At 45.8% G+C, this 122,410-nt stretch overlaps 3 protein-coding genes and 1 non-coding gene across 7 annotated transcripts; 2 read left to right on the top strand and 2 right to left on the bottom strand.

Annotated features, from left to right (window-relative positions):
* Nucleotides 1–47,212: 47,212 nt before the first annotated feature.
* GPRC5B (G protein-coupled receptor class C group 5 member B) lies at nucleotides 47,213–76,283 on the top strand. Its single transcript, XM_053366136.1, has 5 exons — nucleotides 47,213–47,387; nucleotides 57,823–58,840; nucleotides 66,828–66,940; nucleotides 69,237–71,380; nucleotides 72,257–76,283. Exons 2-4 carry the CDS (start codon nucleotides 57,832–57,834, stop codon nucleotides 69,279–69,281), a joined length of 1,167 nt encoding a protein of 388 aa, XP_053222111.1. The 5' UTR covers nucleotides 47,213–47,387; nucleotides 57,823–57,831; the 3' UTR covers nucleotides 69,282–71,380; nucleotides 72,257–76,283.
* On the bottom strand, nucleotides 50,705–50,778 carry TRNAI-GAU (transfer RNA isoleucine (anticodon GAU)). Its single transcript has one exon. It is a non-coding gene; the product is annotated as a tRNA-Ile (tRNA).
* On the bottom strand, nucleotides 76,190–109,220 carry IQCK (IQ motif containing K). Of its 3 annotated transcripts, none has more exons than XM_053366146.1 (9): nucleotides 109,112–109,220; nucleotides 108,278–108,372; nucleotides 106,277–106,418; nucleotides 105,466–105,563; nucleotides 98,533–98,585; nucleotides 98,198–98,275; nucleotides 89,075–89,159; nucleotides 85,656–85,775; nucleotides 76,190–77,431 (listed from the first exon to the last, which is right to left on the bottom strand). In XM_053366146.1, exons 1-9 carry the CDS (start codon nucleotides 109,155–109,157, stop codon nucleotides 77,297–77,299), a joined length of 852 nt encoding a protein of 283 aa, XP_053222121.1. In that variant the 5' UTR covers nucleotides 109,158–109,220; the 3' UTR covers nucleotides 76,190–77,296. The 3 variants fall into 3 exon arrangements, with proteins under 3 accessions (XP_053222121.1, XP_053222119.1, XP_053222120.1); XM_053366144.1 differs by having other exon boundaries at nucleotides 76,190–77,438; nucleotides 85,664–85,775; XM_053366145.1 differs by lacking the exon at nucleotides 109,112–109,220 and adding an exon at nucleotides 108,958–109,088 and having other exon boundaries at nucleotides 76,190–77,438; nucleotides 85,664–85,775.
* A 3-nt stretch (nucleotides 109,221–109,223) lies between these two features.
* On the top strand, nucleotides 109,224–120,285 carry KNOP1 (lysine rich nucleolar protein 1). Of its 2 annotated transcripts, none has more exons than XM_053366131.1 (5): nucleotides 109,224–109,321; nucleotides 111,613–112,879; nucleotides 114,499–114,567; nucleotides 116,036–116,113; nucleotides 119,946–120,285. In XM_053366131.1, the coding sequence occupies exons 2-5, from the start codon at nucleotides 111,680–111,682 to the stop codon at nucleotides 120,255–120,257; spliced, it is 1,659 nt and encodes a 552-aa protein (XP_053222106.1). In that variant the 5' UTR covers nucleotides 109,224–109,321; nucleotides 111,613–111,679; the 3' UTR covers nucleotides 120,258–120,285. The 2 variants fall into 2 exon arrangements, with proteins under 2 accessions (XP_053222106.1, XP_053222105.1); XM_053366130.1 differs by having other exon boundaries at nucleotides 109,287–109,397.
* The last annotated feature ends 2,125 nt before the right edge of the window (nucleotides 120,286–122,410 follow it).

Raw genomic sequence — 122,410 nt, 5'->3', positions numbered from 1 at the left:
TAAGGACAAACAACCCTAAGAAGGGAGAGCAGGAGGGGCCTTTAAAAAGGAAGTTAATGGCAGGTTTAACAAAGATGGCAGGAGAGAGAGAGAAAAGAAAATTAATGGCAAGTTTAACAAAATGGCGGAAGGGGGGGGGGAGAAAACCAGGAATAAAGGGAGGGAGGAGAACACACCAAAAAGCCACTGTCGCATAATAGATGGTGGGTGTTTATCCTTCCAGGCACAATGTATAAATCTCTTAAAAAACAGAAGGATAGCAAGAGGGGCTTTGAGTCGCCCATCATCAACAGTCAGCACCTGGACCACAGACTGGGCAAGAGCACAGATCACCTGGTCACAGTCTTCCCCACTATAGTGATGTGCATTTCAGTTTCAAATTTAGCCATAGTTTCTCAATTTGCATACAAATTAGAACATGAACACTTTGTGCAAATCTGCCTCCTTTTTCTCTGCTTTTGAAGAGGAGTTTTATCAGGCCAGGAAGCTGGCGATGAGGAAAGTTCTCCCCGAGACCATCAAGAGCCACTGGCAGTCAGAGGAAATCCATACTGGGCTCGATGGACAGCAGCGGATGACAGGGTTCTCACTCGACCTCTGACTAGCCGCACTGCTGCTGCGTGCCAGAACAGAGAGTGAGAGGGGAAAGGTGGCAGCAAGGTCAGTGCAGGGCACATGCACCAGCAGAGGTGCTGAATTGGCTGCACAGATGCATTCGCACTGCGCCACCTCACCCCCTCACAGCAGGGATGCAGGGGACCAGAAGTCAAGTGAGTGCCATCACCCCAATCCACCATCCGCTATCGTTCCTCGATAAATAGTCTGAGCCTGACTTAAGGCAACTTCTTATGTTCCTTCTCACAATCTTCTAGCACAGATGTGAGGAATTTCCAGCCCTCCAGATGTTGCTGAACTACAACTCCCATCACCCCTGACCATTGGCCATGTTTGCTGACGCTAACAGGAGTTGTAGTTCAGCAACAGCCAGAAGGTCAATGGTTCCCCACACCTGTCATAACAAGAGCTACTGAGGACCGAATCTTGCATCTTCAGTTTGCAAGAGGGACCCTCTGCCACTGGACTATGCCTGGGTGAAGAAGCAGCTCTGTCTCATTACTTCTGGTGGTGTTTTTATTGAAGGACACATTGGCACAAGTGGTAGGCTCACTGCTTACTTGTGTATGGGAGAAGGTTCATATTTTGCATCCTGGTCCAACCAAGCTACGCACAAAATCTTTTTGGGAAGGACCAGAGAGCACCTCCAGCCTCCTCAAGCAATTGCTTCAGCCTCTGTTCGGATGACACTTTGGCTCACCTTTGAGGACCTTATTCTATTTCCTTGGTTTATTCATACGGAATGCAATGACTGTTGATAACTCAGAAGTGTCTTGCTGGATTATTTGTAGCCTCCAACATCCACACAGTGAGTATTTAACCAAGGCCAAAAGAAAATATAATCGAGACCCTGTGGAAGACAAAGAGAGGGAAGCTTCCTGTATTTTTAATTGATTTTGGCGCCTCCAGTTGTAACAGGAAGGGAAAAGAAAGACTGCTGGTTATATCAGGCCAGGCAAGAAGTTACCTGTCTATGTGCTTAATTTTTAAAAATAAAAAAGCCAAAACGTTATGAACAAAGTTTTTATTTAAAAAGGAAAAAACCACACAGAAATAATAGGTGCAAACTGTTCTTCTAAGGTGACTTACTACTACTGCCTATTTCAACTGTAATTGTTGATATTTTCATAAGTAGAGGTTATATTGTGTTTGGCAATACCTGTTTGTATTCTAATAAAATCCTCAGCTCCAGGGGGCTGGCTGCCTATTGTGTGCTGTTTATTTATTTCCTTTGAGTGGTGTGTCAGTGTTTACATCCCAGAAAATATCCAGAGCAGATGCAGTGGTGGCTGGTGCCCATTGGAACTGATAGGCCAGAAGGCAAGGAGGCCAACACTAGGTGGCGCCAGAGCCAATGACAGGCAGTGCCAATTAATTCTGCTTTTGTTCCATCCTCCTCCCTGCCGAATTCTACAAGGGTGGCACTGGGAGTGTGGAGGAGTAGGAAGCTGTCACAAGCAGAGCCAACCCCTGGACTGGATGTAAGTAAGGAGGCAGGCGGGGAGACAGCTGAGAGCTGACTAAGATTGGTGGGGCAGTGCCCCATTTGCAACACTCCGCTGGGCAGATATATGCCCTTCGAGTGTCCTGATTTCCCCAGGACATCCCATAATTACAGAAGCCATCCTGACTTCTGACATGATCCTGAAATGTCCCGTTTTCCTCCTCCAGAGCTGCCGTCGCAGTGGTGCTGAGTTCTCACGCGAGTCAGCTGGATCCTATTTGAGCATGGCACAAAACGACATGCATCCTGAATGCCTTCTGCCTTTCCCATTGGCCAAGCTGATGGGAGTGTTGCTCCACCCACTTTTGTATCTGGCCCCGCCCATCACTGGTATACAGCCCTCAGAATACTGACCATTCCCCTCCCCTAAGCAAGGCTGCTCCCCTAGGAGAATGAAAGCATTTTAGAAATGGTTGTATGGGGAAGAAGCGGTTCTGGGTGACACTAGCAGGGAAAAGAAGCTAAGTTTCTGTTTTGTATATAGTTCGGCAGAGCACACTGCTAAGTAAAGTTTTTTCCTTCCAATCCATTCTCTGTGGCTCATTTGTCATCTTGCAAATGACAAATAACTACTGGCCCTATCCTATCACTAATGTTGAAACAATGTGCAACTGCCTATGGATTCTGCTTGCGGCACTGCAACATATTTGCCTCAGGCAGCAAAACATTTTGGACTGGGTGGGCAGAAATTAAGCTCGATCTTCAGATCAATAAATATTTCATGATGGCACTGCAAGAAAATTGGCTTCCGGGTGTCAAAAATATCCAGGCAAAGGCTGTGGCCCACTGATATGATAAAACTTTGTATCAAATGTCTCCTGCCTATCTTGAGGTCCTGTGTGGCTATGAGAACTTTATGGCCTCATGAACTTTCTGGCCTCAGAATGAATGAAAAATAGCAATTCCTGGAGGGGCGGGATCTCTAACAGAGCATTTCTGCCAATGCTGAACTACAAATCCCATGGTGCCTTTGTTTATTTGTAGTTAATCATGTATGCCCACCCAAGGCAGCTTTCATACAATATAAAAATGCAAAACAAATTCAAAACAGCAAGATGCATTAGAAAAGCCATCTGTGACAGACAGACCCCAGGTCAGCCTCCTGGTGACCCAACAACCAATCACAGCTGGGTAGAATTTTAGCCAATCATCATTGCCCCACCACCAATCTTCCCTTGGGGGCTTCCCAGCTGGTTCCTCCCACCATTCCTCTGCGTCCAACCAGACCGTGACAACTACTATGTCATTTTAACAGTCATAGCTCCCCCCCAAAGAATCCTGGGAGTTGTAGTTTGTTCGGGGTGCTAAGAATTGTTAGGAGGCCTCTACAGTCATACCTCAGGTTGAAGTAGCTTCAGGTTAAGCATTTTCGGGTTGCGCTCTGCAGCGACCCAGAAGTAATGGAGCGTGTTACTTGCAGGTTTCGCCATTCGCGTATGTGCAGACGCTCAAAATGATGTCACGCGCATGTGCGGAAGCGGCGAATTGTGACCCGCGCACACGCAGACGCACAGACGCAGGCTGCGTTCTCTTCAGGATGTGAACGGGGCTCCGGAACAGATCCCGTTTGCATCCATAGGGACCACTGTATTCCCTCACAGAGCCACAAGTCTAAGAGTGGTTTAACAAAGCTTTCCTCTCTCCAGGGGATGCTGTGGATCTTAGTGCGCCAGGAGAATAGCACCTCTCGGTGCTCTCTTTGAGGGAAGAATACTGCTTTCAATGCCTGCTGTAGATCATGTAAGAGTTTGCGAATCCTCTGGCTGTTCCCTCATCAAAGCATTTAACGTCCTTCACAGCTACGGTGCATTCGGAAGCAGCTTTTTAGTATGGCGAAGATGAAGAGGTAGCCAGGCCCAAAGCATTTATTGGTGAACTCCTGCTGACTTTTCTCTTTAGCTTCTCCCTCCTCCCCTTTTCTTTTTAAAAACACTCCAAAGCACAGCAAGCGCAGCAAATAAGAGGTGGCTTGGCAGGCCTAGATTGTTAAATAATAATCAAGCTATTACTTCTCCCAGGCTGGATTTGATGGCTCAGCCTCGGCAGCAGCCTGCAATTAATCTGAGCGTATGCAAGGCTCTCCAGACACAACAAAGAACCTGAGAGTTTTCAGCCGCTGCTTCCCCCCACCCACCCTGACCCGCATGCAATGCAAAGACAGTGGATGTGAATTTACAATGAGATCAGCCGAGTCGATCAAGGAGGGAAGTACATATTTATGACCTTAAAATGCTTTGAAAGTACATTTGGGAAGGTGGTACGTTCTGGTTGCCTTTGTTCTGTATGCGGGTGACACTGTGTTGCAGTGTAATGCCTTTTGGACCTCTTGACTTCCTGTAGTTTGCATACTGCAGAGCTCTGGTGGATGTGTCCAGTTTCATTTTTCTGTTCTCATAAAGGACAATTGTGCTTGAGAGGCCTGCTTCCCTCCGGATTGCTTTTCCCTCTATCCCAGCACAACAGTCTTTTTTTAGGGGTGGGAGAGAAATTCAATCCAGTTTTCATCAAAGGTCATCTTGTCAAACCCCTTGGGCAATGCAGGAACCACAGATGAACAATCCCTGACAGGCGGCCGTCCAACCTGTCAGGAGTGAGCCAGCAGTAAATCACACCGTGCAAGTTGGAGTTAACTCTTTATTAGGTCCATGGATCAGTTGCCAAGACTGAAAGCCCCCACCTTCCCACAGCAATTGGAGACTGTGTACACATGAAGCCAACCTATCCTCCGCCCTTTTCTTGCCACTTCTGGTTCTGGGAGACAAGGGGGAGGGGAGCTGGTCACAACAGGACGAGGAGACACCCAGGACTATTCACCAGCCGGACTCATCTCTGCCTCTTGGCGTCCTCCTCCCACCCTCTTGCTTCAGCTTCTGCCTCCAAATCTGGGCTTCTGTCTGCCACCAACTCTCCAAGCTCACTAAGCTTCCTTCAGCATCCAACACTTCCTCTTCCCAGTCTTCTCCCTCTGACCACTCATCATTGTCCCACCACCGTCCCTGCGCTCGGAGCCTTCTTCTTCCCTTGGGGGTTCCCCAGCTGGTTCTTCCCACCATTACTCTGCATCAGACCAGTCTATGGCACAATCTGTGTTTCTAAACCAATGAAAGAAAGTTCACCAACTTGCCAGGTAGCCTGTTCCACGGTCCAACAGCCTCAGCGCCTAGGGCTTGCCGATCGAAAGGTCGGCAGTTCGAATCCCCGCGGCGGGGTGCGCTCCCGTTGCTCGGTCCCAGCGCCTGCCAACCTAGCAGTTTGAAAGCACCCCCAGGTGCAAGTAGATAAATAGGGACCGCTTACTGGCGGGAAGGTAAACGGCGTTTCCGTGTGCTGCGCTGGCTCGCCAGATGCAGCTTTGTCACGCTGGCCATGTGACCCGGAAGTGTCTCCGGACAGCGCTGGCCCCCGGCCTCTTAAGTGAGATGGGCGCACAACCCCAGAGTCTGTCAAGACTGGCCCGTACGGGCAGGGATACCTTTACCTTTACCTATCTTAGCACCTCTCAGTCTAAACATACCCAACTCCCTCAACTGTTTGTCATAAGGCTTGAGTTTATGTATGATATAAGGTGTTAGGAATATCTACAACACGTCTAAAATAAGCTATACAACATGATAGCTTAAAATATAGAAGATTTTTTTTTATTAAAAAAAATAACATAAAGAACGTAACCAAATTAAAAATTGTAACAGCAACTGGTCATGATTTGTGCAGCCAGGAGGAAAAATCTAGCCAGTCCCTGTTAATAATCTGCGGAAATTTAGGCCAGATAGCATTCAGAAGTTTTACCTCGAATTTTTGGGAGGAAAATCTGATTTGGCCATCTTTACAGAAATTACAGGCAAGAAGCACATGAACCAAATATTATCTAACCCCCAGCTGATGCACATAAATACCTACCTACCTCTCTTGTGGCATTTTTGCATTGTTGTATACTGGGCACACAACCTTTTAAAATGTACGGTATATTAAAATGTGAAATAAAATAGATGGAAGAAATGGACGATCTTTCTGTGATCTGCTTCCCCGCCGTAAGCCAGCCTGACTCCACATGCAGTTTCCCCATTACCTTTAAAGGCTCAATAGATGGGGAACAAGAATCGCCATGGTTCCACAAGGGAAATCAATGCGGCTCCTGGGCCTGTATGGCTTGAAATCTCTGCACATGGCTCAATCTGGCTTGTCGCTGCAGGGAATCAACACTCGCCCCCAACGCCCCTCAGCAGGTCCCCCTCTCCCAGGAAGAAAATAAAATAAAAAGGCAACAGGCTTTGTGAAGCAATCACCTAAGCTACCTCCATGCGGTAGCTATAGCAATGAAGGGCTGAATCAAATAATCAATCAGCACAATTGTAATGAATATAGAAGCACTGGAGTTTAACCAGGCAGGCCTGAGATTAAGTTTGTCATTTGCTCCGGCGGGTCTTTTGGCTGCCTGGTGTGCAGTCGCGCAAACAAAGCACATACACAGCGTGTTGCATTATACTCTGGATTTAAATGGGGAAAGGAACGGTGGGGGGGGCGCTCAGAGGCCACCCAAAGGAAGCAAGAGGGAAATTCCATTTTTTTAAAAAAGGTCAGATCTCCGGAAACAGGAAGGTACCTTTGATCAAATATGGTTCTGTCTTTCTGCCACACCTTTCTGTCTGTCTGTCTGTCTCTCTGTCTATCTCTGCGCTTCTTGGTAGGGCTGAGGGAGAAATTTGATTCTGTTCACATTTATAAGCAAACCTACCAAATGTTCGCTTTTATTTATGAAATATACTCAGAGTCGAGAGTGGATTTCATGCTCTTTATTCAGCTCATAGCGGTGAGGAGGAATGGAAGTTCCCCCACAGTATCTGCTTTATATACATTATTTACAGAATGGCCTGCACGTGATTGGCTAATTCTGGAATTCTCCTGTAGGCCAATCAGGCTGTGGATTCACTTCCATCTGGAGCTGGATTGGGTGGCTCCTGCAGACCAATCATACTGCTGCATTGTTCTAGGACCAATCAGACTGCTGCATTCTGAATCCTATTGTTCTAGGACCAATCAGACTGCTGCATTCTGAATCCTATTGTTCTAGGACCAATCAGACTGCTGCATTCTGAATCCTATTGTTCTTGGACCAATCAGACTGCTGCATTTTGGATCCTATTGTTCTAGGACCAATCAGACTGCTGCATTTTGGATCCTCTTGTTCTAGGACCAATCAGACTGCTGCATTTTGGATCCTATTCAACTCAGTACATAACAATTTACTGTAGATTTGTTGTAAACTGCCCAAGACCTACAGGTATAGGAAAGTATACAAATCTGTCTCTCTGTCTGTCCGTCTGTCTAATTTAATTTAATTTGTATCCTGCCTTTCCTCCCAGGTAGCGAACAATGAGCAATAAGACAACAAAGTCATCTTTAAAAACTTTCTGAAACAATCTGCAAACACAGCTTTCCTTTCCTTTGATGGCATTCCCTGACCAAGCAAATATGAAAGTCTCCTTATCGCCTCACTCACTTGCCAGAGCAAGGAGAGTCCCATCTGTTATCCTGGAGCTCGTGCACATGATGTTTTCACTCCGATCCTGAATGAAACCCTAGAGCTGCTCTCCCCTGCATGCCACCTTCCGCTGCACCAATGAATATCACAATAAAATACAAAAGATCTGAGAATTAAAAACCGTTGGCAACTGTCTGTTGGCAAGAATGGGCAGCAGTAGATCACACCAAGTAAGTTGCAGTTAACTCTTCATCAGCAAAACACAGGAGTGTCAAGCATAGTGAACACAGCAATTCATCTCTGACAGGTCTTGGCCCATGAAGCAGTGGCCAAGACTAAAGGTCCCCACCTCCCCACAGTCATCTATATCTCCACCTCTTCAGTGGAGCTCTTTCAAAGCAATTTGAGACTGTGCCTGCATGTCTGCCATTGTTCCTCCTGCTTCATGCCTCTCCTGGTTCTGGGAGACGGAGGGGGGGAGCTTGTTGCAGAAGGAGGTGGAGACACCCGTTCCTCTTCACAAGCCTGACTCTTCTCTGCCTCTTGGCCTCCCTCCTTTTCTGCATCTGGGCTTCTCTCTAGCACAGGCTCTCCCCGCTCACTAAACCCTGTTATCTCTTCAGCTTCCAATATCTCCTTCCAGCTCCGTCCCTCTTCTCCCTCTGACCGCTCATTGTCATCCCACCCCAAATCCCTTGCCTCTGAACTTTTGGGGGTTCCCTAGCCGGTTATTCCCACCATTCTTGTGTGCCCAACCAGTCCCTGGTATCCACTTACTTAAGTCTGCATTTTTCTATTTGTTGCAGGGGCGATTTCATTTTTTTTTAACAGGGTGCATGAATTAAATTGCTTCCCAAAAAGTTAATGATGACCGATCAGATCACATTGATTTGTCCTTAGCAAGCCGGTAATCAAGGAAGGCAATGAAGTTAAGCCCTAGTTTAAAAAAGGAGGAGGATGGCATTTCCTCGAGGAGAGACCCAGCACAGAGTCCCCTTCCCGCTTCACGACCTACGTGACTCTGACTGCATGGCTCTCGCTGTGGCAGTGTCTGTTGTGCATTCGTCTCAGGCATTAAAACCCCATAAATCTCTCCTAAATGTGCTGTCACTGATTAGGAATTTAATTACTGCTATACACAGGAGCCCTTTTAATTTCTTCCTCCCTTGAAACAAATCAAACAGGGGCTGCACAGTTTATCTTCCCGCACGCCACCGTGATAAAGGGCAGAGCAGATTCAGGAGTGCCAAATTAGCTGCTAACTGGAAAACCCGCTGGGGGAGGGGGGGAGGAACTTTCAACTGCGGCGCAGAAAGATGAGGTGACCAGAGACTCCCTTCTGTTCAGGCTGAAGTCAGCCCCAGCTTTGCCTTACCGGGGTGTGTGACCTGGCACACATAAATAGGGATGGTGAATAAATTCAGCGATAGAGCATGTGCTTTGCATGCATCTGTCGTGGATACTTTAGTTGATATTCCTGCATTGCAGCAGGGGGCTGGACTAGATGACCCTAGGGGTCCCTTCCAATGGTACAATTTTATAATTCTATTACTATGGGCAACAAAGGTGCCATCTAGGGGAAGGTGTCATCTATACGTAGTGGGGAATTTTTTTGCTGTGTTGTCATCCCCATCTTCTTATTCAATGGGTTCGGGAAAGAAAAAAATTCCACACATTAGCTACTGCTCCTGTCCTGGCTGAGAATAATTAGTGTCATTAATGCTGTAATCATGTCTCCAAACCAAACGCTTTACAAAAGATGGGACTGGAGCTCCTAAATAAATAAGTAAGACGTAACTGAGTCATTCATTTGGTTGTAATTAAAGACCACGTGTGTTTTCCCTTTGGTACTTGTTTACAATGGGCGGGTGGAGAGAGGCAGAGAGTGAGAAAGAGAGATCAAATGGTGTTCAGAGACTTTAATCTTCCAGGTTTCCCCCTGGAAAAGTGGAGAAGAAAGAGATGGACAGAACAGTGACGTTGTGTCTGTGTTTAAGAAACAACGTGACATTTTAAGCCACATTAAGGGCTGAGCCTCACTTTGTTTTTTGAACTTGTAGATGAGCATTAGTGTATAAACGTGAGTATGGATACCTGAGTACCAAATATTTCCATATATTTATGGATACCCGAGTACAAAGTACTCCCATGGGTCTGCACATACCTGAGTATGTGTACACATACCCAAGCACCCAAGTAAAAAAAAAACCTTTCATGTGAATAAGATCTTAGGACTGTAGGAAGCTGTTTTCTACTGAGCCAAGCCACAGGTCCACCTAGCAAGTCTAGCAGTATCCTGAGTCCAGTGAAGATGTCATGGAGGGAATGGTGAGAACCCAAGAGGGAATGGGAGATGCTCAGGGAGCTGGACAACCCTAGTGATGGACCTAGCAGGATGGGGAAGGTGAGATTGGGCCTCCAAGAAGGGTCTCTAGCCAGGGACGGAGTCAGTAGTCTAGGGTGTGGAGAGCTGGCTCCAGGGGACAAACCAAGCAGGTTGACGAAGGAGTGTTCTGCCCCATGATATCGTCATTCAAAATAGCACTTGGCATCCAAACATCACTGAAGAACCCCAACCCCATTTTGGGAACCCTCATGCTGAGTTTGGCAACCCTATCTAGAGCGGCGGTCAAGCCTATGACAAAAAAACAGACAAAGTTATGCCATTTGTCACTTTTCAGTCCACCATCTTGATTCAAAATGGTGCCTGGTGTCCAAACAGCGATGAAGACTGCCACCATTTTGAGAAACCTGGAGCTGAGTTTGGTGATGATATCTCAATAAACAGCTGAACCTATAGAGAACAAACAGACGGACAGGCAGACAGACAGACAGACAGACAAACAAGCAAACTGCTTTCCAAAATCTATAGTTGATAGGGTGCTAGATAGACCAGCTGTCCGACTCATTAGAAGAACTAATCTTCCTATCTTCCTCTATTCCTGTCTTCATACCCCCTTGGTTCAACAAGAGGTTGCCTTCAAACAGAGAACTGCTCTCTGTGAAGCAGGATATGTGACCATCCTTTATGGAGCTTGGAGCACCTTCCCCTTATTCATTCATGAGGAGCCCTCACCAGCGGTTTTTAGGAGACAAATAATGATGGTTTTATTCTCACTAGTATTTAATGTGATTCAGTGTGAAACGATGTTACTGACAGGACATTTGATCACTTTTGTTTTATTTGTCTGAATTTTGACCACAGTGATTTTTTAATACATATATATAATGTTACACTATATGTGGGGAGAGAGAGAATCTTTGATTGAGAGGTGGCATATAAATGTTTTAATAACTGAAGAAACATACCCATAAAACATGCGGGCTCTCTGTCAGCTGGGAAGGGTATGTGTGGATAGAATGAGTCATGTATTTATTACACCATCTCCAAGCTCCTTTAAAGAAAAAAAAGCAATCATAAAGATAAACCCAAAAGAAATCAACAGAACTCCTCACCATTTGGAGCAGTAGGCAGCACAGTAACAGCAGCTTGTCTCATATGCCACTGTGGCATATGAAATAAGCTTCTTTTCTACAGTGCCCACTCTGCCCCCCCCCCCAGCGAGGAATTTTGACGATTTTGCCGCTCTGTGTTTCAGAGCAGGCAGCCGGAGGGAGAGAAATGTGAGGCAGAAGCAGCTGGAGTTAAAAAACAGTTTGTTAAATCAAAGCAGGCCAAATGATATAAGATCAATAGTATAGATCTCCCTGCACACACAAAAAGGCCTCCACATATCCCTGCTTGCAGGTCCCACTTGCCTGGACAAACACTGAATGATTCCTCAGACATGGCGACCAAAGAAAGAGAGCACTCTCCTTTGGTGGAAATTGAAATCAAATTTGGCTGTGCCACCCCGAGATTATTGCTATTAAATATCTAATGAAGACCCCAGCTCTGTCTTTGCCTCTCTCGCTCTTCTTTTAATCCCTGACCTTTCGCTATTGACCCTGCAACACTGATTAGAGATGTTTTCCCTCCTCCCGTCACAAAAATAGCCATCGCAGCCACCGCTGCCGTGACTAATTTAAGGCATACTGTCTAATGCCCTTAAACAAATAAGGGTGCACTCTCCACCTCCATCACCCGCCACCTGGCTGGTGTCAAGAGAAGCTTGCAAGGCACACCAATGCACACACACACCAGGACGACGTGATCTATTTGCACGAGCCTTTCGTCTCCCATCTAAAGTCATCGATTTATTGTGAGCTGTTATACCCCCAGCATCTCACCGTCTTGAAACCAGGCCATTTCTCTTTGACAGGTTAGCTTTTAGTCACAGATCTGTTGGCAGAAAAAACGTGCACCACGCTGTCATTTCTGCTGGCTTCCCAATTGATTGTTGCCTGTCACCTGTGCCCAGAAAGCCACACATTAGCCTGAAAAGAAGTCTTCATTCTCTGCGTGCAGACGTGACCACTCACCTAGAGACGTGTGTCTCCCTTCAATTCTTAACCCGTGGAACCCCAAGGAGGTGCTCTACCTGGAGCTGGCTTCAGGCACCAGGCCTCTTGGCAGACCAACTCTTGTATTACAAAGATAGTTAACATGAAGGCTGGCAACATTAACCCTGCTGTGTGGGAATCCCTTGCAGATGACCTTAGTGCCAAGAGACAGACAGTCAGCTTGTGCATCCGTTGCAGTGACCAGAGGAGGAATGACTACTGGGAGAATAGAAGAAGAAGAGTTTGGATTTGATATCCCGCTTTATCACTACCCGAAGGAGTCTCAAAGTGGCTAAGATTCTCCTTTCCCTTCTTCCCCCACAACAAACACTCTGTGAGGTGAGTGGGGCTGAGAGACTTCAGAGAAGTGTGACTAGCCCAAGGTAACCCAGCAGCTGCATATGAAGGAGCGGAGACATGAACCCAGTTCACCAGATTATGAGTCGACTGCTCTTAACCACTACACCACTGAAGGAATGCCATTGTGCATCAATTGTGACCTTCTCCCCTATGGGTGGTGCTGAGGGCCCTTTGCTTCTGAGCCCTTTGCTCTACTACTTTCAAGGCTCGCCCGGTTCTGGTAGAGGTGGGTCTGGAATGCTTTCTAAAGACACTATGTGCATCAGCTGTTGCCGTCCTGGTGCTTCCCTTTCCTCCTCCTCCTCCTCTCCCATTATTTCCCAGCTTTCCCCCTCATCTGCCTCTGAGCTGTGACCTCCCTCAAACCCCTGTTGTAATTCTGAACAGTCTTCTTCTTCTCTGGAAGGCTCAGGCTGGGGAGGCGCTCTCCACCATTCCTCCTCTGCACTGTCCCTGACACTATGGAGGTGAGGTGTGCAATTAAAATTCAAAAGGACACCATAGAAATTCAGCACATTGACAGGCCCACTCCTGTAGTGCTCTTCTTGACAGGAGTGGGTACTTATGAAATCTAATTCTCTATCCCCAGTGAAATGTCGTTTTCTTCTTTTTCTTTAGTCAACTCATCCACTGAGGCCCTGTGAGTGCCTGTGCATCGATTGTTCAGCACAGATTATTCTAAAGCACACACCGTACTCCTTTAACAGCCTGCCGTGTCACAATATTTACCTCCCACGTTTTCCTAGTCTCAAATCAGCTTTGCCTTTTTGCTCCTCACCTTTCAGACTGTCTCGGTCTACGTTAGTCAGCACAGTCTGGCAACGCTCGGTGCTTGTGAGAGCTGTGCTTCCAGGCGGCTGCTGGATTTTGTACAGGTATTTGTACTGTGCTGCCTGGGTTCTATACCATCTCTTGCCAATTGCTGAAGCGGATGTAGGTTGAGGTTCATACATAGGGATGGGGGAGGAATTCAATTTAGTTAACGCTGACAGACCACCCCAGGGGCACAGCAAAGTCTGCCTGTTGCCTCCCAAACAATGCCTGCAAGGAGGTTAAGTGGCACAATCCTTTTCTTGCCCCGGGCACTGGCAATGCTTGCTATGCCACTGGGGAAAATGGGGAGGGCAGTGTGGGAACTTGGGAGAGCATGAACTCTGCAGATATGTAGCTGAATTCAACAGCAGGTGCCATTCTGCAAGTAGGCCATGCTGGAGGACTCTGGGGGCTTCAAACGGCTCATAGACTGCCAACATGTGAGCTGTAAGGATTAAGGGATGGGGAAGATCTCTGCCAGAGATTCTGAAGAGCTACTGATGGTTTGCACAATGCATGTCCCATGTAGTTTGGCCTGAAGATAAAGGCATGACCAGTGTCAAGTGCTTCTGAATCAGCACTGGAGTCAGCATGGAGCTATTGCTGAGGAGGGTAAAGGATTTGTGCACTAGGCAGTGCATTATCGGCAAAAAAGCGCAAGGCACATTTTCAACAAAAGGCCTGCCTTTTAATATAGGAGCATTTGTTATTGCTTTCATATACAGAGCCAAGTGAAGAAATTTATCGAGGGCTTTTGAAAGCCAAGAAGTCGCTCCATTCATTGCTCTTTGTGTTGGTAGCAAGAGGCATGATTAAAACTTCCTCTCCAACGAGATCGAGCCACACGAGGAAAGCAAGACGCAAGATGTTCTCCTTAGGAGAGGTGGGAGGGGTTCTTCTTAGTGTGAGGGTTCTTCTGTCAGGAAAGCTTACAACCTTTGGGGCCTTTAGGGAAAAGGAAAATAAGGAAAATGGTTGTTGTTGTTGTTGTTTAGTCATCTCAGTTGTGTTCCACTCTCCATGACCCCATGAACCACAGCATGGTTTGCCAGTTCCTTCTCCAGATGGATCACATTTAGTCTAAACTCTTGACTGTGACCTGTCTGTCTTGGGTGGCCCTGCACGACATAGCTCAAAGCTTCCTGGAGTTATTCAAGTCCCTTCTCCATGACAAGGCAGTGATCCATGAATGGGAGGTGGCATGGTAGAGGAGAATAAAATGGTACATGGTGTGAATGGTATTTTCCCTCCCTCATAACACTCAACCATAGGGCCTTCCGATGAAGCTGAATGATGAAAGATTTCTCCATTCTGGGCATTGTTAAACTTTGGAATTCACTCCCCTGAGAAACAGTGATGGCCAGTGGTGGAGTTTCATGTTCTGGCACTGGGGGGCGGAGAGCAGGAGGGGGCAGGGCTGGTGCACATCTTGTGGGCGTCTGGGGGCGTGGAGCCCAGCGCAGGTGGGGGGCAGCCACGATGGCACCCCACCAGGATCGCGCTGCTGGGGGCAGTGCGCTCCCCCCCCCACTCCTCTTCCTCTGCCAGTGGTGATGACCACCAACTTGGATAATGATGGTGATATATTGTACCCTGCCCCCATCTGACTGGGTTTCCCCAGCTACTCTGGGCAGTTTTCAACAAATATAAAAGCATAATAAAACATCAAACATTAAAAACTTCTCAATACAGATCTATGTCTTCAGATCTCTTCAGGAAGTTGTGTAGCTATTTATCTCCTTGACATCTGATGGGAGGGCATTCCACAGGGAGGGTGCCACTGCTGAGAAGACCCTCTGCCCCTTTCCCCCTGTAACTTCACTTCTCGCAGTGAGGGAACTGCCAGAAGGCCCTCAAAGCTGAACCTCAGTATCTGGGCTGAATGACGGGGTGAAGATGCTCCTTCAGGTATACTGAGCCAGTGCCATTTAGGGCTTTAAAGGTCAGCACCAACCCAAAGTGGATGGCCGTAAAAGAGGATTAGACCAATTTGGGGGTAAGGTTGCCAGTGGCTACTGGTTATGATAGTTATGTTCTACCTCCACAATTGGAGGCAATAATGCTCCTGAATACCAGCTGTGGGGAATCTCAAATGGGGAGAGTGCTGTTGTACTCAGGTAAGTACCTAGCTTCCCATTGTAACATCTGTTTGGCCACTGTTTAAACTGGATGCTGGGTGAGATGGGCCCATGGCCTTGTTAGCTGAAACCTCCACAAATAGCATTCAATTTCCCAAATGTCTGATGACCCTAAGTTCTTAGATAACACCTTGAGTCCATCAATCCAATGTGCATTTTTATTGACTGAAATTTTACTTACTTAATTGCCACTTTTCAGCCCAAAGCAGTGAACACAGCAAAACATACAAGTCAGCCACAGTAAACTGCATCACGCCTAACAATATATGACAGCAAGATCGCAACAAAAGAAGACATGGAGAAAACCTTCCCAAGCTAGACATCTTTAGAGAGGGTTTCTTGTCCCCGTGACATGGCAGCCATTCATATTACTTGCCTTGACCTGGCAAATCTGATCATCCACCACTGGAGAGAACCAATTAGACCTGCCGGCTGATCTGCCATAATTTAATCAAAGCATCCCTCAAAGAAGACCTGTTAGCATTTCAAAAGGATCAGGGGGTTGAATAATTTATTGTAGTCCCCTATTAAGCTCTTCTTAATCATTACCATTATCAAGGAGGCAGGTGCCTTACATAAGACGCCCTTCTGTTTGGGTGCTGAGTCATTATCTGCAAGGTACCATTTCTGAAAGACATCTTGGAGCAGGGGTGGGAAGCTTCAGACCTGGAGGGGGGGTAGCAAATGCTTCTCTGTGTGGCCCTCAAGGCTCTCTCCAGATCACAGCCCTCTCTGCAGCCATAAATCCTCTCCCCACAATACACGCCTCACCAGCACTACCTTGCACCCTTTTTGAGTGTTTTTGCTTGATTTGAAGCTCAGTTGGTAGAGGATGAGACTTTGAAATCAAGCCCTACGTTGGGCAAAAGATTCCTGCATTTCAGGGGGCTGGACTAGATTAGCCTCATTGTCCTTTCCAACTCTATAATTATAAGATTATTAGTATGTCCTTGGACCAGTAGCAGTGCAGGGCTTACTTGACCTCCCATTCAAAGCATCCATCAGGGAACTGGAAGTGAGCCAATCCAATACAGTCATACCTCATGTTACGCTTGCTTCATGTTATGCTCTTTCGGGTTACATCCCGTGGCAACCCAGAAGTACCGGAAAGGGTTACTTCCGGGTTTCACCACTCACACATGCGCAGAAGTGCTAAATCATGCTTCACGCATGCGCAGAAGCACCAAATCGCACCGCGCACCTGCGCAGATACAGCGCTTCAGTGCTCTTTTCATGTTGCGAACAGGCCTCCGGAACGGATCCCGTTCGCAACCAGAAGTACCACTGTATACACATTTTTTGCAAAGCAATTTCAGCTGATGTAATGTGGTTGTGTACATTATTTTCACTAATACATGCATTTATAGGCACACCATATAGGCATTTTCTACACATCACTTAGTTGGAGAAAATGGAGAAACGCAGATTTCAAAGGATGCTGTGTTTTGGTTCACATGTTGCTTCAGAAAGTGTGGCTGGGTAATTTCACCTTTCAAATGTGAACTGAGCTGAATTTCTACCCTATCCCCAGTCAGGGGTTGCCAAGGCAGTGCCCGCAGGCATCACGGTGCCAGAAGACACTACAGTACCATCAAGTACCTCTTATGGCGCCCAAGAAAGATATCAGTAAATATCTCCATTTTGTGTTATGCCGCAAGTCACATGGTGGCCATTTTGTGACTGGCGCCCACCACATGTTCCCAAAATTGTGCGAACTGGCCTGAAAAGTTTGCTGATCCCTGAGCTAGATTATCTTCCCCTTCATTTGTGATCTACCGGCAACTGAAGTATTTTCTCTTTAGGCAAGCTTTTGATACTGTTGCTGCCTAATTTAATTTCTAAACCATTCTGTAGTCTTAGTGCTTTTTGTCTTGTAAATGTGGCTTTAATGATAGCGTATTGCTATTTTTTTTAAAAAAATATGTTAGCAAGGTGCTTTGAGCAACTTCTCTCCTGGAGGGGAAAAGCAGGGCGTACATCGGATATGTAGATGTAAGTCACAAATCAATGAGCCTTTCTAGGCCCTGAAAATCTTGTAGATTACTGCCTCAGGAAGAAGAAGACGCTAGCACATGTGGTTAACGATCAGAACAGATGAGGAAGAGAGGGGAAATGTAGAGGAAAGTCTATCACCCTACAGGGGACTCCTTTTCTTAAAAGCAGCTTCCAAGTCGAGCTGTTCATAATCTGGAAAATTGGCTGAATGGTGTTAAAAGAGAGAGTCTCATGGCCCTCCAGGCTCATCTCATTACACTCAAAGTCAAGGAGAAGAAAGAAATTATATATTAGATCAATGGGCAGTAGCTTGAGGGAAGGTGCATTGATCGGATTTGTCTAGGTTAGGCAATGAGGTAGAACTGAGGGGAGGGCAAGGCTTGTAAAATGGTAGAAGGCAAGGATAATCACAGAACTGAAGACTTGGAAGGGACCACAAGGATCATCTAGTTCAACCCTGGGCAATGCAGGGATCTTTTGCCCAACCTGGGGCCTGTCCAATATTAATTAGTTGTCACTCCCTGTTAACTGCAGCTCCTCAGCACACCCTGCCCCACTTATCTTAACAACAAAGTAAAAAAAGTTATATAATATAGGGTGGCATCCAAGTAACATTTACCCAGAGTAGGCCCATTTAAATGAATAGACTTGAATCACACCGAATCCAATAACCAACAATGTACAATGCATCCTTCCTCCCTTCCCCAACTCGTTCAAAAAGTTTAGCTTATTTAGGTCATTATTTGTATGCTTTTATGTTGATACACTCCAAGCAATGTTCATCTATCTCTAATGTGAACACAACAAATGCATTCAACACAAGAAAAATAGCAGCAATTAAAACTTGCAAAAGTCAGCAGCAGCAAATTATACATTCCACTAGACAAGGGTTGCCATATTTCAAAAAGTAAAAACCAGGACACCCCAAAAATTGTTGGGTTTTCTTTAGGAAGACCCCCCAAAAAAAATTGTTCAGTGTTTTTTTTTAAGGAAACCTCAAAGTTTTGGGTCATTTTTTTAAAAAGTGATTTATCAATTGACTCGCCTAAGATCCAGGACAAAGCGCTGCCTCCCCCCCTCCGCCCCGATGTCAATTATGCCTTTGAAATCCTGATAATGTATGGCAGCCCTAAAGTAGAGAGCTGATCATATATTGAGGAAGGACTGTGGCTGAGCGGTCAAGCATCTGCTTTGCATGCAGAAGGTCTCAAGTTCAATCCCCATCTCCAGGTAGGGAGAGCTGCTGCCAGTCAGTGTAGATGGTCCTGAACTACATGGGCTAGTGGTCTGATTCAACATCCTGTATTCCTATTAAAAGGGCAACTTCCTACATTCCTATTAAAAGTTGGCTTGAATTTATATAAATGGTCCTTTGTTGTTGTTTAGTCGTTTAGTCATGTCCGACTCTTCGTGACCCCATGGACCAGAGCATGCCAGGCTTCCACTGCCTCCCAGAGTTTCGTCAAATTCATGTTGGTCGCTTCTATAACACTGTCCAACCATCTCATCCTCTGTCGTCCCCTTCTCCTTGTGCCCTCAATCTTACCCAACATCAGAGGTTTTTCCAGGGAGCCTTCTCTTCTCATGAAGCCAAAGTATTGGAGCCTCAGCTTCAGGATCTGTCCTTCCAGTGAGCACTCAGAGTTGATTTCCTTCAGAATGGAAACGTTTGATCTTTTTGCAGTCCATGGGACTCTCAAGTGTCTCCTCCAGCACCATAATTCAAAAGCATCAATTCTCCGGTGATCAGCCTTCTTCGTGGTCCAGCTCTCACTTCCATACATCACTACTGGGAAAACCATAGCTTTAACTATATGGATCTTTGTCGACAAGGTGATGTCTCTGCTTTTTGAGATGCTGTCTAGGTTTATCATTGCTTTTCTCTCAAAAAGCAGGTGTCTTTTAATTTCATGACTGCTGTCACCATCTGCCATGATCATGGAACCCAAGAAGGTAAAATCTGTCACTGCCTCCATTTGTTCTTCTGTTTGCCAAGAGGTGATGGGACCAGTGGCCATGATTTTAGGTTTTTTTATGTTGAGCTTCAGACCATATTTTGTGCTCTTCTCTTTCACCCTCATTAAGAGGTTCTTCAATTCCTCTTCACTTTCTGCCATCAAAGTTGTGTCATCTGCATATCTGAGGTGGTCGGTATTTCTTCCAGTAATCTTTTACTGGCTTGGGATTCATCCAGTCCAGCCTTTCGCACAATGTAGTCTGCATATAAGTTGAATAAGCAGGGAGACAATATAGAGCCTTGTTGTACTCCTTTCCCAATTTTGATTTTTTTTTAATAGATATTTATTAAGATTTTTAAAGTGTTACAAAATGAAAAAAGAAAAATACAAAATAAAAATAATTAAAAACAATTCCATCTTTCCTTTGCTTATCTTTCATTTGCTTGTTTCCCGGACCTCCTCACCCCTCCCTTTTTTGTGTTCCAATTCAATTTGTTAATTCAGCAAATCCTTTCCCTCTTTATTTATCCTAATCTTTCATTGCATTACCTTAATCTATTTTCATCTTATCTTATAAAAAAACCTTAAAACTCAAAACTTAAATCTTATTTTTACTAACTTCTCATAACCATTATATTCTTACCTAATCCTTTAAACATTTTTACTAGAGCCAAGCAATTTCATTTCAACATCTTTCTAACATTCATCAATTTTATAAAACAATCCTAGTAACAAAAAAAAAGAGATAAAACAATCCAATCTTCATCCAGCGTCCCTTCCTCCTGGTCCCGGGTTTTGTCAGTCCTTTTTATCCCATTGATATGGCGCATTAACCTGGTAACCTTATATCCGAGGCCCTTAAGTCTCTTCCATGTCCCTTCCGCGGTTCTTCTTCATATTCTCCTTTCACTCGTGGGAACTCCAGCTTAGTAATGTTTTTGTCCCTTTTCAACAAATCAGCCCCTTTTCCATAGTCCAGACTAAACTCTGTGTGGTATTTAAAAGCATGTTTCAAAATCCCTCCAAAATTGAGAGCCCCCGCAGCTCCAAACCTCTCACGGCCCATTGCCAGACTTGAAAAGTCCAAACATCCCTGCACAGGAGGGTCAATCCAACCCCCTATTTCCAAACCAGTCCAAACTTTGTCTTTCCAAGTCTGGTTTTTTCGAAGTTCATTTGTCAAATCCAAAAGCTCATGTTCCTGCAGGGCCGCAGCTTCCTCCATCTGTTCTGTCAGGGCACACTCCTGATTTAATTCCTGGGTGGACTCCATACCTTTTTCCACTGCCTGTTCAAAATTTCCCACTGCCTGTTTAAGATTTCTGATCAGGTCAGTCGTCAAATTTGTCCTCTCATGTAACTGTTCCAGTAGGGCATTTGTTTTATAAAAAGCACACAGCAGAGCTTCTGAATACATTGTCCTTCAAGGTCACAAGTCAATTCCCACGATTGTAATCTGTAACAGCTGTAAGCTCCCTGGAATTAGTTACAGTTTCTCAGTCTCCCTCTAGGGGGAAAACTTCTATTACATATCCAACAACAAAGTTTCTTTTTTTGAGATATTTTGTCAATATTTGTTCCTTTAAAATGCGAAAGGAAACAGTGGAATCACTATGTTTCTCTTCTTTTAGCTATCTGTCAAAAGACTTCTGTCTCTGGTCAATGAGCTTTAAACGTCAGTCCTGACACCCTGCTCCAGGGTCAGGACGGTGGAAAGTTACTTTACTTTAAACTCACTTCTGCAGGTTTAAACAGTCCAAAAAAGAGATCCCCCTTCTCCTCCTGCTACCGAAGTCTCTCCTTTCCCAATTTTGAACCAAACAGTTGTTTCATACTAGTTCTAACTGTTGCTTAGCAATGGTCCTTAGCAATCAATTATAGCAGGTGTGAGGAATCTGTGGCACTCTCAGTGCTGTCCCAAAGAAGATGGCTAAGCTATTAATGTACATGGCCACAGCAGCTAGAATACTATATGCACAGAAATGGAAAGAAAAGCAGGTTCAAAGTGATGGACTACACAGGTTTTGAAAGTAGTGGACTACGCAGAAATGGCAAAGGTGACAGCAAAATTAAGAGATCAAAATGATGAACTTTTCATGGAAGAATGGAGGCCTTTCATGGACCATTTAAAAAAATACTAAAGTCGAATGAAATCGCAGGCAAGATTTGAGATAAAAGCAGCGGAAGAAAAACGCTAAAATAATTGTAGTAGAGAAACTTTTTGTAATGTATTGTAGTGCATTACAAAATTGTAATTGTAATTGTAATGTAATGCAGTAGAAAAGGTTTGAGTAAAAACACTACAGAAATGGGGGTGGGAAGTCAATTTATGAAGCAATGTACCTGTTTGATATGGAAATTATTGTGAACATTTTTGATTTTTTTTTAAATAAAAAAAATACCGTATTTTTTGCTCTATAAGACTCACTTTTTCCCTCTTAAAAAGTAGGGGGAAATGTGTGTGCGTCTTATGGAGTGAATGCAGGCTGCACAGCTATCCCAGAAGCCAGAACAGCAAGAGGGATCGCTGCTTTCACTGCGCAGCGATCCCTCTTGTTGCTCTGGCTTCTGAGATTCAGAATATTTTTTTTCTTGTTTTCCTCCTCCAAAAACTGGTTGCGTCTTATGGTCTGGTGCGGCTTATAGAGCGAAAAATACGGTAAATTACAAAAAAAATGCTATTGGACTACAATTCCCACCATCCCTGGCTGGCTGGCCAATGCTGGTGAGAGCCGGCTTTCAACAACATCTGGAGGGAGATGCTCAAGGAGAAGAGCCCAGCAAGTGGGGATTCCACCATCTTGGCACCAATACCAAAGAAGACCATCATTCCCACACCTGCCCACCTGTTCTCATGTTATGGATAGAACAGAGAACAGGGCATCCGAGGTCAGCTTTGAAGGCCTGGCAGGTTCATATGGGAGAAGCTGGTTTCTAAGGAAACCCAGCACTCAGCTGCTTCAGTCTTTCGAGGTTGAGCCTGGAAATAAATGAGTGGCGGATGTCGATGGAATAGGATTTGCAGGGTAAGGCCTCCGGAACCAAAACTGCTGTTTTCTCATCGCTACAGCTACACCACCCATCACTCAGAGCACAAAACCCAGATCAGACCCAGAGTTGGGAGCAGAATTGAGTGACACTGAGGGGAGAGCTCAGTGGGTACTGAGCACAGCAGAGGTTATATTTTCTGAGAATCCTCCGGAAAAACAATCTCTCAAAGGACCTGTTGATGGCACTTTACCATTGTACTGTGGAGAGTGTATTAACTTATGGTCTGTGTGTGTGGTTTGGGAGCTGCACAGTCAGAGAAAAAACAATGCTGTCCAGGGTTGTAAAGACTGCAGAGAGAATAATTGGGTGCACTCTTCCCACCTTGGATCAAATCTATGCTTCCAGGTGCCATAAGAAAGCTGCAGAGATAGCGCAGGATAGTGCGCACCCCGGAAATGATCTCTTTCAGCTTCTGCCTTCTGGAAGAAGGTACAGGGTTATAAAGACTAGGACTAGCCGCCTGAGAAACAGTTTCTATCCAAATGTGATTTTGATTTTAAATGCAGTGTAAGGAGTCTCTATGGGAGTATATTGTATTTTAAAATGGGGTATCAGAGTTTTTTGGGGGGGTAACCAGGTTGGGATAGCTGGAATAGCAGGCTTGTTGGTTTTTGAATGTCTTATGTAGATTTTTCAATTTCGTTGTTCTGTATGGGACAATGACAATAAAGATTATTGCATTGTATCGTATCATAAAGACTCTTAATCTCAGGATTGTGGGTTCATGTCCCACACTGGGCAAAAGATTCCTGCATTGCAGGGGGTTGGACTAGGTGTGCCTCATGGTCCCTTCCAACACTATGATTCTATGAAACGATGTGTTTTGTGATCTGTCCTGAATCGATTTCAGGGGGCAACCCCTGTGTTCTGCTATTAGGGAAGAAAAATCTCTATTCCTATGATGTGCGTTATTTTATAAAACTTCATCTATATCCCTCCAGCTGGGTTTAGAAAAAAGAAAAAAGAATTGAACCCAAAAGGCCCAGACATGCTAGCCTTTCCTCTCTCTGAATCATCTTCCAAGCCATAAGGATGACAAAGCAACTGGGCGCAGGGTTAATTATCCAGCCTCCTTTTGGCTGCCGCGTTTCTCTGCCTGGCTTCCAAACAGCAGCAGGATAACTTGATCCCTTTCAGAAGATGGGCTCTCGCTGTGCCAACGAGGATCTGCAATTAGCTGCATTTATTGGTTTCATCTGTCTCCAGTGCCCGGGGGAGGGCGAGGGGTGGGGAGCTGGCTGTCAAAACAGCTCCAGCTGTTTTAATAAAGCTTTGACTCCCCGTCTAAAGGTTAGGCCCCTTCGTAACCTGCACTCGGAAGCTTCAGGTGGCTTGGCTTTGAGAGCTCTTGTCGGCGACCTCTTTGCGATGCCATCTCTGTGAAGTTGAATGCGGGAAGGGGGGAGCGAGGCTGTCGGAAGAGCTGACTTCTGTGCGATGAGGGCTTTCTCGCCAATTTGCGCTCAGAATTTCTGCAGCTCACTTGAAAGGCACAAGCTGTTTCCAGAGGTCAGCCAGAATGCCACATAATCACCATTATGCCATTTATCTGCCTGCCTGCCTGCCTGCCTGCCTGCCTGCCTGCCATCTCAGAATACAGTGGTACCTCAGGTTACATACGCTTCAGGTTACAGACTCCGCTAACCCAGAAATCGTGCTTCAGGTTAAGAACTTTGCTTCAGGATGAGAACAGAAATCATGCTCCGGCAGCGCGGCAGCAGCAGGAAGCCCCATTAGCTAAAGTGGTGCTTCAGGCTAAGAACAGTTTCAGGTTAAGAACGGACCTCTGGAACGAATTAAGTACTTAACCTGAGGTACCACTGTACTAGAATCTAGGTCCATTTATTTACTTATTGTGTTTATACTCTTTTTCTCCAAGGAGCTCAAGGTGGCATTCATGGTTCTCCCCCTCCTCATTTAGTCCTCACAACAACCGTGTGAGGTAGGTCAGGCTGAGACGCAGTGGTTGGCCCAGCAAGCTTTGTGCCTGGGTGGGTATTTGAACTCAAGTCTTCTGTTGGAGGATTTGGGGGAAGACAAAAGAAAGTACTTCTACATGCAGTGCATCGTTAAACTTTGGAATTCGCTCCCAGAGGAGGCAGTGATGGCCGCCAACTCTCATGCTCTTAAAAGAGGGTTGGAGAAACCAGTGCTTTTTTTCTTTAAAAAATGTTTAGGGGTACTCTCATTTTGACTCAATAAAATCACCATTTTATAGTTCAAATCAGGAAAAATAAATACAGTGGTACCTCAGGTTACATATGCTTCAGGTTACATATGCTTCAGGTTACATACGCTTCAGGTTACAGACTCTGCTTACCCAGAAATAGTGCTTCAGGTTAAGAACTTTGCTTCAGGATGAGAACAGAAATCGGGCTCCGGCGGCATGGCAGCAGCAGCAGGAGGCCCCATTAGCTAAAGTGGTGCTTCAGGTTAAGAACAGTTTCAGGTTAAGTACGGACCTCCGGAACGAATTAAGTACTTAACCTGAGGTACCACTGTAAAGTAAATGGACAGAAGTACAAAGAACATGCATTACCTCGTATTAAACAGCTGACAGCTCACAGTAACTTCCACATTGGTGTCCGTCGCCAGATGTAATCTTCCTACTCATATTGAAATACTGTCCCTCAATGAGACCAAACTTTCATCAGTAAAACACCACACATCCACATTCCACGCTGCTTCACACATTAAACGCTCGCTTCAGTCTGAGATTCAGGAAACACGGGAAATGAAATGAGGCCGCAATCGGGGTAGGAACGGAACTGAAGATTCACCATGCTAGAGAAGAAACAATTTAAAGTTTCTTCTCCCATTAGATTCACAAAATGTTTAGGGGTATGTGTACTCCTGCATCCCTCAAGGAAAAAAGCATTGGGACAAATTCATGGAAGATCAGGTTATTAGTGGCTATACTCTGCCTTCATTGCCAGAGGGACTATACCAACTTCTGGGCATCACAAGTGGGGAGAGGATTGTTGCATTCAGGTCCTGCTGGTAAGGTTTTCACGTAGGGTTCTCAAATTAGGTTGCTTGAAATTAATTTCGTCCGCTAAGTGTGTACCAAAATCATTAAATTAACATTTATTTTTAAACGCTGAGAAGAAATACGGTTAGTATTTCCCCTGACTTCTCCTACATGTGAAGACAGGCTCCAGCTGATCGAGCGGACGAGACGGATAGTAGGCCCAGCGGACAAGATGGCAGTTTCTTCATGTGCTGCAGAGGGAAGCGAGGAGCAGGTGGGGCTCATCCACCTGGGAAGGTTGCCCATCTAGGAGAAGGAAAACTCTCCACTGCCTTGTGGGATATCTTCAGGAGAAGAAAAGGTCAAGGAGTGAAACCCTACACAAATCTGGAGTCCCTAAGATGGTTTGATGGTGCCTTGTATGACTTGTTCCGCCAACTCCTGTAGCCAAGCTAGTGCCAAATGTATTGCTTTGCTTTACTTTGGACCACATCAGAGAGGTCCAGGACCTCCATGCGCACAGCCCTGGCTTGTGCCCCACAGGGGTCACTTTGGTGCTTCTAACACAGTAGTTTGACTTCACCCCCAGAGGCACACTCCGTTGTCTCTCGAGACAGATGGATACCGACATTATAGTTAGTAACCCATAACACATATTTAAAAGAAAAAAAATTACACATTTTTAAACTATATGAAGAAATATTAGAAATCACATTAGCAAACTAGTCATATTAAAAATATATAATTGTTAAGAGAAGGGTTGGGGAAAATGGTACTGAAATATGAATTTACGATGGGCGTGCAAAGCTCACGTGTTGATTCTTCTGTGGATTCGTGTGGCTAGGTCTGAGCTGGCGATTCAAACTCAGTTCCAATATTTAGAGTTTGTGCCACCTCTTCCTCCTGACGAGCTTCCTCCGTGCCTCCATCTTCATCAGATGATTGTCACAGCTTCCCCTGATCTGACGTTTCTTTCATCCTTGGGCATTGGGGAACAAGAGCTATCCAATAGGGAGCTCCAGCATTGCAGCTCAGAGCTGGAAGAACTGAGGGCTGGTGCTTCATAAAAGATTCGTCAGGCCTGCCAGCGACTTCAAAAAGGTGCCTTTGAACTCTTTCGCTGGCTGCATCAAACACACAGCTTAAGTGACAGATGAATGGATATTTCTGCTCCCCTAGCCTTGAAGGACCATTACCTCTGCCTTCGTATTGCTGGAAATATTGGAGTCTGCTCACTCCAGCGTCCTGATGAGGTTATTCTGCCCTGCAATTAGTGAGTCAGATGCCCTTCTTATAGCCTGATCAATGTGTTGTGCTCTCGGATCCATTCAACGCCAGCCTGTCAGACACTCTTGATATGTTTGCTAACAAAAAGGACATGGCAGTTAATGAAGCTTGTGATGATGCACACAAACAATCTTGCATATGTATTTTTTAACTTGGAGGGCATTTTAACTTGGGAATGTGGACGGGGAACCTGTGGCACTCCAGATGTCGCCGGACTACAACTCCCATCACCTGACACAGTTTCCCCATCCATACCCTAGAAGTTCTTTCCCCTCCTTTCTAGCATTTATTTATTTATTTATTTATTTATTTATTTATTTATTTAATAAGCCTTACACGTGGACAGAGGCAGGCAACATAAATTAAAAGAATGACTCACTTTCCCAGCATAACCATTAATGTTTCCTTAGCTGCGGCGGGTTGGACTTGATGAACCTTTGAGTCCCTTTCAGATCTACAATTCTATGATTTCTTGTCCTGGTCTCCATGAGATTACTCAAGATCTTTCTGACAACGAAAGCTGTTTGACAGTGGACCAGACTCCCTCACTGGAGGTTTTTAAGCAGAGGCTGGAGGGCCATCTCTCATGGATGCTTTAGCTCAGATTCCTGCATCACAGGGGCTTGGACTAGATGACTCTTGGGGTCCCTCTGAACACTACAATTCTTTGATTGTACTCTGGAGGTAATGCAGCGAAGAAGAAGAAGAGGAGGAGGAGGAGGAAGAGGAGGAGGAGTTTGGACTTGATATCCCTCTTTATCACTACCCTAAGGAGTCTCAAAGCAGCTAACATTCTCCTTTCCCTTCCTCCCCCACAACAAACACTCTGTGAGGTGAGTGGGGCTGAGAGACTTCAGAGAAGTGTGACTAGCCCAAGGTCACCCAGCAGCTGCATGTGGAGGAGCAGGGATGCGAACCCGGTTCACCAGATTACAAGTCCACCACTCTTAACCACTACACCACACTGGCTCTCAAAAGGGGGAAAATGCTTGCTGTTGCCTCATCGAATCAGAGAAACACCTGGCTTGGGATGGGCCCTTGAAATGCAACATGGCCTCTTGCTTGCCTGGGTGTGGGAGAGAGAGTAGGCTGTGCATCTGGGTAGGAACCACCCTGCTGTTCAAAAGTCAGATTTGTTGCTCCACCCACTTTTGCCCCAGGCCCCGCCCACTGCAGGTATCTGGGCCCAGAAGGGAAGGCAACCTTTGGACTGAAAAGGTTTCCCCACTCTTGAAAATGGGGTGGCAGAGCCCTTGAATCCACTCTTTTTGCAGGAACACAAATTTCCAGGATGCACTTGACTCCCCCCTCCCCCCACGAAACAGTGGTGGTCATGGAGGGGCCCTTAGCATTGTTGGGGGTTGAGCTAGTCCTGTATACCTGAAGGAGCATCTCCACCCCCATTGTTCAGCCCGGACACTGAGATCCAGCCCTGAGGGCCTTCTGGCGGTTCCCTCATTGTGAGAAGTGAGGTTACAGGGAACCAGGCAGAGGGCCTTCTCTCTGTGGCGCCCGCCCTGTGGAATGCCCTCCCTTCAGATGTGAAGGAAATAAGCAGCTATCTTATCTTTAAAAAGACATCTGAAGGCAGCCCTGTTTAGGGAAGTTTGTAATATTTAACGCTGTATTAGTTTTAACACTCAATTGGGAGCCGCCCAGAGTGGCTGGGGAAACTTAGCCAGATGGGCGGGGTATAAATAATAAATTGTTGTTGTTGTTGTTGTTGTTGTTGTTGTTGTTGACCCTTGGGGTCCCTTCCATCTCTACAATTCTCTGCAGTCACCAGGTGCCCACAAGGCAGAGGATAGGGGTAGCAGTTTTTCAGCATTCAACCTGCGCATTTGCCTCTCTCTGTTTGCAACCAGCTAAGCCACCTCCTTTGAGAGTTCCAATCGTGTCTCTTTTGCCTCCTGGCACAGCCTTTTCTATATTCGCAACCACCTGTAGGAAGGATTCTACAATCGGGAATGAATCAGCCAAGTGCAAAGAGACGCAGGAGCTGAGCACCTGCTGTCATTCATGTCTCCTCCGCCCCTCATTAGCACAACAAACCAGCATGATGATTCCTCCGCAGGTTGCTGTTCAGGACTCTGTCACTCAGCCTGCTTGCCAAATTACCGGCATTGTGAGAAGCAGTGATTTCAAGGCAGCCTACTGTCTATCTAACTTTGTTTATCCTCCTTGTTGTGGAGCTAAACCAGGAGAAGCCACGTGTCATTTCATTATCAACAAGGGCAGAAATTCTCCATTTGTGTGACCCAGCGTTCTTCAACCAGATGTTGCCGGACTACAGCTTACATCATCCCCAGCCTCCTTAGCCCATGGTAATGGGCGATGGGAGTTGTAGTCCAACAACATCAGGAGATCTGATGGTGTTGCAATTGAGGATGATGATCCCAACAATCGGTGCTATTTTCTAGGAAAAAGAGGTACCAGAACTCACCATGAACACCTACTCCCTCGTTCTTCTAGAATGGAAATGTTGTCCACCTGAGAGGTGCCAGAACTGAGTTCCCCCTGAAGAAAAGCCCTGATGACAATTATATTTGATACCTGCTCTTTCCAGAAGATCCTAGGGCAAATTACAGCTACATGAAGGTAAAGGTAAAGGGACCCCGACCATTAGGTCCAGTTGTGGCAGACTCTGGGGCTGCGGTGCTCATCTCGCTTTATTGGCCGAGGGAGCTGGCATACAGCTTCCGGCTCATGTGGCCAGCATGACTAAGCCGCTTCTGGTGAACCAGAGCAGTGCACCTAAACGCCGTTTACCTTCCCGCCGGAGTGGTACCTATTTATCTACTTGCACTTTGACGTGCTTCCGAACGGCTAGGTTGGCAGGAGCAGGGACCGAGCGACGGAAGCTCACCCCGTCACGGGGATTCAAACCGCCGACCTTCTGATCAGCAAGTCCTAGGCTCTGTGGCTTAACCCACAGCGCTACCCGCATCCCCTACAGCAATATGAAACTCAGCATTAAAAACAGTTTGAAACAAATTACAGTCATAGCTAGAGTGGGGTCTAAAAATAAATAACTCAAGTGTAAAAGATGTATCTTCAGCATACAATGAAAACTGTAAAATGAACACACCCTGAACTCCTGAGGGAGATGGAACTACTACTACCACCACTACTACTATTATACCACCCTTTATCTGTGTATCTCAGGGCGGTTCACAACAATAGAATACAAGATAAAAAACCCCCACAAAGTACATAATAAAAGTAAAACCAACCAATAACCCCTTCCCCACCCCCCAAGTTGAATCTTACCTCAATATTCATCTCTCACTGGATCTGAGAGCAACCAGTTACCTTGGGGGGAAGCCATAACCCTGTACTCACTGTCACTGTGTGGCCACCAGGGTGAATTTCAGGTGGTAAGTTCAGCTCTCCACATTTCTACATTGGCAGTTGGGGTTTTTTAAGTCCTCATGAAAATTTGTCAGTGTTTTAGGGTGAGTTGCTCCTAACTGTATGCAATTCTAACTAACAGACACATTTTTTTTACAAAGCAATTTCTCCTAACAGAGTGCTTTTTTGTATGTTTTTCACTACTGTAAGCATGTTTGTTTGTTTATTACAATTATATATCACTTTTATCTTCCAAGGAGCTCAAGGTGGTGTAGATGGTTCTCCTCCTCCTCATTTCACCCTCACAGCAACCCTGTGAGGTTGTGAGGCTAAGAGGTGATGGCAGGCCCAAGGTCATGCCGCTTTGTTGCTGAGTGTGGAATCGAACCCTGCTCTCCTAGTCTGACACTCTAACCATTACGCCACACTTCCCTTTAGGATATGCATTGTTGTACACATCGCTTGGCTGAAGAATTGTGTTGTGAAATTTGGAGAAGCTTGAATGTCGAGGGATGGCTGCGATCCAGTTCGCATATTGCTTCGGAGTGTATGTGCCTTAGGTCCAGTTGTGGCAGACTCTGGGGCTGCGGTGCTCATCTCGTTTTATTGGCCGAGGGAGCTGGCATACAGCTTCCGGCTCATGTGGCCAGCATGACTAAGCCGCTTCTGGTGAACCAGAGCAGTGCACCTAAATGCCGTTTACCTTCCCGCCGGAGTGGTACCTATTTATCTACTTGCACGTTGATATGCTTTCGAACTGCTAGGTTGGCAGGAGCAGGGACCGAGCGACGGGAGCTCACCCCGTCGTGGGGATTCAAACCGCCGACCTTCTGATCAGCAAGTCCTAGGCTCTGTGGTATAACCCACAGCACCACCTGCGTCCCATGCCTTAGGTAGGTTCTCCTTTAAATGTGAGCTGGATCAAACTTCTCCCCCATCGCTTCCCCACAGCCGATAATTGAACAGATGGAAGCTGCCAAACTGGCTTGCCATGCCTACGGATGGCATGGTGGAGAACAGAGGGCACCTGCACAGAACCGACAAAGAGGGTCTCCAACAAGTTTCGCTTCTGAGAAGGATGAGCTAGAACTTCTCTCCAACAGGCAGCCAGCTTCACAGCCCATTTTAGGTCCGTAGTGCCATCTAGTGTCTTCTATCCTCCAGCAAGAACCCAGAAAAAGCCAGCCACACCTTCCAGATGTGGTGCCCACATTGGTCTGCTGCTGCAAAAAGATAGCGAGGAGTCTTGTAGCAGCCTTTAACGGCCAACGTCTTTATAGTGAAATAAGCTTTCATCAGACCCACATGAAGGAGTTCCAAAGAATATGTGCTGCCACACTTACGGTCCACAAACAATAATACAGTGGTACCTTGGGTTAAGTACTTAATTCATTCTGGAGGTCTGATCTTAACCTGAAACTGTTCTTAACCTGAAGAACTTAACTTTAGCTAATGGGGCCTCCTGCTGCCGCGCCGCCGGAGCACAATTTCTGTTCTCATCCTGAAGCAAAATTCTTCACCCAAGTACTATTTCTACGTTAGCAGAGTCTGTAACCTGAAGCGTATGTAACCTGAAACATGTGTAACCCGAGGTACCACTGTACTTTGGAGGTCCTGGGCATCAAGGAGGTTAGACTGGCCTTGACCAGGGTCAGAGCCTTTTCAGTCCTGGCTCCAGTCTGGTGGAACGCTCTGTCGCGAGAGACCAGGGCCCTGTGGGATTTGTACATCTTTCCGCAGGGCCTGCAAGATGGAGCTGTTCAGCCAGGCCTTTGGCTTTGGTCTGGGCACAGCCTGACCCCCTTCTTTCTATGGGACCCTGTATGTAAGAGGCCTCTTTGGCTATTTCTATTGGCCCATATGGGACCAGCACGGGCGGCCGGGCCTGGTGAACTTTTAATTCCTTACCCCTACAGTTATGATTCATGGATTCCCACTTAATTTTATTTTGATTTTAAATGTGATTCGAATTGTACTTTAAACTAATCATTTGATTTTGTGTTTTTAATGTATTATATATTTGGTGTTAGCCACCCTGAGCCCAGTCTCGGTCAAGGAGGGTGGGGTATAAATAAAATCTATTATTATTATTATTATTATTATTATTATTATTATTATTATTAGACCGATTTCTTGCAAGCATGGAACAAACATTTTTTAAATATATATATATTGTTATTATTTTATTAATATAACATGAATAGCACAGCTTTCTTACTAGAATTTTAAACAGATGTTGAGAACAAGGAGATTTCACTGGTGCATTTATATTGTATACAATGTTACATCCAAAATACATTGAAGCAAAAAAAATTGTTCCCAGCATGTTCTTTCTAGCTCTATAGCGCTGAATAAATTTTATCCATTCTGTTACAAATGTATCTTGCCCCTGTTCACTGCTTTTACGCAGTAAAGAAAATGTTAGTTCTGCCACTGTCGCAAATTCAGCCTCTTCTGCAACCTCTCCCATACCCCAAGGGAGGTCTTTGTTATCCTTCCACTGGCAAGCTAACAAGATCTTCCTGTTCAGACAGGCCTTTGGAAATGAAGGCACAGACAATGATGATTGCTGGGCTGCTGTCAGGGCAAACTGCATTTTAATTCATAGACTCATAGAACTGTAGAGTTGGAAGGGATCCCAGGGGTCAACTAGTCCAACCCCCTGCAATGCAGAAAATAATAATAATAATAATAATAATAATAATAATAATAATAATATATTATTTATACCCCACCCATATGGCTGAATTTCCCCAGCCACTCTGGGTGGCTCCCAATTGAGTGTTAAAAACAATACAATCTCAAAGCGTGGTCCCCCATCCATTCTGAAACCATACCAGAAGCTGCTTAGTTTTGCAAATGTGTGCTAGCAGGGTTTTTATTATTATTATTTACTTATTCAATTTGTATACCACTCTATACCCACAGGTACAGGAGGTTCTCAGTTGTTCGTTTTCGATACGTTGCGGTGTGTTTTCATTATGGCTCTCAACTAGTTTGCTTTTAATTGTTCTGTATTTTACCACTGATGTTTTTAAATGTTGTCCTGGGAGGTGTGAGTTTACCTTTCGCAGAGCTACAATTCCCAGCACCCTCTGCAAACGACAGTTCTCAGGATCCTCAAGTGGAAGCCGTGTGCTTTTAATCTTTGGTGTGGATTTGACCTAAAACACATCCTGATGCTTGAGCGTTTCATTGACACCAGATGGCGCTAGGCAAACACAAAACAGAAGGTGAATCCAGTTCGCTGCAAAACAGAGAGAGAGAGAGAGAGAGAGAGAGAGAGAGAGAGAGAGAAAGAGAGAGAGAGAGAGAGCAGCTCTGTTTGGAATCTGGGGCAGGTCAGATCTGAGCAGTGGAGAGAGCGCATTTGCACCTCTGCCGCCATGCCTGAGCACCACACTTTAAGAAGAAGAACGTAGATAAATTAAAATAGGTTCAGAAGAGGGCAGTGAGGACAGTCAGAGGGATGGAAAACAAGTCCTATCATGGGGCAAGGAACCTCTTTCCCTGGGGTGGGGGCTAACGTGGCCCTCCAGTCCTCGCTCTCTGGCCCTCAGGACTCACCCCAGGCAACACCCACCACTCACCTTGTTTTGCACCCTCCTTTGATGTTCTCCCCCTGCCTGGAATATGCCCATCAACTCTATTCATTTATTTATCTCTTGCATTTTTATCCCACCTTTTTCTCCAAAGAGCTCAAGGTGGTTCCCCCTCTCATTTAATTCCCCCCCAACAACCCTGTGAAGTAGATCGGGCTGAGAGGCAGTGACTGGCCCGAGGTCACCCAGTGAGCATCATGGCCAAGTGGGGGGATTTGAACCCTGGTCTCCCAGGTCCGAGTCTAGCCACTACACCACGTTGGCTCTCAACTAACTCTTGACAATGCATCTTGCTGGTCCAGGTGGATGGCAAAGAAGGATGTGTTCATGGTGTGTAGAAACTAGCCTGCCAGACGAAGGTAAGATTTGCATTGTTGCTCTGTACACTTTAACCTCTGGCCCCTCCTAGCTTGGTCATGTGGCCCTCAGAAGGTTGCTTGAAAGAGAATACGGACTTCAGGCTGAGAAAGCCCCATCCACCCCTGTTCTAGGACAAGCGTGAGAAACCAATAGCCTTCCAGATGTTGTTGAACTACAGTGCCCATCATCCCTGACCATTCGTGATGCTATCTGGGGCTGATGGGAGTTGTAGTCCAGCAACATCTGAAGGGCTGCGGATTCCCCATCTCTGCAAGGAATATCTTCCCACCCAGGAGAGCAATGTACAACCAGTATCCAAAACACGACATGTTCAGTAGTGATAAAGGTAAAGGTAGAGGGACCCCTGACCGTTAGGTCCAGTCACGGACGACTCTGGGGTTGCGGCGCTCATCTTGCTTTACTGGTCGAGGGAGCCAGCGTATAGCTTCCGGGTCATGTGGCCAGCATGACTAAGCCGCTTCTGGCGAACCAGAACAGCGCATGGAAACACCGTTTACCTTTCCGCCAGAGCGGTACCTATTTATCTACTTGCACTGGTGTGCTTTCGAACTGCTAGGCTGGCAAGAGCTGGGACCGAGCAACGGGAGCTTACCCATTGCGGGGATTGAAGGTTCAAACCACCAACCTTCTGATCAGCAAGCCCAAGGCTCAGTGGTTTAGACCACAGCGCCACCTGCGTCCCACTCAATAGTGATAGCTGAGTTATTTCTGTAGCACTCTGTTTGTAGAGCTCCCTTCCTTTCCCTTTAAGCTGAACTATACTTTGCTTCCTCCCCGCTCCCAAACTTCTTCGTCTGTATCACATTTAACTTAAGCATTATTATTATTTGATGCAATGGGCCGTGCCAAGGAAGCCCTTACATAACTGCAGTCACCTCGGGCACATGTCTCAGAACACATGGCTGCCTCAGCTCTCTGTCAGTTGCAATATTTCACGCAAGGCTGGTCTCCGTCCCTCTCTAGAAATATTAGAACAAACAAATATGGAGCTCAGATGGGTCACAGAATCACAGAATTGTAGAGTTGGGACTCCCAAAGGTCATCTAGCCCAACCCCCCTTGCGATGCAGGAGTCACAGTGAAAGAAAGAATCACTGGCCATCCAACCTCCGTTTAAAAACCTCTGATGAAAGGGAGCACACCATCTTCCGAGGGAGTCCGTCTCTCTGTCGAACAGCTCTTACTGTCCAAAAGTTCTTCCTAATGTTTAGTCGGAATCGCCTGCCTTGTAATTTTAATCCATTGGTTCGGATTCTGCCCTTTGGAGCAGCAGGGGGGGGGGACGTGCTCCATCTTCCATGGGATAGCCCTTTAGATATTTGAAGGTGGCTATCAGATCTCCTCTCTTCTCTAGTCTGAATATACCGAGCTCCCTCAACCGTTCCTCACAAGGCTTGGTTTCCAGACCCTTGATCCTCCTGGAAACCATCCTCTGCACATGTTCAAATTTGTCAATATCCTTCTTAAACTCTGGTGCCCAGAACTGGACACAGTATTCCAGGTATGGTCTGGCCAAGACAGAATCGAGTGGTACTATTGCTTCCCTCAATTAGGACACTATACAGCCTTGGATCCCGAACGCCTTGTGACTCAAACGTTTTGGCTCCCGAACGCCACAAACCTGGAAGTGAGTTTGCGAACATTCTTTGGAAGCCGAACATCTGGCATGACTTCCACAGCTTCCGATGGAGTGCAGGAAGCTCTCAGGTTACAGACTCCACTAACCCAGAAATAGTACCTTGGGTTAAGAACTTTGCTTCAGGATGAGAACAGAAATCGTGCTCTGGCAGTGCGGCAGCAGCAGGAGGCCCCATTAGTAAAGTGGTGCTTCAGGTTAAGAACAGTTTCAGGTTACGAACGGACCTCCAGAACGAATTAAGTACGTAACCAGAGGTACCACTGTATACCTTTAGTTTAGAAAAGCGGTTGTAATTTGCTTATTACATTATGCCATGCACTTGCAGCTGCTAAAACAAGGTAGCTTCCCAGTGAAAACAGTAGAATGTTAAATAATAAATGATAAAGCATTGAATATTAAAACGAAACATCCATTCAAAGTAATAATATATTATGTATTTTGTGTTTTTATCTTGCATTTTTAGGTTGTGAACAGCACTGAGATCTACGGATGAAAAGAGGTATATAAATTTAATAAATATAACAACGAAGTTTTTATTCACATACTCCTCTGTGTGTTTCATTCAGACAAGGAAGAGGTGTCATCAGAGTTCAAGAATACATTCCCAGCCAGATGTTGTTGTTTAGTCATTTAGTCGTGTCCGACTCTTCGTGACCCCATGGACCAGAGCACGCCAGGCACTCCTGTCTTCCACTGCCTCCCGCAGTTTGGTCAAACTCATGCTGGTAGCTTCGACAACACTGTCCAACCATCTCGTCCTCTGTCGTCCCCTTCTCCTTGTGCCCTCCATCTTTCCCAACATCACGGTCTTCCCAGCCAGATAGAAACATTCAAAGGGGGCATGAAGCAGGGCTGGTGTGGGTCATGGTCTGGGGAGAAGGGCTGTGGGAAGGGAGAAGGGGTGTGGGGAGAGGTCTGAAGGCTGGGAAGATGCCAGGATGTATTTTGATTCCTGGGCCTGCAACTCCCCAACCCTGCTCTACCCAATAAGCTGATGGGAAATAAATCCTTTTTGAGGCTTGCTGACCCAAAATGGGTTAGAGACAGCAAAGCTGGAAGATTAGACAACTGCTGCTTCGCCCCCACTTTGCCCAAGGTCAAATCCTTCCTGCGTTCACTGTTCAGGGGAGGGGGGGGGAAATCCCAGCGACCAAATTGACACCACTCAAAGAAATTAACGACAACTTTTTAAAGGCAGGGGGCTGAAGGAGGATTACTAACCACCCTTATCTGCTTATATCGAAACACACGCCGTTTTTGAAACAATAATTGCCAGTCTTTAAAGCTGAGTGTGTCCCCCATGCCAGCAAACAGTCTAGGTTGCGTTCCTACGTATCGTCGTTATTTAGTCGCTTTACTCGTGGTTAACAAGCAGAATCAAAGAAGCTGCTGGCGGCAAGAAGGATCTCTTTAAAAAAAAACACCTGTCCAAATAAAAAGAACCTCAGGTAGACCCTAGTGCTAAAATGAGGCTTGGCTGGAAGAGGAAGTCCTTATATATACACCTTCCTGCCCAGGAGGAGCCAATGGCCAGGCTAGGAGGGTGGAGCCAGGTTAGATCTAGAAGGTTCTTCTCCCAATGGCCACAGTTACACAGGTCACCATGTGAGACAGTGGCCAGCAGTTTCTAACAGTGGCAGAGCTCACCAGAACACACACACACACCCTGCAAGCCAGCTGCAGGCTAGACATTTCCTTGCTACTGAAGCAATGTTTTAATATTTTTTATTAAGGGTTTTCTTGTTTTACAGAAGTGTAGTGCCTTGTATTTTTTCTTCTTCTTCCATGTAACATTTTTACAAATCCGTTTCATTTGTTGAGGCATTAGGGGGAGAAGAAAAAAGAAAGAAAAAAGAAAGGGGGGGTGGAGAGAGGGAAGATGGATGGGGGTGGGGTCGGGTGGCGGTGTTTCTATTATGTTTAATGTATGTAGAGTTTGGTGTCAGCGTTGCTTGTGTTGTTCACTTGTGTTCCTTTGGTGGTGAGAGAGTTTGGGGTTGGCCTAGGGTGTGATTGTTTGCTTGTGATTGGCTGTGGTGATCTTTGTTTTCGTGTGTGAGTGAGGTGGGTGGGTGTTTTGGATCAGGTTAGCCATATTGATTTGTATGCTGTTGGTGGATTATTGTCATTGTCCTGTTGGGTTGTGTATGTGATAAAGGGGAGCCATACCGGGGTGAAGGCGTCTTCTTCTGTTTGTCCCCGTGTCAGTTTCAGTTTATTAGTTAATTTTTCTAGTAGCAATGTTTGATCCTGGTGGTGTGTGAGTCTGGTGTGTGCCCTGAATTCCTGTTGGAGCTGTCCATGGTCCTGCCGGGAACCAGAATTCTAGCTCTGGCCTCGAGTCTGGCTTTGCCCCTCCTGCTTAGCCTTGGACTGCCGTCTGGTTGCAACCACCCCTGGAAGAGAGCAACAAGATCCATCAAAAGATCCTCAGACACACAAATGCCATCCAGTGCCAAAGCTGGCAAGCCCCTTTCTCATTTTAACAACCAGCCTTTAAAGAGGAAAAAAACCAGGCCAGCATGCCAGCCGTTTTTAATACCTGCACAGACAATTTAAAGTGTCTCCCTGGCTTCGAAAGCCTCTTAAATTTACAAGCAGGCTGTAAAATCCTTCCAGCTGAAAGCATTTGCTCACACCGATGGACGCACAAGCAATAGCTTTATTCCTGCCTCTGCCCTTTCTCCCGGAATGCGTTAGGTTTATGGGTGGCGCCAACAGAGACTTCCAGGGGAAAGGCCCATCAAGACATAAGCGGCGCGTTAAAATCAGGAGGAGACAATGTGGTACCCTCTAGATCAGGGGTCAGCAAACTTTTTCAGCAGGGGGCCGGTCCACTGTCCCTCAGACCTTGTGGAGGGCCAGACAATATTTTTTTGGGGGGGAGAACAAATTCCTATGCCCCACAAATAATCCAAAGATGCATCTTAAATAAAAGCACATATTCTGTTGTTGTTGTTTAGTCATGTCTGACTCTTTGTGACCCCATGGACCAGAGCACACCAGGCACTCCTGTCTTCCACTGCCTCCCGCAGTTTGGTCAAACTCATGCTGGTAGCTTCGAGAACAAAACACCAGGCAGGCCCGACAAATAATCCAAAGATGCATTTTAAATAAAAGCACACATTCTACTCATATAAAAACACCAGGCAGGGCCCACAAATAATCCAAAGATGCGTTTTAAATAAAAGGACACATTCTACTCATGTAAAAACACGGTGGTTCCCAGACCGTCCACAGGCCAGATTTAGAAGGCGATTGGGCTGGATCCGGCCCTCAGGCCTTAGTTTGCCTACCCCTGCTCCAGATCCTCTCCTATCAGGCCCAGCCAGCATGGTGAAAGGTCACAGATGATGGGGATTCTAATCCATCAATAACATGTTGACTACTCCTAAATTAAAGGATGTTAAAGACCCCTTACATCAGATCTGCAGTGTAAACCCAGTAACACCTATATGTAAATGGAGTTTCCTTCTTAGATAGTCGCTGCAGCCAGAATTTTAGAGTCAAAAGACTGGAGTCAAAAAGCAAACTTTCAGCTGTGAAAGAAGAGATTTCGAAAATGGGGAGTGCTCAGCACTTTACAGCAGAATCCCATGCAGAACTGAGCCCCAAGAGGTCGGCTGCAATCCTTTACTGCAGGGATGCAGCCCTGTGACTCTCCTGCTTGTGGGTTTCCTGCAGGCACCTGGTTGGCCACGGTGAGAACAGGATGCTGGACTCGGTGAGCCATTGGGCCTCATCCAGCAGGCTCTTCTTATGTTCTTCAGCAAGAATCCTGGGGCCGGAGGTGACACCCGCTCTCTGTCAACAAACTATGTTTGGGTCAAAGAAAGGAGGAAAGACTTGGGCAAACACAGCAACAGCTGGACTCGCTTTATAATTATAAAAACAAAGGGCAGCAATAGCAAAGAGGTGGAGCAGCAGGGTTAGGCGACCCTACGAGTAGGTAGAGGGTCCTTCGTTGGGCTCTGGGTGATGTTCATCAGTGCTGCCTCCTTTTATTTATTAAAGTCCACACAGCCTTATGATTTCACACCCACCCACCCCACCAAAATCTACAGATCAAATGCACTCTCATCTTAACATCCCCCTCCATCTCATCCCTAAAGACTGTCTGATTCCTGATGCTCCACTTCAATCAGCAGGATCCTTGGACAATGTACTTCTGGCTCTTCATGCCCCTGAGATTCATTTGACCTTCACAAGTATGGCAGGCGGAACTCCCTGCTCATAGACATTTGGCAGGAACCATCCCTCCCTCCCTTCAGACATTTTTTGAAAACTACATTTATTAAACAGGTATTTGGACCATGAAGCTTCTCTTTTTAAGCAAACAGTATTTAATGTTTTATTGATGCTTATAAGGATGTTTAATGGATTTTTTTCCTGACTTTATTCTTACATGTTGTATACCACATTGAAATATATTTTTACTGAAAGCATGAACTATAAATACCCAAATAAAGAAATAAACTGATGTTGCAGAAAATATCAGATTTTTAATTATTATTATTATTGCACCTTGGAACAGCTTTGCAATGGCCATTGGCTTTGAATCCACTCATCCTCGCCCTACATCAGCCAAGGAAAACTCCTTTAGCCTTGTCACTATTCATTCTTCAGAACCATCAAATGCTCCGTTGCTATGGAAACGGGATGCCATGTGGAAGAAGAAAACAAATGTGTCTCTTTCTCTCTCTCTCTCTGCCCAAGGAAGTTTCTCTGAACGCAACTTCAAAACTAGCAGAAGTTAAGAGATTTTATTTTTTGGATGGAGATTTTACAGATGCTTGGATTGCTGCAAATATTGGCAGTGATCTGCCAGGAAATGAGTGAATCAATTGAAATAAAGCTTATCAAGAACCCCCCTTTGTTCTTCCAGGATTCCTGCTCCTTTCCAAAGGGCTTGCACAGGAGAATGTCCCTGGGGACTTCACCTTATGCCTTAGGAACCATTCAGATGTAACGTTCCTGCTCCTTTCCAAAGGCCTTGCACAGGAGAATGTCCCTGGGGACTTCACCTTATGCCTTAGGAACCATTCAGATGTAACGTTCCTGCTCCTTTCCAAAGGCCTTGCACAGGAGAATGTCCCTGGGGACTTCACCTTATGCCTTAGGAACCATTCAGATGTAACGTTCCTGCTCCTTTCCAAAGGCCTTGCACAGGAGAATGTCCCTGGGGACTTCACCTTATGCCTTAGGAACCATTCAGATGTAACGTTTTGAACCTGCAAAGTTGATTTTTGTTAAGGTTCTTTAGGAGGCATGGGGAAGCTCTTTCAGACTGAGGACCACATTCCCTCAAGGACAACAACCTGGAGGGGCATATGCCACTGTGGAGCAGATCTAGAGGCAAAAAGGGGGTGTGGCCAGAGGCAAAAGTAGGAGCAAGAGATGTAAGTCTTACCTTAGTACAGTAGGTTCCATTCCATCCAGGGATGGGGAACAGGTGGTCCTCCAGATGTTGCTGGACTACAACTCCCATATTCTCTGATCACTGGCCATGTGGACTGGGACTGAGAGTCCAGCAACAGCTAGAGGTTAGATACGGTATATGGCATCAAGTGTAGGGCAAGTGTACAGGCCAAATGGGGAGGTCTAATGGGCTTCATACGACCAGCAGACCAGAGGTTCCCCTATATCAGGGTACAGTACTACACCAGGCCATTGGCCACGCTTGCTAAGGCTGATGGGAGCTGTAGTTCAGCAACAGCTGGAGGACCAGAGGGTTTCCATCCCTGAGTGGAATGTAGCCTACATCTGGTGTTTTGCTTGCATAGTTCCATAATAACCTTTCTGCCTCAGCCTTCCTTCTGCAGTTCCTCTCCACCACCTCTCACCAAGAGCTGAAAGCATTTTATCAACTTTGTGATTTCACTGTTTGATGAAGGGCAGGTTATTTTTGAGATCATCCTCTGCAACTTTTTTCCAATGCAGAAAACAATTTGGAGTGGGTCTTTAACTCTTAGATTCATCCAAATAAATTTATGTATGTTCCCCCCCACACACACACCCTCTCTCTCTGTCTTTTTGGGGAAAGACAGCTGAAAAGCTAAATACCTACTTTCCCCATTTCAACCCCCCTCCCCAATGTCACTGCACCACAACTCCCATCACCAACTGATCTTTGGCCATGATGGCTGGGACTGATGAGAGTTGGAGGGCACCAGGTTGCAGAAGGATGTCATACACCTTATATAGCTTAAGAGCATCCTCAGATCTCTCATCAAAGATCCTTTGATACAGGGGTAGCCAATACGGTGTTCTCTCCAGATGTAGCAGAACCACATCTCCCATCAACCCCCGTCAGCAGGGCCAACAGCAAGGGCTGAGAGGAGCTGTAGTACGACAACATATGGAGGTCACCATGTTGCCAAAGAAATTTGGTGGACAATGACCTGGAATAGGGCCTTTGAGGGGAGGTCCATTCTGTTCCTGCCCCGATAGGTCTTAGGCCAGGGATGGGGAACTTTCAAGATGTGGTTTCACTCCAGCTCCCCTCGGCCCCGGCCAATGAGACCAATGGTCAGAGATAATGGTTCACAAAAATATAAGCAAAGTATTCCATCTTTTTTCTAACTCCCAGCAGACACACAGAATGCACTTACATGCCATCAGCTTATGAGGAGAGCTATTTTTAATACAAATGTCTCTCTTACAACAGGAGAGGTCCAAGCTCTTAAGGAAAGCAACAGGCTGCTAATGAATGGAACGCCTTGAGTGAGGCCCAAACCTCTTTCAGGCTACAGTCCGTCTCTCTCGCTTAGGCATTTCAGAGACGAAAGAGGAAGACGCCACTGAAGCCGCACTTACCAAGGTCACATGGTGTGGCGATCACACAGAGTCCCCGGACGTTTCACCGTCTATTGATCCCTGTGCCACCACTTTATTTCTCGCTGTCACCACCCAGGCCCTACCTGGTACAATACTGAGTCCAGTCAGGGTTAAATTGGAACATAAACTTTTGTTTATTTATTGCAGTTTAACAAGTGTGTGGTTTCATAAACGGTATTGGTCAATTACAATCATGGGGTGCCTATCCAGACCTATAACTTCCGCTACCTGCTCTCACTCACTAAACCACCTGATATTTACTTCCTAGCTCCTAACTGTTTCTGATTCAACTTATTTCACTACACTAACTCAACCTCCCCACAGACTCTATCCCAATTCACTCCCACTCCACCCAACTCCCAACAAACTCCTCCCTTCGCCTCTCCCAAAGCTGGTTTTATGGTCCCTCTGACTCCACCCCCCTGGGTTCTGATTGGGTAACCTGTTTAACTATTTCACCTCCAGCACTCTCATATGTTAACGTCACACATGGTAGTAGTAGCTTGCAGCAAGATCTCAACAGAAGCTGCCATCACTGCTTCTCCTCGCTTCTCCAGCAGCAGGGGCAGGCAGGGCGTCCTTGGGGATGCCACCCCACAGGATTCTGCCACCCAAGGATGCTGCCTCAGTCTGCCTCATGGATGGGCCAGCTCTGATTGGATTAGATGCCCTATTTCAAGAGGTAGCCAACATGTCTCCTTCCAGAAGCTGTGGAGGCCAAGTCCCATCAGCCCAGCCAGTGTGGCCAATAGTCAAGGACTTTGGGAGTTTAAGGCCTTCTTGGTAGTTGCATCCGCCCTGTAGAATGCCCTCCCACCAGATGTCAAAGAGAACAACAACCTTGGAGGTTTTTAAACGGAGATTGGATGGCCATCTGTCATGGATGCTTGAGTTGAGATTCCTGCATTGCAGGGGGTTGGACTAGATGACCCTCGGGGTCCCTTCCAACTCTGCAATTCTATATATAACTTTGGTCTTCCTCTAAACTGCAGCCAGCCTGGATTATAATCTCAGCCATTTTTTTTAAAAAAGGCAATGCAGGAAAATCAAAGAGAGAGGAAATTCTGAGCAACTGTAACCTCGTCAATGTCAAGAGCTGCCCCAAAATTCTCTTTTAAAGCCTTTCAGAGAGAGAGAGAGAGAGAGAGAGAGAGAGAGAGAGAGAGAGAGAGAAGAATGCCAGGCATATTTTGAAAGAAATAAGAACTAACGTTCCTCCATGGAGAGAACCCTCTCAAGGGACTAGAGATGGTTACTCTTCAAAGATCTCTGCTTGCAATACAGCAGGAACTTTGAAGGGAATATTTAGTGGTTTTGGGCATCAAATACCCTTGTGCAATGCAGAGTGAAGCAAGGACATTTTTCCTGAAACCATCCTTTGGTGCAGCTATTTCCCCTCCTTTCCTCTGACAGTGTGGAATATCAAGCAGAGGAGTGACAAAAAATCTCTGTTTTCTATAAAAACCTTAAAAAGAAAAATCCATTTTCCAAGATTAAAGTGGGCAGAGGAGACCAAGTTGTCTGGCTGGTAATTCATCCACGCAGCCGTGGAACAGCTCAACGCCCCCAAATTTCAGTAACCTGGAATAGCTTAGGTCACAACCTTGTATTTTCCTTTTAAATTGTTTTCATTGAAGATTTTCTGGGGTTACAAAAGTACATGCAGCGTCTCTGCTTTCAGTTCATAAGAGTCCTTTCTACAGATCAGTTATATTCAATGTGAAGCTGTGGCGATCACACAAGGTCCCCGGACATTTGACGGTCTATGGATCCCCGTGCCACCACTGTGATTGCTTCCCCGCTGCCACCAACCCGTTTCTCTCAGGTACACACGGAGTCCTGACAGTTGTTAACATTAAATCAAATAAGCAAGTTTATTTTATAAGCATTAACAAGGTTATGGTTTCAGATAATTTTTCTTGTCAGTTTCTTAGTTTTTTTACTGACCTATACCTTCCTAATAATTTCTAACTGATTATTCCAGCTGTCTATCTGACACCTCCTAACAGTTTCTCTCACTCTCTCACCTCAAAACTAGACCAACCCACAGACTTATCCTCCCTCTTCCTTCTCCAACTCCCAACTGACTTCCAAACAACTCTAACTCTAACTCCTCCCCTTGGGTTCCCACTGGCCAATCACTTCACACTCATTTAACCCTTTCCTTATGACCCACCTTGGAGGGCAAACGCCACAGAGGTACTCATGTTACAGCCAGTATAAGTTTGGGGAAGAGGAGAGGCGGGGAGGAGGGGGGAGAAGGGGGGATGCTAGACTTTTGTTCTTTTACATAGTTTATGTATGAGGTTTTTGTGCCACTGTCATGAGAGTAGGTTCTATTTCTATTCATTTATATTTTATCATATGTGGTGGTCTTGTATTAAAGTTAAGGCTTACTGGGAAATGATATACAATGAGATGAAAAGGATGTTTAAAATAATGTTTATTTTTTTATTTAAAAAAACCAGAAGCCTTTCTCTTGGGAATTCTAGGAATAGAACTACCTAAATTGTATAGAAATTTATTCATGTATGCGACTACAGCGGCAAGAATGTTACTTGCTCCAAAATGGAAAGAAGAAGTCCCAGCAAAGGAAGAAGGGATAAAAAAAAAACTTGTGGAATATGCAGAAATGGTGGAAGAATAAGAAATCAAGATAGCAAACTTTTTATAAAAGAATGGAAAGGGTTTATTGAATATTTACAGATAAATTGTAAACAGATAAAAACACTGTCAGGGTTATTGCAATAACCTGCAGCTACATAAGAGTATATATATAAGTAAATGAGTAAGTTAAGTTGGATATGCAGAAGATATTAAAAATAAATTTATGGAACCGCAGAAAGGAAGTCAGGTTTTAAAATGTCAAAATGATTGTAAAATCATTTGTAAAAATCCATCCTCCAGGATGTAACCAATTTGAGCTTTGGCGTTGCTACAGTTTCTTCTCTTTTCAACAGTTCTACTTTGGGTTCTGCTGTTTTCAAATAACGTTTTCCTACAGCCTTTGTCTTTAGTAAGGATTTTAAAACATGGTAGCGATTTTCAATGTTTGCTAAGGCAGAATAGTAACAGATCAAGGTTTCCAAATACAACAAACTGGTGTAAAGAACCCAGATTCACATGCTGCAAAGCCATCCCAATGATCATTTGTTTTGCATTTATTGATCACCACCATCATTCTGCTATTTACTAGGCCTGATTACACTGGTTTCTCATTTTCATCTCCATCAAAACCTTTATAATTCTTTATTGATTCATCTGTTTAGTATATAACGACTACAGAGCTACATGTCATGAATTCTCTTTTACCTTTTTTGTTGCTACTCTTCTCATTGCAACAACGGAGTTGAGAGGGACCTCAAAGGCCACCTGTCCTGTAGCTGCTGAAAAATGCTAAGCCCTGTATTGATACAGTTTTGTCCTGTATTCCAGGTCTTCTCTCTCTCTCTCTCTCTCTCTCTCTCTCTCTCTCAAAACTTAGGGATCATCTCCAAATGCATGTGTTTGAAAGGATGCGTGAAAAGTCATGGGTCTGGGTAGGCAAGCGCAGAAAGATTTACAAATTCACGTGTATGTGTGTGCACACGTGCACGTTTGACAAATTCCAGAGGGGCCATCCTGTTAGGCTGCAATAGATTGTAATGGATTGCTCTGTCTGAAGTCACGTCAGATGGGCGGGGGAATGCCCCCCCAACCGCTCCACCCCACCCTGTCCTGTATTTTGCCAGAACGAAGCTGGCAACCGTAGATCCTATGGGGAAAGTCAGTTAAAGAAAAGTCTCATCCCCGTGGGAATCATCCCAATGAGTGGAGAGTTCCCAGTGTAAAAGGGAAAGGCGCATCACATGAAGGGGGGGGGCAGAGGGCTGCAGTTCCTAACTATACTTACCTGGGAGTGAGGCCCATTAAGTCCAACAATAGGCCTTCCTTCGGATGGCACGCGGCTCTGAAGGCGCATCTTTCCGGCGGGAAATACAAACCAGCCAGCCAGCCAAGTCCCCTCCTGCTCCGGAGTGGCCGTTCCATGAATCCGGCGCGGCGCCCGTTTCCTTTCCCACCCGCGCGCGGCTCGGGGGGCGCTGTGGGTCGCGAGAGGCCTCCCAGGAGCCAGGCGAGAGGAGGAGGCGGTGTCGGAGGCGGCGCTTGGCCGGGGCGGGGCAGCTTGGACGGCGCGCCCGGAGGGGCGCAGGCAGCTCAGACGCGGAGCAGGCGGCGAGCGAGGCGCGGTGGCCAGGGCGCACGGTCGGGGCTGCCCAGGGTGTCCTGCGCGCGGCGGCTGCCCAGAGGGCGCCCCCCTGGCGCCTTCGCTGCTCCTCCTCCTCCTCCTCTCTTCCCCATGAGCCGGGCCGGGGGGCTGGCCGTGCATGTTGCTGCAGCTGCTGGGGAGGCGGCGGCGGCGCCGCGGACGGGTCTGCTGAGCGCTCCGCTCCCCGCGCCCCAGCCGCGAATGTGACCCTGCGCTCGGCTTGTGCGCCTCGGCTCCTGCGCCTCGCCATCCGGCTACTCCCAAGGAAGGAAGGAGGCAGCCAGCCGGCCGGCCGGCCAAGGGTGAGAGAGGCACCGCGGTGGGGAGGTGGGTGAACGGGATGACACGGGACCCTGCGTATCGTGAGAAGAGGCGACGTGGTAGAAAACCTGGGGAGGCGGGAGAGAAGGGGGATCTCTCCTCCGGTACACGTGCAGCCGCGCTTTGCAAGTTGCTCTTGAAGCCGGCCCTCGGAGAAAAAGTGCGTGAGGGGGGAAGGAGAAAGGTGGGGCCAGGGCACGGGCAGTTCACACGTTACACCGGGCACAGCTGTCTCTGCACCGCTACTGGCGTGCGCTTGCCCGGCTCCTGGAAGGTGGACGCGGACTGTACACTCCCGCAACCTTCCGCATGAAGGTCCGGTTCCAACGTTTGCGGGCACGGATCTGTGCGCTCGTTGGATGTAACGTGGGAACATCTCTGGAGAATTTAAAAGGTGGCGTACACGTGCGTATGGGGAATGGTGGGTTTTCTTCCCCCCGCCACCTAACTTTTTTTGTCTGTTTGTTTAACTGGATGAAGAAGACTTGCATAACCTGTGTGGAGTTTTGGGGATCATGATTGAAGTGATTTGGCTCCCGTCCCCCATGGTATCGTGTGTAGACCCACAACCGAGACGCTAGAGATACGCGGGGGGGGGAGGGGCGGTGCCATAAAAGACCCGGCGGTCTGCAGGCAATTTATTGGGACTTCAGTTCCAGGTAGTGCAGAGAAACGTAACTTCCAAGTAAACTGCGGGTGGTAGGATTGCAAGCCTTTCTGTTACAGCCTGGTGCAATATGTACGCGCGCGCGCGTGTGTATGTATGTATGTATCTATCTATCTAAAGTCGCACATGCACATCCCAAACCCCTCAAAATATTTGACGAGGTTGTTCTGCGTTACCGCACTGCATTATTTTGGCTAAACAAAACGGGGGAGTAAGTAAGGGGTGATTCTTTGGAGCTGTTGTTTAGGGGAGTTCAGAACTTACCGGAGAGTTGGGACTCGTTCTTGAGGTTATTACTCACAGGGCATAAGAGAGCAATGTATAAATAATTTGCTGGGCTCAAGAGAGAACTTTGGCTAGCTTGTTTGGAAGGGGGAGATTGTGCTCTTGTTTGTTTGTTTGTTATGGGAGCATTGTTAAACCTTACTCCTAAGGGGAGCCAAATGGGGAAAAGAAGTCTTGGGAGAGGAAGAGGGTTGAGTTCAAGGTGCCTAAGAAAGCTACCTTTTACCAGACCATCTAGCACAGTTACTTGCCAGGATTTCAGACATGGGATTTCTCTGTCTCTCTCTCTCTGCAGCTCTATCTGGAGATGCCAGGGATTGAATCCTGGGACTTTCTGCCTGTGAAACAGATGCTGTGCCGCTGAGCTGAACCTTTCCCCAATAAGCTGTGGGTGGAGGGGATGCCTAGCCCAGCCAGAGAGGCAGAAAACTCTCTCTGCAAAATGTGGTGCATTGACCTCCCTTTCCTGGCTGGGGGAAGGAGGGGGAGGAAGCAGCTAGGTTTGTTCTCCGTGCCTCCTTACTTTCTGTTAATGCTTTATTGGAGAGGTGGATAGAGAATATTATTTGCATCCATAAGCAAACCGAGAACTAATCAGGTGCTGCTGCGCTTGGGGCTGGACTTGACGGTAGAGGCCTGATGCCCCACGCTGCAGAACAAGCAGGAAGCAACCCCCCTTCCATGCTTGGTGTGTTTGTTTGTTTGTTTGTTTGTTTGTTTGTTTGTTTGTTTTGGAAGTATTGCATCTTGCCATGGAGAGGGTGAGAAATTTTCTAGAGCCTAAAACTGCCTAACTGCAACACTGGAATTAAAGGTCAAATAGAAAGAGGGAAAGTATCTGTCGGGCTTTTTTGTTCTTCTCTTCTTGAGGCTGGGGTGGGGGTGGAGGAGACCTGGGAGAGGGGGTATGTGTGCCCCCCCCTCCACCAGCACGTGGGTGCCTTTGTGAGATTAGTGGGGCTAAGCTGTGTGTATGTGTTAGCTGGCTTTGAGCCCAGGTCTAAGTTCCTCTAACTACTACGCTGCGCTACCTCTCTTGCTTTGTACTCGCTAGTATACGACATCAGCATAGTCCTATGCTTGCCTGCTCTGTAGTACTCCAAGGAGAGTGAGTTTAGGACTGCAGCCTGTATCTTGCTGCAGAACCGAAGTCATGGGCATGGAGAGGGAGCCAAAATATGGGTTTTGATTGGGCAGATCTTTGAAGAAACCCCAAAGGGTGCTGCTGCATCTTGTCCTGTTCTCACAGTGGCTATCCAGATTTCTGTAGGAAGCCCCCAAGCACAGGAGCTGTGCACAACTCTCCCTGCTTGCAATTCCAAGCAAATAGCTTTCTGAGGCAGACTGTGTTGGCCGGTGGAGGTAGGACATAGAATCAGGGCTGGTAGCCAGGAACTTGCATATGGACTTTCCTTTCTTTCTGTTCCCTTAGACACAAGGAAGAGGTCAAGATGAAAGAGAGTCAATCAACTCCCTCCTACTTCATGCAGTTTTGGGGGGTGCATTAGTGGCTGTTCTTGCTCTTTGCTAGCTGGGAAATAAGAGAACCCCTGGCTGGTGCAGCTGATCTGAATGCAAGCTTAAAAGCAGGCATAGGCAAACTCCGGCCCCCCAGATGTTTGGGACTACAATTCCCATCATCCCTGACCACTGACCCTGTTAGCTAGGGATGATGGGAATTGTAGTCCCAAACATCTGGAGGGCCAGAGTTTGCCTATGCCTGTGAACTGGCAATACTCCCCCCTCTGCTCTGCGTGGACCAGGGTCCTAAACAGAGGTGAGGAACCTCCAGCCCAGAAGCCAGATGTGGCCCTCCAGACCTCTCTACCTGACCCTTGAAGCTCTGCTCAGGCCACATCCCACCCAGGCCATGCTTTCCCTCCCTGGAATGTAGAATCATAGAATTGTAGCCTTGGAAATGACCCCAGGGGTCATCTAGTCCAACCCTCTGCAATGAAGCCTTTGCAGTTTGGTCATGCTTCCTGACTGCTTGGATGGAGGACAGAGGAGGGTGAGTTTGAAATGGGCTGCTGTGCAAAGGTAAATTGTGTTGCTCCCCACCGACTTTAGCCTCTGATCCTGCCCACCACAGATGTGTGGCCTCCATAAGGGAATGCAAAAAAGTTGGGTCTGAAAAAGGTTGCTGAGCCTGGATCTTCAATATTCTCTGACATCCGGGTCTCGAAGAGCATTTGAGATGCACCTTTTGGACTCATTTATATTCCCTGTGCCAATGTGCAAGCTTTATGGTTGTGCAGAACTCTTTCTTTGCCCCAGGAGGATTCCTCATATTCCAAGATAATAGAAATTTCATGCTGAGCTCAAGAACGGGCTTGAAGAGCGAGAGGCCTGGAGAACTGGGGGGGGGGCTGCCTTTGACAAGTCATGCTTGTTAAGTTGTTGCTGCACAGTTATTGACTTGCATTTATAACCCTACCTTCTTCCAAGGAGCACGAGTTGATGTACGTGGTTCCCTTCACCCCCATTTTATCCTCACAACAACCCTGTGAAGTAGGCTAGACTGAGATACAGCAACTGGCTTCAGGGCCAGGTGAGGATTGCATAGAATTGTAGAGGTGGAAGGGACTCATCTAGTCCTGGGTCTCCCAAACTTGGGTCTTCAGCTGTTGTTGGACTACAATTCCCATCATCCCTAGCTTGGTCAGGGATGATAGGAACTGTAGTCCAAAAACAGCTGGAGACCCAGGTTTGGGAAACCCTGATGAAGTCCAACTCCCTGCAATGCAGGAATATGCAGCTGTCCCATACGGGGATCGAACCTGCAACCTTGGCATTATCAGTACCACGCTCTAACCAACTGAGCTATCCAGGCTCTGGAACCCTGGTCTCCCCCTGGTCCTGGACACGCTACACACTCCGGCTCTTGATGCACAGTGTTTATATGCAAAGAACTCGGCAAAGCTCACTTGGTCCACAGCTGCGGCAGATTGACAGCTCTGATCCCTCCCCCCGCCCCCTTAGCCCAGATGGAACTGACATGCTATTGATCTTTGCAGCGGTGGTGGCGGGGCAGGGGGAGTGGGGGCTTAAATGCAAAGCTTCATTATTAGGACCACAGTGCTGCGGCTTCTCTAGAGAGAGATAGAGAATTAGCTCCATAGCAGACGGGCAGTCTGGAGCGGAGACTCTGGGTGGGGGATTAGGCTGGATATAGGGCAGTCAGGGAAGAGGGGGGGAGGGGCAGAGGGCTGCATCCAGCATTAGGGGTGATTGATAGGGGGTTGAATGATGGGGGAGATCTGCTGGGGGTGTCTGCATGCCAGCCGCTGGAGAAAGATGGCAGATGAGACTGAGATGATGGGATAGAGAATTGGAGGGGGGTAGGTGTCACCCAGAGGGGATTAAGAGTGGGGCGGGGTGGAGGGATGTTGATGCAACACACACTGTTTATGTGCTGTGGTGGGGAGAGTGAGATCATTGTTCATTTGCCTATCCCAGTTTCGGCACTGATCTGAGCAGCCACTTACAGAGAAATCTCACACTGCTTACATGCTGTGGGTTGTAGCAGTGGCGTAGCGTGGGGGGCCGGCCGCACCGGGCGCAACATCTGGGGGGGCGCACTCACAGCTCTCTGCCCCTACCTGGCTCACGGGTTAGGGGGCGCAAATTACTTGCCTTGCCCCGGGTGCTGACAACCCACGCTACGCCACTGGGTTGTAGTCAGCCAGCTTCTACTCAGCTGAAATAAATGGGCCCACGTTAGCCACAACCGTTAATTTTGGGCAGAAATTGACTATGACCTCATAGTCCCCTGCCCCAGAATCCCAGGAACTGCAGTTTGCTAAGGGGCCGAGAGTTGTAGCTCTCTGTGAGGGGTGAACTACAGTTCCCAGAATTATTTGGGAGGCATGTGTTTTAAATCTATGTTATGTATGCAGGATTATTGGTGGAGGAGGAGATATCCTTCTGCCAGCCTCTTCTGTCCCTCGGGGCTCTGTTTAGCCTTGGAGGTGTGTGTGTGTGTGAAAGGGGTGCATAGGAGCCCCCAGGGTCCGATGCTAAAGTGAAGGATGGGTCTGGCGTATTCCATTTGCAGAGCTTGCATTGGAGGTGGGAAGTTGGGCTGGAAGAGAGCAGAGCTTTTTGGCAGGCGAGGAACCCTTTGCAGCTGGATCTGTTTATTATTGCTTAGTAAGTGGGTGGCGCTTGCCTCATCTCCACCCTTAAAAAAGAAGCCGTGACTTCTCCGCACAAGCTCTCTTATTTACACTTGTTTATCCGGGGGATAACAGGATTTCCTCTGTGTTGAACTGATGCACTTATTACACTGGCAGTCTTGTCAAGCTGCAGTGAAGGGCCGGACCTATGAAAATCCGGGTGGTGGCGTAAGGTGCCCTTGCCATGCCCATCTGTGTCTGCAGTCATTTATTTTCCTGATGAAGATCGGAGGGATGCTTCTTTTGAAAACAAATAAATAAAATCCACAAAGCAAGGGAAGAAGGATGCAGCTTCAAATACATGCTTACGTTCTTGGGTTAATGGAAGAGATCCAATGCAGAGGTTAAAGGTAAAGGGACCCCTGACCATTAGGTCCAGTCGTGGCCGACTCTGGGGTTGCGGCGCTCATCTCACTTTATTGGCCGAGGGAGCCGGCATACAGCTTCTGGGTCATGTGGCCAGCATGACTAAGCCGCTTTTGGCAAACCAGAGCAGCGCACGGAAACACCGTTTACCTTCCCGCTGGAGTGGTACCTATTTATCTACTTGCACTTTTTTGGCATGCTTTTGAACTGCTAGGTTGGCAGGAGCAGGGACCGAGCAACGAGAGCTCACCCCGTCGCGGGGATTCGAACCGCCGACCTTCTGATCGGCAAGTCCTAGGCTCTGAGGTTTAACCCACAGTGCCACCCGCGTCCCTTAATGCAGAGGTTATCTTGCTACAAAATCTAGTAATCCCTCAGTGATTTTTTTTTGTTAACCATTCTTTATTAAATCTATTTTCTTGCCTGAAGGAAACGGGGGTGGCCAACAGCAAGCAATGAAACATCTTTAAAACAATTCCAAATACAGACACAGACCTTTTAAGGGCCAGGGGTCCACTTTTGAGCCCCAGGCCTGAGGTCTTCCCACTCCTGTTGTAAATGGAGCAAAGCCAGCAATCAGACTGCTAGCACATTTGCAAAGCTAAGCAGACTGGCCCTCATGGCCTCTGACTCAGGAATCCATTCCCTAATATGAGAGGTGTGGGCAAAAGATTGCTTGCTTGGTGGTGATGAGAGCTACATGCTCAGAGGCACTCTCTATCATCTGTGTATTTCCAGAGAGGTGAGCCCTTGCTTTCAAAGCAGGTTTCCACAATGAGATTTGGCTGAAACAAAAGTGTTGCTCTACATCTGTGCTCCTATGCAATGATGGAGATGTTGGCAGGACACTTGACTGTTCATGCAGAAGGTCTCAGTTTCAATCCTCAGCATCTCCAGTTTAAAAAGGACCAGGTAACTGGTGATAGGAAAGACCTGTGCCCAAGACCCTGGAGATTTCATGCTACTGGGCTAGGTGGACCAATAGTCTGACCTGATAGTCTAATCTGATAAAGCAAGGCACTATGACCCAGAGCAGGAATAAGGGAACCCAGTGCCTTCTGGGGGCTGTTGGACTCCCACTTCCAGCATGGCCAGAGGCAGGATGAGTTGCAGTCCAGCAACATCTGGAGGCCTGCAAGTTTCTCCATCCCTCCATGGGGACCAAGCATGGTGTCTTGTTATTGTTGGGAGTCAAGCAACAACCCTTGCAATAAGTTACCTGAACCAGTGGGCTAGGAGGGTGATAAGGCAGAAGGGCAACCTGTTCTTCCTGCTCTCTCTTAGTAACTGCTTGTTGATAAAGTAGATCACGTCCTTTCAGGCTTTGCCTTCCTCCTGCTTCTTCTCCAAGTTCAGCCAGTAGCAGCATGTGCTAGTCTTAAATTCTGGGCTGCCTCTTGGTCATATTGTCAAACTTAGAATGGCTTTGTTCTCCATGCATAATAAACTTTTAAGTTGTATTGGTCCTTCCGACAAGCGGCCTTACCAGACTATTTCTCTCTGCACACCCCTGCAATGTATTTACCAAACTTCCAACAGTTATGAACCACCAATCGGACTGCAGCCCACCTTCCTATCTTTGGTGCTTGCCAGTCTGCTCCTCCCTTTTGGAGGGAGTCCAGGGCAATCGGGGAAGATTGTTAAACTGACAGATAGGCTGCTACCAAAGCTGCAGGGCAGGGGTGGAACTAGATGCAGACTACCCTTGGTCTTTGTTAAGCTCCCCCCCCCCCATTTGCTTTGTAGATCGGATGTGACTTGCTAGCCCTTATGATTTCAGAGATAGATTTGAATATGCAATAGCTGAAAATAAGGAGAAAGCCTGCAGTAGCCTTCAGTGGTTGAGTGACTTACCTATCCTTGGCCACAGTACCATCTATCCAACTAGGATTCAGATCGAGCCCTTCCATCTTCTAAAAATAAATATTTTACTCCACCTCTCCATGTCCCCGAACAGGGTCATAATTCCTCTTAGCAGCCGAAGTGTAGAGCTTTCTCTCTCTTGTGCAGCATTGTGCAGACTAAGAGGAAACCATCGTGGCAGTTCTGCATGCAAAGCACATTGCCATTATTAATTATTGCTCTGCAGCCACGTATCTTCGTCCGCCTGATCGCCGCTCAGCTGTCATTTGTTCCGTTATCAGTCAATGCAGCTTATTCCTTGGATCTGGCAGGGAAAGATTGGGCAGAAATCTGACTCGGCAGCAACTCTGTGGCACGTGGCAGGGTCTGCTTTTGCTTCTGGAGCTGCAGCAGGGAAGAGAAATCTGCTTCAAGTGGCAGAGTTAGGTTTTTGCAGTAGCTCTGCAGAGGTGATTCTAGGTCTTTGAGTCCCTGGGTGGGTAGAATATTGATGGTGCTACGAGGAACTATAGAAAAGAACTGAATTTGCCCCAGTCAGTCTGGAAGATTTGAGCAACCTGATCTGGCACCTGAAACACTTCTGTGTCACCCAGGGCTTGGGAACTTATTTCAGCTGGAGGGCCAACTTAAAACTTTCCAAGGGCCACATTCCATTGGCCCATCTAGTCCAGCATCCTGACTGGGTGCTTAATGCAGTCCTCCATGCCATCATAAAACATCAGACATTAAAAACTTCCTGATACAGGGCTGCTTTCATATGTCTTCTAAAAGTTGTGTCGTTTCTCATCTCCTTGACATCTGATGGGAGGGTGTTACATGGGTGCCGCTACTGCTAAGGCCATGTACTTGGTTCCCTATAACCTCACTTCTTGCAGTGAGGGAACATCCAGAAGGCCCTTGGAGCTGGACCTCAGTGTCTGGGCTGAATGATAGGGGTGGAGATGCTCCTTCAGGTATACTGGGCCGAGGCCATTTAGGGCTTTAAAGATCAGCACCAACACTTTGAATTGTGCTTGGAAATGTACTGAGAACCAATGTAGATCTTTTAGGACCGGTGTTATATGGTCCCGGCGGTCGCTCCCAGTCACCAGTCTAGATGTTGCATTCTGGATTAGTTGTAGTTTCCGAGTCAGCTTCGAAGGTAGCCACATTTGATTGCCTGGCATGGGAAATGGAGAAAAGCAAATGCACAAATCTCTGGCTTCTGCTTGGCTCAGATGTAGCCATTTGCACAAAATCACTTCTGTTACTCTGCCTCCTCCTGCCTTTGGGTGTGCAACCCTCAGAAAGTTGCACACAATAAGATGCAACCCTCAGCTGAAATAGCCTCTGAACCAGCCCAGTCTGGTCTATTTTCATGGGGCAAAGCTGTACAGTGTCTTGGGCAGAGAAGGTGTTTCCTGTCAGCTGTTACTACCCAACCTTTTCAATGGGGGAGGCAGTTTCACCCCAGCTCGCTCTGCCAGTTGTCTCCTTTATGGCTTAAAGGGGATTTTCTACCCTGCCCAGCCCTATCTCAGTGGAAAGAGGAAATGAAATACAACTTGAGGCTGACTCTGAGTGGTTATCCATGCTGTGTGATCTCTCGGGAAACAGACTTGTCCTAGAATAGCTCAATCACATGGGGGGTACATGACATGAATAAAATATCCAGAAAAATGAAGGAGAAACCTCTTGGAAAGAGTGAGCTGCCTTGAAACCCTCGCTCATTACTTGTTTGGGCAACACTGAAGCAAAACAACTAGCGCAGAATAATTGCACACACGGAGCCAAAGGCAGTGGGGGAGGGGGGAATTGCAAGTTCTGATCATCTGACGTTTGCTCTAAAAGGCTGTTTATCACATCTCTTTCAAACATCTTTGCCGATTGGAATTGCTTCTCCGCACGGCTTTCCATGAATCAATGCATTGTTTGATGCGCTGAGTACTGTACAAATTTTCTCCTTTATTTAAAAGTTAAATATACCTGCTTGGGTCATTGGTATGGCTTGCTGGGTACAGCTTAGGCTGAGAACATTAAAGAGAGTGAGGAGAACCCTGCTGGGTCAGACCAAAGGCCTGTCTTGTGGGGGGAGAGACCTTAGGTCCCAGGGACCAAATGCAGCACCTGAAACCCCGCCCCCGGGCCCTTGGGATTTCCCCCCATTTCACACCCCTGACTAGCCTTGCTTCACACCCTCCTTGGGTGTTTTTGCATGGCTGGAATTGAACTCTTATAATGCTCATCTGCTTGCCTGGATGGCGGCTAGAGAGAGAGGTGTGAAGAAATTAGCCAACTGTACAAACTAACATTTACATGCATTACACTGCCCAGTTCTGTCTCTGGCACCACCCATCACTGGCAAGTACCCCATCCACCCAAGATGGTTGCCCAGAAGACAGTGAAGCTCTCTGGCAAAAAATTGTTCCCCATCCCTGGGCTACACCCACACTATACCTTCAAAGCACATTCTTTCCCTCAAAGAATTCTGGGAATTGTAGTTTATCTCAAAAGAGCAGGTGGCCCAGCTGTGTGCCTCGGTCTGGACGCTTTAGTTCTTTTGACCACATATTGGGTGCTCACTTTTCTGAATGCTGCTTGGTTCAATAATAGCTTAGTAGTAGCAGTAACTTTATAACTTATACGGTGCCCATCCAACTGGGTAGCCCCAGCCACTCTGGGCAACTTCCAACATAATATAAACATGGAGCAAAATATCAAAGATTAAAAACCTCCCTATACAGGACTTTCTTCAGACGTCTTCTAAAAGTCAGATAGTTGTTTATTTCCTTGACATCTGACAGGAGGGTGTTCCACAGGACAGCACCAATACTGAGAAGGCCCTCTGCCTGTAACTTTGCTTCTCACCCTGAGGGAACTGCCACAAGGCCCACAGAACAGTTAATAACAACCCATTATTATTATTATACAAATATTAATAACAATACATTATTAGTTAGTTATTGATTATAGTTTCATTTGTGAACTGCTTGCTGCGAAGCCTCTCAAGGCGATTTCAACAGTCAGAAAAATCATTCATAAAACAACTGGATATCTATAAAAAATGGTTTCAAACCCAGTGCCAATACTGTGATCTATACAATAACAAGCAAAGCAGGTCAACGTTCTAGCCTGCTCAGGAATTACCGTGGTACCTCAGGTTAAGTACTTAATTCATTCCGGAGGTCCGTTCTTAACCTGAAAATGTTCTTAACCTGAAGCACCACTTTAGCTAATGGGGCCTCCCACTGCTGCCGCGCCGCCGCCACGCGATTTCTGTTCTCATCCTGAAGCAAAGTTCTTAACCCGAGGTACTATTTCTGGGTTAGCGGAGCCTGTAACCTGAAGCGTATGTAACCTGAAGCGTATGTAACCCGAGGTACCACTGTATTATTTGGTATGAGGGAAGCATTCTATCATGTTAGCCCCACCTGGAAATAGACCATAACGTAACATTCTTCTTTGTATCTGCTCACCTTCTTTGGTTTCAGGCAGGAAAAATGACCCCCTTCCCAACTGTGGCCCTCCTCCTCCTCTTCTTTGTGGTGGGCTATGGATCGTCGGAGAATTCCAGTACCTCCAGAGGGTGCGGCCTGGACCTTTTCCCTCAATATGTCTACCTGTGTGACCTGGATGCCATCTGGGGGATCGTCGTGGAGGCGGTGGCCGGAGCTGGAGTCTTGACGACGCTGCTCCTCATGCTGATCTTGCTGGCAAGGTTGCCCTTCATCAAGGAAAAAGAGAAGAAGAGCCCCTTAGGGGTCCACTTCCTCTTCCTCTTTGGGACCCTGGGCCTCTTCGGGTTGGCCTTCGCCTTCATCATCCAGGAGGATGAGACCATCTGCTCAGTCCGCCGTTTTGCCTGGGGGGTCCTCTTTGCGCTCTGCTTCTCGTGTTTGCTTGTCCAAGCCTGGAGGCTACGGAAACTCGTCCGGCATGGCAAGAGCCCGTCCGGGTGGCAGCTGGCCGGCGTCGCCGTCTGCTTTGCACTGGTCCAAGTCATTATCGCAGCAGAGTGGATGATACTGACAGTCGTGCGGGACGGGAAACAGGCCTGCCGCTACGAGCCGATGGATTTCGCGATGGCTTCCATCTACGTTATGTTTCTGATGGTGCTGGCCCTGGGCTTTTCTTTCTTCACAGTGTGCGGGAAGTTTAAGAAATGGAAGAAGAACGGCGTGTGCCTCATTCTAACCAGCTTTTTCTCAATCCTCCTTTGGGTTGCTTGGCTGACTATGTACCTCTATGGTAATAATGAACTGAGGAGAAGAGACCAATGGAGTGACCCCACTCTGGCAATAGCACTGGTGTCTAGTGGTTGGGTCTTCGTGATCTTCCACGCTATCCCGGAGGTTCACTGCTCCATCCTCCCATCCCAGCAGGAAAACACACCTAATTATTTTGATACTTCGCAACCACGGATGCGGGAGACTGCTTTTGAGGACGACCTGCAGCTTCCGCGGAGCTACATGGAAAACAAAGCCTTTTCAATGGATGAGCATAATGCAGGTAAGATGCTTAAACCACAATGTGTTCTTTGCAGGGCAGGGATGGGTCTCCCGCAGCCTTCGAAATTGTTGTAGGGACTACAGTTCCCATCATCCCTGCCCATCGGCTGTGCTGTCTAGGACTGAGGGAGAGTTGGAGTCCAGCAACATTTGGATGGCTACAGGTTACCCATCCCATATTTAGGGCATTATAATAAAGATGTATTTGGCAGGCGGGAACGCATTCTGTAGAAAGGAAATTGTGGTGGCAAGTTTTGAGGTGGTGAGAGGCCTATTTGACCACATGCTCCAAATGTCTCCATAGTTGCCTTTGGAGGAGATCTAAGGGATGTTGCAGATCCACTAGAACTTACATTTTTGTAGTTAAATGGGCAGTGGGTGCATAATATTTATAGTTCACATGAAACGGCATCTAGTTGGGTGAGACAATTCTGCCGGTTGCCGCTGGTGTGGCTGGTCCTGGTGTGTTAGAATGACAAGCAATGTTGGAAACTCTGATATATAAGCTAGGCGGCAAATGGCTCCGTAAACCAAGGTTGCCGTCGGCAAAATGGATTATCTAGTTGCCATTTGGGGGCAAGGTGGCTCTAAAGTCTTTATTTTTCAAATGATGGACTGACTGTGATTGATTAAACATCTGACTAGTTCAGATGACAACCTTGAGCTAGGTTAAGAACTTTGAGAACTCGGAGAAGAAAAGTCACTTGATCCAGGGACAGCCCACATATATATTGGCCTATTCCGACCTCCTTTTCTTAATGGTGACTGCTCCTGCTCAGGCTGCACAGAAAAAGCAATTTGGTTCCAGAAACTCATTCCGATTGTGCAGATGAAATATAACTGATGGAATTCTACAGGATGGGGTAGGAGTGTGTGAAAACAGTCCAGATCCCAGCTGGTGGAGATGTCAGGTGCCATCCTGGCACCCAGGCACCTTCGCTTTGTCACAAGTGGTTGAAAGCCAGGTGCAAAATGCGCCTGGCGCCTGGCTAATTTCGAACATGGCTTTTGAGGTCAGGTGACCAGAATTGTGCAACATATTCCAAATGCAGTCACATCATAGCATATTTTGTGGGTTTTTATGCTTCCTTATAGTATAACACTTTCCCCCTCCTCAGATTCTGTGATCAAGTTACCGTATACGCTACAGCTAGGATAGCTTGCCTTAGGCTCTGTGCTACTGACTTTTGAGAGGCTAAATGCTTCCGGATGTTGTTTCTGAGCTGTAAGGTGGCAAGAGCAACCAGCTCTGGTGTGGGGTTCAATATTCTAACAAGGTAGGGAAAGAAAAGGAAACATTTGTGATTGGTTAGGAGCACATCCTTGCATTGGAGAAGATCGTGCAGGTCAGGTTGTTACAGAATAAATGGATCCCTGCTGTACATACAGCAGGCAGAGAAGTTTTGAAGGATGTGCATTGTTCAGGCTGTAATAAGAACATCAGCAGGGCCTTGCTGGGTCAGGCCAAGAGTCCAGCATCCTGGGGCCCTTCCAGATGTACCGTTAGCGGCACTATGACTGTTTGGGATCCCCCCCCCCCGCATTACATCAATTTATCACTATTCCGGAATACTGCAGTCATCAACCCAGTTTTTCTTCTATCACAGAAAAATGCAACCTTTGTGAAAGACCTGGAATATGTTCTGCAATATGTCCATTGTGAGGAAGGTGCCTTGTGCCATTTCCCACATTTTGTCCGGCATTTGGGGTGTGCTTTAAGCAGCTTCTGTTTCGTGCCGTTTCTAAGAGGATTGGACCAATTCGTGGAGGATAAGCCTATCAATGGCTACTATGCATGAAGACTATACTCCACGGTTGAAGGCAGTAATGCTATTGAATACCAGTCGCTGTGAACCGCAGGAAGGGCGACTCCTCTCATCCTCGGCTCCTGCTTGCGGGTTTCCCAGACGCATCTGGGCAACAGGGTAACAGGATGCTGGACCAGATGAGTAATTGGCCTGGGCCAGCAGGCCCTTCTTATGTTCTTACATTCCCCCTCGTGCTTTTTTGACAAGGGGTTATCCATAGCTAAGACCCAAACAGTGAACTCAAGAAGTTCCTGCAGCCTAACCTCAGAAATCCTGCAAATGCGCTATCGATACCCTGTTTTGCCCACTTGAAACTCCCAGCATTTGCCGGTTGAATGAACAAGAGAATGGAAGTGACGTGGCTGCAGCCACAAAACGTTTCTCTGTGTTGCAAACTCTTGATAAATAAGGTAGGCGGCAAATGGCTCCATAAACCAAGGTTGCAGTCGCCAAAATGAAATGTCCAGTTGCCATTTCTGAGCAAGACAGCTCTAGAGAGTCTTATTTTTTTCCAAATGATGGACTGACTGCGATTGATTATCAGTTAAACATCTGTCTAGTTCAGATGACACCCTTGAGCTAGGTTAAGAACATGAGGAACTTAAAGAAGAAAAGTTACTTTATCCAGGGAGAGTCCACATGTATATTGGCCTGTTTCTACAGGAAGTGGTATTAGTGTGTGAGGGCAGAGCCAATGACCCCCAGGTATGCACCACCAGATGATGGAGATGCCAGGCACCATCCTGGCACCCGGGCATCTTCACTTGGTCACAAGTGGCCGATAGCCAGGTGCAAAATTTGCCTGGCGCCTGGCTAATTTCAAACACTGTTTCTAATCTGAACACATCCTGTCATTGGTGTGTATAAGGAAAAAAGCACCACCATCCTCCGAAAACCCCCACAGTGGTGTGTATCTGTTGGTGTGGACAACATGCTACAAATTTTCTCCCATAAACATTGGAGTGGCCAGCAGCCATTTTGTTCTAAACAAAGCATCTGCAGGAGCCACCCAGATGATTCTGGGATGTGATTCTTACTTATGAGGAGTACTGTAAGAGACTCCTTCTTTACAGTTGTGCAATGTTGGCAGGCATGTGTCTTAGGGGTAGAAATGTTCTGTACATCTTGTGCAGCCCCCAGCACTCAGTTTGGATGCTGATGTAATAGTCATAAAGCATGGGGCCATTTGCTTGCAGAGCATTGTGCTGTACCACTGAGCTGCGTCTGGCTTCTTGTGTCACCTTTCCGACACTTGGGTTGGGGACGGAGTCTGCAACGGAGCAATCTTTTTGAGAGCTGAGCGCCACTCAGGCCTGCAGCGACCGCCCCAGATTGCCAAGGATGACAGCCATGTAATTCAGCTTAAAGGGACGAGGCTAATCAACCAGGAGCCTGTTCCCGCTGTGAAAAGATTATCCTGTCAGGCGCAGGAGAGAGACACACACGCAGTAATCCAGGCATACCCTCCATCCCATCTGCTCGGACATGAAGGATGTAGTGGTAGCAACAGTTTTGTCCAAACAGAGACAGCTTGGCAGCTTCCTAATGATAATAATAATAATAATAATAATAATAATAATAATAATTTATTTATACCCTGCCCATCTGGCTGGGTTTCCCCAGCCACTTTGGGCGGCTTCCAACAAAGTACAGTGGTACCTCTGGTTACAGACGCTTCAGGTTACTGACTCCGCTAACCCAGAAATAGTACCTCAGATTAAGAACTTTGCTTCAGGATGAGAACAGAAATTGTGCGGCGGCGGCACAGCGGCAGTGGGAGGCCCCATTAGCTAAAGTGGTACCTCAGGTTAAGAACAGTTTCAGGTTAAGAACAGACCTCCAGAACGAATTAAGTTCTTAACCTGAGGTACCACTGTATTAAAATACTGTGGTCTGTTAAACATTAAAAGCTTTCCTAAAGAGGGCTGCCTTCAGATGTCTTCTAAAAATCTGGTAGTTGTTGTTCTCTTTGACATCTGGTGGGAGGGCGTTCCACAGGGCGGGTGCCACTACCGAGAAGGCCCTCTGCCTGGTTCCCTGTAACTTGGAGTTCCTAGGGCATTCTCTCCAATCATCCCTGTTGCTCCAATCATCCCTCCTCTGTGTTGCCCCTGTAGAGTTCTGCAGGGAGGAGGATGGACAAAAGTAGGCTCTAGCCCTGCCTGCCATTGGTTCTGGCTCCCCCTACTGTTGGTCTTCCAACAGTCCACCCCTACCACCCACTTCCGAGCAGTGAGAAATTTCAGGGTTACAGTGCTCATCCTGGGTTTGGTTTCCCTTAGAATTAGGTTACTAGAGCCTTGTTATTTTTGTGATTGTTTTGGTGGTGGTCCCTGTGATGCCTAACCTGTGTTTCTCCCTATGAGAATGGACTTCAGCTCCTCTTAGTCCCACACAGCATGGCCAGTACTTAGGGATGATTGGGGTTGTAGTACAATAACCCCTAGAAAGCCACATCAACTATCTAAAAACAAAGTGTGTCTTTTCTTTTCCTTGAAATGATTGGTGACATAAAAAACAGCCTTATAAGTTGTTTTCAGCTGTGTTTAATGTGTTTTAATGTGGTAACCTATCTTGGGATCCGTCTAGTTCAGTATTGTCTACACGGTCTGTCAGCAGCTCGGTGGTTTGAGGCAAGGGCATTCTTCAGCTGTTTAGTATGCGAGTAACCAGCCACTGCCAATTTAAATCTTTGTTTCCTCAGCACAGCTCTGAATTTGGAGTGCTCCATGTCAAAATGTTTGTAGTGAGATGACAGGCGAGTTTTGAAAGCTTTTGAAGATACTGGCTTGTTGGAGCTGGTTTTTCCACACCCCAGATCCCATGAGAGACTGCTGATTTTGTCACATGGCTGAATTCTGGTTCATTTGGAAGCTGACTTTCATTGGAAGGTGGTTCATTTGGAAGCCTTGGCTTTACTTTTTTTCCATCGTCTTTGAATTCTTACTACGTAGAAACAAATGAGAACTTAGCACTCCTCCTTAACATATTGGATTGTAGAGATATAGCACCTTGGGAAGGGGTGCAGCTCAATGGTAGAACATCTGCATTGTATGCAGAAGGCGCCAGGTGGAGTCTCACCCTGGCAGCTCCACGTAGGGCTCGGAGATGGACCATCAGTGCCGACAATACAGACCTAGGTGGACCAGTGGTCTGACTCAGTATCATGAAGGCCCATAGCTGAGTGGTAGAGCATTTGCTTTGCATTTGGAAGGTCCCAGGTTCAATCCCCGGCTCCTCCAGTTTGAGAAGAACTGTGTCTGAAACCCTGGAGAACCAGTGCTAGTCAGTGATGCTCTGGGATGTGGAACCTCAGGTCCTGGGGTCAGACATGGCCTTCCAGGCCTCTCTATCTGGACATCAGGGACCAGTGTTCAAAATTAGTCAGGCGCCAGGCGCATTTTGCACCTGGCTATCGGCCACTGGCGACCAAGTGAAGTTGCCTGAGTGCCAGGATGAGACCTGGCATCTCCACCATCTGAAGGTGCATGCCTGGGGAATCAATGGAACTGGACTGTTTCCACACACTGATACCACATTCTCTTAATATGATAAAGCTATCTGAACAAACTCCAAAAACAGCAAAAGCAACGTTTCATCAAATATTAAATTGATCTTCCATAAATGACCATGTTACACCTCAGGGAAAGCTTTCCTAGGCAGAAATGTGTTCAGTAGGCACCAGACTATCCATAACAGGTTTAAGAGGGCAGTGAAGGAGGAGAGGTTGTCGCCATGTGCAGAAATGAAATAGGGGGGTGACCAAATAAAAACCAGAAGTTCAGGGTGTCTGTGGTGTCTCAAATAAAAGCAATCCTCTTTATTCAATAGCCAATGGTCCAGCAAGAGAGGATTTATATTTCTAGTGTAAGAGGCTGCTGGGATTTCTTCTGGGGTGTAATTTTTGCCCAGATGCAGAAGAGGTGAACCATGGGCTTGCTGCCCAACACCTTCTGATGTGCCTAGCAGTGAAGTATGCAGTCCTTGGCTGTCCATTATTTTAATGTCTTTTGGCTGTCCAATTAACTTTGTCCTTTGATACAGAAGTAACACAAAATTCTAGCTAATAAGGAACAACTGAAAATTGGTCACACTGCTGGAACCAACCACATTACAGGTCACTACCATCAAGTAGCCAATCAGATTACAAATGGGCACCCACTGGCAGAATTCCATGGAAGATTAATCGCTGTTCACCTGCACTGAACCCATCAGTGGGTAGATTTAAATGTGCACTACCGCTGCCTGGAGTGTCTGTCCTCTGCCCCCTTTGTTGTTTTTGCCTCAGATTAACATGGAAAGGAAAGCCTCTCCCCAACATCTGCCTAAATCTGAATATTTGTGATTCTTTCATGTCAGTCAATATTTTCACCATCTGCATTAAAATTTGCAGATTGCAGCAAGCTTGCTAGATGTTATTTCACAAAGGCGATATAATAATTACGTATATAGAATATATTAGAAGCTTCCCAATGGAATGGGATATGGGAAACCAAATATTGCCTGACCTCCCACCTTTTTTGCTATGAGCAAAATTGAGAGCTCCTCCTTTTCTAAAACATCTGTAATACTATATACATTCATCTAGGCATGACAGCACAGTAGCGTTTCATGCACTTGTGTCAGCAAAGTGGGAAAATATTTGCTCTCTGTTGTCCCAGAAGCAGTGGAGGCTGGTCCATTAGAGGGAATGAAGTTCTGCCCCACCAGCCTCAACCTCTCTCTAGCCATCCTCCAACTGCCTACCTCCTCCGTGTTGCCCTTGTAGAGTTCAGCAGGGAGGAGGATGGACAAAAGTAGGCTCTAGCCCTGTCTGCCATTGGTTCTGGCTCCCCCTACTGTTGGTCTTCCAACAGTCCACCCTACCAGTCCCAATGGGCGCCAGCCATCACTATTAGTCAGAAGACAAGAGTCTATCTAATGGGCTTAAGTAGATTTAGGTGGGTAGATTTCAGTGAAACATTAGGAAGAACTTCTCTTGAGCAGATATTAAAAAATGGTGTAGATTGGGAGAAATGCACAATAAAATGTTAATGAATTTTTATTAGGATTTTTTTCTTTTTTAAAAAAGAAACTGCAAATACTTTCACAATGTTTTGAATTGCTTTGACTCTTTTCTGTAGAGTTTAATTCATCAGCTTTTTATTTCATTGTGGTGTAACTTTATCAGCTTTGTAGCTTTCTGAACTGGTACTTTATAAGAGAGATAAATCGATATGAAAAACCTCATGAAATGAAAAGTAAACAATTGTTTTTGGGGGACGGCTGGACAGCAAGCTGATGTAGAAATGTGAAGAGCTAAATTTAAGATTGGAAAAATGAGAAACTGAGAGAAACTGAAATCACTAGATTTTCCCATCTCTAGTTGCCATCTATGAAGTTTAGGAATAAGGTTTTCCTGTTATTCTTATTACATTATTATTATTATTATTATTATTATTATTATTATACATTTGAAGTGCATTCAGTGCATCTTTAAAGCACACCTTTCCCCAAAGCATCCTGGGAACTGTAGTTTACCCCTCACAGACCCCAAGCAAACTACAGATCCCATGATTCTTTGGGGGACATCTTGTGCTTTATATGTGCTTTGGATGCGCTTCAAATATATGGCATGGATAGGATATGCTCTCTGTTCAATACTCAAAGGTAGTATTATTCCCTTCCTTTCCGAGGTTTAGGATGTGAGTGCAGGTGATCCTTAGGTAATCAAAACAGTAGTAAAGAGGGAAGGTATCAGCAGGTTTCTGGGAGGGAGCAGAGATCCCAAAGGTTTGCAGAGGTGCATAAAATCTTTAGAGTTGGGGAAAATAAGGCAAGAGTGTAGTGGAGCCCAGAAATGGACCAATGAAGACTGGGCATGGTCAGTGATCACAGAACATTGACTGGTTGCTGGAAGGTGACATGTGTGGAAAACCTGGCAAGGATTGAGATAGAATGGAGTTGGCTGGAATCCTCGATGGGGAGCACTTTACGCTGCAACACTAGGTTGCACCTACCATTTGCACCCACAGCGGCCATTAGGATGTCAACCTGCTCGCAGACATCCCAGAGGCATCTGGTGGGCCAGTAAGGGAAGCAGGATACAGTTCCTTTATATAAATATATATTTCCAGAATGCAAACATCTTTCTTTTACCTGTCTTTTCTTTCTCCCCACCCCAAAATATACCACACACAGCTTTGCGGACTGCAGGATTTCGCAACGGCAGCCTGGGTAGCCGTCCCGGCGCCCCCTTTAGAAGCAACGTCTACCAGCCCACTGAGATGGCAGTTGTCCTGAATGGTGGGACTGTAAGTATCAAAATGTGACTCTAGAAGATGCTGCCTTTTAGGGTGAATGCCCAACCTCTGGTTTCAACTCAGAACTTTATTCAATTGGATGCTTACGCATATTTGGGGAGGCAGGATAGACTGGGGACATGAACGGTTCAAATAATAAGTATTGCATGCTGTCCTTCAGAAGATGACTTAAATTCCAAATTTTCCTGACATTGTTGGGCTGTTTAAGCTTTTGCTGCTAAGATTGTTCTTTTCAGGATTGGTCCAAACAATGCCATCCGCCCCCCCCCTTCAATGAGTTATATCTCAATGTCCACCGTTAACAGCAATTCAGGTGTCTGGTTTTTTATTTTTAAAAATTGCAACAGACATCTGGGTTTTGTTTCCTTTTTGAAAAGCCAGCACTTTCCCTACAAAGGCCCTCTTTCGCTGAGGACATTGCCACCTTTCCTTATGATAGTTCCACACACACACACACATACACACGTGCCTGTACTGAGCTCCTGATAGAAACACACTGCTCCAAACAGAAGCCCGCACAAGAGAGTTCGCTTAAACGGGTCTGTGTGGCCTTGGGACGCGAGCTGCTCTCTTAATCCGCAGCCAGGTCACTGCGAGAGTGGCTTACGGAGAGATCTGGAGCCAAACAGCCTCCTTACATCTCATTTGCATTGTGTGTGTTTAAGTGCGCCCAAGAAACTCCATAGGCCGCTTTTCTGTGTGCTCACTCTCTCCGGCTTGCTGGTGAAAGGAAAACGCTCATCCCCCCCACCCACTTTTTTAAAAAATGTCCATGCCTACATACATGCTGCTTAAAAGGCTACTCATGAGCCAGCTTCTGCTCCATGCAAGTTGGGCTGTTTTCTTTTATTATCATTGGGCGTTTTTGCTGATACCATACTGCAGATTTACACACAATCTTTTTTTATTCTTTTTGAAATGCACAAATATTATCATCAGTTTGTAAGGTCTGTTCCCCAGCCTGCTGCCAGCCCTGTTCACTCGGCGAGAGGTGGGGGGGGGGGAGTGGAGAGACACTGTTGGACAGAGCCCTGGGAGCCAGATTGCCCCTGTGAGGATGTAACCAGTTGGAGGGGGAGCTCAAGAGCGGCTCTCTGCAGCTAATACTGCTCTGAGCTAATGCCATTCCGAGCTGCAATAAGCTGCCCTCTCCCTCCCTCCCCAAGCCACAATTTAGTTGATTATACTGGCTGCAACCTGGCTTTTGATCGCTTGGTCTGAAAGAGGCAGTTTGCTTTTGTGGCCTTTCCCTAGGAGTCAACGTTAGATTTAGAAATATCCGCTAAGTGCCATGATTGAGGCTGAGATTTGCACACCACAAGACTAAAATCTAGTGGGGGGTTCAGTTTATTCACTCAATATTCATCACCCACAAGAAATATTTTTTAAAGTTGAATTTCTTCCCCTGCTCGTTTGTAGGTGCCCGTGCTTTGGGCAATGGAAGCTGGTCCAATACAATGAACGGGAGTCAGCCACACTTACCTCACTCAGCTCCCATCTGTCTGCCTTCTTACATACAACCAGTCCAGCTGGTGCCCCTTGCTATCGCCTTCCTCCTCTTGTCTCAGATTTGCCCTTGTAGGAGGATGGGGACCAAGCTAGGACGAGTCTGCTATTAGCTCTAGCGCCACCTACTGTTGGCTTCCTTGCCTTCTGGCCTACCTGTCCCAGTGGGTACAAGCCAATACAAGCTTTGGCCCAGCTCACTGAAGTAGTCAGCTGGAGTCTGGCCTGTACCATTTCCAGGCTGCATGACTGAAAGCTATCATGTCTGAGGGGAAGACTAGTCTAGAACCCTTCTTCTTGGGAGACATCATAATTTGGTGGTCCCGAATTCATTCCCTGAAATATTCTCCAGAAGGGATGGGGGGAAGGGCTGGAGATCCCAGAAGCTAGAGTTTGGTGTTTTTGTCCTTCAGTAGTAGAATGCTGCTTCATAATGTTCATAAAGAAAAGGATGAAGGACCTGGGTATCCAGCCCAGAGGTTGTCCACCTCGCTGACAGCTAGGTCTTCACAGAGCATGTTACAAAAACCCCTCGAGTTGTCTCCAAGTGAGCCCTATTCAGAGCAGGCCAGCTGAAAGTCGCGGACCAGCAGTGCTCATGCCCACTAATTCCAACTCTCGACTACGACTTAACATTGGCTACAGCCCTTAGCATACTGACTGACCATGGTGTTAATTTGGGATGGCTCTGTGTGCTTTTGTGTATATCATGCAGCCTGTCTTAAGTGATTTCTTAATGGTCTAGAATGCTTAGTTATGGCTTTATTATCCTTATTTCCAGATTCCAACTGCTCCACCAAGTTACACTGGAAGACACCTTTGGTGAAAAAGCTTATAGGCTGTAGAGGATGAGAGAGAGAGAGACAGATTTTATTTCCTGGCAGTGTGCGTTGTTTTATTTTTTTCTGAGGGAAGAGTGAATAATCCTAGCACAGGACACCAGCAGTGCGGGAGGAGGGGACCCATCCACGGAGCATGGGAGATCCTAGACTGGATAGCTTGTTGTTGTTTTAAAAATAAAAATAAAAATGTGAGCACCGTTTGAATTGATAAGCTAACCACAAAAGCAAAACCTCTGCAGTGAAATATAAGCTAAAACTAAGTTTAAAAATAGACGTAGGCGCACTCTTCCAAAAATAAAAACGGGAGAAAGGGGACACAGTGTTCAGAAATGGAAGGCAACTCTCTGCTGCAACCAGAACGCAAGGCAAATATGGCCTTTGTCCGGCCATCCAAGTTTTGAGATGAAGAGGATAGAACAAAAAAGTCCTTAATTCAGATTGCCACTGCGCTCAGCCCGGCAGGCTTTCTGACAACCTAACTGGCCATCTTGGAAAGGAGAGAGTGGTCATAGGGTCAAAAAATAAAATTATATCCATCTAGAATAGTGTTTCCTGGCCATCCCAGGCCCTTTTTAGAGGTCATTTCTCACTCCAAAATGAAGGAAAGTACCACTGTGTATATACTGGGTTTCTAAGGCCAGCCGTACAAGGGTGAGGAACCAACTTTGTTATTTTAGAAAGTGCAGGCTGGTCCATGGCGGCTGGCCTGCCACTCTTCCCCCCGGAAGCACCCCAGCAACCTTCCTGCAGAAAGGGGGTGGGGCTGTGTTTGCTCCGCCTCTTTTGCACACGGCCATGTCGAAGGCAGCACTTGCTATTAAATCGTGTTGTGCAGAAGGGGTTGGGAGAGAGAGGGCAGGCCAAGGCTATTGTGGCTCATAAGTGTGTCCAAGAAATGGAACCAGACACACAGGAAATCTAGGAAAGTTGAGGCGCCCCTTGGGCAGGGTTCACTAAAAAACATTGGATTCCCCCATCACTCTCCTCCCAACTCCAGTTTAGCACTGGAGTCTCATTGACTGCAATGGGTTGTTCATTTCCTTGTATGCTTTTTTTTTTTACAGAGGATTTTATTCCTTTGTGTGTTTTCTAATGGGATTATTTTCATGTGGGGGTTGGGAACGAAGTGTGTGGTTGTTTCCCCACCCCGTTTCACCAGAGGGTCCCATGTGCCTGCCTGCCTTTTCACATTTTTATGGTTTTAATGATGTTCGCCAGAGCATCCCTTCATTTGTTTAGCATCGAACGCATATTGGGCATGTGAACAGCCATCACATCCTCCAGTCAAGCCAGCATTGTGCCCTGCTTTCCTGCAGAAAAAAAAGCAATTGAGGTTTGCTTGTGTTTTTTTTTCTAAACACACACACACACACACATTACATGAAGTTGCAAAGTATGCGGAAGGATGGAATTCTTTTGCATCTGTTCTCATTAATATATATCTATTTTCAAATGGTGAATATAAATGATAATGTAACAAAATAAAGACCACATAACAGAGTGGCTTTGCAAGGCTGTATCCTGCAAAGGAAAGAAGACAGGTTTTTTAAATTTTTACTTTGGGAAATGTCCCTGGTTTCTTTACTATAAGCCTGATCTTGTTAATTTCGGCCTAGTTCTCATTGAGGTCACCAACTCGTCGTTTGGGTAGTACCACTTCAGACTTAACAACCGGTTTTTAACAACAGTTTTCTGGCAGAGGGTGGGTGGCCACAAATCAGGGATGTTGGAGGTGTTTGGAATAGATCAGGTGGTTTGGATTCAGTGACATCTGGAGCACTCTTCCAATGCTTGCAAGGAGCTGGAGGCTCATTTGATTGAAAACTCTTCTATGCAATGGACATTCCTTGCCTGCAGAAAGCCAGCAAGTTGGGGAAAACCCTGCCATGCTATGTTTCTATATGCAGGGGTTTCTATTCATTTGTGATTAGGAGAACTCCACCCTAGATCTGGCACTGCTCTTAGATTCTCAGGTGGTGGTGTTAAGCAGAAGTAATTTTCTTCTGCTCTGCCTGGTGTGCCAGCACCACCCGTTCTTGGAAAAGATGGAAGCTGGCCCTGGTTACACCTGTGTTTGGCATAGGTTGATTGAGGTTGAATCCTGACAAGACAGAAGTACTGTTTTTGGGGGACAGGAGGCGGGCAGGTGTGGAGGATTCCCTGGTCCTGAATGGGGTAACTGTGCCCCTGAAGGACCAGGTGCGCAGCCTGGGAGTCATTTTGGACTCACAGCTGTCCATGGAGGCACAGGTCAAATCTGTGTCCAGGGCAGCTGTGTACCAGCTCCATCTGGTACGTAGGCTGAGACCCTATCTGCCTGCGGACTGTCTCGCCAGAGTGGTGCATGCTCTGGTTATCTCCCGCTTGGATTACTGCAATGCGCTCTACGTGGGGCTACCTTTGAAGGTGACTCGGAAACTACAACTAATCCAGAACGCGGCAGCTAGACTGGTGACTGGGGGCGGCCGCCGAGACCATATAACACCGGTCTTGAAAGACCTACATTGGCTCCCAGTACGTTTCCGAGCACAATTCAAAGTGTTGGTGCTGACCTTTAAAGCCCTAAACGGCCTCGGTCCAGTATACCTGAAGGAGCGTCTCCACCCCCATCATTCTGCCCGGACGCTGAGGTCTAGCGCTGAGGGCCTTCTGGCGGTTCCCTCATTGCGAGAAGCAAAGCTACAGGGAACCAGGCAGAGGGCCTTCTCGGTAGTGGCGCCCGCCCTGTGGAATGCCCTTCCAGCAGATGTCAAAGAGATAAACAACTACCTGACATTCAGAAGACATCTTAAGGCAGCCCTGTTCAGGGAAGTTTTTAACGTGTGATATTTTACTGCATTTTTGGTTTTTATGGAAGCCGCCCAGAGTGGCTGGGGAGGCCCAGCCAGATGGGCGGGGTATAAATAATAAATTATTATTATTATTATTATTATTATTATTATTATTATTATTATTATAGCAAGGCTGGAGTACTGTTCCACGCTGTCTGTGGGGCTGTCCTTGGAGAGTGATCAAAAGGTGTCGGTGGTTCAAAACACAGCAGCTGTGGAAGCCAACCTGAGGGGTCATTTTCTTTTGTTCTTGTACCAGCTTGAAGCTTCTGGAGAACCACTGGCAGTGAAAAAAGATAATCCCAGGTTGGATGGGGGAAAGTAGTAAGCATTTTCCTGTGTTAGAATCTGGGCACAATCCATTACATCTAAAGTCCAATTAGGGTGAGGGCAGGGTGGATGACTTCTATAGCTGCAGGTTCCAGATTTTTATGTCCCCACTCCTGTGAGTCAACCCACCTGTCAGTCACCAGACCTCAGATGATTGGCAGGAGGGTTTATCCCACTCATCAAAAAAATTCCATTGACACCACTGCTAAAATGAAGCTTTCCCTCTCCTCCGTTTTAGCAGAAATTTCAATAGAAGCTGCTTGGTACTATTGGAGCAAGGTTCGTTCCCCTCGCCTGTCAGCTCATGGGCTGTGGGAGCGTAGCTTGCTCCACAAAGGGAGCAATCGGGAGCTCATTTCAAGCTCCCGGTTGTTCCTGTGTAGTCATGTAACTCATCAGCTGTCCACCAAGCAGCCATGATTCATGAGGAACAGTCTCGCGGGCAAAATTGGGAACACTGCCATGTCAAATCTGACCTGTGGGCCAGAAGTTCCCAATCTCTGGCTTAGGACCAAGACACCTTAAGGCAAGGGTAGCTAAACATCAGGGATGATGGTATTGTTTTGGTCCAACATCATCCCTAGGGCCCCACGTTCATTACCCCTTTCTTAGGAAGAGAAGGCCCTTAAACCTTACCTGAGCTCATTTGTCCAAGGTTTGGATGATGGGACCAAAGGAAAGGGCCTTCTCTGTGGTAGCACCCAGACGACTGAGTCTTCTTCTCAAGTTTCGCCTCATCCATTCACTCAAGCTCTCCTACTATGAGGTGGAAAGACTTTTTTTTTTTATTTAGGAAAGCATTGGACTTTTATATTTTGATCTCTCTCAGTCTTCCTGCTCTGTTGTTTTGTGGGGAGTGGGAAATTGATGCTGTTCTTGCTCTTGTATTCATGATTTGATTGTATTATTTGAACGCCTCTTTTCTGTATCATCATTGTTGTTTAAGATCATGTCTGCCACCTCGAGCTGCTCCCGTTGGAAGCAAAGGGCGAGGCATAAAGCCCCAAAATAGACACATGAATTAAGATGTTCTACCTGCAGTCTGAAATAGTACCTTCACCTCAATGACAACTAGGCCTTTAATGTCCATGAGTAGCCTCATTGACCCTGGCTGGTCTATTTAGTAGCAAAAGGGGTACAAGATCAGGATTTTTGTGATACACACTTATATATTCTAAAAGAAAGTATACATTGCCATTCTTGCCATGATTATCTTACCAAGTCCTGTCCCCCCATCCCCCGGACTAGGTAATAGCAATAACTTTTTTGTTGTGCACAAACAGTTGCTTTATGTGCTCTCAACAGAAAAGAACCACACACGGTGAATGCATTCAGAAAATGTATAAATATTAGTGTTGCATTTTATTGAGATTTGAACAGGTTGGGTCTCATTTTATCACTATATAAAATCTTAGCTGGTGCTTTCATGTGTGGGTTTTATTTTAAGGGAAATGGGAAAAGTGCAGTTTGAAAAATGGACTTTTCTTAAACTTCTATTATACAAAAACACACACATAAGATGCACATGGCATAAATGGCAAAACAATTTTCTTTTTCCCAGCTGAGTGTTGACATATTTTTGGAAGCGATTGGGTTGGTGGTGTTTCTTTTTTTAATTATATGGGGGTGGGGGGCTGACTTTAAAGAAAAAAATACTTTCAAGGAGTGTAATTTAAGATGTTCAATGTTTGTTTGTTTGTTTTTTAGACAAGAAGGGATTTAGCAATCCTGCTTCCCCTTAAGTCAATGGCAGTTTGGGATCTTAAAGACAGGGCTGGATCCTGCAAACACAGGACTTCCCTTAACCACTCATGTCAACCCGAGCCTTGCTTCATAGTGGTGGGAGGTGTGCAGATTAAACCTTAATAAAATAAAATAAAATAAAATAAAATAAAATAAAATAAATAAAATAAGGGATTGATTCATTTTCCCAGCAAGTTAGTTTTGGAATGAATTTATATTTTTGTCAGTCTGTAACTTGTGATGTCAGATTCTGCCACCCCCCCCAAAAAAAGAAAACCATTTGTTGATTTTTTAAAAAGGGGCACTTTTATGTTAAGTTATATTTTTGTTAATGTAACGAAGTTGTTTATACTTTTGCCTTTTGAGGAAAGTGATTACGAATGTAAAGCATCTGTAACTCCACAACAGTAAGCACAACTACTTGGGGGGTGGGATTTGGTTTCACTGTAACTCACTCTAGGAAGCGTAAAAGCTACTATGTTCTCCATTGTTGCCAGTCAATAATGCCACTCAAATGGGGTGGGAGGAATATATGTGTATATATATTTTAGGATGCAACCCTATGCACACTTTCCTGAGAGTAAACCCCATTGAATACCATGAAACCTAAGTTTGAGTAGCTATGGCAGAATTGTGTTCTATAAGGCACCTTAGACTGTTGTTGACATGCTGGTTTTTGAGATGAGCTGTGTGGCACCCCCATAAGCTGGAAGAAAAGTGCAATCCATTAAGCAACTACACCAGGGCTCACTATCCTTTTTTGGACCAGGGGTGACATTTTGCATTTTGAGAGATTGCGGGGGGTGCCTTTCACAAACGGACTGCCAACGGGGTGTGTGCGACACAACACAACATGGTTGTCGTGGAAGGCATGGCATCACACAGAATTAGAGAGTACAATCAGGGCGAAGCTTTTCCCGTGGCTGTATTTCCATAGGAGAAGAGGCTTGTTCTGTTGAATTTCTTCCTGGAAAACAAGGGAGAAGCAGGGAAAGTGCATTAAAGAGGAGAGGGAAGGAGCAGCTCTTTAGGACCGCAGGGATTCCAATTGCCTGGTGTCCAAGCGGCTCTGACTTCGCCCATTGGCTAAGAACACTGGCAGGTGAGAGGAGCCAGGCTGGCTCATTTCACAGAAATGATTGAGAGCTGGTGAACCTTGCACTGCACTGTGCAAAGGATTGCGTCCTCCAGTTGCAAACAGCCTGCACCTATTTGAAGACTAGCAAAACTGTACCCATTGGCTTCGGTTGAGCAGCTCTGGTGGGTGAATACATAGAATTTGGGGCATGTGCCCCATCCAGAGCCCCATGAAATTTTGGGGTTGAAGCCATTGACTTGGAGTGGCTCTGGTGAGGGCACACGTTAGCCCTGAGCTGTAGATGAATGCTGGCGGCCAACCTGAGTGCACCACCCAGATTAAGGGCTCTTCTGCTATACACCAGCCCTTTTTACACCCCGTGCAAGGAAGATCCAGAGGTTGGGAGGTAGTTTCCACTCCAGCATCTCTTTTCGAGATGGTGGGGAAGGTTTCAAGGGGCACAGATGCCCTTGTCAAAGGATCCCGTGTCTTGCAGGATGCAGTCCTAGATAAACAAGGTGTGTTAAAATTCTAGCTTTAACTGCTAGGCAATGGCATCGTTCTTGGCTTAACTCTGCTTGAGGCTTCTGTTCTAACCAAAGGCAGTACAACTGGAAGCACATGTAGCTTTTATTTAAAAGAGAACAGATTGGACTACTCTTGCCACCTTACCAGATTACACAGCAGGTGCTTTTATTAACTGATGAGAGCCAAGTCTCATTTTTTTTGATAATATATATATTTATTAAATGTATTAATGTGCATTTTTTATAATGTCCCTTTTCCCACTCTGCTGACCGTTGCATACTGTTTAATCTTGTACATCTTTGGAAAGGTTTTCAAGACAATCAAATGTGTACCATAATGACTGTACATAAAAATACGAAATTTAAAACGAAAACAAAACAAATAAAGTTGTAAAGCATGGGCAAAGACATTTTATTTTCAAAATGCTGTTCTTAACAAAACAAAACAAAAATAAAGGCTTTACTATTTACTTACAATGTGGTGGTCATTTTGGTTTTGTCCTTCGAAAACGCGAAGGGTTGACATTTTTGTAACGTTCAAAGAGGCAGCGTCCCGTTCCATTGGCGCAGGTGTTAATGGGGTTCTGGCTAGATCTCTCGAGGGGCTTCCAGTGACTTCTCAGCTGCTCATGCCATTTGGAACAGGGTGGTAGCGCCACAGCAGCAACAGCCAACATGGTGCCTTCTGCATGTTGCGGATTACAACTCCCATCAGTGTGATCAGGGGTGATGGGAGTTGTAGTCCAACACCTGGGACAATGGCAGCCTCTTAATGTGGCAGTTTGGGGAGGGAATGCTTCCTTGGATTGCTTGCATAATTTTATTGATTAGTTGCCCGGATGGGGATTATTCTGACTTGGGGTGGAAAGCCTGTGAGCCCCTCCAGCTGCTGTACTGCAATCCCATCCTTCTGGGCCATCGGCTGCGCTAACTGGGCTATGGTACGTCCAACATCCCCATCCTCTAGTATGGTCTCCTGTCTCCAATCACAAGTGGGGATAGAAGCAACCACTCTGATCTAGCTGGGTTTCTCCCCTTACATAAACACTGATGTGTTTGGATGGCGCATGAGCCACCTCGTGACTGTTTATGCCACTACCTCAATCGGAACATCAGCCAGTGCCTGCATCTCCCTGGTCCACCTGATTTACAGCCTTCATTCAAACCAGAATACTTAGAACGAACCAATCTTCAATCACACTGAAGTTGATGGGACCAAGATCAGGTTAAAGGACTGTGGCATTGAGGTCGGCTGTAAATCAGGCTGTCTTACACAGTGATCTTCTTTGAAAAGTGCCGGAGGGATTTTAGCCCCCAAGCTGACCCCAAACACCATTTGGTTACAGTGGAAAACACTTTGCTGAGCCCTGCTCCCTTAATCAGCAGCTGATGGTGACGATTTGGGGCTTTTAAATTAGTATGAAAAGTAGTATCACTGCAGAGCTAAATCACGCGTGGATGCCCAGCTGATCTGCACCATTTGTGGATTCTCATCTGTTAAGACTGGAAGGGTTTGATTTTCTTCCTCTTTCTCTGTGACCGTGGTGACTTCTGGCTCCGGCAAGATTTCCACCACTGCCTGTTTTGAGCGAACTGGGCTGGGCTGTACTGAGTCTTCCAGCTTGGTTCCCACTACAAGCAAAAGGATTTTTTAAAATGCAGAACTTTGTCTCAAACTCCAGACTGGTTATAATAGATGTGTCGACAGAGTGTCAAGACTAGGGCCCAGCAGATCTTCTGCCTTCAGATTCCCCACAAAAGTTGCTATGTACACATATTTAAAGCACTCAACGTCTGTGGTAGAGCACTGGTAGATCAGTTGAACATCTTGGGTCCCCTAAAAAAAGGTCAACAACTTTGACCTGAACCCCCCAAAAGGGGGTAGATCACTGCCCGTTTTTAACTCTGTGAGTAGATCGTGATGTCTTGGAACTTGGCCACCCCTGCCCTAAAGAATCCCGGGAACTGTAGGTTACCTCTCACATTCTTTACGGAGGAAGGAAATAAACGTCACAGCAACATTTATATTAAGGACTTGTGTGGTCTATTATTTTAGGGGACAAGAGAAGCATCAATAAAAACCATTTCTTGTGCATTGCAACTCTAAACAAAAAAATAAATGTTAATTCATGTGATTCAAGAGCAGTGCACCAGCTGGGCAGCTCCATCAGACAAAAGGGCCACAGTTGGTCTTGCCTGCCAGAGTCAACAATGGTAAATGAACAAAAGCCCTGTATCATAATTGCAAATCAGAAGCCCAGCCTCCTACTCGCATTTGCATGGCCTGGGAGGGTTGCGGTGGAAAAGACTAGAAGCCTAGGCCGAAGAATGGGCTGGTTCATTCAAGCCGATGTGTGAAATACCTCCCTTTTCAAAAATGCCGCCTACTTCGTCCTGTCCCTGGTCTAGCAACCCTGTCTCCCTTCCCACCCAGGCTTTAGCATCTAAACCAGGGATGAACCAGCTTCCACCCAAGGTCCACATTTCCATCAGAGCAACTTTCTGAGGGCCGCATGTCAGCAGTAGGTGAGGCCAGGGGAAAAGTGGGCAGAGCAACGGATGTCTTTCCACACCCACCTGCGGGCCTCTCTGCATCCTCCATCAAGACAAGCGAGGCATTATGGGAGTTCAAGGGCAGGGTCCAGCCAGCCAAAACACTCAAGAGTGCAGAACAGGGCCAGGGAAGGGTGTGGCCTTGGCAGGGAAGTCCTGAGGGCCTGATCCAGAGGCCTGGAGGGCAGTGTTAGAAACTCAGTATAATCTAATCGCCAAATGGCACCTTAAACCTGGGCTATGGTGGCCACAACAGTGTGTCTAGGCACCACCCCCCCGCCCGTGGGCTTTATTATTATTGTTATTATTCATTTCATTTCTATACCAATTTCTATTTTAGAGGAAAAATCTCAAACTGGTTAACAACACATTAAAACATCAAATAAAACAATCCAGAATAAAACAAATCCAAGCTTCAATGAAAAAACTTCAGATCCTTCGCTAAGTGACATTTGCTTTCCCCATATTTATTTACCTACTTAATTTATATAGCTGCCCTATAGCAGAAGAGCTCTAAGACGCCAGGGTGGTGTAGTGGTTAGAGTGTCAAACTAGGACCTGGGAGATCAGGGTTCAAATCCCTACTCAGTCATGAATCTCACTGGGTGACCTTGGACCAGTCGCAGCCTCGTAACCTACCTCACAGTGTCGTCATAGGGGTTAACTGTGGAGTGGGGTGAACCATGCACTCCTTGGAGAAAAAGGTGGGATATAAATGCAATGAATAGGCTCTTCTACTTACCTGCTTGAGGGGCCAGCCAGGTGGAGATGTCAGTCGCGAACCTGGCATCCAGAGATCTCCACATGGTCACAGTTGGGCCCGCGCCAGCAGGACTCCCCGCTACATGTCCACATCTGTAAGTGTGTGTGTACATGTGCAGTGCAACCCTCTAGCAGTATTGAAACATGACCATTTCAAGGAACATCGAGGCTAAAATACAGGCTGTCAACCTCAACATCCCTTTTAAAGCAGGTCATGAATGCAAGTACTGATTGCAATAGTCATGTTTTATATCAGGGGGTCCTCCAGATGCTATTGGACTCCAACTCCCATCAGCCTCAGCCAGGATGGAAAAGGGTAGGATATAAATGCAAGTAATCTATGCAGGTTTGCTCAGAAATTAGTATTAACTGGGGGGATTCCATTCCCCCTTTCTCCATCCCCAGTCTCACAACACCCACCTACTTTGGGGTTTCCCACACACCCACTCAAACTTAGGGGTTCTTTCCCCAATATATTTGTTGTACTTTTGCAAACCTTAGGGTTCCCTGTAGACACCTCCCTCTTGCGCATGGGGTGTTGTTGTTTTGGCTATATAAAAGGAATGGCACTTGCAGCCTGAACGTTGGAAATAGAAGGAACTCCCAGGTCAGTGTACACGATTGCAGCTTGAATCAAAACAATCATGGAAAGACAACAATATCATACGCAAGTCAAGGTTTACTTCAACACTACCTCAACTTTTAGAAAAAGCCAAGGAAGGGGGTAAGGGATGGGAGAACTTATCCAATGCAAACATTTGAAACAAATAGTGAATGGGAATTTGCACAGGCAGCAGTAGAACAACCTTGCAAAGGAACGCAACTTCCTTTTTAGAAAGGCAACTGAGCACAGGGGCTCAGGGTAAAAGAGATATAGAATCCGACAGTCGCTCCAGCTGATTAATGAAATGCCCAAAACAGCATCAGCCTGAAACAGGAGCTGCTGCCTGTCTAGATGGAACAAGAGAGTCTGGTCTGAAAAGTCACCCAGATTCCTTTAGCTATGCAATGCTGCTGCTGGGAAAGTCTCCACAGTCTGCATTGATAATGTTCATTCAGTTCATGTGATATTGGGGAAACTATTGATGCCCCCCACCCCGCCCCAGGATGGGTGAATCTGTCCATTTCTGTTTCTTTCTGTTTCTCATTTTTCCAGCCTTAAATTCAGTTCTCCAGCTTTCCACGTTAGTTTGCTTTTTTTAAGTCCCCATGAAAATTCATCAATGTCTTACTGCATATTTATCCTAACAGATATTCTGACTAAGAAACGTATTTTTTTGCTGTATATCCTCACACACAAAAGTTCAAACAAATGCAAGCATAGGAGCAGGTTTGTCACTGCTCTATGCAGAGAACAAATGAATCCAGAATTCAATCAAATAGATAAGATCCAATAATAAGGAATCTCTTTTTTAAACCATCCCCAGATGAGCAGCTGAAATGAGAACAGGCCCTAAGAGCCCTATGTAATGATAAGGGAGTAACTAAACCTTAATTATAAAGCCAAGATGTTCCCCAAAAGTATTCAGAAATCTCAGAGGCATGTGTCTGTGCACAGGAAGCATCCAATAGCAAGGGAATGACTAGCAATGCTTTCTGGAAACTCATAAATTGACTGGCAATGGTATACCCTTGGCTGACTGAACAATAATCTCTGGAATGAGAACAGGCAGTGTGCAGTGGCTCACTCTAGACATCACGCCAAATCATGGTTAAAGAAGCTTAACTGTGTTTTGGCACAATCAAGAGAACAACATACTTTGGTAAAGCAAACCAAAATCAGAAACCAGTGCTTTGAAGGGTTTCAAGGGTTCGTTCTAACTGCAGTAGGATGCAATGTCTGAACTGATAAACCATTGTTTACAACCTTTGGTAGGCTAGAGTGGGGAGCCTTGGCCAGACAGAAATGAAAACCAGACAACTGGGTCTATACAATTGTTTCCATAATGGTCTGAATGCTCATGATTTGAGTTCTAAAACAGCAGTTAGCACAATGTACAGTCTAGTGCAGAATCTAGGCGAAGTCATGGATGAAAATGGTTGTTACAAGAGGGAGTTGGGGATGCTCATATAGCATCTTAGAATAGGAGTGCTCTTCGGGCAGATTATCAGTGGCTTCATTTAAAACACATGCACACAACCTGACACTTCTAAAATTTCCATCCTATGGAAAGCTGCTCAGCTCCCCCTTTAGCTACTGGTTATAAAGTCTCAGACTGTTAGACATGCAATCCCCATGCAAAAATAGAATTGTGAACACCTTAGAGTACCAGCCTGGTTGATGACTAGAGCAATTACAGAAAAACAACTGCAGCCTGGAGAAAATCAGGAAACTGCCAAATACCAAGTGAGAGTTGATCCAACTATCTCAATATTGTCTACTACACCAACTGGCAGCAGAGTTTTGTGCAGTATTTTCCTCCAGTCCTGCTTGGAGATGCCAGGGATTCAGCCAAGGACCTTCCGCACACAAGGCATGTTCGTTGCAACTTTACAAATGGTTCATTAGACTACAAAACAGTTGGCATCAGTTCAGTCTCGGGGCATGGCCCCCCATAAACCTAGTGCCAGCCCCAATGCCAGCCTTTCCATGACAATTTTTGGTGGGTGGGAGGTTCTAATAGTGTGAGTTGCCCTATCTCCAGCCTCAAACCATGCAAAGCAGAGCATGGATGGGAAGCCTAAGGCCCTCGAAATGCAGCTGTACTCCAACTCTCTCCCATCATCCTCAGCCAGCGTGAGTAATAGTCAGGGTTGTGGTCTGGAGTGCCACAAGATTCCCATCTTTAGCCTACAGACCAGTGTTCATCACCTGAATGAGAATAATGCAACATGCAAAGCGAAGGAATATAGCTCCAGACAGACCTCTGCACTGACTGGTAAATACATCTGCAAACTAGTCAGAAGGAGCCAGTATTGCAGTCACCGAGATCATTAATGCGGCTCCATTAGTGTATACAGCTTTAGCAGGAAGTTTGATCCAGCTGACCCAAAGCATCCCCTTTCATTCTACCCACCATCGTGACTGCTGTTTCCTTTCTGATTTTCCGAAAGCAAAATAATCCTGCAGTGGGTTTGGCATTTCAAAGACTCCCCGGTGGTGGGTGTGGACTACGGCATCAGGATCTGCCTCCCTGGGGTCGCATGACTCCTGCCACCACATTCTCAGCTGTCACTGCCACGATGAAGTGTTCCAACCATCCCTGGCATTTGGAAAGCACTCGATGCAAACGCCGCATGCTCCTCGAACTTGCAGTGCTGTGCTGTGCTGTGCTTTTGTTTGGAAAGCAGTTCAAGATTTCTGTGAAATCCACAAAACGGTGCTTGTATACCTCAAGTATTTATAACCTACCCTTTCTCTGTGTCAGGGGTGAGGAACCTCTGATGTTGCTGGACTCCAGCTCCCATCAGCCCCAGCCAGCATAGCCAGGGATGATGGGAGTTGTAGTGCAATAATATATGGCGGGCCACAGGTAATATAAGCAAACTGTAAAATAAAATCATAAAGCAACAGAGCCCCATATCGGAATAAATAAGAGGTAGCTAAAGTCCAAAGGGACGCGGGTGGCGCTGTGGGTTAAACCACAGAGCCTAGGACTTGCCGATCAGAAGGTCGGCGGTTCAAATCCCCGCAACGGGGTGAGCTCCCGTTGCTCGGTCCCTGCTCCTGCCAACCTAGCAGTTCAAGAGCACGTCAAGTGCAAGTAGATAAATAGGTACCGCTCCGGTGGGAAGGTAAATGGCGTTTCCGTGCGCTGCTCTGGTTTGCCAGAAGCGGCTTAGTCATGCTGGCCACATGACCCGGAAGCTGTACGCCGGCTCCCTCGGCCAGTAAAGTGAGATGAGTGCCGCAACCCCAGAGTCGGTCATGACTGTACCTAATGGTCAGGGGTCCCTTTACTAGCTAAAGTTCAAACGGCAACAGGAGTGCAGATGAAAAAACTAAACCCTTAAAAAATGTCTGGGCAAATAAACAAGGACCTTGCGCTAAAATGATAACAATGCTAGTGCCGGTCATACTAACAGGAGGGCCTGTCAGGAGGAGTCAAGCGTAGATCAGCAGTAAAAACATGGTGTCAGTGAACTCTTTATGCAAAGCAACCAAATCAGTGCAGGCCTAGAAATCCCAGCAACTATTCCCAATAGGTCTTGCTGCAATGAGGCAATTGTGAGGACTGAAGACCCCCCAGCTTCTCACAGCTTCCTAAGTCCCCTCCTCTCCAGGGTTTTTTCCAAGACTGCGTCTGCGCACAAACAATCTCTGATTTGCTCATTTCAATTCTCTGTGTGCTCTAGGAGACAGACAGGAGAGGGAGACTTCCTGGATTCTTCAAAAACCTGTCTCTCTGTCTCCTAGCCCCACTCCCCTCCAGCCACCTCTTCTGCCTCTGAGCTTGGACGGCTCTCTGCCTCAACCTTTTCCTGCTCACCAAACCCCATTGCCTCTTCAGCTTCTGACATCTCCTCTTCCTCCCCCACCTCCTCCAGAGGCTGCTGTTTTCAAAATACCAATGGGGCTTTAATTTTATTAGTGCAACACTGAAAGGAGGAGGAGGTGTAGAAAGGCATCTCCCCATTTCTTTGAGAATCATCTTATTTATTTCATACACACTTTGACCAAATGTATTTGGAATAATAACTGTCATCCTTTGAGATTCTTCTCGCAATCACTTGGCAAGACCGAAGGCTAGAGAATTTGATAGCCCTTCCTCTTTGGGGTTTATCACATGGCAACAAAATTGTTTGTTCAAACATTTTGCCCCAAACAAAGCCACATTTGTATTTTGAAAACAGCAGCCGCTATTCAGAGCCAGGCACAAAGACTTCCACCCCCTTTCCTATAACTTCATATATTAATTCTGAAATTAATCAGTCTGTATGTGTGTTTCTATGTTTATTTTGTATCCTTCCTGAATGCTTGAAATTATCGCTCTAGAACACTAATATCTTGAGGGCTAAAGGTTCCCCTCTCTGAACCTAATAAATTCTGGCCACTAGCCAGCCTTAAACCACGCCTTGGTGTTGGCTAAGCAACTGTTGTTTGTTAGGACAAACAAACCAAAAATCTCACAATCAGATAGAATGCTGAAAGAGGGATTGCTAGTCTTTTTAGGCCTGTGAACACATTTGCAAACCAGAAAAACTGTTGTGGGCACCAAAGGCAAACCAACAAAGCACATGCCAAAAGCTATTCTACCAGCTACAAGAGAATGCTCCTTCCAAGCCCGATGAAAAAATAAGCAATACATGCTATCAATAATAATAATAATATTAACAGCTTTTAAAAGGAATAAGGTTTTTAACCTTCCCCCAAAGAACCAATAACTTCATTGTGGTTTTATTGTTCATTCCTCCCTTGAAAATGAAGAAGGGTGAAGAAGCAAATTGGAGGTGGGGGTGGCAAAGGTCATTTGCCCCCAAGGCATCATCCTCGTCGATCACTATAATAACTTCTGGAAGAACAAAAAAGCCCCAATAGATTGTGAGCCTGAACCGCTGCATTTTGGATAGAGAACCAGTTGTCTTTGCAGCAAAGTGCAAACACAGAGATATCCATTGTATTGGACAGAATGTCATCACAATGTGCCGTGCACACAATGGATGCATAAAGCTTTGGGATGTTTCTCAAAAATAAAAAAGGCAAAATGTCTTCACTGTACAACATGTGTTGGCTTGTTTCTGTTCTGTCCCATCAGTGTTGCACCTTATATTGCATTGCAGAGATCCCTTAAGGGTTCTGCATTTTATTTTTAAATTGGGGGTGGGGGGAGAATCCCAATTTGGTAATTATTCCATACCTTACGTTTTCCAGACCTTTCAAACAAGACCAAAAAACGCAATTTGTTACTTTGGTCCTCCTATAAATGCCACCAATTCAAAAGGCTTACCACTTGTGGGGAGATTCCTCTTGGGAGGGATTTACAATCACAGGTACCAAGATGGCAACAATATACAATGATGTTGTCATAAAAGCAAAAGACATCATGTATGTTAAGAGCACCGAACTGACAAGCACTGCCGAGCGAAATCTTATTTTTAGCACATGCTACATATTATTTAGCACCCTGTCTTGATGGGAGCTATGATGAGCCCAAGTAGAGTCTCCTCCAGGGATGGTGGAGAAAGTCAAGCAAATTTGTGCTTTCGGCCAAGGCCAACCTGATTCGCCTAAGACAGACTTCTATGCATCTCAGGATCCATCTACTAACCAGATCACTCACATCTCTAAATTGTTCAGTAGTTCTGCTTCGAAAACCTTCATGAAGTTTCAACTGAAAATGTGTGGCAATTGATTTACACGAGGACTTCCTTTCCTTTTTTTAAAAAAAAAGGATATTGTTGCTATTATTATTTGGAAAGGTGGAGAGCTGAACTTAAGACTGGAGAAATGAGAAAAACCTAACCGGCAGTGTTGCCCATCTCTAGTGCTTGAACAAAAGGATGCTTCGGCTAACCACATTATAACAAAATGTTATAGCTGTACCATTTCCAGCTGTACCATTTACATCCTGTTGGGTGGGGGGAGGGGAGGAGAAAGTTACCTTTTTTCTCTTGCTTGGCCCAGAATTCTCGCACACGTTTAATAATGTTCTTTGTCTCCCTCAAGTGTTTCTGCCACTGGCGTAATTCTTGAACCTCAGGTTCACAGCGGACCTTGAAGAATGATTATTATTATTATTATTAATTACTAATGTAAAAAGGCATCATTTTTTGTTCTGCCCTGTATTTGATGCAATGCTGTTTCAGCGTTGTTGCAGTTTGTCTTCTGCCAAAAACTACATTTGTCATCTCGCTACCCACTGTGGCAAAATGACATTGTCGTTCAGTTATTCCACCCCATTAATTTCAATGCAAACAAAACCCGAATGTAAATGGGGGTTAGGAAGAATGCAATCAATTACGTATCATTTCTGGACTGAAAGCAGCAGCAGCAGAAAGCACTGTCTTTTAGCCAGTGCATGAAGTAACAGCAATGACTAATACTTAGGAAAGAAGATCTAGCCAATAAGGCTAGAGTGAAACACCCATTATCTAGACTTTTGGATTGCTTTTCTGCTGGTCTTCCCTGATGGAGAAATTATTGTTGCTCAGTAGAAAACATGATGGTATCCAGCATTTCAGTGTAGCTGCTGTTTGGGAGTAAGTGTCAACACAAATACAAGAGGTAGCAGCAAAGTCATTTGTTTGGAGTGTTACTTCCCCCTTGCCAAAAAATATTTCTGTGGATGCACATGTAACATAGCCCAGATGAGTAGCTCTTTCCTGCAAGGGAAACTGTGGCACACATGCAATTTCTCCTGGTCTAAAAAGATAAAGAGAGTACATGCAGAATTATTTCCCCATCACCTTTAAGTCCACATAGTAACTCCACATGCTTTCCTTTGACCAAAAGAGCAGCAAAATGAAGGGCCAAATCAGAGATCTACTAGTCCAGTGTCATATTTCCAGGAAGTCCACAAGTCGGTCATGAAAACATGTCCACCCTGCCCTTAGCAGGCAGTAAAACTGTTCCAGGGAACCTCGGGTGGGCTATCGTGCATGCCTATCAAGTTGTCTTTCGGTCAGTAGGTCAAAGTTGTACAGATCTGCTTCGGTGCACGGACACTTCGTCTTGGGCTTTACACCTGCACAAATCTCCTTGCTTATTTCATGGGCTGTTCTGAATGTTTAGACTTAGATCACCCACCAGGACTTCCAAAGCCCTCTCAGTCTCATAGCCAGGTTGGAATCCCAATCTGAAAACATAATCTAAATGTGCCTGACGTTGCTCTGCTATTACAACCTTGGTAACCTTTTCTACAAAGGGATGAGAAGATGCCTAAATCTGACTATACACTAAGTTGGCTTTTTCAAAAGTAAGCAGAGAAAGCTCTCCCCAAATTTGACATTCACCATTTCTGCTGGTGGCCCAACGAGCTCACACCAACTTGCCAAGACGGGAAATAAGCCAGAGAAAAACTGGTACAGCCTTCCTCAACCTGGTGTGCTCCCATCTCCCATCTACCTCAGCCAGCATGGCCGATAGTCAGTGAGGGTTGTAGTACAAAACATCTGGAGACAACTCTGAAGACAACTTTGGAAAGATGGTTGCAGATGGTTCTTCAAAGGCCCCTTGCAACTCTAGGAGTCAAGGACTCCGGCTTGGATCCAAATGTCTCCTTCCTCTAGGAAAACCTATGGATCCAACATTGTTCACAACTTTGAGGGAAACTAGGCTGAAACCAATCCATGCAGCTGCTACAAGTGACTACACCTGAAGCCTGTGACACAGGTTCCCATCTCTCAGAGCCAGGTTGGATTGAATCTGAGCAAATTTATCAGCAAAGAATTGTGCTAAAGGCCCTCAGCAGGCAGCTGAAACTTCCTAATATAATTAATGCAATGCACATTTGACAGTAGCATTGTTATTGCTCATAAGAAGAAATATTAAAGATAACCTGTATCAGAGCCTGGTCAATGTAGAGCTGCTTTCAGATAAAAGAGCACAGATTCAGTCATATCTGACTAAAGGTAGCTTACCAAAATGACTCCATAATGAGCTGATCCTGTGGAGAGGATCACAGAGCTACACAGCAGAGCAAGAACCACTGAATACAGAAATTGACAGATAATGAAATATTCTTATGACTTCTCTGGCTTTTTTCTCTCCAGATGAGTACCTCAAGATGCACGGCAATGTCACTGAAGACATATTACGTGCACATTAATTTCAGAAATGCCTCAAAACCAAATACATATCGTGAACGTGTGGCATGAGGAAGCCTATGCTCCCAGTTAGTTTCTAGTTTTCCTTACTTTGTTCCCCATCTAGCCTTTTCGTAGGCACGCACAGCACACACCATTAGGCTGTTAACACAGGGAATATTTTTAAGGTGAACATTTATCGTGCACATAATCCTAAAGGGCATTATTTTCATGCATCAAACAAAGAAAGTAAACATATTTTTTTTAGATTAACAACGAGACGTTACTTAAAAAATACAAACTGCTTCTGCATGCAGGCCGAGGAGGGGCGGGAAAGCTGTCTCTGCAAAGGTGGGAGCATGTTTTTGTTGCTTCGCAAGGAGCCTACCACCTTTTGAGGAGAGAGAAATGTGGAGGTGAGGGGCTGCTTTTGTGGCAGAGGGACACATGGGTCTCCCACTTTGTTACTTCACCTCAAAGAACAGCAACGGACCCTCCAAGCGGCAAGACCTCAGAGATAAGGTGGTGCTTGCTGCTCAAGGGCCTGCCCCAGGCCATTCCCCCAAGCGCTCCTGCCTCCTTTTCCACAAAGACAGACATTTATTTTGTGTCTCAACAGCTCTCTCATCCCTCCTCAACCTGTACGGAGATGCGGAAAAGCAACCTGGTCACCACGATGGAGCTAGCGCTCTACTATAGTTGAGCAACATCAGGGACCCATAAAGTCACTATTTTGGCATTAAGGCAAGCCTGAGCACACCCCGTACACAGGCCTATAATCCTTCTTCTTCTTCCCTCTTTATTTTTTCCTCCCGAACAGCTCAGCATCCCGTTCCTTCATTTATGTCTTTTCTCTTGCCTCAGTGGATCCCTCCCTCCTCTGCACTGATTCACATGCTCAGACATGAGACTTGGGGATTTTTCCAGACGTCTTCTTGCCACCAGAAAAAAAAGGGACCATAAAAAATGGAAGTTAGAGCAAGGAAGCTTTTCACACCCTGATGAAGCCCATTTCATCTCTGAACTTCTTTGTTTCGGGTTAATCTTTATTTATTTATTTATAAAAGCACAGCAGCCTTGCCCCCTCCTTCTCCCCACGAAAAGATCGCCAGCACGAGACAGCTTCTATGCAAACACAAGCCAACCATCAGGGTCTTCGTGGCTATTTATAGCACCTGCTACTTAGAATTTATGTAAGGGGTTTTCCCCAGGGCCTCCGCAGTCGCACAGATTCAACATCAAACAAAATAATTATAGATGACTCTTACCCGATAACCTCTCCAGAATGATTGAATTATGTTGCCTGCTTCTTCCTCCGTTAACAGTAGGGACAGCGGAATTGGTGGCCTAGGACTGAAGCAAATGTGTGTTTTTTTTAAAATTCAAAATCACACCTTGGGTAAAAGGAAGGTCACTGTCAAACTAACTGACATCAGACTCCAAGTCCCCTAATGCCTGCTCATGGTGGTTTTACATAGATGGAAAATGGAACTGCAAAATAGATGGCTCCTTGTGGCACCTCAAAAAATAACGGACATGTGGCTGAGGTATAGTCACTAATGCCACATCTCTCAGAATGATCCTGTAGGTAGGAGTGGAACCACTGCCTTCCAATGCAAACTAACCAAGTCAGTCCAGCCAATAAAAGTCATCCATTAAGAAAACCAAGGCCAATTCAGTCCCATACCCAGGACCGAACTCGAACTGGAATGGATTTGCCATCCTCTCAAGCACCATACTCAAAAAGGGGTATTTGTGACCAGGCAGTAGTTATCCTGTAGGGATGTGGGTGGCACTGTGATCTAAACCACTGAGCCTCTTGGGAATGCCGATCTGAAGGCTAGCGGTTCGAATCTGCACGACGATGGTGAGTTCCCGTTGCTTTGTCCCAGCTTCTGCCAAGCTAGCAATTTGAAAGCACACCAGTGCAAGTAAATAAATAGGTATCGGTGTGGTGGGAAGGTAAACAGCATTTCCATGCGCTCTAGTTTCCAGCAAAGAGTTCCACTGGACCAAAAGTAGTTTAGTCATGCTGGCTACATGACCTGGAAAACTGTCTATGGACAAACGCTGGCTCCCTTGGCCTGAAAGCAAGATGAGCACCACACCCCCATAGTCACCTTTGACTGGACTTAACCGTCCAGGATTCCTTTACCTTTACCTTTAGTAGTTATCCTAATCCTCCAAATCCAGGGAGGGCTTTTTCAAGAAGTGGACATCCTATTGCCTCCTTAAGTGCCACAAGCCCCAGCCTCTCATCCAAAAATGTGTTTAGTAGACCTAGGACCCACCAAGGCAACCAACGGCCCCCTGGACATTTTCAAACTAGTCACAAAAGGCAAGTGTTGAGAGGGCATGTGGTAGATCAGATAGCTCCAAGCAGCATGACGAAGTCCTCAGGCCTCAAAAGCTGAACTGATCCCAAGACTGGACAGTGTGCTCAACCTCATCTGGAGCTGTCACAACAAAGTACAGAGGCAACCAATGTCTATCCTCCAACTGTCTTGCAAACTGAAGACAGCCCCACAGTTGTCATGGTCATGGAGGCATGAAGCTCTGACATGGCCCGGTGAGAACAGCCTCTGCATGAACAGTGTGACGTTGGCTTGAAGCAAGGCATTTGGGAGCAGGTTCCAGCTGACTTTCCCTCTGCTCCATCAAGAGAGCTTACAAGAACAGGAACTAGGAGGCTTGAGCCTTGCTGCTCCATAGCAGACCTGGAACGTTGTGTGAAGACTTTTCCCATTGGAGATCGCTGATTTCCATCAACTGCCACTTCATCTGCAGCAGTCACTGTCCCTCAGGAGATGTATTTGGAGAGGCACAAGAGCAGTGGCGGACTTGGGTACTATGGCACCCTGTGCAAGGCCAAAATTTGGCATCCCCTTCCCTGCCCTCAGGTGGGCCTTCCCCAAGGCAGGTAAGGAGGTGCCCAGCTTCGGGAAGGAGGCACAAGGGCTCTGGAGTATCTGTAGACTTGGAGGAACCAAAAGATGGACAGAAGGGCAGAAAATCATGGATAAATTACCATATTTTTCCGTGTATAAGATGCCCCCATGTATAAGACGCCCCCTATTTTTTAAAACCCAAAATGCACTATGCATTATCCATGTATAAGATCACCCCCTTATTTTAAGCTTCAAAAATTTAGGAAACAATATAGTCTTATACACGGAAAAATACGGTAAGTCATATTTTTAACCAACCTTATGTGATACGGGATAGTGTAGGCTCTCAAGATGTTGCTGAACTACAACTCCCATCATCCCTGGACACTGCCCATGCTTGATGGGGCTGATGGGAGTTATAGTTCAGCAACATCTGGAGCGCCAAAGGTTCCCCACACCTGGAATACCAGGATATAAACAACAATCATGCTTCCCAGTGCTCTCAACTTCATATGGTTTTCCAAAGTGGCCCCTTTTATGTCCTCAAAAAGTCCGCCAGCACCCCAATGAAGCCCTCTGACAGTGGCTCTCTCCTTCATTTATTCCCAACGTTTATATCCTCTTTCAGGGAAACACAAGATCATCCTTCCTAACCTTGGAAAATTAGCTCTGGCCCCAGCTCCACAGGCTTCATTTTTAAATCATGAGGAGCTGTCAGAGAACTGATCCAGGACTAAAGTAGAAAAGGCAATGTATAAATCAAGGCAAAGGTGGAGGGAGGGCTCAATATTCAGGGGGCGGAGGGGGGAAGTCTCCTAGAGATATCAATCATTTCAGCAGGCCGGGAGCAGAAGGCATGCCAGGTCCATTTTTGTCTCCAGGAGTATTAGTAATTGGCTTCAGGTCAAATAAAAATAGAATATGAGCAGAGGCAATAGCCCATCAAGAGTGAACTGGGGGAGAGGGGAAAAGTTATTTGTGGCAGGAGACAGCTGTGACACTCCAAGACGAATCAGAGCTGACAACTCCGTTGATTTTGAAATTAACAGCTATCCTGTGAACGGCAATCTATACACAATATCTGGAACATAAACACTTTGCTTGTACAAGGAAGACTTCGGCTCAGAAATAGCATAGCTTCCCAGTACTTTAATACAAGGTGTGACTTAGTAAATTCATGATTTGAACTACCACCGTAAAAAACCCAACAAATTCCAATTCTATACTCCTGTGATCCTATATTACAGATTATCCTTATTTGCATTAGCAGTGCCCTCTGTCAGAGCCCAGAGGGATGGCTATTTTTTGTCCACATCCCTCTTGCAATCCCAGACATGTGACTCATATGTTATTAAAAGGCAAGAAAGGAAGAGAACTGCTGGCAAACAAACGGGGATGTAGGGAGAAGCAACTTTCATTCTGTCCTGTCTTCCACACGTAACCAGCGCTGTTTCCATTCTGCTACAGATCAGTTTACACTAAAATCTACGTTATTCATCTCTCTCTCTCTCTGACCCAAACTAATGTAATGAATTATGTCACAAATTTCAGTGGAAGAAAAACATCAAAACACTCCTGGCAACTCTGAGATCACAGGTTAAGAAAATGTTTTTAACTGTTTTTAGAATATTTTCAACTGTTTTTAGAATGCTTTAAGAAGATTGTTGTTGTTACTATTACTGATGTGTTTGCTGCTCTCAGTTTCTGCAGGAAGAAGGGCAAGATATAAATTGATAACAAATAAATAATATCAATAGAATAAAAACAATGCAGAAAATAATGCAATTGTGTGTGTAATGTTGCAGACTGGGGGGGGGGGGGGGAAGACAACCAATACCACTTGTCTTCACTTGCACAACAATTTCTGTTGCTGACCTCAGATGAACATGTGAATTGCAGTAATTTCTGCTCCCATTTCTGATGGAACTCCCCAACATCCCTGCTTTCAAGCGAAGGAAGTTGGTGCCACAAACATCAAAATTTGCTGACTTAAGACAGCTATTAGTCATAGAAATGACTTTTCAAGGAAAGAAAAAAGGTACTGTTCTGTATGGTACTTCCCACCTCTGCATGAGGACATAAATGGCTGCTTGCTGGAAGTGGATACTGCTATTATAGGGCAGGCTGCAGCAAGGGGCAGCTGTAGCACATTGAGGAAGGAGGTTACCTTACATTTAAAGCTTTTGTATGTGCTCCCATCTAAATACCAAAATGGAAGCACAGGCGAAAAAGTAATTAAGGGCTATTTATTTACCATCACCATCACCCAGAAGGAAATAACTACTCTTGGGTCTAAGATGAGATGCTAATTTATGTCACTTGGTCTCCAATGCTGCTTATGAACACTGTCAGCAATAAGTAATGGATTAACCCATGAAATGCCTGTTTTCTTTTAAGGCAGAGGCTGATGAAATTCTCCCCATTAATGTATGTCGAGATCTGACAGTTTTTGAAATATGCCCCCAAGCTGATTTTCACAGTTCATTCTCTGTTGTCCAGCAAATTCCACACCGCTTTGAGAAAGGGTGGGTCAAACACTATATCTGAAAGGGCGCCAGGGAGGATCCTCAATTATCTGTCCAAATTTGCAGTGCATAAATCAACGTTAACTTGATGTCAGTGTGCAGGGAGCCTTCTATCTTCTTCTATTTGAAATCTCTTGATCCCAGTGGCCATGCTGGCTGGGACTGCTGGGAGCTGTCATTGAAAAGATCAGGAGGGCAGCAGGTTGGCAAAGCTTTGACTAGCATATAAAACCAGGTTGGGCAAGACGATGCTATCTCAGCTCAACAGTCCAACGTTGTACCACCAATCTGATTCCTAAAGTTGATCCTTGGTTTGGCAGGTTAGTTACATGGAACTCTGAAGTCAGCACATATATCTTCACTTATTTCCACTCTATGATTACAATGGCTCCTGTTCTGGAGTCAAAAAGAGTTGGGGTGATGGTGCCACACAAAGATATGCATATGCATATGGCTTGAAGCAAGGAATTTGACAGCAGGTTCCAGCTGACTTTCCCTCTGCTCCATCAAGAGAGCTTACAAGAACAGGAACTAGGAGGCTTGAGCCTTGCTGCTCCATAGTAGACCTGGAACGTTGTGTGAAGACTTTTTCCATTGGAGATCCCTGATTTCCATCAACTGCCACTTCATCTGCAGCAGCCCAAGTCACTGTCCCTCAGGAGATGTATTTGGAGAGGCACAAGAGCAGTGGTGGACTTGGGTACTATGGCACCCTGTGTGAGGCCAAAATTTGGCATCCCCTTCCCTGCCCTCAGGCAGGCCTTCCCCAAGGCAGGTAAGGAGGTGCCCAGCTCTGGGAAGGAGGCATGAGGGCTCTGGCAAATCAATAGACTTGGAGGAACCAAAAGATGGGCAGAAGGGCAGAAAATTTCAGGGAGGAATCCATAAAAGCTGGGGGCGGAACTCTAAAAACAGCCAAATGAGGACTGAGAGTAGGCACAGAATACTGATTGACTATTGAGGAGGAGGAATGGACATGTCTGGCTGGCACCCTGAATGGGAGCACTCCACACTGCAACATTTTGCTGCAGGCCCTGCTTGTAACTGCAAAATGGAACTCCATATTTAGAGACAGTACAGTGGTACCTCGGGTTAAGAACTTAATTCGTTCTGGAGGTCCGTTCTTAACCTGAAACTGTTCTTAACCTGAGGCACCACTTTAGCTAATGGGGCCTCCCGCTGCTGCTGTGCCACCACCGTGCGATTTCTGTTCTCATCCTGAGGTAAAGTTCTTAACCCGAGGTACTATTTCTGGGTTAGCAGAGTCTGTAACCTGAAGCGTCTGTAACTTGAAGTGTCTGTAACCCGAGGTACCACTGTATACCTCTGACCGCTAGACATTGGGGGCAAACAACCTGGATGGAGATCACCATCTTGCCCAGCTCCTGAGCTTCCCCGCAGCATATGGGCAACCTTTTCCAAAGGCAGAACACCATAATGAGATACCCGTGGCCCTCCCAGAAGCTGTCAGACTACAACTCCCATCATACCTGACTCCTGGCTGTGCCAGCAAGGGCTGATGGGGTTGGAGCCAAACAACATCTGGGAGCGCCACTGGTTTCCCCATCCTTGGCCAAGGCAGACTGTTGGCCCAATGAAGCACGGCAATTCTTATTCTGTTTAATTCTGTTGTGCCTTTTCCAAAAAATAAATAAAAATGAAGGCTTCAATCAACTCATTTCAGAATGGAATAGTTGCTTCTTTCTCTTTTTTGCTGGAGTATGGATTCGCACATGGAGAACACAGGCATTAATCTAGGCCAAACGTGCTGGGCAGATTTTGACATTCACTGTGTCTGACAATCTAATAGTTCAGCCCCTGCAGTGATTCTTGTTCCAGTGAATTTAGAAAGAGAGGAAGTTTGCTGCGTGCAGCATCTCTTCTGATACAGGGTGTTGCAGGAGGAGGAGTGGGGGTGGATGTTTGGAATGGTGGTTGCAGGAGCTCATCTGGATTTTTACACAGGCTTCAAATGCAGGAAGCAATGTCTTCCTGTTGTTATTTCCAGCATGGTGGAAGAGAGGATCTGCTAAGTGTTTTGCTGACATACGGGGGGGGGGTGTCCCTAAAAGGGCTTTACGTTTTGTGTGTGTGTAATTTTTTTAAGTCATGAAATTGGAAACAGACACAAGGCAAAGGAGCGGAAAATAACATGTAACCAAACTGGTCACCGAAAGCAATAGATTCACAGCTTGTTCATTCAGCTGGGAAACAAAAACTGTGCTCGCCAAGGGGGAGAGGAGGTGGCAAGAACAGACGAGAGATGTGAAGAACGAGGCAAAGGGGAAGAGACTCTGTCTCGAAGGATGTGAGAAGGCATCATTTCCCATCCCACCCTGTACTCATCACACACAGCAGTGCTTCCATTCCACTGCAGTTCATCTTCCGCCAAAAAGTACTTTAGCCATCTCACTTTCTGCTATGGAGAATTATGTAAGCTGTGTAATTGATTACATAAAGTGCATAAGTTATGCTGTCATTATGTTGTTCCATGCCATTTGTTTCAATGCAAAGAATGTGAGATGCAAATGCAATGGCCAAAAAACCTAATCAATTACATATCAATTGTGGACTGAAAGCAACAACAACAGTGACTACTGATTGCGTTTGCCTGACTGATTTCTGTCCTGGATATTGGACAAATAAGCAAATATTGACATTTCCCACTCCTTTTCCATTTGATGGAATTCCCCAGAATCCCTGTCTGCTTCCTTTTGGCTTCTCTGTTATTTGAAGGCCCATGATCAGATCTCTGGTGGTGAAATGGCCTCAGGGCCAGCCCTACCATTAGGCAGTGTGAGGCAGATGCTTCAGGCTAGCGATGGGGGAGAAACACAATTCAGTTCACAAAGAACAGTGAACCGACCTAATCTGCGCTTTCTGAAACATGAGATGCTCAGGAAAATGGCAGGCCTTGGGTCAGGCACCAGTGCTCAGGCCAGACAACCTCACAGGATACTTGAAAGGATAGAATGAGGAAAGAACTATCTATACCCTCTGAGCTCACTGAAGAAAGGGCAGGTATTTTCAAAGTTTTCCAAATGACTTCCTTATGTCTCACTTTGGCCTCTCTTCAGGTGTTCGGGCCTCCCCTTCACTGTGCTGTGGTTCAGACTCCCTTCTGAGTAGCTTGATAGCCCAAGCTCAGCTGCAATGTTTCCTTACAATACAGCACACAGTTTAGCGAAGAAACACAAATGCATGAATGTAAGAGCATAAGAACAACCCTGATAGATAAGGCAAAAGGCACATCTAGTTCAGCATCCTGTTTTTACAGTGGCAAACCACACTGAGGGCCACCACTACTTCCCGGGGGAGCAAATCCCATAGTTTTAACTACGCACTGTGCAATTAAGTCTTCTCTTTCATCTATCCCATATTTTCCAACACTCCAGCATCTTCCAAACAAGCTGTTCCATGAATGTGGACGTCTCCTTTACAGATGGCCCAGCTGCTTTTTCACACAAACCCTCCTCCCGCCATTTCTTTGAAATGCTATGGAGAAGAGCAATTCTCTCCGGTGTTCAAAAGCCACCCCTCTCCTCGAGCTAAGATGAGAGCGGTGTAGCCGGGCACAGAGCAGGGGGATGCTCAAAATAAATGCTTATGGTGAAAACCGGGGCCGGGGCAGGCCGCTTGAAACATTGCAAAGCCTGTAGAAGCACAGAGCTTTGTGGAGAGAGAAAGAAAGCAGTCACCCCTGCTAAATTAGCCCTATAGGGCCAGCTGAGAACTGAGTGATCTCAACTGTAAAGGCAGCTGAGACTAGTAGACTTAGGTCAATTAGAATATGAAAAGGAGAAAAGGTGGGGGGGGGAGGGAATGTTGTTCCCCATACACTTGGCATGCATGTTAGCCTCCAGAGAAAAATTGCTATGTGCAATTCTGCAATTTATTAGTAGAACAAAGAAGCCATCGGATGGACTGACAGACAGATAGACAGAAACAGGAGTCAAACCCCTGAGAAACTTTTGAGAATTCCGAGGGTCAATAGCGGAGGATGAAAAGCTCGACAAGAGGGTGTTTTGAGGTACTTCATAATGCAAACAAACTGAAGCGCTCTTGTAACCCCAGTCAAATGCCCATGTGCCAGCTGGCCGTGGGCAGATGGCACAGGAAACCACACAAATGCAGAAATGAAGGCTATTTCCTTTCATACACTTGCAAAGCGGCAGGTGACTTTGAGCGAGGCTCTAGAGTAGCTTAATAGTATGCAACGCTCCTCCTATTACAACTCCCCACGCACCCAGTGTTTCTGAAGCACCCTGGTCTTCTTCTATTAATTTACTGGAGGGACCACCTTATTTATTCATTTACTTGTTTGTTTCTTAAAATGATATCCCTCTATTCCTCCCTAGGGAGCCCAGGGCGGCAAACACATTGGTGACACTGCCGCCTGATTCACATACTATCTTACCCATTTAGGTAGCTTTGTGGCTTGCATCCACATGGGAGAGGTTGCTCAACGTGGCAAACTGTTGGGGTAAAGTGGCTTCCCAGCAGGTCTTGCTTATCCTATCATAGTTGCAAAAGTGCTACAGTGGAAACGCATTTGGCCCCACTCTGAAGGAACCCTTTGAATCAACAGAATCCCCCCCCCCCCAAAAAAAAGATGTGTTGTCAAACTGTTGCACCAGTAAACAATATTTGTTCATTCGTATAACAATAATCAGAACAATAGCAGGCAATTTAAAGACCCCTCCTCTCCGGGTTCAGGAATAACGAATCCTTCAGCATTCTCCCTTTCAATTTCTGTGCAAATTAACCACGGACAAAAATGCCTTGGAATAAGGTGGCTACCAAATTAGCATGCATGTCAGAGAGTCTTTGTTACACATGAATAATAAAGGCAATTGAAAAGGGGACAATTTGACTGAGCTCTATCCTGAGGTTTGCCAGATAGGGGGCAAGATGAGCAGGCGGGAAGGGGGGACGGGGGGGGCAGGCATACTGTATTTGATTCCTGGATGATACTTACTGGTCCTTTAGCCACTCCTTCACAAAAGGGATCTCGAAGAACTCAACAAACGGTTCGTCTTTCCTCTTTGGGTTGTGGCTGATCGGGCCGCCATGAGGTTAAAAAGGCACCGTTAGAAAAGGAAATCAAACACATGGGTCTCAAAATGGTTCACAAACAACAGGGGGGAAATTAGGAACATTTAATATGGACACGGCCAACATGGCGCCCTACAGTTTTTGTCCTTGACTTTTTACCAGGTTGGCTGGAGTTCTTTAAAGCTGTACTCCAGCAAAATCTGGATAGAACCAGGTTGGCTGCCCCTGGTTTAATATTTCAAAGCTTAAGTTACTTACTTGTATAGCCATTCGGTTAGGAAATCCAAGGCAATGAATCTTGTCCTTTTCCTCTACAAGACAGAAGATGACGCAAAAATGAAACAATGTCAGAGCAACAGCCAGCAAGCTTTCCCAGTGGAATGAACAGGCCCCTGCCACAGGTGCCTGTTTTGTATTGTTTTTAGTTCTGCTAGCTTTTATGCTTTCATTATAATTTGTATGTCGCCTTGGAACACATGTCAGAGGTGATATTATTATTATTATTATTATTATTATTATTATTATCATTTACAAATGAGGTTTGGATAGATGCATCCCATAGATAGGTAAGATAGATCCCTTCCTACAAAGGTTCATCCACCTCTGCCAGGCCTGGGAACCTTTTGCTTATGTAGGGCTCTTGACCCAGGAGAAAAGTCAACTGGGGTCGCAGCCAATGGGGAATGGAGCTGGGGCCAATGGCGGAAAGAACCAGAGCCAAAGGTGGGCATTATTTGCAACAGGGATAGAGAACTGCAGGCCCAGGTGCTGAATCAGTAATGTAGGTAGCCAGGGGCAGGGTGGTGGTGATCCGCACTGGGCATGTGGGGGTCGTAGGGCGGCACGGGAGTCTTTAGTGCGTCTGGGGTTGGATTCTGGGTGGCAGGGGGTTGCTATGCTGCTGTGCTGAATGCAGCCCCCCAGCCTAAACTATCTGGGTCTCTCTCCCCAGACTACACCCAGTGCCAGCCCTACTGCAAATCCTCAAGAGTTTTTGCCTGGCTGAAATGCATCCTTGAACTTCTGGCCTGCTTGGATGGAGAATGGTAGAGAGGCGAGTGTGTGTGTGTTTAGAAACTAGCCTACTATATAAATACATTGACACCTTGGGTTAAGAACTTAATTCGTTCTGGAGGTGTGATCTTAACCTGAAACTGTTCTTAACCTGAAGAACTTAACTTTAGCTAATGGGGCCTCCCGCTGCCGCTGCGTCGCCGCTGCACGATTTCTGTTCTCATCCTGAAGCAAAGTTCTTAACCCGAGGTACTATTTCTGGGTTAGCGGAGTCTGTAACCTGAAGCGTATGTAACCTGAAGCGTATGTAACCCGAGGTACCACTGTATAGAAGTTACATTCCTTGCTCCACCCACTTTGGCCCCTGGCCCTGCCCACAACTGACATGTGGCCCCCGGAAGGTTCTCCACTCCTGCTTAGCAGGATTGCATAGATTTTTCCGCCTCTCTGCTCCACTGCATCCCTCCTCTCTCTCTGACACAAGCACACGCATGAGGTAGAAGAGGAAGTCTGGGATAGCTCACTCGGTAGAGCATGGGACTCTTAAATCTCAGGGTCGTGGGTTTGAGCCCCAAGTTGGGCAAAAGATTCCTGCATTGCAGGGGGTTGGACTAGATGATTCTCATGGTCCCTTCCAATTCTATGACTCCCAGAGTGGCAGTCCAGAAAGAAAGAGTGGCTTCAGTGTTCGGCAAGATGGATTATACCGAGGGCCACATGAAATGAGACGGAGGGCCGCAGGCTGCAGATTCCTCATCTCAGCTCCGTATTGTTTGGAGCAACCAAAGAGGACACTGCCAGAAACTCATGCAGTCTCTTGCATGCTCTTTATCTATGTCTCCGGATTAAGGCCTAGCTAGGCTTTCATTTATCTGCTGGAACTTACAAGCAGCTTTAGAGGGTGGGAATCCCCATTGGAAGCTGCTTCTTATTCCACCCCGCTCTGAAAGTAAAAGAAATGTGTTCCCTTAAGTTGATATTTATGACACGGAAGCAGAAGCAAATCCTTTCCTGGGATTACAGTTTCCAAGAACAGGCCATTTGGATTGAGGGGATTAAGAGAGTTAATGCAAGGAAACCTCCAGGGTTCTACTCTGCGGCTGAGCTCATCAGCGAGCGCGACTCAAAAGCAGCACCCCTGACGTCGGGGGGGGGGGGCTTGCTTATTTATTTAAGGCATTTGTGCCCCAACTCTTCAAACCAAAAGGCTTCCCAGGTGGTTTACAAAAATCAGTAGTCTTGCAGTCTAAAGAAAAAAGACAGGATGCATTAGGAAAAAGGAATGGGAGGGAAGAGGTGGAAACGATATTGCAGGCCAAATTTGAACCCCTGGTGGCGCCTCTCCTCATATTAACTAACCCGGAACCTGCAATCATAATATGAGGTCCTTTTTCGTGTGACCCCTCCACAAGAGGTCCAGAAGATGGTAACACGAAAACAGGCCTTTTCTGTGGTGGCTCCTCATTTGTTGAATGAGCTCATCTGGCACCTTTGTAACATATCTTTAGGCATTAGGCAGAACCTTTCCTTTATAACCAGGCCTTTGGCTAATTGAACTATCTGTAGCCTTTTAAATGCGTTTGTGCCGAGGGGGGGAAAGGTTATTGGTTGGTTCGTTCTGTATTTCGTGTTCTCATTTCGTGTTTTTATGCTGTAAACCACCCTCTGATCTTCAGATGAATGAAAATTGAATAAATAATAATGATCACAAGTGGAGAGAGGGCCGTCATAGAATCATAGACTTGGCAGAGACCCCAATGGTCATCTTCTAGTCCAATCCCCTGCAATGCAGGAATCTTGCTTGTAAATGTCCCATAGGCACCTTGCTGGTCACTGTGAGAACAGGATGTTGGACTAGGTGGGCCTTTGGCCTGATCCAGCAGGGCTCTTGCATTCTTACGCCATTCACTTCCATCAGGATTTTGGGGAGATAATTTCCTGCTGGATTATGCAATGGGCTGGGAGTAAAATCTCACAAGGTCTTTTAATACCGTGTCTATTTTAAGCCAAAGTAATAATCTAGACACTTATAAGCTTTCCTCTCTCCCCTCCCACTTCACAAGTTAAATCTTATATTTCCGGTGAAAAATTGCCCAGTGTGCTGCTTCACAGTAAAGTTTGCTCCTTCGCCAGAAAAATAACAATACAGTATAATAACAACTACTGGCTGTCGAGAAACTCCAAGTTTTATTTGTTATTCGCTTATTTAAATCTTCTTCTTTTTCACCACCCCCTGCTCTTTAGCCAAAAAGGCTCCCAGATCAATAACAAACAAATCAGTTCTCTGACCTCAGGATTACAATCTAAAAGACACACCAACGAAAAGATGAAGGGGTTGAGAGGGGAAGAGGAATATAAGCAAATCCAGGAGCCAGTTCTAAAAAGTTACAAAGTTCTTATAATGAACTTCTGATGAGGGTATAAGAAAGGACTGAAGGAGAAACGGCTGCTGGAGCCTGATGGAATGTCTACTGCTAGATGACAGGAATGAGCTTGATGGAGTTGCTTTTTTGGTAGAGCTGATGGAGTAGGCTCTGCTCTCCCCTCTCTCTTTCTGCTGTATCCTGATGGAATAGCTGCTGGTAGATGGCAGAAGAAAGGAAAGAGCCTGATGGAGCTGGTATTTCAGCAATGGCAACAGAGTAGACCCTGCTGTCTCATCTCTCCCTTTGCTGTAGCCTGATGGAATGTCTGCTCCTTGGATGCTTTTAGAAGCCGCATTGATGCTACAGAACCAGAAGCATTGGAACTTTCTCCAGACTTCCATTTCTTTGCTTTTAGCTCAACACCCCCCCCCCACAAAAAAAGGATTCAACAACACTTGAGAGTTTCCATCGGCCTGCCAAATCCTGTCTCTTGTGCTACATAAGCAGCACACTCACAGGCTGAACATCGGAAACAGATGGAATGATTGGGAGTTGTTATCGCCGAACTCCCGTTAGGTCACGTCTAGTGTCAATGGGAAGGAAAGTCCCTTGCTGAAAAAGTAACAGACAGCACAGTCGGTTCTGGGTGGTCAGAGAGCTTTGTATCCAACTGAGCTGAACCCGGCTTTCCCCAATCTATCTTCTATGCTATGTCGCACATGTAACGTCAAGGAAGCTCATGAAATCACAGACTAGGAACCCCATCTACAAACTAGGTAGCCCCCATCTATTTTTCAAGCTCCAGGAATTTCTCAGCCAGAAAATAAAATAGTAAATGAAGTTTGTATTTGGCACAGCTGTGTGATACTGAACAAATCCGGATATGCACAGGAAACCTCTATACAATGTGTATTGTTATCCAGCAGATGTGTTTGAAACTATTTTCACAATGAGAATAATTTTCCATTCTTTATCGCTTTTGTTTTATGCCTTGGGAGACAATATGGTGCAAAAATTATGCTAATATCTTGATGAACAGCTCCTCATCCCCCCTCAAAAGGCAATTACAAGTAACAATTATGCTTTCTTTCCTTTGCAAACAATAGCATCAACTCTCAAAATATTTAGCATAGCCTGTGTACATACCATATATTTAAAGCACATTCCCCACCCCACCCCAGAATCCTGGGAACTGTAGTTTATCCCTTAAAGGTAAAGGTAAAGGGACCCCTGACCATTAGGTCCAGTCGTGGCCGACTCTGGGGTTGCGGCGCTCATCTCGCTTTATTGGCCGAGGGAGCTCGCGTACCGCTTCCGGGTTATGTGGTCAGCATGACTAAGCCACTTCTGGCACACCAGAGCAGCGCACGGAAACGTTGTTTCCCTTCCCGCTGGAGCGCTACCTATTTATCTACTTGCACTTTGACATGCTTTCGAACTGCTAAGTTGGCAGGTGCAGGGACCAAGCAACGGGAGCTCACCCCTTTGCGGGGATTCGAACCGCCAACCTTCTGATTGGCAAGTCCTAGACTCTGTGGTTTAACCCACAGCGCCACCCGCGTCCCTTACAGGCCAACAATTCCAAGCACCCATCACAAGTTCCCAGGATTATTTGGGGGAGAAAGTGCTTTAAATGTATGTTGTGTACTCAGCTACAAGATGACTTACAAGTTGTATACAGACCATTCTCTAAGCTGTTGACAGTGGTAGCGCCATCAAGGTAGGACTTTGGGGCAGAATTCAACTCCCCACCCTCTGACTCAGTAGAAAGAGCAAGAGGACTCCCAAATGCAGCCAAGGTGGTTGACGGCATGTTTAAGTAAGTGCAGGAATACACATTATCATTCAGAGATGGGACGAGACTGTAAGACCATAAAGTTCTCCATGCTTCTCTGCTGACCTTATTTTGAGTTTTCCCTCCCCCTGCTTTTTGTGGCACTTCTTTTAATTGTCACTACTTCATTTTACGTGTATATTGCATACTGAAGCCTTGAATGTTATTAGAGACAGAAGGGCAAGAGATGAGCATTTTAAAATAAAAGTAAAATATTGAACAAGTAGAAGTCGGTTGCATACAAAAAAAAATATGCATTTTACATCACTGTTTAATACAATTGAGACCAATTTTGTTAAAGAAACACATACACAACAGTGATCTTAGGCTTCTATTATCAGCTATTTAATTGCAGGTGTCATTTTGAAATGAGTTTCAGATTGCCCAAGTTGTTATTGCTTTAAAGGAACGTGCTGCTGTTATGTGTGTGCATGTGTTTTAAAAGGGGGGTTGGAAATCAATGTACCATTAATAGCTGCATCTTAACTATGATAAGCCAGTCAGAAAACAAAGAATAAATACAATAGAAATGAAGACTTAATAAGGTTAGCTTCTGCAAAGCCCATCATTAAACCTGCGGGGACCCTCAATTTCAACACACTAATGAGGCATGTGCTACAGCCTGCATGTGCTCCGCAAAATACTTAATTGGCCAGGAGCCAGGCTCGGGAAACAACAAACTATCAACCTTAAAACCTTACTCATGCTGCGGCACTTCCACGCTGGGGCACGCTTAACAGGGGGAACCAGGGGATCAGCTTCTAACCTCCGGAATCCAGATCTCTAAGGCCATCAAAACCTCCAAAGTTAAACAACAGAATTCACTCTCACAAGATGTAGTGATGGCCATTGGCTTGGATAGCTTTAGAAGAGGACTGGACAAATTCATAGACGATCAAGCTATCAGTGGCTATTAATGCAGTTGATGGAAACCACAGGGGGGGAGCGTGTTGTAGTGCTTGAGTCCTGCTTGTGAGCTTCCCATTTGGTTGGCCATGGTGAGAACAGGATGTGGGACTAGATGGGCCACTGGCCTGATCCAGCCAGCTCGTTTCATGTCACAAGGACTGCTTTTGCTTCACCCCCGAAAATGGCAGAGCTGAAGGGATGCACACTCTGGCCTCTGCCAGAAACAAGACTCAGCTCTGTAAGTCAACTATCCTAGGACTGCAGAGCAGAAGGAAAGCACATCCATTGGACACGGTGCAAAGAGCTGCTGGGGATGTATTGAGTTTAAAGCAGGTTTGGAGAACCTCTGGACCTCTATATGTTGCCAAACTACAACTTCTATCTGTCCCGGCAAGCATGGCCAAAGGCCAGGGATGATAGGAGTTGTAGTTCAGCAACATACAGAGGACAAAAGGTTCTCCCACACCTGGTTTAAGGGCTTGTTTTGTGTGTGTGTGTGTATCACTGCAATCTATTGTAAGCCACTTTGGGGATCACTAGATCAAAAGGCAGGATATAAAATAAATATTGGATCTTATGACTGTATAATAAATGGCTGAATCTTCTAAAGAAAGATCTGTCAGGAGCCCAGTGTTCTATATGCAACAGAGGCTAGCCTGATCCCTCTGGAGAAATTCACAAGCAATGCAGGATAGTGATGTTCATCCTCTGTAATTTGCCTGCATTTGGAGGCACAGCTGCTCTCACACAGAGAGACCTCACTTATCATGGCCATCCTATAGACCAGTCTCCCCCAACCTGGTGCCCTCCAGATGTTTTGGCTGACAGCTCTCATCAGCCCCAGACAACATGGTCAAGGATGAAGGAAGTTGTTGAAAACATCTTTCAGTCACTGGACTGGGGAAGGCTGCTACATAATAATACTATAAGCTGGTATATAATAATACTATAAGCTGGTATATAATAATACTATAAGCTGTCTTGAGAACTACAGTCAAGTAGGTACAGAGTAATAGTTTAAAATAAATCATTACATTTCAGAAAACAAATTAATCACCGAAAACTGACCTCAAAACATTTTTCCTTTTTAGCCTGATGTAGCAGTTCTGCCATTCCTGGTAGAAGCAGAGGAAATATGTAGCATTCCAATAATTCTCTTGGAGTACCTGGACAAAAATTATTATTGAGAATTCATTTTTAAGCAGCGATATTGTTTGTGTTCACACATCACAGCCAAGCCATTATGGCCAGGTTCAGGGTCTCTCTCTCCCGGGTTGATTTCACTACTATTTTTTTGTCTTGCAAAAGTACAATTCTAATTAAGTATGTCCAGGTTGCTTGCTGGGGCAAGGCGGTTTGAGCATATTACGCTAATCCTGGTGCGACTGCACTGGCTGCCAATTAGTTTCCAGGCCCAATTCAAAGTGTTGGTTTTAACCTATAAAGCCTTAAATGGCTCAGGACCGCCTCTCCCCTTGTGAACTGACTCAGATCCTGCAATCGCCACCTGAGGCCCATCTTCATGTGAGGTCCAGAGGGTGGCAACACAAGAACGGGCCTTTTCTTTGGTGGCTCCCCATTAGTGGCATTCTCTCCCTCGGGAGGCTTGACTAGCGCCTACATTACAGATCTTTAGGCACTAGGCAAAAACGTTTCTCTTTAACTGGGCCTTTGGCTTATTAACATTCTATGCCCTTTGAAATGTCTTTTGGAAGGGGGATTATTGGTTTGTTTTTGTTCTTGTTTTTTATTATGTATTTTGTGTTCTCATTTTGTATCTTTATGTTGTGAACCGCCCTATGATTTTCGGATGAAGGGTGATATAATAAAATAATAAAATAATAATAAATAATAATAAATAAGCTGTACTCTGACTTACAGGTTTTTAGGTCAGGCAGCTCAGGTGATGTTGGTAGGGAAAGGAGAGAAGGGGTCTTTGCAGCAATCGATTCATCAGTAAGAGGTGATTTGCTCTGATCCCCACTCAAATCTGGTGAAGTTTCAGCACCTACAGGAGCCTCCTTAAAATCAAATTTAATAATATAAATACCCTGGTATAATTACAAAAACAACACATTTTTAACAAGCTGATTCCAAAAAGGAACCCAGACTCAAAACATAGCCTGGAGCTATTGAAGTGCAGTGAACAGAATGTTATAAATGGACAGGAGATCCAGCTCCAAATAAATCCCCACTTATTCATTTCTTAAATTTGTATCACACCCCTCTTTCTAGAAGAGCCTAGGGTAGCAAACATAAATGTTAAAGCAGTACAATTTAATATAGAATAAAACACTTTTAAATCATTCAAACACAATTGAAAACCATCTAAAACTTTTAGAGCATCTAAACACATTTAAAAACAGTAGTATATTCTCACAATTATTAATTTCATGGCTGTGATGGCCAATATCTCATAGCCATCAAATGCTTGGACAAACAGGAATCATAGAACTGCAGAGTTGGAAGGGGCTCTGAGGATCATCTAGTCCAACCCCCTGCAGGAATATACAGGTGTCTCATATGGGGTTCAAATCTGCAACCTTGGTGTTATTACCACCATGCTCTAACCAACTGAAATACCTAAGAATGTTTTAAATTTTCTCTTGAAAGTCAATGAGGGAGGCAGACACATCTCACCAGGAAGGACATTTCAAAAAAAAGAAAAGGAAAAGGAAACCACCACCAAGAAGGCAGTGTCCTTGGTCTGTGCCAACTGGGCGGTAGCTGGAGACAGCAACAACAACAGGGTCCCCCCTGCCAATAGGAGATCCCTATTGGCTTTACATAACTTCAATTTCCAGAGTTCCCTAAGAAGAGGGACTGATTGTTAAAACCACTTTGGGAACTGTAACTCTGCAAGGGGAATAGGGGTTTCCTAAGAACTATCAGCACCCATAACAAATTACAGTGGTACCTCAGGTTAAGAACTTAATTCATTCTGGTGGTCTGTTCTTAACCTGAGGTACCACTTTAGCTAACAGGGTCTCCCGCTACCGCTGGAGCACGATTTCTGTTCTCATCCTGAAGCAAAGTTCTTAACCCGAGGTACTATTTCTGGGTTAGCAGAGTCTGTAACCTAAAGCGTCTGTAACCCGAGGTACCACTGTATACATCTCTGGATTACCAGGGGGAAGGCATGATTCTGCAGAGATCTCCAGTCTCTACCTGAATTAATTGCAGAGATTCAAATGATATGAACAAATGGAAACATCAAGTCTGGATTACCAACCTTCAACCTTGTTTCCCCACCCCACCCCGCTTCCTTCATCCTCTTGATCAAGAAGGATTTGTTCAAATACACAAGAACACAGAGGATGAATTCCATGCATATTTCCATGTGATGCTGATTTGTAAAGAGGATGTTGCCAGGTGAAGTGGAGAACAGAGCTGTGCAAAACAGCACCTGCTACTTAGTATTAGACGAATACCTTGGATTTGTCCCTGCAATGAAATCTGCAAAGTAAGGAATATTCAGGAAGATAAGAAGAACTGGGAAACATCAAACTGACAGTCTATGTCTAGTCATTTCCTACAGGGAGCCCAGGCGCAGGACATGAGGTCAGCCTCCAATCCCCATCTTTTGTTCTGCTGCAGCCTCTATTCGGTGATACAGTGCCTTTGAAGCTGGAGGATTGACACCAAGGGAGAGGAACTGAATCCATACAGAATTGGGGACATTTCAGTTGAGGGGGAAAGCGAGCCAGAGGTGACATGATAGAAGTTTAGAAAATTAGACATGGCAAGGAGAAAGTGGGGGGGGGGGTTCTTACTTTCTCCTAACACCAGGATGCATGGACATCCAAATGAAGCTGAATGTTGAAAGATAGAGGATGGATAACAAACAAAAAGTGCTTCTTCACACAGCAATTGTCTTTACCTGGGAAGTAACTACAGGCTCCTGCTTAGGTTCAGGCACAACCTCCCTCTTCTGGTCCAAAGTGTCAGGATGGGGAGGCTGCATTGCTTCAAATTCTGGGGAGGGGGAGAAAGAAAAGAAAAGGGTGTGTGTGAAAGTGTCAGGTTTTCGTTGCTCCTAGGCAGTGCCGGATTTACATACAGTGGTACCTCAGGTTAAGTACTTAATTCGTTCCGGAGGTCCGTTCTTAACCTGAAACTGTTCTTAACCTGAAGCACCACTTTAGTTAATGGGGCCTCCTGCTGCCACCGCGCCGCCAGAGCACGATTTCTGTTCTCATCCTGAAGCAAAGTTCTTAACCCGAGATACTATTTCTGTGTTAGCGGAGTCTGTAACCTGAAGCGTATCTAACCTGAAGTGTATGTAACCTGAGGTACCACTTATAAGCTAAAAAAGCTATAGCTTAGGGCACCGCTATCTTGGGGGCCACAAAAAAATTTCAAGGGGGGAAAACTGGATGTAGATTTCCAAAATATAAGATAAAGAACAAAACAAATAAAACCTACATACAGCAACAGTGTTTTGTGTTGTGTATGGACCTATTAGGTCCAGAAATTACCATATAGCATATATTCAACACAAAAAACAGCGACAATTTGTTGTTGACAGAGGACAGCTGGACAGTTAAAGGGCCCCTTTACCTTCAGTATATATGGGGCTCATCAAACCTAAATCCGGCCCTGCTCCTAGGGAAGGTCTGGGTAAATCACGCCCCCAATTTGCACCGAGGCAATTGCCGAAGATGCGGGCAAAAGGGGGGCAACGCGGGGGGGAGGGGAGAGGAGGGTCTCCCACCTGCGCAGATTTGCTCCCAGAGGTTGGGGGCCGGGAGTTCCTCCATAGCAGCCGCGGCAGGAGGAGGAAAGGGGAGCGGTTGCTAGGCAACCTCAAAGCCGCGGGCGCCCGGCGGCGGTTTCCCCGCTAGGCCGCGGCGCCTGTTTTCCTTTCCGGGTCAGGCCGAGCGAGGCGAAGTGTTTTCGCGGCTTTCGAAGAAGCGGCGCCCAGGTAGGGGAGGGAAGGAGCTGGGGTCGTAGGAGGAGGCAGGCAGGCCAACGGGCCCCGCTTTCCTTCCTCAGGACAGGTGAGTGGCGGTGGGGGGAGGGGTCGGTTTCTGTGGGGTGAGGGGAGGCGTTGGCTTCCGTAGGGCTGGGAGGCCCGTGACCCCCAAGCAGCGGTGGGGTGGGGGGACAACCGCGGCCTTCCAGATGCTGCCGGCCTCCCGGCTCTCCTCACTCCCAGGCCGCGTGGCTCATGGCCGAGGCTGCCGTGGGAGGAGTTGGGAGTCCAGCAAGATTAGGAGAGTCCTGATGTCCATGTCATTAAGTTTCATTTATTTTTTTATACCGTCCTTCATCCGAGGGTCTCAAGGCGGCAGAAAAAGCAACAACAACGCAGGAATACGTAACGTAATAAAATAATCACACACACACACATTTTTTTTGAAAGGCCACAGGTGGTTTAAGTAAGTAGCCAAAGGCCTGGGAGAAGAGAAACATTTTCACCTGATCAGAATCAGAAGAATCTTTATTTTGCATCAGCCACTAGTCATAGCAATAAAATAAAATAAAACATACTGACGAGAGAGGTGAAAACTTAACTATAGAAAATACATTTTTGGGGAGGTTACATCAATAATCAAATAATAGACCTTATTCTAATTGCCCCCGCTAAAAACCTTGCAGTTTTTGCTGTCACCTGATCATCTTGATCTGCTAAAAGAAAGGGGACAGTAGCAGTGGTTGGGCAACCCAGCATAGACAATAATAGAAGGGTAATAACCTCAAATATTCTTATAAAGAGTGCAAGCCATAAGCATATGAGCCACAGACTAAATTCTGTGTGCCTAAAGAAATGCAACAACGTATGGTTTTAAAAGCATGGTCGTGATTTATTTACATTTAGATTTTATCATTTTGTCTTTTTGTAAACAGCTTTAAAAAGAACGAACAAACAGTGTATAAATTGTATGAAAAATAAATAAGCCTCTCTGGGGGAGAGCGTTCCACAAACACGGAGCAACTACAGAAAAGACTTGTTCTTCTGGTGCTGCTCCTGGTTTGAGACCAGGATACCTAAAAGATTGTCACACCCCATATATGCCCAGCCTGCCACTGTGCTCTTCCGAAGAGGGCTTCATGCAGGTACCATCTTTACAGGAGGTCTGTCCCACAGGGCCTTTAGCGTGGTGGCACCCCCCCTTTTGAATTCTCTGCCATTAACTACTAGGCAAGTGCTGCCTCTGCTGTCCTTTTGGCATCTGCTGTCTTGTTGACCATCCAACAAGCCTTTTAAATTGAGGTCCTTATTCCAGCCTGCATCTGAACTATTTTTACCTGTGTTTGTTTTTTTTAATACGAAGTTGTTTTTAATTGTTTTCTATGTGGAACTGTTTTCGTTATCTTGCATAGGGTTGTAACTTTTATTTGATTTATAATTACACATTTTATTGCTATAAGTCACCTTGTGGTGAAGGAAAAGGAAGAAATCTTACCTAATAAATAAGGGTGGGAACGCATATTGTTTGTCCACATGGAAATGTGTGATAAGATGGGGGGAAAGAGACCCAGTATGTATGAAGTGTTCGTGAATATGTGCCTTTAACACTATTTTTTTCTGTATACCTTCCTGTCTGACTCCTTTTGCACTGTTAAATATAAGAGCACAAGAGGAGCCGTGCTGGATCAGTCCAAGTGCCCCAACTATCATAGAATTGTAGGGTTGGAAGGCATCTTATATTTACAGCAGCCATTTGGATGCCTATGGCAAGCAGGACATGAGAGTAAAAACACTCCTGTTGTTGTCACCTCAGAAATGGTCATTCAGAGGCCTGTTGCCTCTGATTCTGGATATAGTACATACAGAAATCATGACTAGTTGCCATTGACCACCTTATCCTTCATGAAATTGCATAATTCCCATTTAAAGCTCTCTAATTTGGCTGTATGCCCACAGTCCGCTGTTACAAAGAATGTCACTGGAATTGCTTGCAATGAAGGACAGTGCTACTTATTTAACTTATTTAAGAGTGTAGAGATCATCTGCTTCCCCTGCAGCAGAAAATGTGTCAAGCATGGAAATAGCTGCCAAAAAAGAGAGACCGTGTCTCAAGTTGCTGATAAATTATTAGTAGCCTAATGTGTTTCAGCAAAAAAGCATTATTCTTCTCATGGGAGAAGGGAGAGAGGAACACACAAACCTGGAGGGAGGCTAAGCTTGTTCACATCTTGCTAAACTATAATGATACCACTGTGGTAAGTTACTACTTGGTAAATGGGTGTCTGCTTTTTGTTTTTCAGAATAGTCATAAAGGATGCAAGGAACAAAACTGATAGATCTGTGCAGATAAATATTAAAGTTAACGCTATGGTTAGAAACCAGGCAGCTGTTATAATAGAAGAAAATGGCTATTATGATTTACAAACCAAAGTCAAGGCAAAGAAAAAGAAGCGCTTGGTAAATGGAGAGGGTTCAGATCAGATAGATTCAATGAAGAAAAATGCTTCCAAATTGAAGAGCAAAGGTTGTACAAACCTTCCTATTGTTATAGAAAGCAGTTCAGATTCAAAATTATTAAAAGAAACTGATGAAATGCCTAAGAAGCTCAAGAGAAAAGGAACACAAAGATTTTCTTGTAATCAAGATGGTGATTGTGAGACTTCTAGTAAAGAGCTGCCAATAGAACAGCAGGAAGCCCCTTTTTTCATTAGTAAGAAACACAAAAGGGATATTCCAGACAGTGATGGAGTGGGTGATGGATTTCCTGCAAAGAAAAAGAAGAAGAAGAAAAAAACCAAACTTGCTCACTGTGTAATACAACTTAGTGGAGAAGATGAGGATGAGCCTGTAAAACACGTCTCCAAAAAACAAAAAACCATTTCCCAGGAGACAATGTTTCAGACTCTTGTCCGAAATGCTGCAGGTGACAGGGATATTGTAAAGAAAAAAAAAGTTTGCTGCTTAAAAGAAAAAGGTATTGCCAACACTGTACACCAGTTAGAAGAAGAATTAGGTTGCAAGAAGAGAGCTCTTGGTTTTCAACAGCATCTAGAGGGCACAGCCAATGTATCAGAAGAAGAAAGCAAAGTAATGAAGAAGAAGAGGAAGAAAAAGAAAAGAAAGCAACCTCTTCTGACATCAGAGGATAACCAGGAAAATCAGTCTTGTGTTTCTATTGAAAGCCAACCAAAACAAAAATCTAAAACAAAGCCAAGCAATGGCAAGGAGAAAACAGGTCTGATCTCAAACTCTGAACGAGACAGCAAAGTGAAGAAGAAAATGAAGAGGAAAACCCAAACCAAAGTTGCAAGCGATCATCCAGCTCTCTTGGAGGATGATGGAGATGTGGCTACAAATGAGAGCTGGTCAGCAACAAAGAGGACTAAGAACGCCCCCAAATCCAAAAAGGCGCAAGACCATGTAGTGAGCTGGGAAGATGGCAGATCTGAAAATGACAGCAGGCAGCACATCAAGAAGAAAAAGAAGGAGGACCGGGAGAACAGAGGTGCCAAAGCCTGTGAAGAAGAGCCCAGTTTCAAGAAAGCAAAGATTAAACAGGAAGCAAAGGTAGCTTCTAAATAGAACTTGCTATTTGCCATTTCTTATGTAGTTTGTTTTTATCCCACCTGTCCTCCAGTAAGGTCAGAGTGTCATGTGTGATTTTGCTTCCCTCTCCCTTGCCCTCCCCTGCCCCCATTTTAGCATTAAGAGTGCCCGATGGGATAATAATAATAGATAAATTATTTATACCCCGCCCTCCCCAGCCAAGACCGGGCTCAGGGTGGCTAACAACCAATAATAAAAACAAGTTGATTAAAATGCAACTTAAAAACAAGATTAAAATACTACATTAAAACATTAAGATGCAGCCTCTTCACAGGAGGAGAAAGGAAAAAAGAAAGAGGGGGAGGGAATCAAATTGATTCTAAGCCAATGGCTAGGCGGAACAACTCTGTCTTACAGGCCCTGTGGAAAGAAATCCAATCCTGCAGGGCCCTGGTCTCATGAGACAGAGCGTTCCACCAGGCCGGAGCCAGTGTTGAAAAGGCCCTGGCTCTGGTTGAGGCTAATCTAACTTCCTTAGGGCCTGGGACCTCTAGGTAGGTTGGGTTGGGCTGGGAAAGTGTAGCTCACCCAAAATTCATGGCTGAATGAGAATTTGAAACTTTTAGCATTCTTTGAGAATGTCAGTAAGCATGTAAGTAGGGGTGACCCAGTCAACATTGTGTCTTTAAATTTTTGAAAACCTTTTGTCATAAAGCTCCTCACCAAAGACTTTTGGGATAAGAGGACAGGATAAATAAACTTGGAAGCAGAGAGTAGAAATAAATACACGGTTCTTACCATGGAGAAATGTAAGAAGTGGGGATTTCAAATCCCCACTCATGTTTGAGTGGGGATTTGAACCCCGGTCTTTCAGGTCCTAGTCTGATGTTCCAAGCACTACGCCACACAGGTTCTTTGGGGCGGTTATGACCTCTCCTTTCAGTTATCTGTTCTTTCTCTACTACCACAATAATGTGGTGATACCCACCAATTTGGACAGCCTTAAAGGGGGATCAGACAAATTTGTGAAGGATAAGGCTGTTGGTGACTAATAGGCATATTATAGCTTTCTTGCTTCCAGTATCAGAGGTAGTGTGCATTCAGACACCAGTTGCTGGAGATCACAAGTGTGAGGGTGTTTTTTGTACAGTAGTACCTCGGGTTAAGTACTTAATTCGTTCCGGAGGTCTATTCTTAACCTGAAGCACCACTTTAGCTAATGGGGCCTCCTGTTGCCGTCATGCTGCTGGACACGATTTCTGTTCTCATCCTGAAGCAAAGTTCTTAACCCAAGGTACTATTTCTGGGTTAGCGGAGTCTGTAACCTGAGGCGCATGTAACCTGAAGTGTGTGTAACCCAAGGTACCACTGTACTCCTGTTTGTCGACTTCCCTTCGCCATCTTTTTGGCCACTGTGGGAAGAGAATGTTGGGCTACAGGAGCTTTTGGTCTGATCTTATCTTGGCCATGGCTACCAGTAACTTCATGAAAAGATGGCAGGGCTCCAATAGCCACTCTGTGGCTTTAATCTTCCATTTTTATACCATTCTTTTGGTATAATGTGGAATGCTAACCATATCACGCTTAAACATGAGCGGGTTTTCTCAGTGATACTCAAAATGTGCACTCTTGTTTTTCAGGAAGAGGATGAAGAAATAAAAGTGGTGGCATTTAAGAAAGGAAACTGTGACGAAATACAAATAGACAAGGTACAACCTTATTCTTTTGTCGCTCTTTTGGAGTCTAATTGTGGCACATATTAGGCTGATTTGGATAATGTTCTGTGTTTGGCTCACATGGACGTGATGAAGCAGGATCTCATCTGCATGTCCTGCCCTCTCGGGATGCCCATCTTGGGCTATACCAGACTTTTATGTGCTGCTTCCCAGTTAGTGACTATGTGGCTTTCGGGTTAGTGACTATGTGGCTCAGACTTACGTAGGTTGTGGATTATGCTCCTAGTCATTATCACTTGGTTTATATACCACATTTTCCACAAGAACACCTGTGTTTAAAGCATTTCACATACAAAACAGTCACTGATTGATCAGCCATAGTTTAGACAATCAAACTGTGATGAGTTTTGGGCTCACACGGTCCCCTCTTCCACTTCTCGTACAAAGATGGAAGAGTGGGAAGCGAGAGCATGCAGCCTCAGAGTTGACACAGCTTGTTCCCACCAGTCACGTATAACCCATAAACTGTAGTTTAATTGATCATCTGAACCAAGGTGTTGTTTGGGCAACTCCAGTGTGAGAGAAGTGGCGGTTTTAGGATAAGATTGTATGATCCTCTGTAAATTGAGAATTGTATCAAGAAGGGGGCCTGTTATCTAGCAGATAATTGTGTTTCACGACTCTAACCATGGAAGGACTCAGCTTCAGGCACCACCTGCAGTTCTGCTGCTTTGGCCACCTATTCTTGCTCTGTGGTAGTTCTGTAATTCTGGGCACAGCATCAGATGTGCAAAGCCAGCCTTACTCCCCAAGTGCTGGATTCAAATGTGTTGGTTCTTTGTGAATGAGATGAGCTTAGAAGTCCTGAGGCTTTCAGATTTGTCCTCTCCCCACCTCCACCTGCTCTTCTTTTCTTGTTTCCTGGTCTTCCTGATAAGCCCCCTTTGTTTTGTCAAGCTTGCTTGCATTTTTTTTTTTATGGCAACAGGCACCTACTTTAGAACAGGAGAGTGGTATTTCAAGCACTCTGGAAATGTATCCAGGAGGCACTGGGAAGGTTGCCCATCTCTGATGCAAGGGAATTTTGAAACTGGAGTAACTGGCTGGGGAGGGCAACTGGATAATGCCAAAGGGGTTCAAAATGTCTGATTGTTTCCATGGGTATTTTATCATCCCTCCTTCATTGCCACTCTTTTCCATGTACACAGTTTGAGGTCATCCACTACCTGCAGTGTTCTCAGAGCCAAGTAAATGTAGCCTCCCAGTCTGTAAAACATTCTTTCTCTGCATTTGTGTATTTTGAGAACTGCTTGTCTTGCAGATGCTTTTTACCTTCGCAAATTCTTGTATGCGTAAAAGGGTTGAAATTGTGCCTTTTCTTTCCTGCAAGTAACATTTTGGATACTTCTCCCCTTAACTTCTTGACGTTTCTAAGCAGTTTTACAATCAAACAATATTTTTTTGCCCTTATGCGCATATTTTCCCCATTTTTCCATGCCAGTTGAGACGGCAGGCTCTCCAAGAAGAGATTGACAGGGAATCTGGCAAAATGAAGACTGTCAAGGAAGAGGGAGAATCGGTAAGCACGAGCTCTGCAAGAGCCCAGGTAGCAAGGACAAAGCAGCCCTGCACTGTGGTTGACTTGCGATGCTAGTCATGTCTGTGGTTTGGCACGCCAATCTCTCATCTGATTGGAAACTTGAGGTCATGCTGTAGAACAAATGAGTCCAGTCTTTAGAGATGCTGAAAGCAGAGCACTCTGACCTCCAGAAAACTGATTCCAGTTGTTAATCCTGAAAAATAGCATTTTTGCTCCGATAGTCCCTTAATGGAATTAGTTGTGATATCTTTGCTGTAGAATTTTTGTGTGTGTGTTTGTTTCTATTTGCTGTGGAATATAAATAACACTAGCCCTTGGACATAGCTGTCACGCTCTGATTAGCACTGCCATGTTTCTTTTCTCCATGACTGCAAAAGATGACCAGTCAGAGGTAGAGAATCTGAGGGAGCCTACCTTTCCCCTGCATTTAGTGGACTGCACCATCTAATACTCTTAACTGCAGGAGGCAGTTGCCCCCTTTGAAGAATGTGGTCCCCAAATCCCTGGCGGAAATGAGCTAGACTGTCTTGGGAGCTGGAGTAATGGCACGATTGAGGTTCTCTGTGTTTGCTGACTTAGATGGGGAAATTGAGTCTTAAATTGCCAAGAGGGGTGTTAAAAGGTTTCTGTACTTTAGGTGAATAGGCCATCTTGGGTATCAATTGGCATCTGCTCACATTAGAAGTCCAGCTGTCTCAAAGGGCCACTTCACACATGACAGATTTCCTCTCTGAATTATCACTTCTGTGTAAGAGCATAAGAGCCTCTGTTGGATCAGGCCAGTGGCCCAACTGATCCAGCATCCTGGTCTCACAATGGGCAGCATTCAGATGCCTATTGGAACCATGCAAGCAGGAGCTGAACTGTACTGTCCCCGTTTGTGATTCCCACTAACTGATATTCAGAGGCGTAGTGCCTTTGACAGTGAAGGTATGCCTAGTCTAAAGGTATGTGCTGAAAATAAGCTGGTCTGCCTCTGGTCACTGCCTGGATGGTAGACTACATTTGCTGCCCTGGCTAGTCCTAGTCAGTTATAGTATCATAGAATTGTAGAGGTGGAAGGAACCCCCAAGGGCCATCTAGTTCAACCCTCAGCAGTGCAGGAATCACAGCTAAAGAACCCCTGACAGATGGCCATTCAACATCTGTTTATAAGTCTCCAGTGGAGAGTCCAGCGCCTTCCAAGATAGCCCATATCCCCATCAAATAGGTCTTACCATCAGAAAGTTATTCCTAGTGACTGCTAGGATAGCTCAGTTGGTAGAGCATGAGACTATTCATCTCAGGATTGTGGGTTTGAGCGCCACATTGGGCAAAAGATGGTTGCATTGCAAGGGATTGGACTAGGTGACCCTTGTGGTGCATTCAAACTCTACAATTCTATATTTAGTTGGAATCTTCTTTCTTGTAATCTGAATCCATTGGTATAGATTCTACCATCTAGAGCAGGCTTCCTCAAACTCGGCCCTCCAGATGATTTTTGGCCTACAACTTCCATGATCCTTAGCTAGCAGGACCAGTGGTCAGGGATGATGGGGATTGTAGTCTCAAAACATCTGGAGGGCCGAGTTTGAGGGAGCCTGGCCTAGAGCAGCAGAAAACAAACTTGCTCCATCTTCATTTGACACCTCTTCAGATATTTAAAGGTGTCTGTTTCCTCTCAAGTCTTCCCTTCAGGCTAAACATACCCAGCTCCTTCAACTATTTCTCATAAGGCTTGGTTTCCATCGTGGTCGTCCTCCTCTGCAAATGTTTCAGCTTGTCATTAAAACTGTAATGCCAGGTGGATGCTGGCGACCTCTAAAAGAGTTGTAGGGTATTTCAGGTGAAGGAAGCTGGACAATATTTTTTTTTAATAAATGCCCAGTTGTGCTTTAAATGTGCAAATGTCTAGATGGCTGTAGAGTTGTCCTCCAGCTGACATTTATGCAGGGAATCCCAATCCCTTGGTGACGGCCTATCAGAATGCATTAGCACCTGGAAGAACAGGAGTGGCAGAGCCCAATGGCAAGCTTCACAAAAAGCCAGCTAAAAAGGGTAGGGAAAAATAAAGACATGTTGGAGAGCTGCTCAGAGTTAACCTCCAAAATTGCAGGGTTTGGAAAAGCTGTTATTACGCCTGCACGAATCTCACCACCACTAAGTAGAATTAATTGTTTGCAAGCTGACATGTCTGGGTGCAGAAGCTGAAAATGGAGGAAGTCTAGACAATTGGAAAGAAGAGTTTGGCATGGTAGGAAATGAAAAATCAGAAGGCAGTGGTTCAGAGAACATCTCCCGTAGGACTCGTGTCTTTCTGTTGGTTCCCTGGGTATGCCTGGAGGGCTGTCGCTGCCTCTTTTGTTTTGACTGCTGTTGCTGTCACCTACTGATGGTGAGAGGAAGCAGGGGGAGGGATTGGGGAGGGGGAGAGGGAGAGGCAATGCATGTGTGCGTAAATATGGGGAGGGGGATGGAAAGGAAGGGCAAAACAAGGAGAACATTTATTCTCTTGACTCATCTCTCCCTCTTGTATACCCAACAGAGCACTGCGCTCTGCAGGTGAGGCCCTCCTCCAGATACCACCTTATCTGGACATCGTACAATGCAGGAATCAGGCCTTTAGCATGGCACCTACGCTTTGTAACTCCCTCTCTTTACATATCAGATAGGCACTGTCTCACTTGTCTTCTTTGGCACCCGTTTCCTCTTCCAAACGAGCCACTTAAAGGGAGATTGTAATCCCAATCTTTATTTGTGTTGGACTTGAAATTGTTTGAACACAACGCTTTTATTGTCTTGATGTTTTTACTGTTAAGTGGCTTTGGACTGTTTTAAGGGAAGTGATTCATAACTAAATAGATGCATAGGAAGCTGCCTTATTGTTCATCTAGCCCAGTATTAGCTATTCTGACTGGCCGTGGCTCTTCAGGTCTCAGAAAAGGGCGTCTTCCCCATCTCCTGCTTCCTGACCCGTTTAAAGAATTTGAGTCTGGGAACCTCTGTCTGCAAAGCACATACTCTACCACTGAGCCTGGTGTGGGGAATCTCTAACCCTCCAGATACTGCAGAACTACAACACTCACCATCCCTGACCATTGCTTGTACTGGCTGGGGCTGTTGGGAATTGCTGTTTGGCAGCAATCTGGAGGGCCAAATGGTCCTCACGCCTGCGCTAAGCTGTTACTAGTTCTGGCCTGTGCCTCTCTGCCTCCTGCACCTTCCTCACTTATTTGCATTGATATATTTATATAGACAATCCTGTACTTTGCAGAAGGTATGCCTACTGAGATGCAGCCTTTGCTGTCTTGCTCAGGCCATAAGGCATGTGCCATCTTCTAGCATGAAAAGACAGTGCAGTGCCCAGCACATTTAAAAAAAATATATTTATAGATTCTACATTTCATAAGAATACAGCAAAATAGTAGACACCATACGAAATTGCAGTAAGATCAATAAAAATGAGTGGGAAGAGGATAGAAAAATAAACATTTCAGAGGCCTGTCTGTGTTAAGAGTTTTCAGGAAACATCTGAAAGGAGGCGCGGGGGGGGGGGGGGATTCCTGTCAATCCTCTGGTGGCAGGGAGTTCCATAGGGCAGGGCCTGCCACATTAAGGGCTTGGTCCCTAGTAAAGGCTGACTGAACCTCAGGGATGTGAGGAACCACCATCAGACAATCTTAGTGGTTGAGTTGGAGCACTGTGAACATGTAACCCTGCATCACACTGTTCTCCTGTTTTCCTTCTTTGGCTATAACCTGCATTTGGTTGGCTAATAAACTTGATTTAGGTCCTTTGGGGCACTAATCCACACTTGTGCCTTGCATTTCAGGATGTCCATTTTGGCCAGTGGACCACAGCAACCTTTGAAAATTCAGAGCAAAAAACCAAGTTCCTCCGGCTGATGGGTGGATTTAAGAAGGGTCCTGTACCAGTCCAAGGTCCTCCAGCACATGCCTCCAAGCTGAACATGGCTTTGGACAAGAGCAAAGAGCAGAACCTGCAGCAGAAGCTACAGACTGAATTTGAGAAGGCGTTAGCTTGGAAGCACCACAGAGGCATCGGCCTTGGATTTCAGCCTCCCATTCAGAAGCAGGTGCACATAGATAAATTTGCATCAAGATCTATAAAATTTGAAGACTGAACTATCAGGGAGGCTTTCCTAAATCATGTTTGGTTTCCTTAACAATGTTTCTTCTGGGGGAGGAGTCAGGGGGAGAACAACATTTGTTGGAATGACTAAGAATGCCAGCAGGCATCAGATTTCTAAAAAAATGTCGGTGGCTAAATGACCTCTCAACAAAATTGTTGGATTCGCTCGTGTTTCAGACAGGTAAAAAAATCTCAGATATCTTTATCCCATTACTTTTGGCAGCTGGTGTTTGTAAATGTCCAACTTCATTTTTGAAATGTTCATTAGACTAGTTGTTGGAGGAAGAATGGACGTGAAGTTATTGGTCATTTAATGGATTGTCTGTTCACCCTGCCACCCTTTGCTTCCAAGCTTACTTTTCAGTAGCCCGGAGCACTGGGATTAGACCCACAGTACAGTGGTACCTCGGGTTAAGTTAATTCGTTCCGGAGGTCCGTTCTTAACCTGAAACTGTTCTTAACCTGAAGCCCTACTTTAGCTAATGGGGCCTCCTGCTGCCGCCATGCCGCCAGAGCACGATTTCTGTTCTCATCCTGAAGCAAAGTTCTTAACCTGAGGTACTATTTCTGGGTTAGCGGAGTCTGTAACCTGAAGCGTATGTAACCTGAAGCGTATGTAACCAGAGGTACCACTGTAGTGACAGAATGCCCACAGCTAAAGAGTTCAGGAGAGACATGGGTCTGAACAGGCTGAAGCAGCAGAAGCTGGGTTAACTATGTCTTACCATGCTCCCAAAAAGCTGAACAAAAGATGTCCAGAAATGAAATGTTGACTGCTGCCTTTTGATTGACACATCTGTTGCCCAATAGTCAGGAGAACACGCAAAGTACAATTTAAATAAGCAGTGCACTTGAAACCCTGCGTCATCTGACTTGGTCAGTCTTCAAGAGACTTTATGAAAAGCCATGCAGTAAATATGAAAAGCCATCACAGTAAATATTCATAGTGATTTTTAATTGCATTTCATTGCTGCTTTTGTTTCTTATGTTATTCATTGTATTACAGTTTCACCTGATGTTCACCTGCTGTTAAGCTGAAATGATTGGGTGGTGGAGGCAGGTGAAATAGCTAGGAGTAGCTTTGGGTCTGGGAACTGTTTCTTGTCAGCAGTTTATGCACTCAGAGTTGTAATCCCACTCTCCCATCCATCTACTTTTTTATCTGTAGGGAGAAAGATACGGGAACTTGCATCTTTTTCTCTTTGTTGGGGGGTGAATGGGAAATCTTCTGAGTGGACAGGGCAAGGAGAGTTAAAACAGGCCCTTCTTCTGTAAGCTTCTTCTCGGTTCAAGCTGAAGCCATGCCAGAGCTGCATTGGAACTTTTCCCCCTGAAAAGAATTAGCAGGGGGAAACAGCCATGGCTCTTACTGTATCATGAGTTGAAGTCACAATGAACAGGAAACTCATGACATTCCTGTATGTTACAAATCGAGATCACAAGCCAGTCCTGTTCCAGCCTGCACTGTATAATCCCTACCCTTCATGGCAGGAAGAGTTCCAATACACGAGTTGCTTGTTTACATGTTACACCTTCTGATAACGCCTCTTGCTTTTCTGAATGGAGGGGGGAGTGTGCATAGAAACTAGCCTACTGTGCAAAGGTAAAATTTGCATTAGTCACTCTGCCTATTTTTCCTCTGATCCCGCCCACCGCCGGCATGCAGCTTCTGGGTTGCCCCAAAGGGGCTGTGGCTGGACTACAGCAGCACTCCTTCCCATTGGCCAAGCTGGGCTGTCGGAAGTTAAGAGTCCAACAACATCTGGAGTGTCCAGAATCCTCACAAGCATTAAGCCGCACTCAAGAAAACAGAAAGCAGTTCTAATTAAGTGGTGATTGGCAGTTTTGATGAGAGTTGATGCTGGTATGCTGAGGGTTGCACAAAGATTGACAGTATGAGCAACGGTTGGGCACTGGCAAGTCTCTACTGCCTCAGCCAGGGGGTCGATGGGATTTACCTATCCTGTTGGCTTGCCAGCTGGTGAAGCTGCACCTGTCCCTTTAAGAGCAGTTTGGTCTGCAGGAAGCAGCAACTGATTCCCCCCCCCCTATATCTAGCAAAGCCTCAAGTTCCTGAACTCTGCATATCAAACCTTCCAAAGGCACAGGAGCAGACGTGCTCTTGCCTCCCCACCTCCACCAAGC

This window comes from Podarcis raffonei, chromosome 14 (assembly GCF_027172205.1).
Source record: "Podarcis raffonei isolate rPodRaf1 chromosome 14, rPodRaf1.pri, whole genome shotgun sequence".
Classification (NCBI taxonomy): Eukaryota; Metazoa; Chordata; class Lepidosauria; order Squamata; family Lacertidae; genus Podarcis; species Podarcis raffonei.
This window is presented reverse-complemented; position numbering and strand designations above follow the sequence as displayed.

Excerpts from the sequence above, each read along its gene's own strand:
- IQCK (XM_053366144.1), bottom strand. The coding sequence starts at position 109,157 with ATGGAGGAACTCCCGGCCCCCAACCTCTGGGAGCAAATCTGCGCAG. Across the intron at positions 106,419-108,277 it reads AGCCTGTAGTTACTTCCCAG|GAGGCTCCTGTAGGTGCTGA; the intron begins GTAAAGACAATT and ends TTTGATTTTAAG. Across the intron at positions 77,439-85,663 it reads GGCCAAGCAAGAGAAAAAAG|TGGGAACCAAGCTGGAAGAC; the intron begins GTAACTTTCTCC and ends TTTTGCTTGTAG.
- KNOP1 (XM_053366131.1), top strand. The coding sequence starts at position 111,680 with ATGGTTAGAAACCAGGCAGCTGTTATAATAGAAGAAAATGGCTATTAT. Across the intron at positions 112,880-114,498 it reads AGATTAAACAGGAAGCAAAG|GAAGAGGATGAAGAAATAAA; the intron begins GTAGCTTCTAAA and ends CTTGTTTTTCAG. Across the intron at positions 116,114-119,945 it reads TCAAGGAAGAGGGAGAATCG|GATGTCCATTTTGGCCAGTG; the intron begins GTAAGCACGAGC and ends CTTGCATTTCAG.
- GPRC5B (XM_053366136.1), top strand. The coding sequence starts at position 57,832 with ATGACCCCCTTCCCAACTGTGGCCCTCCTCCTCCTCTTCTTTGTGGTG. Across the intron at positions 58,841-66,827 it reads AATGGATGAGCATAATGCAG|CTTTGCGGACTGCAGGATTT; the intron begins GTAAGATGCTTA and ends TACCACACACAG. Across the intron at positions 66,941-69,236 it reads TTGTCCTGAATGGTGGGACT|ATTCCAACTGCTCCACCAAG; the intron begins GTAAGTATCAAA and ends CCTTATTTCCAG.